The sequence below is a fragment of the Eucyclogobius newberryi genome, unplaced genomic scaffold (genome assembly GCF_026437365.1).
Source record: "Eucyclogobius newberryi isolate DKJ021-1_F unplaced genomic scaffold, fEucNew1.0.hap1 SCAF_17, whole genome shotgun sequence".
NCBI classification, from domain to species: domain Eukaryota; kingdom Metazoa; phylum Chordata; class Actinopteri; order Gobiiformes; family Gobiidae; genus Eucyclogobius; species Eucyclogobius newberryi.
The window spans coordinates 8,047,255-8,191,433 of NW_027315801.1; the positions used below are offsets into that span (position 1 = coordinate 8,047,255).

Below are 144,179 nucleotides of genomic sequence, written 5' to 3' on the forward strand. Positions count from 1 at the left end.
GACTAAACCAGGACTAAACCAGGTCTAAACCAGGTCTAAGCCAGGACTAAACCAGGTCTAAACCAGGACTAAACCAGGTCTAAACCAGGACTAAACTTGGTCTAAACCAGGTCTAAACCAGGTCTAAACCAGGTCTAAACCAGGACTAAACCAGGTCTTAAACCAGGACTAAACCAGGTCTAAACCAGGACTAAACCAGGACTATACCAGGTCTGAACCAGGACTAAACCAAGACTAAAATAATAAACTTATAAAGATTTTAATCAATATTACACTTTATTCTGAAATATTCTCTCATCTTATTTCAACCACGACGACTAAAACAATCAGCCAAGACACAGAAGATATAAAACTTTGTGCCAGTTTTTGTTTCATGGTTAAACTCGGTAATGACACCAAACATAATTCTAAACCATCGGCTCGTTTAAATGTTGTAAACTCACCGAGAGCGTCTTTTCCCTCAGTTATCCATCAAGAATCTGAAACTCACACTCCAACTGTGTCCATGATGAGAGGGGGGAGAGAGAGGGGGAGAGAGAGGGAGAGGGGAGAGAGAGGGAGAGGGGAGAGAGAGAGGGGGGAGAGAGAGAGAGAGGGAGAGAGGGAGGGAAGAATGAGAGAGGGGAGAGAGGGAGAGAGAGAGAGAGAGGGAGGGGAAAGAGAGGGAGGGAGAGAGAGAGGGAGGGGAGAGAGGGAGAGGGGGAGGGAGAGTGAGAGAGAGAGAGAGAGGGAGGAGACCAAGGTAGAGAGAGGGAGGAGAGAGAGAGGGAGAGAGGGGAGAGAGGGAGAAGGAGAGAGAGGGAGATGGAGGGAGAGAGAGGAGAGCGAGAGAGGGAGAGAGGGAGGGAGAGACAGAGAGGGAGGGAAGGAGGGAAGAGAGAGGGAGAGAGGGGGAGGGAGAGAGAGGGAAGGATGGAGGAGAGAAGGAGGGAAGGAGAGACAGAGAGGGGGGAGAGAGGGAGAGAGGGAGGGAAAGGGAGGGAGAGGGAGAAGAGAGGGAGAGGGAGGGAGGGAGAGGGAGAGAGAGGGGAGAGAGGGAGGGAGGGAAAGAGAGAGAGAGGGAGGAGAGAGGCCTCACCCTCCCCGCTGCTGAATCCCTCATCCATGCCTTCATCTCCTCCCGCCTTGACTACTGCAACTCCCTCCTCACTGGCATCTCCTCCCATTCCCTCCATAGACTCCAAATGGTCCAAAACTCCGCTGCCCGCCTCCTCACCCACACCCGGTCCCGTGATCACATCACTCCCGTTCTCCGCTCTCTCCACTGGCTCCCCATCAAGCAGCGCATAAACTTTAAAATACTCCTCCTCACCTTCAAAGCTCTTCACCACCTTGCCCCCCCCTACCTGTCTGACCTCCTCATCCCCCACCGCCCCTCCCGAGCTCTCCGATCCTCCTCCTCTCTCACCCTGACTGCACCAACATCCCGACTCAAAACTTTTGGCGACAGAGCATTCTACCGAACAGCACCCCGACTCTGGAACTCCCTCCCCCAACCTGTCCGCCACTCTCCCTCACTCACAACATTCAAATCCCGCCTAAAAACATACCTCTTCACCCAAGCCTTTGACCTCCCCTACCCCTAGCCTCCTCTACCCCATTGCCTACTCTTCTACCCCCTGTTACATCCCCATCTTTTTCTCTCTACTTCTTCTGTCTTGTTCATTTTATCTGTATATTAATGTGTATTGTACGTGTTGTCCCCCCCTGTCTGTAAATACCCCCCCCCCTTTTTTTATATATGTTAAGCGTCTTTGGGTCACTGAAAAGCGCTATATAAATAAAAGTTATTATTATTATTATTAGAGGGAGGGAGGGAGAAAGAGGGAGAGGGGGAGGAGAGAGGGAGGGAGAGAAAGAGGGGGAGGACAGAGGGAGGGAGAGAGAAAGAGGGAGAGGGAGGAGAGAGAGCGAGGGAGGAGAGAGGTAGGGAGGGAGGGAGGGAGGGAGGGAGAGGGCGAGGGGCAGGAGGAGATTTTAAAGGACAAATATTCTGCATTATTTGTACTTTTATTGACCTGCTCTTGAGTAGCTTTAGTTTGGCATCTCATGTTTTATGAATAAATAAAAACACATTTTTACAGAACACAATATTATTTTGTCTGGGACGCCAGAGTAACTGAGCTTTGGCTCCATCTACTGGCTGCAGAGGGAATTACACACAGTTGAATATAAGCTTCATCTCACTTCCTGGTCTCGGCTCACAGTTGTCCTGATCCTGATGAGAGTCTGGAGATGATTGATGGAGTTAAAAACAGCAGAAGATGTTATGAGAAAAGGTCAGTTATGGAGGAGATTCAGAACGGAGTGTTTCTGAGGCTCGGAGGGGAGAGGACTTTAGTGTGAATGAAGCTAAACGTGCTCCAGCCGAGTTTGTGACGAGCAACAGAGCAAGGACAGGGTCAGAAGAGACGTTTAGCTCGGTGCTGCCCGGCGGTCGAGTGGTTAAGGCGCAGCACATATGCCAGGCTTCATGTGCCACAGTGTCATGAGTTCGAGCCCCGAGTGCATGTCCCCCCTTCTCTCTCACTCATCTGTCTTCAGAATACATGGCATTATGGGCTGACATGTAATCAATGTCACAACAAACTAAAATCATCACAAAAACACCAAGGTCCTAAATATATACATCTAAGTATATATTTAAAGGCAGATTTTATTCATGATGTTCCTTATTCCGTCTAAATTAACCTTGATTTAGTTTAGTCTCTGTTAAGTTATTACTTTGACAGTTTGAATAATACAATGATGCATAAATGTATTTGCATCAAGAAGTATATTCAAATATCTCAATAATAGTGATATTGCAGCACTTAAAGGTTGAATGGACCATTTTTTGGCCCAAATCTGAGTCTTATTTCCTCGTGGCGTGGACTGCCGATTAGTCCTGCCACGTATCGATCATAAAACGCACCTACCGCTCACCTGCAGCTGCGTGCGGTTCATCCCCAAGTTTCCGCGTGTCTAAGTGTATTGATCTATCATAATATAGTTCCCTCAGTGTACGGGACAAAATGAAGACGGAGAAAGACTGCTCGAGCTGACGCAGAAGTAGACGGAAATCTACGGGAGACGAGAGATGTGATGTGATCCGTCGCGCTGATAAACAAACGTGTGTGTGTTGTATCAGTCCACACTGGGGAGTGCGCATGGGCACTTCCGCCTGCGTTCTCAAATCGCCGAAAAATCGTCCATTGCCCCTTTAAGCAATATATGTATATATATTTACATTTCACAATACATATACTCTCTCTCTTCCCCTCTCTCTCTCCCTCCCTCTCTCTTCCTCTCTTGCTCTCTCTCCCCCTCTCTCTCTCCCTCCCTCTCTCTCTTGCTCTCTCTCTTTCTCTCTCTCCCCCTCTCTCTCTCTCTTTGTGTAATCTCGTTGCTTCCTCTCAATTGCCTCTGGTTTAATCCTCTAATTATCGGGAGGCCCGATGTGAGCCCTCCAGGCCCCTCCACGGACTAAACACGGACAAAAGCAGGTCTAAACCAGGTCTAAACCAAGACAAACCAGGGCTAAACCAGGACTAAACCAGGTCAAAACCAGGACTAAACCAGGTCTAAACCAGGACTAAACCAGGTCTAAACCAGGACTAAAGCTGGTTATTCATCAGTGTTTCATGGACTAAATCAGAACTAGAAAAGGACTGAACCAGGTCTATCAACGAGCCCTGTTCACAATAAACTTGATCACATTTTAAATAGTGTGAGCTATTTTGTGACTCAGTTTACACGTGTTCACATTTGACCTGTCTTTTTTCCCAAACCACCGGCTGATCCTGCGGCTGTTCACCGGCTGGTCCTGCAGCTGTTCACCGGCTGGTCCTGCAGCTGTTCACCGGCTGGTCCTGCAGTAGTTCGGAGGCTGGTCCTGCAGTTGATCAGAGGCTGGTCCTGCAGTTGTTCAGAGGCTGGTCCTGCAGTTGTTCAGAGGAGACACATAAATGATGGCACAGGTGCACTGTTTATGGAAATGATACATTTTGAAAATGTCTCATGTTCTAATGTAAATGACTTGTTGAACTCTGTTACATCTAGTGCTTTGAATGTTCTGGACACCATTGCCCCTCTGAATGCTAAAATGGTTAAAAATAAGCAGAAGGCTCCATGGAGAAATTATGATTGGGTCAGGACACAGTAGTCAAAGCTCCAGGTTCAAAAAGAGATTTACAGAGAGAAGCTGAACATGTACAACCTAATTTTATGTAGAACTAGGGAAAGATATTTTTCTGAAATTATTGGAAGCTGCAGTAACAACTGGCGTGTCCTGTTTGCCACAGTAACAGATGAACAAACCCTTCAGCTCAGCCGCTCATTTCCACATCCAAGTGTAATGAGTGTAATGTGTAATGATCACTATAGCAATTTAAACTTTTTTTCACATCCAACAAATCCTTCTCTCAGATTTTGTGTCTGCTGTGTGCACCAAAGTCCATTCCATGTTCTGAAAGGTAATTTCCCTCCTGCTGCTCCTGACCCGACCCTTTACCCTGACAAAGCAAATACTTGGACTGGGTTATATATTTGATAAATCACATAAATGATCCAGAAAACCACAAAGACTGGGATTACGGGTACTGGGCAATATATTTTCCTCCCGACTCAAGTTTTAGGCAAATTCATCTGTTTACTAATGAGTACTCGGTCTGTTAGTTGTATTTTATTTTACAATTTCATAATATTAATGTCTAAAATCTTCCAAAAGTTCACAACAGTTACAACAAACATCTGAAACATTCGATAAAACCCCTGGTAGTGATTCTAATAATTAAGACAGAATGTAATTGATCTAATACTAGCCCTGATTAAGCTCAATTCTGTTCTAAAAGAAAAGGTCAAATGCAAAGTTGTGAACCGAAAAAGACACGCAAATGCAATAAAAGCAATGTTGGGCAGTAAACTTTTTTAAAACTTTTAGTGGTGTGATGGATCCATGTGGACAGTTGTTTAGACGACAGCAGCCCTGGAAAAATAACACAAAAACATATAGTTTTCTTTCATTTAGGAGCTTTTAAGAGCATAATTCTGACATTTTTTTTACAATACTTGACTGAAAAAGTACTGCTATTTCCCTCAGCGTTCACGCAAGACAGCGCCTCCCTGTGGTTTTATTGCGTCATTACCGCAGACATAAGCAACGTTAATGCTAATATTATTTTTACTTTTTGAACACTTCTTCTGGACCGGCCTTAACCCTGTGTTTACTGAAATACTGAATACGATCTCCAAAATCCTCTTTGTAGTTTATCATTATTATTATTTTGTATAAGGCCTATTATGTCAACAAAATTAAGCGGTAAATTTAAACCTGGCGCTAAAGATTTCTCAGATTTATATGCCTTAAGTTTGTGCAGTTTTGGCCTATCTTTATATAAGAACATTACATTATGAAACATTTATTTAGCCAGACTCTGCCAATTCCCCATAAGGAATGAATGGAGCAGGAAGTGGAGCTCCGCGTTTTAAGCCAACCGGAACTAGCCGCTCGGTTTCATGAAAAGAGCGACAGAACCAATGAAGTCTAATCCAAATAAATAGCGGACCAGTCAAACTAAACTAACTGTAGACACACTCTAAAACAGGAAGTCATTATATTTCGAGTCGTTTAAAAAAATATTGCAGTTTATAATGAACAAAATGTTAAATAGTGACTTAAATTTGTTGTGGTTTATGACTTTACTTTATACTTACACCTTTAACAAGTAGAAACGTTCATCTGAAGTAACGGAACTTCACGCGTTAAAACGTCGCCTCGATGCTATTGGCGGCACTTGTAGTTCTTACGCGGCTTTTCACGCACACATGTAACGTGAGGTGTGATGCCAAGTGCACTACATCTCCCAGAATGCCCCTCGCCGCCCCCGCTCCGCCCTCCCGCCCGCCTTCACTGCTCTGGGGCCGCGAGGACGTCTCAAGATGGCTGCCGTGGCTGGAAGTCTGCTCCCTTCTGCAACATGACGCCGTGAGAGCCGTGACCGCGAGGGAGGCACCATCGCGCGTTTGCTTTTATTTTATTTTAGTTACTTTTCTTTTATTTTGTCAAACCTCCATCTCATTCCGCGGCGCGAGCTCGTCTTTGGGAGTGACGCGTCAAATCACGCCGGGACCTGCCTCAGCTAAAGCGGCTAACTCACTCACACTTTAGTTTTCACGCGCCGCGACAGACCCGCGCGAGGCAACAGGCTGCTGCCGCGTGACGCGGTGAAACACCGGGAGGACGTGAAACCCACGCGGCGCGCGCGGCCGCGGCACAAAAGCCCGATTCTTGAACCGCGCCGAGCTCAACATGTCCGCGGACCGCAGCCCGTGGCTCCTCCGCTAATGCGCAGCGTCCGCCGTTTAACGAGCTTTTTACTCTTTTTCACCGTCACAAACACCGTGAACAACCGCGAGGAGCCGCCGAAGCTGTTGGATTCAGGGCGAGTTATGGCCAAACGTAAAGTGAACTTTTTCTGCTTGTAGCGACTTCGGCCTGTGTTTGGCAACTCCCCAGAAGCTCCGCCATGGACGCGACACTTGACCAGAACTGAGAGGCGTGTGTTTCCCGTGGACCGTGAGCTCGTGCTTCCCGTGGACCGTGAGCTCGTGTTTCAGGTTCCGTCACTACAGAGACCGTGTTAGCTCGCTCCGGCACAGCTAACTCACGTCTCCCCCGCACACGCACCCAAACACGGCGTACAGAACGCACTCCGAGCCCGCCGGACACACGCACCGGCTCAGCACCACCGTCATGGGCGTGCAGGGCTTTCAGGAGTATCTGGAGAAGCGCTGCCCCGGGGCCGCGGTGCCCGTGGACCTGCTGAAGCTGGCCCGGACAGCGGCCCGCCAGCCTCTTCATCATCACCACCCGCATCATCACCCGCATCACCCCGGGCCCGTGCCTCCACCGCCGCCCACCCGCATCCTCATGGACGCGGACTCGGGCCTGCAGCGGCTCTACGGCGGCTACCAGACGGACTGGGTGTGCGGCGGGGAGTGGAACGCCATGCTGGGCTACCTGGCCGCGCTGTCGCAGGCCTGTCTGTACCAGGGCGGCCTGGAGCTGGTGGTCGTGTTTAACGGGACCCTCGGGAAGGAGCGCTGGCCCGAGTGGGCGCGGCGGGTCCAGGGCCAGCGGCAGACGGCGCAGCTTATCGTGAACCACGTCGGCAGCAAGGCCACGCCGCCTCCACGCGCCTGGTTCCTGCCGCCCGCGTGCCTCAGCCACTGCGTGCGCCTCGCCATGTTCCGCTTCAGAGTGCGGGTGAGCCATGTGCACGGGGGTCTGTAGGTGCTGTTGAACCACGTTCACGGGGGTCTGTAGGTGCGGGTGAGCCACGTTCACGGGGGTCTGTAGGTGCTGGTGAGCCACGTTCACGGGGGTCTGTAGGTGCTGGTGAGCCACGTTCACGAGGGTCTGTAGGTGCTGGTGAGCCACGTTCACTGGGGTCTGTAGTTGCTGGTGAGCCACGTTCACTGGGGTCTGTAGTTGCTGGTGAGCCACATTCACTGGGGTCTGTAGGTGCTGTTGAACCACGTTCACGGGGGTCTGTAGGTGCGGGTGAGCCACGTTCACGGGGGTCTGTAGGTGCTGGTGAGCCACGTTCACGAGGGTCTGTAGGTGCTGGTGAGCCATGTTCACGGTGGTCTGTAGGTGCTGATGAGCCATGTTCACGGGGGTCTGTAAGTGCTGGTGAGCCACGTTCACGGGGGTCTGTAGGTGCTGGTGAGCCACGTTCACGAGGGTCTGTAGGTGCTGGTGAGCCATGTTCACGGTGGTCTGTAGGTGCTGGTGAGCCACGTTCACGGGGGTCTTTAGGTGCGGGTGAGCCATGTTCACGAGGGTCTTTAGGTGCGGGTGAGCCACGTTCACGGGGGTCTTTAGGTGCTGGTGAGCCACGTTCACGGGGGTCTTTAGGTGCTGGTGAGCCACGTTCACGGGGGTCTTTAGGTGCTGGTGAGCCACGTTCACGGGGGTCTGTAGGTGCGGGTGAGCCACGTTCACGGGGGTCTGTAGGTGCTGGTGAGCCACGTTCACGGGGGTCTTTAGGTGCGGGTGAGCCACGTTCACGGGGGTCTTTAGGTGCGGGTGAGCCATGTTCACGGGGGTCTTTAGGTGAGCCACGTTCACGGGGGTCTGTAGGTGCTGGTGAGCCACGTTCACGGGGGTCTGTAGGTGCTGGTGAGCCACGTTCACGGGGGTCTGTAGGTGCGGGTGAGCCACGTTCACGGGGGTCTGTAGGTGCTGGTGAGCCACGTTCACTGGGGTCTGTAGTTGCTGGTGAGCCACATTCACTGGGGTCTGTAGGTGCGGGTGAGCCACGTTCACGGGGGTCTGTAGGTGCTGGTGAGCCACGTTCACGGGGGTCTTTAGGTGCGGGTGAGCCACGTTCACGGGGGTCTGTAGGTGCGGGTGAGCCACGTTCACGGGGGTCTGTAGGTGCTGTTGAACCACGTTCACGGGGGTCTGTAGGTGCGGGTGAGCCACGTTCACGGGGGTCTTTAGGTGCGGGTGAGCCATGTTCACGGGGGTCTGTAGGTGCGGGTGAGCCACGTTCACGGGGGTCTGTAGGTGCTGGTGAGCCACGTTCACGGGGGTCTGTAGGTGCTGGTAAACGCTCCAGAAACACCTGATGACTCGTCCTTTAATCGTGACTTTTTTTTTTTTTTTAGAGCGACTTGTATTTTGGAAGACGAAGCACGTGTGTTTTTAAAATAATAATTTCAAGTTTTCACAAAAGCATCACAGGTGAAATCACAGGTGAAATCACAGGTGAAATCACAGGTGAAATCACAGGTGAAATCACGTGACTCGCAGCAGATGGAAGTGTTTACATGACAGTTCATTCATCTGACCTCTCCAGGAAGCAGAGAACGAGCAGAGGTTTGGTGTGAGGGCAGTTTAGTTCTGTTCAATGTTGTGTGTTTGTGGGGTCCGTCTGAGTGTGGGGTCCGTCTGAGTGTGGGGTCCGTCTGAGTGTGTGTGGTCCGTCTGAGTGTGTGTGGTCCGTCTGAGTGTGTGTGGTCCGTCTGAGTGTGTGTGGTCCGTCTGAGTGTGTGTGGTCCGTCTGAGTGTGTGTGGTCCGTCTGAGTGTGTGTGGTCCGTCTGAGTGTGTGGTCCGTCTGAGTGTGTGGTCCGTCTGAGTGTGTGGTCCGTCTGAGTGTGTGGTCCGTCTGAGTGTGTGGTCCGTCTGAGTGTGTGGTCCGTCTGAGTGTGTGGTCCGTCTGAGTGTGGGGTCCGTCTGAGTGTGTGTGGTCCGTCTGAGTGTGTGGTCCGTCTGAGTGTGTGGTCTGTGCGAGATTAAAAACATATATGATCCAGTGCCGCCTACACAACATGAACTCAGTGAACCTGCACATGACCCTTATGTCTGCAGCTTTTTATCATGTATTAATTAGTTTGTCATTACACGTATGTCCCGCGTGTATTAAACATGATGTAAAGATGGAGTTTGTGGCGTAAAGTGTCAGGGGAAAAACCACATCAAATCTCATCTCGTCTAAAATGGAGGACGACCCTGTGAAATGATTCTATTGTACATTTTTAGATTTTATTATACTTAATGTTAAAATAAATGTTGAAATATGGCGAAGGAAAGCTTACAGAGAGAATAATTACCAATCAAGGTGTTTTTTTTGTTTATGTTATGCAACGTTTGCGATAAACCGCCAGTGTTTTATGGTCTCAACAGTTGTGATTGTTTGAACAGTGGATTCGTCACGGTTGATATGAGTCGTTTGCGTGTCATTCCAGCCTTGTTTCTGCGTTGTTGTTTCTGCGTTGTTGTTCGTGCCGTTTCTGCGTCGCTTCCGCGTCGCTCAACGCTTCTCGTTGCCGAGATAAAGCTCAAATATGCAGACTCCACCCACGTTAAAGCGCCGGTCTGTCTTCTCGTTCTGTCACGTTCCAGCTCTGGACTCTTAATCGGTCAGATCTGGACCACGGGTGTGAATGGACGTTCAAATGAATCTCTTGAGCCAGCGATTGACCATGTTTTTTATCCCTGATTTGTTTGTGAATCCGGACAATAAACGCAGTATTTTAAGGCTGATAATTATGTATAATAACGTGTTCTCGCTGGGCTGAGAATTGCGTCGCTTGGAAAAAGTACTTAAAAATTGGGCATTTAAGAGCGGCGTATTATCCGACGCTTTTACAAAATAAAGCGGCGCTTTTAACACCGTGCACCGTAATTGAGCGTCGTAATTTACGCCATACGCCGCTCCTTAGTGGCGGAGTGTGACCATATTGGCTTTCCATATCGAGCGTCGTGGGCGGTGCAGCAAGCAAAAAGTGCTACGGCACATGGACGGTGCCGTGGTGCTGTTCCCGCGCACAGTTATCTTAATACCTGGCGGCATCTTTTCAGCATGGCAGGGGGGCTACCGCGGCATGGCGGGGGGCCGTGCCAAACCCCTCAGCGAGAACACTGAAGAATAATAATGTATAATCTAATGTCTCCGGAGCTTGTCCAGATCGTGACTCGCCGTTTCTGTTTTTAAAGCACTCTTTTGTCCCGCCCACTCCTCTGATTGGTCAGCCTCTGTTAGGCTCCGAGTGAGTGAGAGCTGGATTTAACCAATCAGTGAAGTTTGAACCTTTAAAAAATTCAAAGTGTAGACGAATTGAAAATTAAAAAAAAAAATTTCTTACTTCCTTTTATATAGACAAGTGTGAAATGGAAAAAAGTATTTGTATATTATTGATTTAAAGCCTCCACAGCAAACACAGAGCTTAAACTCAAAGATAAACTGTGCGGAGCTTTACAGAACGGGAAAATATGCTTAAAATCACGAGACGCATGAAATAATAATCATATCATTGATTTATCGTGCTCCTGATCAGAACGTCACAAAAGACTTCGACCGGCGATTTATATATAATTTTACATCGTTCAGCATAAAATCAGCATTTTTATTTTAAGGATATTAAGATGACGCTGGGGCAAACCAAAAATGTACTGTTGAAATTTGAAAAAAAAGGTGTAAAAGACAAATGAAGCAGAAAAGTGCAGAAATATCACTCAAAGTTTGTCCCATTTCAGCTCAATTTGCAGCATTTTTGAATGTTTTTTATAAAGCTGTAAAATGGACTGAACAAGTTGATTAATCACAACTGATCGATCATTGGGGTTTTGTCAACTGTATTCAATAAACAGTGATAATCTGGACTGTACAGACTCGAACATATTTTTATGACTCAAACCTAGAATAAATGAACATGAAGTCTTTGTTTTGGTCGATTTACTTACGGCCTTTTTCTAAATAAGTTAATTTAATTTAGAAAGAAATGATTGTTTCAGTTCAATATAACCAATGTTAAAATGTATTTCTAAACTCTTGTACATGTGAGACATTATTACTCACGACTATCATTTGAGGCAGTGACAGTTTTGCTCTGATGTTTGATTATTAATTGATGACTTAACACGACAGATGAAAGGACATTTATTGTCTTTAAACTTCACAAACATGTCAGTCCATGTCCTCAGACATGTAGGAAACATGTTCCAGGTGTGAAGCCCAAAAGCTCTTGACAGGATCATGTCATGTTAATAAACACGCCTGACCAGCCGCGGGCTCATTTTCACGTCCTCGCGTTCCGTAACCGCTGCGCTACCGTGTCGCCGTGGTGTCCTGTTGTGGTTCAGATGAATGTTAACGTGCTAATGTAAGAAAACATCCATACATGAGACCTCACAGCATGTGAGCGTCAATCTAAGCATGTTGTTGAGGCAGAGCAAAAATGTTTTTGCCTACCGTAACCCGACCGACCCGGTAAAAAAAATAGCCAACTGAATAAAAATATCAGCAACTTTGTCAAAATGACGCTAAATATTTTTTTTGTCTTATATCTTGCCGACTCACCGACCATTTTCCCCCAAAAGCGCTGTGTTGAATAATAAAATGGAGAACGTCTCATTGACTGTTGGAGCTCGACGCCTGGAGGTCACTGCGGGTCAAAACATGGCAACATGTGTGTTCAGTGTGGTTCAGTGTGTCGGGGAAACGAAGTGAGAATGTGTTGTGCTTGTGGACTTGGTAGGTGATGTGCTAGTGGACTTGAGGTGAAAAAGATGAGATTGATCGCTATTCTGTGACGCTGAGTGCCAACATAGCGTCCAAACATTCTAACGAAGTGGGGTTAATTATCATTAAAAATGGGTGGATTTTATGTACAAATTTTGAATTTTTTTATGCCTTCAAAGGAAAAATAATTTATCTAGCTAAAATGTTGGATTGGGTTAGGCCAGTTATTTTATCACTTGGTTTACAGATCCGCCGCACTTAGCTCATTTATTTTATTTATATTGTAGAAATCAATTTTTTTTTTTTATAAAGTACCGCCGACAACGCAAAATAGCATTAAATGAAATATAAAAAGCGGTATTAAGTCAAAAGATAAGAGCGCGTGAAGCAATTTTTCGTCAAAATCCTGCTGGAGTCTGTGACGGAGCAGCTCCGTCCCTGCGCGCGGCCCCGTTTTCCAGTCGGCTGTGTGCCTTTATATCGCAGATACACATTTCAAACCCGTTTACCACATTTTCTCCAGCGCATTTTGCCGTGACTATAAGGGTGAACACTTAGAAGCGTTAATTCTACCAATGCAAAACATGCTAAATCTACTGTTGCAAGCTCCTGCGCGCCGCGTCCCCCCTCCTCCCGTGGTGCCTTTTGGGAAAACCCGGAAGAAAAAATCTTTTGAAATTATATTTATATTTTGCCCGCCTGTTCAATATTTCATCAATATTTCATTTAAAAATCCGTAAACCAAGTAATAAATTAACTGTGGCCTTACAGCAAACATACAATTTATTTGGGGCAGCCTGATGAGGGAACGATGTTAGAACTTGGTTTAGACAGTTTTTGCATAGTTCACTCACCGTTACTCAGCACCTTGACTCTCTGTGCTCAGGTTGTGCAGACGCTGGAGGACCACCACCAGGAGGTGCTGTCTCTGTACCGTGACTTTGGCTTCGCGGGCCTCATCGCTCAGGACTCGGAGTTTGCGCTCTGTAACGTCCCGGCGTATTTCTCGTCTCACGCGCTCAAACTCAGCTGGAACGGGAAGAACCTGACCACACACCAGTATCTGCTGTCGGAGGCGGCGCGTCAACTGGGGCTCAAGACGCACCACCTGCCCTGCTTCGCCGCTCTGCTCGGTAACACACGCCTCCTGCAGGTCACACGCGCCTCCTGCAGGTCACACACACGCACCGTCACACACACGCGCCTCCTGCAGGTCACACACACGCACCGTCACACACACGCGCCTCCTGCAGGTCACACACGCACCGTCACACACACGCGCCTCCTGCAGGTCACACACGCACCGTCACACACACGCGCCTCCTGCAGGTCACACACGCACCGTCACACACACGCGCCTCCTGCAGGTCAAACACACGCGCCTCCTGCAGGTCACACACACGCACCGTCACACACACGCGCCTCCTGCAGGTCACACACACGCACCGTCACACACACGCGCCTCCTGCAGGTCACACACACGCACCGTCACACACACGCGCCTCCTGCAGGTCACACACACGCACCGTCACACACACGCGCCTCCTGCAGGTCACACACACGCACCGTCACACACACGCGCCTCCTGCAGGTCACACACACGCACCGTCACACACACGCGCCTCCTGCAGGTCACACACGCACCGTCACACACACGCGCCTCCTGCAGGTCACACACGCACCGTCACACACACGCGCCTCCTGCAGGTCACACAAGCACCGTCACACACACGCGCCTCCTGCAGGTCACACACACGCGCCTCCTGCAGGTCACACACACGCACCGTCACACACACGCGCCTCCTGCAGGTCACACACACGCACCGTCACACACACGCGCCTCCTGCAGGTCACACACACGCACCGTCACACACACGCGCCTCCTGCAGGTCACACACACGCACCGTCACACACACGCGCCTCCTGCAGGTCACACACACGCACCGTCACACACACGCGCCTCCTGCAGGTCACACACACGCGCCTCCTGCAGGTCACACACACGCACCTCCTGCAGGTCACACACACGCACCGTCACACACACGCACCTCCTGCAGGTCACACACACGCGCCTCCTGCAGGTCACACACACGCACCGTCACACACACGCACCTCGTGCAGTTCACACGCTCCTGCAGGTCACACACACGCACCTCCTGCATGTCACACACACGCACCTCCTGCAGGTCACACACACGCGCCTCCTGCAGGTCACACACACGCACCTCCTGCAGGTCACACACACGCGCCTCCTGCAGGTCACACACACGCACCTCCTGCAGGTCACACTCACGCACCGTCACACACACGCACCTCCTGCAGGTCACACACACGCGCCTCCTGCAGGTCACACACGCACCTCCTGCAGGTCACACTCAAGCACCGTCACACACACGCACCTTGTGCAGGTCACACGCGCCTCCTGCAGGTCACACACACGCACCGTCACACACACGCACCTCGTGCAGTTCACACGCTCCTGCAGGTCACACACACGCACCTCCTGCATGTCACACACACGCACCTCCTGCAGGTCACACACACGCACCTCCTGCAGGTCACACACACGCGCCTCCTGCAGGTCACACACACGCACCTCCTGCAGGTCACACTCAAGCACCGTCACACACACGCACCTTGTGCAGGTCACACGCGCCTCCTGCAGGTCACACACACGCGCCTCCTGCAGGTCACACACACGCGCCTCCTGCAGGTCACACACACACACACCTCCTGCAGGTCACACACACGCGCCTCCTGCAGGTCACACACACGCGCCTCCTGCAGGTCACACACGCGCCTCCTGCAGGTCACACACACGCACCTCCTGCAGGTCACACACACGCACCTCCTGCAGGTCACACTCACGCACCGTCACACACACGCACCTCCTGCAGGTCACACACACGCACCACCTGCAGGTCACACACACGCACAACCTGCAGGTCACACACACGCACCTCGTGCAGGTCACACGCGCCCCCTGCAGGTCACACGCGCCTCCTGCAGGTCACACGCGCCTCCTGCAGGTCACACGCGCCTCCTGCAGGTCACACACACGCACCTCCTGCAGGTCACACGCGCCCCCTGCAGGTCACACATCGCCTCCTGCAGGTCACACACGCGCCCCCTGCAGGTCACACGCGCCCCCTGCAGGTCACGCGCCCCCTGCAGGTCATACGTCACACACACGCCCCCTTCAGGTCATACAAGCGCCCCCTACAGGTCATACATGCGCCCCCTGCAGGTCACACGCGCCCCCTGCATGTCACACGTGCGCCCCCTGCATGTCACACGTGCGCCCCCTGCAGGTCACACGCGCCCCCTGCAGGTCATACACGCGCGCCCTGGTCACACGTCACACACACGCCCCCTGCAGGTCACACGTGCCCCCTGCAGGTCACACACACCCCCTGCAGGTCACACACACCCCCTGCAGGTCACACGCCCCCTGCAGGACACACGCCCCCTGCAGGACACACGCCCCCCTGCAGGTCACACACACGCCCCCTGCAGGTCACACACACACGCCCCCTGCAGGTCACACGTGCCCCCTGCAGGTCACACACACACACACACACCCCCTGCAGGCAAGCCCCCAGCAGCCAAGATGGCCGCCCATTCAAGTCAATGAGAGCTGCTCAGTGGCGCATGTTGCCAGTTAGCCTTTAGCTCTTTGGACACTGCTGCCCAGAAGTGACGTAGGTCTGCGTCCGGTTAGAGTACCATGTGACCGTACTGACCAATCAGAGAGAGTTACTAGAGCAGCGCAAAGCATAGTGTGAGATAAAGCGAAATTTTAAACAACTGGTTTAAAATTTCTAACTGAAGGATTTTGAACCGGAAAAAAGTAAATCTATTTATTGCCATGGCTCAATAGTTTAGTTATTTTTCAGTGTTTTGTGGTTCACCGCAAATAAAATATAAATAAGTAAACTTTTTCACTGTCAATGTAAATAATCCTGGTCCTTATTAAGTACATGGAATGTATTGTCTAAAGTTGATTTATTAAATTACGGATCATATCATGATCATTAATCATATCATTCTACAACATGTCAAATGTATTCAGATGACATGTTTATCTACATGCAAAACATGCTAAAGTCATGCTTAAGTCCGTATTTAGGTTTCTTGTCTGTGTAATACAGAACACACTGATGGACACGAAACGTAACATCGATTAGTTTATACCTGGCAAAACATTCCATTTCCACAGCATTTATTACGTTATTTAGTTTTTCAGGCATAACAATTTCAAGACATTGCTTCTGAGCAGTAGATCCACGACCCTCAGATCCGTGGTGGTCATTAGTTCCATGATTTGTTCAGTTATTAAACTCATGGATCATAGTTTTACGCCTGTAGCTCTGTCGTGGCATCTGGGCTCACCCACGGCATCTCGGCCCGTTCACTTCACCTACACGCGCTCTGATTGGTCTAGACAGTCACGAGCCGGGCTAGAGCGGCGCGCTAGAGCGTAGCCGAAGCTACCAGCTTAAAATGCGTTTTAAAGACAACTGAAGAATCTTAAAATTAGAAAAAGTCTATGACCCATAAATAGGTAAGAATTGCCGCTATATCAGACTTTTCTGAAGCTCTAGGTGCTCTTTCAGCCGAACACGAGCAGTTTTTCGTTACATTGCGCTCTAGGGAAAAAAGCTTTCTGGACACACGATTTCTTTGGCTGCAGTACCAATGGAGTGGCCACTGGAGGAGTCTGCGACTGCCATACCCTATCCAGATATTATAATAGATCCATGCCTGCAGGTCACACACGCGCCCCCTGCAGGTCACACACGCACCCCCTGCAGGTCACACACGCGCCCCCTGCAGGTCACACACGCGCCCCCTGCAGGTCACACACGCGCCTCCTGCAGGTCACACACGCGCCCCCTGCAGGTCGTTGTTTTTAGTTTGATCAGAATGAACCTGGCTAAAGTTTTGAGATTTACCATGTTTTATCAGAACAAAGGTACATATTTGAGGATTAATGTCATGTAGCGAGTTACACAGGATCGTTTGAGATCTTTCATGTAGCGAGTTACGCGGGATCGTTTGAGATCTTTCATGTAGCGACTTCTCCTGATCGTCTGAAACGTGCTTCATGAATCATAACTGAATTCATGGTTTGTTCTTCAGGAAATCACATTCTGCCTGATGAGGACCTGGCTGCCTTCCACTGGAGCCTCCTGGGACCAGAACACCCGCTCGCTTCTCTCAAGGTAAAGCTTTTTATATGTGTTTATTTTACCCTCAGCCTGATCAGAAAATATACTCTCAGCGGCGCCACCTGTAGAACATAGGTCAAATTTAACATTCTGTGATGACCCGGTGTCTACACTGGAGGTCGATGCTGCAAATTAACTCTCAGCTTCTTAAAGAGTCCGAACGTTGGTTTATTCTCAAAAGTTTCAGAAAAAACTTAGGTTTGAAATGAGGCTCATTTGAGTCATTTTAGCACAAACATATTTAATAATAACAATGCTAGCATTAGCTTAGTGGAGGCTAATGGCCATTTGGTCATCGCACTGACTGTGAACCAGGACAGTGGGAATAGTAGTGCTCTCTAAGGGTGTGCGGTGCTCTCAGCAGCGTGCGTGGTGCTCTCTCTAAGCGTGCGTGGTGCAATCAGCATTTGTGGTGCTCTCTCTAAGCGTGTGTCGTGCTCCAGGTCCGTGCACATCAGTTGGTGCTCCCTCCGTGTGAGGTGGTGATCAAAGCCGTGTCGGAGTACGTCTCGTCCATCAAAGACCTGGGACACCTGGACGCCATCGCCAAAGACGTCTTTAAACAGGCTCAGGTACTCTCTCAGGTACTCTGTCTGTGACCAGGTTCATGAAACATTCTGCAGGAGAAGACGACGACGACACATGTTCTTTGTGTTTAACAAGCTTTTCATTCCGTTACATGTCAATCATTTCAAAGTGTTGTATATGTGTATATATGTATATATATATATATATATATATAATATAAATAAATATAATATAAATAAATAAATGCGGTTTAGGAAAGACCGGTTGGTGAGTCGGCGAAATAATTGAAAAATAAAAGATTTTGACGTTTTTTCAACAAAAAGCTGATTTTTTTTTTCAGTCGGCTAGTTTCAAACTGGGTCGGTCGGGTTACGGCAAACAGACATATTATTTTGCTCAGCCTTATATAAATCTTATATTGCGATAGAAACCTTACATTGCTTTGATTGTCTCAGTCTGATATAAATGATCAGGTAACTCACTTAACCTTCTGAATGCTATAATTGAAATCACTTATTTGCCTTAAAAATTCACAATTATCCTTTTCACATTATCAATTGAAGGCGCAATGGATGATTTTTCGGCATGCGGAAGTGCGCATGCGCACTCCCCCGTGCGGACTGATATAACACACACGTGCGTTTGTTTATTAGCGCGACGGATTACATCTCGTCTCCCGTAGATTTCCGTCTTCTTCTGAGTCAACTCGAACTGTCTTTGTCTTCATTTTGTCCCGTACACTGAGGGAACTATATTATGATAGATCAATGCGCTTAGACACGCGGAAACTTGGGGACGAGCCGGTGCAGGTGAGCGGCAGGTGCGTTTTTGATTGATACATGACACGACTTATCGGCAGTCCACGCCACGAGGAAATGAGAGAAAATTGTCCATTCAACCTTTTAACTGATAAATATTTTTGTCCAAACATGAAGTTTTGTAAGAATTCCTAAAGGAACCCTTATGTAAAGCTGCAGTTGTTTTACCTTGAGACAGAAAAGCAAAGTCAGAACCTTCATCTGAACTTGGTCTTATCTCAGATCGAGTGAAGTGTAACTATTCAATATAAGCCGCGTTAACTCTGCACTTCATGTACATTGAGGAAAGACACCCAGTGATTTTGCACGTTCTCCCTCTTAGAGGTTATGGAGTTATGGTCATTGTAGGTGCGTTTCCACTGTGAGAGTAAAACGATCTGGAAATCTATGATTTTTAAATAATTAATTTGTTTGTTATTGCTGCAAATAAGTATCTGAACATTTGTCTCTCAGAGCTGTTAGTCTGCCTTTAGACAGTCCATCTCTGCTCCACTTAGGGATCTTCTCAAAATGGGTTGAAGCTGAAAAGACTTTATATTTTTCGTCTCTCTCTGGACCCCCTCCCCCCTCAAAAGACTTAAGACTGGCTTCACATAAAATTTTACGCGTTGTTTACGCCCCCTCCCAAGACGAAAAATTTTAAGTCTTTTCAGCTTCAACCCATTTTGAGATGATCCCTTATTAATCTAAAAGAGCAGCTCCTGTTTGAGCTCATTAGCTGCATAAAGACCCCTGTCCAGCCCACAATCAGACAGACTCCGTCCACTGCCATGGACAAGACCAAAGAGCGGTCAGAAGACCCCAGAGACTGAACTGTAGACCTCCACAAGGCTGGAAAGCGCTACAGGCGATTGAGCAGCTTGTGAAGAAAGATCAACTGTTGGAGCGATTGTTAGAACATGGAAGGGGCTAAAGATGAGGTCACTCTCACTCAGACTGGAGCTCCATGAAGACCTCACCTCAGACTTTAGCTCCATGAAGACCTCACCTCAGACTGGAGCTCCATGAAGATCTCACCTCAGACTGGAGCTCCATGAAGATCTCACCTCAAACTGGAGCTCCATGAAGATCTCACCTCAGACTGGAGCTCCATGAAGATCTCACCTCAAACTGGAGCTCCATGAAGATCTCACCTCAGGCTCCATGAAGATCTCACCTCAGACTGGAGCTCCACGGAGATCTCACCTCAGACTGGAGCTCCACGGAGATCTCACCTCAGACTGGGGCTCCACGAAGATCTCACCTCAGACTGGGGCTCCACGAAGATCTCACCTCAGACTGGAGCTCCATGAAGACCTCACCTCAGACTGGGGCTCCACGAAGATCTCACCTCAGACTGGAGCTCCATGAAGACCTCACCTCAGACTGGAGCTCCATGAAGATCTCACCTCAGACTGGAGCTCCATGAAGACCTCACCTCAGACTGGAACTCCATGAAGATCTCACCTCAGACTGGAGCTCCGTGAAGATCTCACCTCAAACTGGAGCTCCGTGAAGATCTCACCTCGGACTGGAGCTCCGTGAAGATCTCACCTCAGACTGGAGCTCCGTGAAGACCTCACCTCAGTCTCCATGAAGATCTCACCTCAGACTGGAGCTCCACGGAGATCTCACCTGAGACTGGAGCTCCACGAAGATCTCACCTCAGACTGGAGCTCCACGGAGATCTCACCTCAGACTGGAGCTTCACGGAGATCTCACCTCAGACTGGAGCTTCACGGAGATCTCACCTCAGACTGGAGCTCCACGGAGATCTCACCTCAGACTTTGACCTCTGTCACTGTAAACAAAGGCTTCTGTACCAAATATTAACGCTGATTTTCTCATATTTGCTGCAATAAAATACATATACATTATTTAAAAAGCATACAATTATATTTCCGGATTTCTTTTGGACTCAGTAGAGTTGAACCTCTGAGTATGTCCTCCATCATCTCCTGCACACGCGTGTGCTGAGGGTCATTGATCGTTTGTCTGTGTTTGTTTCTAGTCTCGAATGGAGGACAAGATCGAACGTTTCAAAAAAGCCGTTGAGTATTTCTCCGCTGCCTCCAAGCCGCGCTCTCAGAACCTGGGCCCCTCCGCCTTTGTCTGTGAGTAACCCCGCCTCTGCCACGCCCAGGGTCAAATGCACCTGTGACTGTAGTATCAGAGCTGCATGAACCCTGTGAGGAAGTGTGTCATTTCCATCATCTCTCAAATAACGCCTTTAAAACACAACACAAATATATCAGACGTTCCTCTGATGTAGGTAAAATATTGAACCCAAAATTGTGTTGTTCATCCCTAATTGAACCGTAAGTCAATATAATAATAAAGTCTTACCCTGGATAAACTGAGTGTAAGTCTTTATCTTCAGTACCAGGTTTTGGACCTCCTCCATTTGGACCACCAGGACACATGGGACCCCCGCAGCCCGGGAAGAACCAGGTATTTAGTCTGGAAAGAAACACAGCTACAGCAGCACAAATAATATAATTCATTTAAACCTTCATTTCTGACCTCACTCTTCTTCTTCCTCTCCCTCTTTCTCACCTCTTTCTCCCTCTCACCTCTTTCTCCCCCCTCACCTCTTTCTCCCCCTTTCCCCCCCTCACCTCTTTCTCACCTCTCACCTCTTTCTCCCTCTCACCTCTTTCTCCCTCTCACCTCTTTCTCACCTCTTTCTCACCTCTCACCTCTTTCTCACCCCTCACCTCTTTCTCACCCTCTCACCTCTTTCTCACCCTCTCACCTCTTTCTCACCTCTTTCTCCCCCTCTCACCTCTCTCTCCCCCCTCACCTCTCTCCCCCCTCATCTCTCCCCCCTCACCTCTTTCTCCCCCCCTCACCTCTTTCTCCCCCTCTCACCTCTTTCTCCCCCTCTCACCTGTTTCTCCTCTCCCCCTCACCTCTTTCTCCCCATCTTCCCCTCTCACCTCTTTCTCCCCCCTCACCTTTCTCACCCTCTATCCTCTTTCTCCCCCTCTCTCCTTTTTCTCCCCCTCTCACCTCTTTCTTCCCCCTCTCACCTTTTTCTCCCCCTCTCACCTCTTTCTCCCCCTCTCACCTCTTTCTCCCCCTCTCACCTATTTCTCCTCTCCCCCCTAACCTCTTTCTCCCCATCTTCCCCTCTCACCTCTTTCTCCCCCCTCACCTTTCTCACCCTCTATCCTCTTTCTCCCCCTCTCTCCTCTTTCTCCCCCTCTCACCTCTTTCTTCCCCCTCTCACCTTTTTCTCCCCCTCTCCCCCTCTCACCTCTTTCTTCCCCCTCTCACCTTTTTCTCCCCCTCTCCCCCTCTCACCTCTTTCTCCCCCTCTCACCTCTTTCTCCCCCTCCTCTTCCCCCCCTCAGTTTCCTCAGGCTCCGGGGCTGAAGCCTCCGTTTCAGAACTCTCCTTTCGGCTCCGGCGCTCCTCTGTTCCAGGCCCCGCCCCCAGACTGTAATGATTCTTTGTTAAACAAGTTGGGCTTCACCGATTGGTCGGCTCCATACGATTCCACTCAGGCCGGGAGTCGATTACCCAATCACCATGCAGGACCACAGTCTGGCCCCTCCCCTTCACCCTCGTCTTCGTCCGACGGAGACGAGCCCAACGACAACAACGCAAAGTAAGAATACAACGACAACGCAAAGTAAGAACACAACAACGTCAACGCAAAGTAAGAATACAAGACAACAACAACAATGCAAAGTAAGGACACAACAACAACAATGCAAAGTAAGGACACAACAACAACAATGCAAAGTAAGAACACAACAACAACAATGAAAAGTAAGGACACAACAACAATGCAAAGTAAGAACACAACAACAATGCAAACACAACAACGCAAAGTAAGAACACAACAACGCAAAATAAGAACACAACAATGCCAACAATGCAAAGTTAGAACACAACAACAATGTAAAGTAAAAAGAAAACAACAATGCAAAGTAAAAACACAACAACAATGCAAAGTAAAAAAAAACAACAACAACAATGCAAAGTAAGAACACAACAACAATGCAAAATAAGAACACAAACGCAGAGTTAATGGCTGTCGTAATTGCACTAGAGCCGGCATGTCCAAACTAGGGCCCGGGGGCCAAATGCGGCCCTCAGACCAATTTTTGTCGGCCCTCCAGCTTCCTGCTATGTCGGCCCAAACAACAAAACTAGTACTTTTTACTGTGAAATTGTGAAAATTCAGGCATATTGATGTTATACCAACCTGATATTAATATTCCAGGTCTAATTAAAGGTGTGGAGGCTCATCGCAATTACGCCAAATGCAAAATTCCGAATGATTCACAAATTCGACATTGTCAAGTTGTTTGTGGCCCTTTGTCCCGTTTAAGTTTCAAAATGCGACCCTTGGTGAAAAAAGTTTGGACACCCCTGCACTAGAGCAACCACAGTTACGCGCAGGTTCTGTGCACCGTATTTTCCGGACTAAATCACACCAGCCAAAAAATGCATGATAGAGAAGAAAAAAACATAAGGCGCACTGGAGTATGAAATGCGGTTGCAAGTGTGAAAATAACAATTAATATCACATATGAGGTGTGCTCACCTCACACAGACCTGACTGTGATTGGCTCGTGTTGCACACAGGGTTTGATTGTCAGATTTACTGGATTTAACTTCTTTCCAGCCATTTAACGGACAAATCTTCTCGATGGGAGGAGCCTTCTGCAAAGCTCAGCTCTGGGGACGCCTCCTCGGGGAACGGCAGCTCCAACATCCCTTCTCTGCTTTCTATGGCCACGCGCAGCCACATGGACATCACCACGCCGCCTCTGCCTCAGGTACAACCGCACAACCATACAACTATACAACCATACAGCCATACAACCGCACATCCATACAACCGCACAACCATACAGCCATACAACCGCACAGCCATACAACCGCACAGCCACACAACTGCACAGCCACACAAACACACAACCATACATCCACACGCACAACCACACGGCCGCACAACCACACAATCGCATAGCCACACTACTGTCAGTGTGGGGTTATTCAGGCAAACACAATCTAAAGGCGCTTCTGTTCCAGGTCAGTGCTGAGGTTCTCCGGGTGGCAGAGCACAGACACCGGAGAGGACTCATGTATCCACAGATCTACCACATTCTCACCAAGGTACAGTCGCCATGAAAACACTCCTATCATTTACCCTGTGCAGGCCTTCTGCACTGACGTTCTGTAAAGGCTTCAAACCTCTGCTCAGAACATGACGTCAGCCTTGTGTGTGCTCAGGGCGAGATGAAGATGCCGGTGTGCATCGAGGACGAGTGTAACGCCGAGCTGCCTCCCGCCTCGCTGCTGTTCCGCGCCGCTCGCCAGTACGCTTACGGCGTCTTGTTCAGTTTAGCCGAAACACACCGCCGCCTGGAGAGGCTCGCGCTGCGCAAGAGGGCTCCTCTAGAGGGTAAGGTCTACCGGGTTCTGCAGGACTTACTTCTCACGGTTACGTAATGACACCCATCGCCTCGCAGTTCCTCCGGTGATCGTGAAAGAGTGGAGTTGTGGCAAAGCTAAATCGGCGCTGACTCCAGAGCTGGTCCCGGCGCTGTGTTTCCGCGAGTGGACCTGTCCCAACCTGAGGCGGCTGTGGCTGGGACGAGCCTCTGAGGACCGCTCCAGGAGAACCAGGGCCTTTTTAGCCTGTCTGCGCTCCGACTGCCCCACCCTCCTCAACCCAGCACAGGTGCCACAGCATCTGCTGCTCATGTGCTGCGTGCTCAGGTACGGCAGGGGTCAAGGGTCACAGAAACACAGGCGTAAAGTGCCCCCCACACTCTGAAGATGGAGTAGACTTGGACTGTGCAGGAACCTGCTGCAGTGGAGCCTAAACACATGATGTTCTTTATCTTCACAGGTACATGATGCAGTGGCCCGGAGGAAGGATCCTTCAGAGACATGAACTCGATGCCTTTTTGGCTCAGGCCGTTTCCAGTCAGCTCTATGAGCCCGACCAGCTGCAGGAGCTCAAGGTAACCACGGAAGAAGGTTCCTCACTGTGTTTCTGCAGGTGGAGAAGGTTCATCACAGTTTGCGTTTCTGCAGGTGGAAAAGGTTCCTCACAGTTATTCTTTGTGTTTCTGCAGGAGGGGAAAGTTCCTCAGTTTGTGTTTCTGCAGGTGGAGAAGGTTCCTCACAGTTTGTGTTTCTGCAGGTGGAGAAGGTTCCTCACAGTTGTTTCTGCAGGTGGAGAAGGTTCCTCATAGTTGTTTCTGCAGGTGAAGAAGGTTCCTCACAGTTCTTTGTGTTTCTGCAGGTGAAGAAGGTTCCTCACAGTTGTTCTGTGTGTTTCTGCAGGTGGAGAAGGTTCCTCACAGTTGTTCTTTGTGTTTCTGCAGGTGGAGAAGGTTCTTCAGTTATTCTTTGTGTTTCTGCAGGTGGAGAAGGTTCCTCACAGTTGTTCTTTGTGTTTCTGCAGGTGGAGAAGGTTCTTCACAGTTCTTTGTGTTTCTGCAGGTGGAGAAGGTTCCTCACAGTTGTTCTTTGTGTTTCTGCAGGTGGAGAAGGTGGATGCGCGGGGCGTTCAGCTCGCCTCGCTCTTCATGGCGGGCGTTGACACGGCGCTTTTCATCAATGACGTGTGTGGTCAGCCGTTGCCGTGGGAACACTGCTGCCCCTGGGGCTTCTTTGATGGAAAATTGTTCCAGAGCAAACTTTCCCGAGCGTCGAGAGACCGCGCCGCCCTGCTGGACATGTGTGAAGGACAGGTGCATGTTCTCTCTCTCATCTCACACAATCTCACTAAACTACTACATACTTATTATTTATAAGAAAAATGTTTTGTAAAAATACTTAAAATGATGTTACGTTATGATGATACATATAGACATATTTGTTACTTACAATATTAAAATAAGCGCACAATGTGATTAACCATGATGAATAATTTGGAAAATCGTGATTAATCATAATTTTTAGGAGTTGATAGACAGCTCTTGTTTTCCCACCTGTAGTTGCTTTGTTACTGCGTGTATTCTTTTGCAGTAACACGCGTACTGCGTGTATTCTTTTGCAGTAACTCGTGTACTGCGTGTATTCTTTTGCAGTGACACGTGTACTGCGTGTATTCTTTTGCAATGACACGTGTACTGCGTGTATTCTTTTGCAATAACACGTGTACTGCGTGTTTTTTTTGCAGTAACGCGTGTACTGTGTGTATTCTTTTGCAGTAACGCGTGTACTGTGTGTATTCTTTTGCAGTAACGCGTGTACTGCGTGTATTCTGCAGTAACGCGTGTACTGCGTGTATTCTTCTGCAGTAACGCGTGTACTGCGTGTATTCTTCTACAGTAACTTGTTTACTGCGTGTATTCTTTTGCAGTAACTGATGTGTTTTCAGGAGGAGCTCGTGTCTAAAGTGGAGAAGATGCGTCAGGCGATCCTGGAGGGCATAAACCTGTCGCGCCCGCCTCCTCCTCCACCACCTATGCCTCCACCCGCCTTCCTGCCACCCTCCATGGTGCCGCCCTTCTACCCCCTCCCCCCCATGTACCCGCCCCGGCCCATGGGCATGCACCCGCACCACCACCCGGCCCAGCACAGACCCAGAGCCTTCCCAGGTACTCTCACTGCAGTATAAACTTGTAATTCAGCAGTCATAACTTAGCTCACTTAAGAAACATTTTTGGATGAACAGAAACGTCGATGCTCACGTGGCTCGCTCTAGTGCTCCTGTGGCTCACTCTAGTGCTCCCGTGGCTCGTTCTAGTGCTCCCGTGGCTCCTGTGGCTCGCTCTAGTGCTCCCGTGGCTCGCTCTTGTGCTCCCGTGGCTCGCTCTTGTGCTCCTGCGGCTCCTGCAGCTCGCTCTAGTGCTCCTGCGGCTCCTGCAGCTCGCTCTAGTGCTCCCGTGGCTCCTGTGGCTGGCTCTAGTGCTCCTGCGGCTCGCTCTAGTGCTCCTGCAGCTCCTGCGACTCGCTCTAGTGCTCCCGTGGCTCGCTCTAGTGCTCCCGTGGCTCGCTCTTGTGCTCCCGTGGCTCGCTCTAGTGCTCCTGCGACTCCTGCAGCTCGCTCTAGTGCTCCTGCGGCTCCTGCAGCTCACTCTAGTGCTCCCGTGGCTCGCTCTAGTGCTCCTGTGGCTCGCTCTAGTGCTCCTGTGGCTCGCTCTAGTGCTCCTGCGGCTCCTGCGACTTGCTCTAGTGCTCCCGTGGCTCGCTCTAGTGCTCCTGCGGCTCCTGTGGCTTGCTCTAGTGCTCCCGCGGTTTGCTCTAGTGCTCCCGCGGCTCGCTCTAGTGCTCCCGCGGCTCGCTCTAGTGCTCCCGTGGCTCGCTCTAGTGCTCCTGCGGCTCCTGTGGCTTGCTCTAGTGCTCCCGTGGCTTGCTCTAGTGCTTCTGTGGCTCACTCTAGTGCTGTGGCTCCAGTGGCTCACACTAGTGCTCCCGTGGCTCACTCTAGGTTTCTGTGTTTCACTCTAGGTTCCTGTGACTCACTCTAGGCTCACTCTAGGTTCCCGTGGCTCGCTCTAGTGCTCCTGTGGCTCATCTATGCCCCGTGGCTCGCTCTAGTGTTCCTGCGGCTCCTGTGGCTTGCTCTAGTGCTCCTGTGGCTTGCTCTAGTGCTCCCGTGGCTCCTGTGGCTCGCTCTAGTGCTTCTGTGGCTCACTCTAGTGCTGCGGCTCCTGTTGCTCGCTCTAGTCCTCCCGCGGCTCACTGTTGGTTTCCGTGGCTCACTCTAGGTTCCTGTGGCTCACTTTAGGTTCCTGTGTCTCACTCTAGGTTCCTGTGTCTCACTCTAGGTTCTTCATTCGCAGGTCTCCAGTCCATCCCGCCTCAGGGGGGTAAGTTGGAGATCGCTGGGATGGTGGTGGGGCAGTGGGCAGGGAACAAGCCGGTGCGTGGCCGTGGAGGCTTCAACATGCAGGTGGTGTCTGTGGGAGCCGGGAGAGGGTGAGTCACTACAAACACCTAACCAGAGCGCATCGTGCTCAGGAGACTTTATAACTGTTTAATATTGTTTATCAAGACCATAGCTGGAGTTGTTTCAAGCTTTATGCTTATTTGGTAAGTCCTCTTCCCCTTGAGCCTCAGAAAACTGTCCGTTTCAAATTTCTTTTGTCAGAGTTGGAGATCTGGAGGTTTCCTGTTTTTAATGATCACACACGTTCTGAGCATTTTTGACTTAAATCACGTCATTACAACTGTGTGTTTACATTAGAATGTGGGGTCAAGCTAGCTTTTTTAAAATTCCCTCTGCTGCCAGTAGATGGAGCACTAACACAAATCCTGAGGAAACATGCTATTCAGTACAAACATTATTTAAGTTCTTAAACCTGAGGCACCAAAGGGAAAGGGCAAGTTCAAAGGTCAATAACAATACAAAATATAGCCGCAAGCGGCAATGATCGGCTCTCGCCACGCCGCAAGAGGAGGGGGCGCCAACGCGGCCCAATTGTCCTTTTATTACATCTACTGCTGAATCTGTGATGCTGTCACATCTTCCACCCTTTGTTTTACCATTCAAAATGCAATTTTATTTTGAATTCTTGGCAAAATGTGTGGCTTCGCCGCACAGAGACCGTGACTCTTTGAATAAAAATGTGCATAACCTTTACCCCTGAAGATGAGTCTCACCAAATTTCAGGTTATTAGGGCTAACGCCCTTGGAGTTTGTGAAAGTATAAGCATGTTCTGGCAATTTCCCCATTGGAATAACATGGGAAGTTTCAGTCATTGTTGGCAAAGCCGTAACAATTATGACATGGGTCTCATTGACTTTTTTGATGGGGATGCCAAAATTGAGTTTTGAGTCAAATTTCGCAAAACCAAACATTTAACCTCCATATAAAATCTGTAGGGGCCGCTGTGGCGCCAAATTAATTTATTTAACTTCAAGTAGGTCTAGGGCAGAGAGTTTAACAACTGATTCTAATTTGACGCAATTCGGACTTTATCTGCGCAAACGGCAGCAAATTTAAAATTTGGGAGATTTCTGAAATTCTAGCTACAGTTTGCGGCTTCGCCGCTCAGAGACCGTGACAGGTATCAATGTAATTTGAATAACTTTTGATGTCCCACTCCTCAGTAGCATTTTCACCAAATTTCAGCTTTTTAGCGCCAACGCCCTGGGAGGAGTTCGTAAAAGTACGACGTTTGGAAAAACTCCAGAGTCATGCTTAGCCATTTTTGAACCAATATGGCCGACATTTGGTTGGGCGGACGGCGTTGCCGTAATAATATTTTTTCTCTTGACACCATCTACCTCTGCGCCAAATTTCCCTATTCTACGATCAGATTTTTTTTGGGTCATTTCCTATGCATTTTTGGTACATTTGAGGGCGCTGACGCGCTATTTTTTTAATTTTAGAAAAGGGAGATAGCCACAATGTAGAGAGACACAATTTTTAGAGGTGTGGAAATTTTTGTGACTTTTCGTCAATGTTCACTGGGTGAAGAATAGGGGGGTTGGTCCCGAGAAGAAGAAGAATATTCCGATGCGAAAACATTGTTTCCCATTTTTCAAATATCATAAACTATACATTTTCGGAAAGCGCTCGCACTTTCCTACCTCATGGTGTGGGTCCCTGGTCACTGAAGGGTACTTCGTTAATTTTGAGTGGGCTCCGCCCACTTTGTGTTTTTGGCCCTCTATACAGTAATAATGTTATTTTTTTTGCATTACATGTTTATATGAACGGAACATGCAAGAGATGGGGAACGTATTCGTGAGCTACTTAGCGCAAACAAGTGCTTTATATGCACTTATAAAGCACTTTCGCAGCCGTGCTTCGCACAACCTTACAGAACTAATAGGCCTCTCGCCAGCTTGTGGCGCTCGGGCCTAATAATACAGAATAATGTGTCCTTTAAATGAATGTTTACAGTTCTTGTTGTTACTTATTATTGTGATGGAAATCTGTTTCAAACAGAAGAGGCAAAGAAATTCCAGCTAAAATGAGAGGCGGAAAGAAGGCCACTGCCAACAGACCCCAGGTACAGTTCATGGGCCCCTCAGCGCTAATGTCATGTGATCATTCTTTTCTCACCTCTCTCATGCTTCTTTCTCCCCCCATCTCTCCCCCCTCCCATCCCTCTCCTTTTCTCCCCTTCTTTCCCCCCCTTCTTCCCCTCTTCCCTCCGACTCTCTCCCCCTCTATCTCCCCCTTTCCCCCTGTCTCCTCCCCCTCTCTCTTCTCCCCCCTTTCTCCCCCTCTCTCCTCCCTGTCTCCTCCCCCCTGTCTCCTCCCCGCTTCTTCCCCCCTGTCTCCTCCCAGACCTCTCCTCCCTCCAGTCCACAGGAGGAGGTGGGTTCAGTAACAGACGCCATGTCACAGCTAAACGGCAGTCCGGCCGCTGCCATTGGCCAGACCTTGGACCTGGTTCCTCTGGCCCAGCCAATCCCATGTGCCTTAGACAGCAGAGACAACCAATCAGAGGAGGCCGCGTGTTGCCTTGAAGACTGTGCGTCAGACGGAGCGCTGCAGAAGGAGGAATGAAGTCCGACGGCTCTGAGTTCGACTGCCTTCCTGTTTTAGCCCCACCCCCGCTGTTGTATCCCCGCCCTCTTTGTTTTAGCTCCACCCTCTGTGCGCTAGCAGGAAGCAGGAAGTGTCGTGCTTCCTGCTAGCGCTGACGCGAGTGGCGCCTTTGAGTTTCCATGTGACTTGAGTTGAGAACACGCCCCTTTAGTTGAAGCCCTTGTATCTCTGCACAGCAAAGACAGACGGGACGGTCACTGCTCGAGGCCTGGTCAGCCCGGGACGGTCACTGCTCGAGGCCTGGTCAGCCCGGGACGGTCACTGCTCGAGGCCTGGTCAGCCCGGGACGGTCACTGCTCGAGGCCTAGTCAGCCTTGTTACCATTGATGGAAGTTTGTGACTCGTAGCCAGAGCATTCTGAGAACTTTTGTTTTAAATCTCTTTTGAAAGTATATTCTGAAATTCTTTGAAAAGAAGTCTGATAAACTTGTGCAGTGTCCTTCCCCGTGAGCGATGCATGTTTGCATGCACAGTCCTTTGAAATTCGAGCAGCACCATCGTGGTATTCACGCGCTAATTCGCTCAGACCTATGTAGCATAGCCTAGACCTTTGCTGTGCTAAGAGACGTTTATGCACCTTAAGCCCCGTATGCAAGAGAGTGTCCCGCTCCTTAAAGTGCATTACAATCCCTCCCCCAAAGCTTTGATTGTATCATCTCGACAGAAGCACTTAATGTTGTATTTAAATGAATTAAACGCTCCTCTGCGCGAGTGAGCCCGGCCCTAAATATGACATATAGATCTACCGCTAGATTCTATGAGACGTCAGAATGTGAACAGAGTGGTTCAGAAGAAGCACTTTGTTTTAAAATCTTACCCACACTGGAGCCCTCTGCCAGTGACACTCGGAGGCACCTTCGGTTCTGGCCAAAAAGAGAAACAGACTCGAATGGAGAGATGTGGCCCTGCCAGGCAGAGCGCCGAGCCTCGCATTCACACGACTTTACAACAACGCTAAAAGACTCCCCTCCAATGGGAAATCCAACATGATTTCAGATCTCTGAAAGGTCCAAAGTATTTTATTGATTGGCTGAAAGAGCCAATAGTCTTACACAGGGGTGAGGCAGCAGCGCCCCGTGGCCCAGCTCAGGCTGAAGGAGCAGCACACGCTCATTGGACAGAAGCACTTCCCCTGAGCACCCCCCACAGGCACAGACAGGGACAAACTACAATCTGAGACCTAACACACGTTAGTTTATAGCACTTATGTTTGTAGACAATGAGAGACGCCCCAAAATCTATATCTGACATATAAGAGTATTATGTAACCATGAACGGTTTCACCGCTGTAGACTGACCACAGGAGGCGCTGTCCTCTGCATTACACTGTTAATCTCAGGACGGCTTGAGCTCATGTTAAAGGTCGACAGAAGCACCTTATTCTCCAACAGGTCGGCCTGTGTTCGTCTCCATGACGACAAAGCGCTCAAACGCTACAGGTGAAGTGTAGACGTGGCTCAGACTGAACGCTCGCGGTGCCGGGCCCAGACTCAAACGCCAAAACCACTTTAGGTTTGTTTGCCCTCGCGGCACTTCACACATGTTTTTGGTGCTGTTGGTTGGACGGCACCGGGCTTAATGCGACCGTAACGCAACCGTCACGCGACCGTAACACTGACAATAGGCTAGAGAACAGAACTCACTGACTGAAAACACGTGTAGGAGTCATACTCGACTTTACACTCGTGACACTTTAGTGCAAACGTGTCTCAGCAGAACACGGCTCTTCTCAGCGGCAAGTCTGAGCGAGATCCACGACGATGACGCCCACTCGCCATCCACTTGCCACACAACACGCCACACATGCCCATGTCACACAAAACACGCCACACACAAAACACGTCACAAACGCCCATGTCACACACAAAGCACGTCACACACAAAACACGCCACACACAACACGCCACACACAAAACACGTCACACACGCCCATGTCACACACAAAACACGTCACACACAAAACACGCCACACACAACACGCCACACACAAAACACGTCACACACGCCCATGTTACACACAAAACACGTCACACACAAAACACGTCACACACAAAACACGCCACACACAACACGCCACACAACACGTCACACGCCCATGTCACACACAAAACACGTCACACACGCCCATGTCACACACAAAACACGTCACACACAAAACACGTCACACACGCCCATGTCACACAAAACATGTCACACACGCCCATGTCACACACAAAACACGTCACACACAAAACACGTCACACACGCCCATGTCACACAAAACACGCCACACACAAAACATGTCACACACGCCCACGTCACGCCCACGTCACACACACAGGTACATCTTTATGTTACCACTGCTTTCGTGCTGAAGTTCTGGTGGTTGTCGGTCGTTGGCGGATCATTTGGTAACACATTTTGCCGACGTAAACAGGATCCCACAAACCCTTTGCATGGACATTTGAAAACTCTCACACACACACACACACACACACACCGGCCCGACACACCCACACACCGGCCCCACACGCCACATCGATGTATTAACCCTTGATTTAACGCCGTAGCTAGAAATGGAAAAAGTCAAAAACGATCCAAGATGTAGTGTCCCGCTTTTCGTCCTCGTCTGATTTAGTTGGATAGTTTTTATTATTATTGGTGATTTTTATGCTTCGTATCCCGCACCCGCCCTGCTACTCCGACACTTTCTATCACCCTCCTCGTCTGTCCCATCGTCGTGTTGTTTTCCTCACATTTTATAAACCGCACGCATCCAATCACACGCAATACTAAAGGTCCTATATTATGCTAAACACACTTAAAGGCTTCCCCCCCTCATTAAAAACATGCAGAATTGAATTATGTTTAATTTGTGTTTTCGAATTATCTTTAGTGAGTCGGTCTGTGGGATTTCAAAATGCTCTGATCCACGTTGCGACTTCATAGTGGTAATTTAGAATATTAATTTTATTTACTTTACTATTTGTCCCTTTTAATATTGATCTTAAGCGTCTCGTAGTCTAATTTTACCGTAACGAGCAATTCAGATTCCATGTTAAGAGGCTGGAGATGTTTCAAAAAGGAAAAAAACGATTGCAACTTTTAGCACAAATTAAAATTGCAAACTACTAAACGCGGGCTGCAGCGATTAATATGAATAACCGTGAATTTTCTAGCGTAAAACATCAGTTCTCTCGATTAAACGGACTCTTAAAACACACAAAAAGACCATTTTATTACAAAGACGGCAGCATTAGTGAATTAGAATGCCAAAAAAACTAACTATTTAAGATTTTCATGAATAATTCACTTTATTTGTAAATATTCTCCATCTAAAAGCATTCGGTTTCCATATTACGCCTTTTATTTGGTCAATAATGTATTTAAAATGTCTTGATGTTGAATAGAAATGTCCGCCTATTGAGATCCCACAAACCGACTCACTGAAGATCATTCGAAATGTCCATTTGACTCATCGACCTCTAAAACACAAATTAAAATGCATAATATTGGACCTTTCATCCACGGCAAGCACACAAAACGCATTCACTGGATTGGCGTAAGCGTTCTGTCCACCTCTGTAAGCTTTAAACACACACACACACACACACACACACACAAGCTCCTCCCCCTTTCCGGTACAGCATCCTCTCCTTTTAGCTCTAAAACCATTTTCTATTGGCCGCCTTTTTCTCTTTCTCTGGGCTGCCCCGCCCCTTACCCAATTAACAGTAAACTTATATTAACGTGGATAATCCGTTACTGTATGTATCTAGCCAGTCTCAAAAGAAAAAGTTGAAAAAAAAATATCAAAACTGTTTTATTCAATTGTGCAAATGTGTTTTTTCTTACTATTTTAATGTTATTACATCTAATCTAATCCTACCATTGCTTCAGTTAACCTAGTACTGAAACGCGCTTAGCCAACCTAGAGATTTCAACTGTTATGATTGCAATTTTCCTTACCTGTATTTTATATGGCATCCTTAGACCACTTCACCACTTGTAATGTAGTTAAGTATAAGTAAATATTGCCCGTTCGTTTAAATTTAGAGGCGTATGGCGACTTTTCCGGTGCTAGATCGGCCGCTTTGCCGGAATGATCAGCAGGGTGGCTTCAATGTGCATCCGACTCGCGTTGATTCGGAAAAAATCTATTAAAAACCCAACGTTTCCGGCAACGAGATGATGACGCCTCGTGTTGCGTTGCGGTCGCTCTCGGAGGTCGGAACGCCCGCTTCGTGTTGTGGCGTTTTTGTCAAGCCTGGAAAACACTCGGCAGTTTATGACAGTAACGATTCAAAACATGGGGAAAAACATGGGTAAGTGCTCAAATCGGTTAAAATGCGGATTCAATTTAGCTATTTTATCAACACGGACTTTATTACATTTGTAGGTAAAAAAAGATCAACGTTTGAAAGTACGTTTGTTGGCATTCGCTCATTAGCATTAGCAACATTAGCATATTAACGTACAATTCGGAACTGTTCGGAATCGTCCGGTTTGCTAACTATGTTCTGAACGTTTAAAAAATAGGAATTCCGATTTGACAGATTAATTTTCGAAACCACAGCTTGACCGATGAGACACGCCCCCTCTGTCCTGAAGAGTTCAACTAATGGCCAAACGGAGTAACTGCAGCCGCGGAGCCCAGAAATAGGCATTTACCGTATTTTAATCTATATTTTTATTATTTAAACGTCCAGCGACAGTTAAAATGTTCTGTCAGTTGCAACTTTAGTTCAACAATCATTTAATGGAGTTCGCAAAGAAAGTTTTATGACCTTCAATTTTAGATAAATAACTTAAATACGACACTAAAAACCTGATGCAGTTCGTTCCAGATCGTTTATCGCACTTTTTATGATCGAATGGAACGCGGCGCCGGCCTGAGCGGGAATCGAACCGCCGACCTTCGAGTTTGAGCGCACTAGCTGCCATCATCGGGCGGATCCTCCACCGGAAAAGTCCCACGGTGCACCTTTAAATTGGTTGTCTGCACTAAATAACCCTAAAAATAAAAGTTATTGATCTGAGCTGATGTCTGCACCTTGCACAAAGCGAAAGAAAAATACAAAACATTCTTGAACGTTACGAACCAAAGTATCCTTAGAATCCAATTTAAACCCTTGAAAAGATATATATCCCCCGCATATTGACCGTTTGCCCCTAAATAAGTTGTTTTGAGATGTGATTTAAAAGTGTAAAAGACAGCACAAGTTTAGAAGAGTAGAAGTTTATTGTGGTCATGGAAGAGGCTCAGACAGGAAGAGGAAAACACATCGTCAAAACCAAGACGGCGAGCGGACGGATTCTACGCTTTTCAAATGCAGATGTTTTGTCACGGTTTATGTTTAAAAACTCTAGAAACAACAAGCAACACAAACTCTCATGAAGTTCAGTGTTTTGTCCTTCAACACAAATTGACAAAAAGCTGAAACTTATTTAAAGTTGATTTAACTTTGTGAAACTAAATCGGAACAAAAAAAATTCCGTTTGCCCTTTTTGTTTCGTCATCCGCTGCTCTCCGTCTGGAATTTTGTAACGTGAACACAATTTCTGTTTTTTGTTTGTGCTTTTGACTGAAAATTGATTGTAATTGTTTTGTCGTGAACTGAATTTTCCTCCCAAAAAAACAACGTGAAAATTGCAATTTCGTTGATGGAGCTTGGAGGCTGTAAAGTTTGTTCATTTTCATCACCCAAGTTTTGCACCGTGGCAAATATTTACCCGAAAATAAATGTATTTAAAAAAAAAAGACCCCCAAACCGCATCGAGAAGTACGAAACGGGGAAAATTCAGTTCAGATTTGTGCTAATATTCTGTTGTAAGATGATTCTGTTCTGTTTTTTCTGTCACATTTCAGTTGTAGCGCTAAAAATAACGGCTAAAAGTTACATTTCTAATCCAAATATAATATCACTCGTTTAAATACATTCAAGCTACGCTTAATTTATCAACTTTTTAAAAAAAATTACGTCTACAGCCGTTATAAAAGCATCAGAATTGCGCTCTTTGTTCTCCTTTTCCTGTCTGAAGCTCCGCCCTGCCACGCCCCTCCCCCAACAAACAAAAAAAAAACGCCCCATTTTTCGACGCGAATGATGCCGTTTTTACTGATCACTGTTGGTCAAAAACACTCTAAACTCGTCCGTGCAGCATAAAGACTTAAGATGTCCTAATTATATTGTACTAGAATAATGATTATCTTCATCGTTGCTGTTTAATTCCAGTTGGTATAATTTGTCATCATCGTTAGCATTATGGAAGCACCAGACTGTTGTGGAAAGACAAAGGAAGATGTTTTTGTTTTCGTTTGGTCTGGTGGTCTCGCAGAGGGAGGGGTCCAGACGGCCGTCGAGTTTGTACTGGTGGGAAATGACTTACAGTGCTGAAATAAAATTTATTCTTTTAGTAAAACGTGAGCGTCTGGTGTGATTTTTCAGGTTTTGTGTCGGAGGCTCTCCCTCCGCAGAGCTGACCTGTAATCCGTTTTGGCGGTCGGAGCTTTGTTTCTGGTGTTGGGTTTTAGGTTTAATCTCAAAAAACACTTGAGATTAATCGAGCTCGGTTTGTGCTCGAAAACGACCAAAAATTGCCTTGAATTCTAAATCTGGATTCCACGTTTACTTTGATACTTCATTACAAGTCGTAGAAAAAGATTCAGTTGTTACATCTTCAACTCTCATCCAAGAGTCATTCTCAATCTGAGGATCAAGACCAGAAACTCAGATATTTACCCTGCTCTGGATAGGTCCTGCTCACCGGGACCTCCTTATGAAAAGGTGTTATTGGTTTCACCAGAAACTGCGCCCGGTGGGCGGGGCCTACCCAGAGTCGGATATATATGAGTTTCCGTTCTTTTCTCAGATTGAGAATGACTCTTGGATGAGTCAAAAAACAGTCCAGATGAAACGACTGAATCTTTGTCTAACATGGCCCCCTCCTGGACGAATGAGGCATTACACCCACGTGTCAGTACAAGTCCCAAAAACTCACTTTTAGTCAAAATAGCTTCAGTTTTGAAAGAGGATTTGTCAAAAGCCCAATGTTGTGTCTTCAGCACGAGCTTCACTCAAACTCAGATGTTCAGGCTTGTGTCCAAAGGTCCAAGAACAACTTAATTTGGAAAGAAGGTTCATTTTAGTCCTGCATGATGAGAGCTGGGAAAAATATCATAAAAAATACAAGATTTTCTCATAAAAACAGAACTTAAAAAAACATGTTTTTATACATCTATATTTTTGAAAGTTTTCCTGCTCATGTAAATCTGATGTTTTGTCATCTATCGCTTCCAAACACAGAAGCCTCTCGTTGGGGGGCGTGTGAGCTCCAGCTCGGTTACGCACAGATTACGACCGCGGTGAAGTAAGTTTCACGTTGGACGTTGGACATTCGCCTCCGCAACTAGAGCAGGAGGTTCCTCTGAGTGTGCCCCGCCTGCAGTAGCTCGGCGCGGGAGGTGCCGCTGAAGAGCCGCTTGGTGCGCCAGTTAGGGACCGTCTCTAAAGGACCGTTTGTTAAAAAATATCAAACATATTTATATATTAAATTTAAAAAAGGCAACATTGAGCATGAATGCAAGTTGCTAATCCTAGATAACACAGTCCTTTTGGTAAAAAAAAAATAACCCTTTGTTGATTTTTAAGGAATATTTTGCATAGTTATTATAGTACTTTGAGTCTCCAGGTATCACGCACACCTTTTACTTTTTTAATTTAACCCTTTGTAGATTTTTAAGGAATATTTTTCATCAAAAAACAAGGATTCTTTTCAATAGCTGTGTGTATAAGGTATGCGTGATACCCAGGGCCGGCCCAGCCTATAAGCGAACTAAGCAGCCGCGTAGGGCCCCGAGGCGTTAATAGGGCCCCCAATCTGGCAACCCGTCTTATGCGAAGTGCAAGCGCAGCGTGCGCCACTAGTGTAGTAGCGCTGCTGGCACGGCAGCGCACACACAATGGTAACATAACACACAAACCGCATTTATTTGTAATGACAATCTGGCAACCAAGGCACCAGACCTGCGCTGATTGGGCAACTTCATTGTGCGCGAGGAGAACAAGAGCAAACCATAAACACAACAGAACCTGGTCCCTGCGTGGTCCTCATGTCCAGAGGAATATATCTCCTGGTGCCGAAAAACGAAAGAAGAAACTTCTTGACGATGTAAAGAAACTGCAAACTCAACAACACTCTCCAGGTATTGAACTTCTCTCACAAAGAGACGGTTAATGCTGCTGTTTGAAACAACACGATTCTGTCACGTTAGTTCAGGCTGGAGGAGACGAGAGCTCTGCCCCGCGCACAATATGTGTCTGAATGAAAGATAATGAGCTTAACATTTACACCAGCCCCGTAGTGTTAGCTGCAGGTGAGGCCGGTGAGGGGCGTCTGTGCCCCGGTCACTAAGAGGCGGAGATCCGGTCCAGACTAGTGCCGTCTCGTCCAGAACCTCTGACGTGAGACTTTGGAGTGAACAGTGTGCGGCCCCTGTCCTGGGCCCCTGTCCCGGGCCCCTGTGCAGCCTCAGTTAGAGATGAGCGGGTTTGAGTTTGGTCCCCTCTCTCTCACATCACCATGTGTGAGATCAATCGTGACTCGTGATGTCTGTTTTACTTTGACTTCTAAAAGTGGAATAAGAGGAACGTAAAGGTTTATGCGTGTAAGGTCCATCAGCCAATCACATCGCAGCATTGTTTCATGCAGGAGTCCAGTGTGTGATGTTCAGATCAGAACCAACATGTATAGTGTAATTCACTTTTAATAGATTTAAATTAAACATTTACATTTATTTAAAAAGCATCATTAGACTATTTGTTATAAATTATAATAAATTGATAGTGAAAAATAACCAGACATTATGATTACGTCTGTCATAGAATAATACTATATATTTTTATAAAAAAGTGGCAAAGTTGCAGAAACGCAGTCTCTTCACTATAGCGAGGTTTAGACCTTCACTTCTAGTTCTGGTCATTCTCTGGGAATAACATGTTTGCACTGTGCAGCTTTATGAGTGTTATCAAGCAATGCTTATGCCATTTGTTTAATTTAACATAACTTGTTTTGTCATTTGGCAAGAAGGAACAGTTGGGAGCTGTAAAAGATAAATTAGTAAGGATAACTATTACTTTTACATTTTCAGTTAAAATGAATAGATTTGACCATAATTATTTTTCATAGCCACTATTGTATTGAGTAATTAAGTACACTAATGTATTAATAACTGGCTTTAGTCATTTTCTCCTGGCACAGTTTCATCACATCATCATTTTATAACATTACAACCTCAACATTTTACTCTTACTTTAGCCGGCTGGACCACATTAAAATGCACCAGAAGACCCAAAAAAGGTCTGAAAATTTCAGGGGGAGGGCCCCCAGGCCCCCCCTGTTCATTAATTTAAACTAATGTGCTAATGTGGCTGTAGACCCTTAACGCCCCCAAATACGCCCAAAAACATATCTGGGACGTGATGTCAGCGGAATACCAAGTTGCATTGTGGGATTTAAGTTATCAATATTTGAGCTTGTGAGGTGTTGAGAATAAACTAACTGGCAAACGGATGCCCTGGAGTTTTGGTGCGCTTTGTTTGCGTTGAAGAAAGTTCCCAAATGTGAATTGTTTACTGACAATGGCAATAAAACTGATTCTGATGACGTGGTGAGGGGCCCCCAAAAATGTTTTCGCTTAGGGCCCCCTGAAGGCTTGGGCCGGCCCTGGTGATACCTGGAGACTCAAACTACTATAATAACTTGGGTTTGACTTTCTAGGTTAGCTGACTTAGTAGCTATTGAAAAGAATCCTTGATTTTTGATGCAAAATATTCCTTAAAATCAACAAAGTATTAAACTGAAAAAGTGAGACTACCTGGAGACTCAAAGTACTATTGAAGTGTATTAAAACAAGGTCCATGCAAAGTTAGGCCTCATTCTGAGACTGGCTTTTAGGAATATGTGTGTTTCTACCAAAATGTCTATTTGATATTCTGATTAACTACCGATTAACTGCCGAATGGGAGATGTCTCCATTGGCTGTGAGGCCTTGAGATGCCTCGTATACATCTGTGTTTTCTCATGATCTCATTTCTGTAAGTTCTCCAGTTTAGAGAGGAGGGCTTTTCGGTCCTCATCCTACCCAAATATGGATATTCTTTACATCTGATCTCTTATTGGCTAATCCGTTGGTACATGGATAGGGTCATACCTGTCAGATATTGTTTATCGGTCTTTGTGCGTTTTCAGTATATAAGGCGAGGTACGCCCAGAGACGGGGTTCGTCTTCCTGATCACCAGCGGACCCAGGGCGCTGTTTTCTGCTGTCCTGTATTTTGACACTGCTTTCTCTGTAAATAAACTACCTTGAAAGTTGCAGAGCTTTGTCAGCGTGAATCCTTTGTCTACACCCTACGCCCCAAACGAGCATTGATCCAGCCACCACACTATAACTTGAGTTTGACTTTCTATGTTAGCTGATTTAGGAGCTACTGAAAGAATCCTTGATTTTTGACGAAAAATATTCTTTTAGGGTTAATTTTTCAGCCCAAAAGGACCATGTTATCCAGGATTAGCAACTTGGATTCATGCTCAATATTGCGGTTTTAAAAAATATATGTAAATATGTTGGATAGTTTTTAAGATCCCTAAGGTCCCTAACTGGCGCACCAAGCGGCTCTTCAGCGCGCAGCTCCCCGCCCCGAGCTACTGCAGGCGGGGCACACTCAGAGGAACCGCCGCGGTGTGTGCGGCCCTTAACTTCACCGGGGTACGTAATGTTACATTATGGCAGTAGATGTCAGTGACGGTACAGTAATTAGAGACTGACTGTTCTGTTTGAGAGAGAAGAAGAGCGAAGGAGCAGAGCTGGTCACGACAGCAGCGGGAGGACGCAATGGATTTTTACCTAATTGATTATATTTTAAATGTTACAAATTAATATAGTCAATTGGGTTTAATTAAAAAAAAAAATTTGTGCATTTGATGTGATTTTAAAACCTGATAAAACGCCAATGAATAAAGACATTTGCAGAATAAGTCAATTATTAAAATGTAACAAATAATAACACAAATCAGTTTAAAATATAACTAATAAATGGAAACTCATTGTTGGAGTGTGTCATTTTTATTTTACAAATTAAAAGAAAATGAGCACAGAAAGCAACATCTTACTGCAACAAAGTCATGATTTTTTTAATTTTTGCACAATTTTGGAGCAAAGTCGGAGATCTCCAAAATGATTAGGCCAGTCATTCTGACAATAACTATCTGCTGAGATGTACAGGCCTCACAGACACTGCATCCCACAGCCACTGAAGCAGCACATGAGGTCATTGGGACAGTGCTCGTCTGTGGCGCACTCATTTGGACATGGAATTGGTTGAATCGTCGGAGGAGGGCAGGTTCTTGGTTGAGAGGCTGTGAATATAAACAGCAGAAAAAACAGTCTGTTCAGTGTTTGTAGATGTAGAAAATGTATTATAAATTAATCTGATTTTCTCAGTGGTTATCAAAAAGAATATGTAAAAACCACCACAAAAAATACATAATTACATAAATGAATAAACTTTTTTTATAAATAAATTTTTGCTCTGGCTTTTAACACAAATGAAACAGTATTTTGATCAATCGGGTTTATGTTTGTACTTATCTTAATGTATGCTTTTACACTGGTTTTGTATTGTTTGAGCTGCTGATGTTGTAAATGTGCTAACAAAATAAAATGATTGACATTGATGACATTGATTGAACATTCAAATCATCCTGAGTCACCTCCCTTAAATACAGATGAATGAAACAATAAGTGAAGTGTGTATTACCTGCTGGCATCACGCAGGTTCTCCTTCCCTCACAGTGGTTGTAGCAGCATTTGAGGGGCTTCTCACAATCACAGTCATCGGAGCACTCATCCTTACACTCCAGGAAATGTAGCCGAGGGCAGAATCCTGGTTTGGTTTTTAAAAAAGAACTATTTTAAATGATATGTACTTTATAAATGTTTTTAAAATGCTTTCAATTATTGGGTTTTCATGTTTTTATTCTATTTTGCTAATCTAGCTGTCACACAAATCATGATATAATAATAAACAAACAGATACAAATTATATTTAGCACTGCTACGGAAATGACAAAACATCTTTAGGTGCAGATTGGACAATGTTGTTTTCAGGTGAAAGCTTTTATGTTGAGAAAACAAACTGACCATGAATTACATGTGTAGTGTTTCGCCTTAAAAGAAGTTACATCTCTAAACCTTTAACTCCATACAAGCCCCCCCGCAGTCTTAGATCCTCAGGCAGGTCCTTTTTAGCTGCTCCAAAGTGGAGGCTCCAGACTCAGACTGCTTATACGGCTCAGATCATGGAACTGTCAGTCAAAACCCTCCATTACAGATTAATTAAACTAAATGTATTTGTGTCTTACCAAAGTGGCACTCCATACAGGTTTTTATGTTACACTTGTTGGGGCAGCATCTGAAGTGCCTCCCCTGACAGTCACTGTCATGGACGCATGTGTCACATTTCTCCTGAGGGCCTGGGCAGCATCCTGGATTAGATGCTGTGAAGATAAAAAGCATTTAAGTCTTCTCAATTGTTTGTTGAGCTAATTTTAAACGAGATGTAGTTTAAAATTATATTTCTCATTATTTATACAATGTAAATGTTTCTGAGTCAAATGTGTCAATGGTTATTGTCAAAAAGAAAATTGAATAACTAGCACAAAATAAATAAATAAACTGGTCCAATGAACCTTTGTACTGTAAAATACATTCCATATCTCATCTTTATTCTGGGACCGCCCCCATCGTTATTCAGTTAAAAATATTATTTCACTTGAAATCAGATACTTTGACCAGGTATTAGAGTTGCCTCTCTTAGTTTACAGATTAATTCAACAATAACAACAGAGTTTATTACTTTTGATTGGCTCTGTGCAGGTTTTTCTTCCGTCACATTTGTTGTAGCAGCATTTCAGTTTGTTGGGACATTCATGGTCGTTCTTGCACTCATTGTCATGCTTCATGAAATGAGGGAAGTGAGGGCAGCATCCTAGATTTAAAAAAACAATATTAGAAACAGTTTTTGGCAATAATATGTACATTACATTTCATATTCTTTTGGAATCCATCTTATTATAATGGTTTAATCAAAACATGTGTTTATAATGCAAATTTATGGCGATATGTGGTGTTTTTGTACATAAATACTCTCCCATTTAAAACAATAATGTAACAAAAGTCTTTGCTTGAATTATTCACATATACTAGGGTATAATAAATTTAAACATTTAAATTGTATTTTTTTAATAGTTTACTCAGGGTGTACTAGTAAGGCAAAATGGCCTTAGTAAAAATAATATGAATAATTTATACAAAGTTTATACATGAAGAGATCTGAGTTTTGAAAAACAAAATATTACTCTATGTGGATTTTATAGCCATTTCAAATTGGGGACCCTAAGGTGATAAGTGTGACTTTTAAAGTGACCAGAGGGTTTAAAAAGTATACAAATAATCTATGTTCGATGAGAAGGGAAAGAGTAATTTATCCCAGTGTACGTTCAGGCAAAGGAAAGGATATGTTTTTTGTTGAGTGTAACTGATTGGACTTCAGCCTGTGTTTAATGTGCTCAAATGACTTATAAATGTGAGTTAGGGCTGGATAAACTTATGCTTCTACTAATCTTTGCACATGTGGCACTTTTGATTATATTATTATTACATTGTGACATAAATACTTCCCTCCTAGACAATAACTAAAGTGTGTATTACCTCCGACTGGCTCTGTACAGATGCTTTTAAAGCCCTTCAAGCAGCACTTCATGTTCTTGGGACATTCATTGTCACTCTTGCAGTAATGACAATGATGCGAATGAGGGCACGATCCACATTTGGGTTTAGTCACTGTGGAGATTTAAGAAGTTAGTACAAATACAATACAGTACATTTTATGCTCAGCTGTCCTGTCTAATAAAGCCTATGGGCCAAAAAATTCTTGAAACAAATTTAAATGAGAAGTAACCGATGGCCTCGATACTGTAGGAAAACAAAATACTTAATTTAATTACACTTAATACAAATATGATGAAACAGTAGTACAGGCTCAGAATAATCCTTTAATTTTCAGATTTTCTGATTTAGGGATGATTTTGCTGAAGATTATTATTGTTATTATTTTTTTTATTAAACTGTTGTGCACTTTGGACAACGACCAATTATGCATTGGCTTGGCACATATTTTACTACATTTGTAATTTAAATATTCATTCACCTGCAAATCCTAATAAATGATATGTTCTAATGCTTAAGTAGACATACATATATATATATATATATATATATATAGTAAGAGACCTTCACATCATTCTCAGCCATATCCTGAAGGCCCAAGTCATATTTCTGAGATAAGAAAAAAACGTTCAGTGTTTGAGATAGTAACAATTTCCGTTTATTTGTTTTATTATTTATACAGCATACATTTTGTAATGGTTGCAAAGGTTATCCTCAAAACTAAAATTAAATAATGATCAGCACAAAATACATAAATATTTTTTTTTTCTTTTAAAATTTATAAATATGCTACCACCCTTGTATGACCGCCATTATCATCATCATTATTTCCAATATATTATTGCAATTACAATTATTTGAGCAAACACTATGATTGTATGGTCTTACTTACAAATGACCTAAACAATAATAATAAGTGTGTATTACCTCCAAATGGCTTCATACAGGTTTTCCCACATCTGCCCAAGCAGCATTTCAGGTCCTCATCGCAGTCTTGGTCAGAAACACAGGGAGGACCACATGGCCCAAAAGGGAATGGAGGAGGGCAAAATCCTGGTTTGGGTATGGGCTCAACTGTGGAGATTTAAAGTTAGTACAATCAAAAGCAATGTAAAAGTCCTTGTGAATGTTGAGTCTTCTCCTACAGACTGACATGGACCAACGAGAGAGGGAACAGATTGCCTGATATTTTGAAAACATCAATACGAAAGCACGGGTCTGCTATAAAAATAAAGTGAAACTGTAGCCTGTGTGTTTTGATCATTTGCATCTTGACACATTGTATAAATTGGTTTGCATTGGTATGAAGTAAGTAACCATAGGGTGGGATATTTAATTTACTATTGTCTATAGTTCAGAGTGCAACCTTGAGGCTCAGGGTCCACACAGCAGCGATGAAAGCCGATGTTGCAGCACTTTTGCGCCCCGGGACACTGCCAGTCCGTGGTGCACATCATCGGAGGCTTCCCCCAAGGCCCAAATGGCATCATGCCGTTGGGGCAGACTCCAGGTTTCTCCATAGGCACTAGAAACAGACATTTAAATGAGTTAATAAAACCGCAGCTTGAGAAGATATGCAAGCTCATGAAACTAGCTCCATACTACAACAACAACAAAAAAATGTTCTCCAAATTTGCTAATTCTATTGTCAAAGTCACTCACTGCTTATCTTAGGGAGTTGAGGCACATGTGCGAGGGCCACGGTCACGAGGCACAGGAGGGAGAGGACAGACAGCTCCATGTTGTTCCCTTCTGCAGACACACATATTACACTCATGTGTGCACCTCTATTTATTCACCTGAAGTGGAGCCTCAGTGGACAGAGCTGATGCTGGGTCCTAGTGCCTGCCCAGAATTTAATAAGAGCACAATGAGAGTATAATCTATGCAAAAACCTAAATAAACACCAGTTACACAAAAAGTGCTGTATTGAAGATACTTGATTCAATTGATGATTGATTTCACTGCAGGTGAATTGGAAATAACAAAACAAAATATACTAATTTACACTTTTTCTGTAGATTTTTGACGTTTTTTTAATTATTTATTTACGTAAAATATGTTTTGTTTTTTCATTAAAGAACTGGACAAATCCCAGAATTAAATAATTGGTTTATTTTTTCAACATCTTCCAGCAGTCTCCCATCCAAGTCCAAACCAGGCCCTGACCTGCTTAATTTCTGAGATCTAATGGGATCAGGCATGAAAAAGCAGGTATGGCCAAATATCACCGAATACCAAATATCACCAAATGCATTCATTTTGCGTCTGAATACTGCCAGGTTGTTAAAAGTTATGGAAGCAAAACTGATTATTTACAAAACAGTTACTTCAGAAATATCTGCTTCTATTTGAGTAAGCTATTTAAAAAAAAGTCAATTAATTCCTCTATAAAAACTTTAAAATATTGTTATGAACGGACAACATTGTGTATTGGAATTGCGAATGTTCAGACATGTGGCAAACAACTAAAGCATATTATTTCTCATACAAATTTAAGGAGTAATTTAACATATTTTTTTCTGTGTTTATTTTCATTTTTGTGTAAAAAAAAATAACATTCATTTTTCAATTGGACAATTAATGAAGTTCCAAGTGAAAGCTGATGAGTTTTGCATGTGGTGTCTAGAAACATCCCCTCTGAACTGCATAGAATTTAATGCTGATTATTCATATACTGAACATTGTTGTTTTAGTGTGCTGTGGAGCAACAGATAAATGTATCAAACTAAGAATGGTAACTAGACTAATTTAAAAAGATATGTTATTTGTATTTTTCTGTTCTTTAGTCTTTATCTGTTAATGAAATTAGTCTACATGTCACTGTGTCCTAAAAAAGAAAACAGTGTCACAAAAAAAGCACAAGAATTCAACAGTCATGGTTATGAAACTTTATCTTTATTATCGTAATAAAGGCCGAAAGCGTCTGGTATCAGCCACTTTTATGCCAATTTTGATTATGGCAATGCTTGAATAAGTGCATCTACAAAATGTCTGAAATCACTGAAAACTGTACATCACCGTGCATTGAGAGGCACAACAAGTTGTGGAACGCTCACCCTGTGAACTTTATGCCAAAGCTGGATGGCCTACTTTGAGTGCAGCAGGCTCAGACATTGGATATTTTTAGTGTACAAAAAAATATATGGATGTGCACCTATCTACTTCTGTGGCCTTGTGCAGAGAGCAGAGGAGTCACTATGCCCTGCACATGATAATTAAATAATCTCAGCTTTTTCCCTAAAGCCAACTCACCACACAATCCAGTGAATAAGCCCCTCTTCCAATAAAAATGGCACTTTCAAATATTGCAGAATGTGGCCACAACTGCTTGCCAATGCCCTTTCTCATTAGCTCTCTGAAGCTAAGCAGGACAGGGCTTGGTTAGGACTTGGATGGGAGACTGCTGGATCACCAGGTGCCACAGTGGGGTGGCTGCAGTTGTGTGCTTTAGCTTGACACTTCACCCACTTTGCCTAGTAAACCGCTTTGAGTGCCCTCAAGGTGGATAAGCACATTATAAATTCACTGTTATAATTACAAAATGAAAAAATAATAAAAACTTTCATTGTCCATGACCTCACTTTAGACCATCATTTGACTGTGTGTTTTAACTGTAGCATGGCTGGCTGCAGATGCACCAGTTGTTCTCACTTGAATGGAAAAGGGGAGGTGGGACTGCTTGGTGTGGAATACCACCTTAGTTTATGGCAACCACCAAATGCTATGTGCCACAGTCGACAGTATAGACAACCAAAGATATTTTCTACTGAGAATGTTTATTTTATTTTATATTTTCAGTTTTTATGAATTTTACACAATTCTTTTAACCCGGCACGGTCTAACCCGACGCAGTCAAATAGCCCAGCAGTTTCAGGAGCCGCGGCACGAAATGGCCCAGCAGTTTCGGCCGCGCGCCGCGGCTCTGTAGACACTCCCTTATTTATATAGGAGGATCCCGTGAGAGCAAGCTCTCATTTACAAGAGCGCCCTGTTTGCACATAAAAACGTATACAATTACAATTACACATTAAGCTAACACAGGAAATACAGATAAAATGCCAATAAAACATTAAACATAATAACCAAGGTAAGGCAAGTTTATTTGTAGAGCACTGTTCATACACAAGGCAATTCAAAGTGCTTCACACAACAGGAATGAATTAAAATCACGAAGACATGACAGAAATCACAAAACAGTTGAAGACATAAAAGAGAAGAGTGCAAATAGAATCCTTTCAGTCATATGCACAGCTAAATAAAACTATTTTTAGCTTAGATTTGATCATTGCCAGAGTAGAAGCCTGTCTCACATCTTCAGGAAGACCGGCCCTTTTCTATGCCCTGACCAAATCCTCATTTCTCCACGGCGCCTTCAGCTTATGCTTATTTTTAACGATTTTAGCCTTCATAGGGGCAATGATGTCCAGAATATTCAAAACACTAGATGTATCAGAGTACAACAAATCATTTACAATAGGACACGAGATATCCAGAAATAAAAAGAAAATATATATATAAACACACAATATGGAATACAATAGTCTTTCAAAAGTGCTTTGAATTACCAGTAATTAAAACCTTTTTGAGTTTAAATAAGCCAGGAGCCAAGTTCCTAAGAGCCTTTTCCCCTAACTCTCTGTTGATTCGGTGAGACTCTAAAAGGAACATGTCATGGGATCTTCGGCAAATACCTGATCTGATGTTCAGCATGTTAAACAATCAGCTGAGTCTAATGAGAGCTTTACAAACAAAAGGCAGTGCTGTTCTCTTCTCACATCCAATGGTTGCTACTTCAGAGTATAAACCACAGTGATGAGTTCTGTGTCCTTCTCCTGTAATGAACCTTAGAGCTGAGGGATAAACTGAGTTCAGAAGTTTTAACACTGTTGCTGTAGAATGCATATACGGTTTATAATATCACCATAATCTAGAACAGAGAGAACTGTAGCCTTGATGAACTGTTTTCTACAATTAAGAGGAATACAATTTTCATTTCTTCTGTCACTTCTTCTGTCACCACTAAGTGGCAGTATAATGACCTCAAATGTGGACACCAGAACTTTGTAGAGAAAAAAAAAATGTTCTGAGGTCTAGACAACACAAAATGTGATGTCTACGATTATTTGTCAGCTCTTGTGCATGTTTGTTGAAGGAGAGTTTATCATCGATCCAGATGTCAAATTATTTGTAATCGGGTACTTGTTCAATCACATTACCAAGTGTAAGAATAGTTACATTTGAGTCACTGAGTCACTTTACTTGAATTCACTAGCAAGGACCACAAGCCCAGATACGATGCAAAGTGTTTATTGGCAGGCAAGAAACATGAACAACACAATGTACAGAAGTTTTGGATCTTCTTACGATGAGGGGCCTCGATACCCCCTTCTAGGAGATGAATTAGAATGATTAGAACAATTTAGAAGAGGGTGGGACGGAGGGGCACAACAATCATGAACACAGGTGTATGTGATCTGGATGATTGAATAGTGTAGCCGCAGGAAGGGGCGTGGTCCTGCTCCCGAACTTAAGATAACAAACTTATCTTAATTTCGATGACAGTTTTAAATTAACACTATTTTGTTGGATTGTGAAAATCCACTTGGCAATCACTTGCACAGCAGAAGGTGTCCTAGCATTATAGACTCACATCATCTGCATACAAGTGGATGCAACTAAGGATGGACCCTTGAGGAACATCTTTGTTAAGATAAGAAATTCAGACTACAGGCCATCAGTTGAAGCAACTTGAACTCTATTAATGAGGTCATCTGCAAACCAATTGAATTTGTGTTGAACCCAATAACATCCAGACAATCCAAGAGAATACAATGATCTACAAAATCAAAGGCCTTTGACAAATAAACAAAAACAGCAGCACATTATTCATGATTGTCCAATGCAATAGCAATATTATCTATACTGTAGCTTTGGCAGCAGCTGTGTACTATGGTACTGTGCCCTGGCCTAAAGCCAGACTGCTAATGATTTAAAAATGAATGTTTGGTTAAGAAACCATATGCCTGGTTACTTATTAGCTTATTAGTTTTGCAAGGCAGGATAGTTTTCAGATTGGACTCTACAAAAAATCCACAAAGAATCTGACTCAAAAAAGTTTTGTGAGTGGAAAATGTCACTGTATAGTAACACTCCTGCCACCAAGGGTCAGCTCAAAACCTTTTTATTCAGTCAGGCCTTTTCATTACAGTCGCTTTAGGGACTGATTTGACTGTACATTGTTGTATGTGTATTGCTCACTGTAAGTTTTTGTGTTTTTATTTGTTTATTCTGTTTTTGTGAAGCACTTGTGACTTCTGTCTGTGAAAGGTACTATACAAATAACGTTTACTTACTTACTTACTTATTTACCAAACCTCTGAGTGTCCGAGTATATGTTGACGGTTAATGTGGGGATGGTAAAAATAGGGTGGTTTGGTGGTTTCTGGTGATTTTATTTAATATGTAGCTTGTAAAGCAACTTGTTTTCAAAAAAACACGTTATAAATACATTTTGATTTTATTTGATATGAATATAGTATGTGTTGCATTTAAAACGATGTGTGCTTATATGTGATTTTAAAACCTGAAACCCATCAGCAAATAATAAAGACATTAACAGTGTGCGTAAATGATTAAAATATGTCAACACAAATGTCAGTTTAAAAATCTCTCTTTATTTAACAAAGTAACAGAAAAGGAGCACGGAACATATTCATTTTTGCACAATTTTGGAGCAAAGTCAGAGAGAAGCCAGAGTGTAGTCTTTGACAAGCAGGGATTAAACAATTAAAGTAAAATATTTACCAATAATGGATACAGGTAAATCTCCAAAATGATTAGACCAGCAATAACTATCTGCTAAAATGTACAGGCCTCACAGACACTGCATCCCACAGCGTCGTGGTCTCTGGAGCACTCATTTTCCAACACTATATGATTCTTCAGAGGAGGACATGTTAGAGTCTGTGAAGAGAAACAGCAGGAAATGTATTTAAAAATGATTTGGTTTACTTATATTGTTATTTTATACAATATCAATATTCTCAGTGATTATCTAACACAAAAATGCATAAATGATTACATAAATGAATGCACTGGTTCCATCTATTTCATGAGCATCCACATCAATATTATTACTGATTTTAAGATTCTGATTCTGTTTTTAAATACACGGCTGGATCAGTGAGGTCAGAAAAACAGTTAAAATGTGTCCAGCTCTCGATTAAAAACATATATAGAAGAATAAAGGGCCTTTTAACACAAATTAAACAGTATTTTGATCAATCGGGTTTATGTTTGTATTTAATGTATGCTTTTACACTGGTTTTGTATTGTTTGAGCTGCTGATGTTGTAAATGTGCTAACAAAATAAAATGATTGACATTGATGACATTGATTGAACATTCAAATCATCCTGAGTCACCTCCCTTAAATACAGATGAATGAAACAATAAGTGAAGTGTGTATTACCTGCTGGCATCACGCAGGTTCTCCTTCCCTCACAGTGGTTGTAGCAGCATTTGAGGGGCTTCTCACAATCACAGTCATCGGAGCACTCATCCTTACACTCCATTATTTTTATCAGAGGGCAGGATCCTGGTTTAAAAACAATGTAAGAACAAATATTTACAATGAGATTGTGTTTTTAATTGGCTCTCACAAATATCGTAATATATTAAATAAACAAACAAACAGATTCAAATAACATTTTGCACTGTACAATTTATTTTCTTCAGACATAAGGATTCCTTCTTGATTTGAAGGTTTTGGCATGACACTTTGTCAAATCATTTGCACAATTCAAATCAAAATATTAGATATTTTGAATGTGGAAAGGTCCTCTCAAAATCACTCAGACTGCTTATACGGCTCAGATCACCGAACTGTCAGTCAAAACCCTCCATTAGATATGAATTTAACTAAACGTATGAGTGTCTTACCTTTGATTGACGCTGTACAGGTGTTGACGTTGCACTTGTTGGGGCAGCACTTGAGGTTCCCATGACAGTCACTGTCGTGGACGCATGTGTTACATTTGTGAAAGCCTGGGCAGCATCCTGGATTAGATGCTGTGAAGTAAAAAGCATTTAAGTCTTTTCAATTGTTCATTGATCCAATTTTATATACGGAAGTTTAACTATGTTTACCATTGTTTATACAATTTAAATGGTGGGTGGGAAATGTCAAAAATAAAATTGAATAACTAGCACAAAATAAATAAATAAACTGGTCAAATATTTCCCTCATTGTTATTCATTTAAAAATATGTATTCACTTGAAATCAGATACTTTGACCAGGTATTAGGTTGAACATGTGACATTCCCTCACTGAACAGTCCTTAAACCCGAGTCGGCCCTTTTAATTACAGATTCATTCAATAACAACTGAAGAGTGTATTACTTTTGGTTGGCTCCGTGCAGGTTTTTCTTCTGTTACATTTGTTGTAGCAACATTTGAGTTTCTTGGGACATTCATGGTCGTGCTGGCACTCATCTTCATGCTTCAGAACATTAAAGGGAGGGCAGCATCCTACATAAAAAAAAACAAAAAACATATAAGAAAAACTTCTCAACATTTCTCAACCCACTTTTGAACATCAAGCAATCAATATCAACATTCAGCATATTAAAAAAGCTTACAAAAAACCTAGGTTCAATGTCTGTAAGACAAAGAGTAATTTGTCCCACTGTGTGTTCAAACAAAGACTTTTAGTTATGTTTTTTGTTGAGTGTAACTGTTTGGACTGTAGGGATCAGCTGTGTTCAAGATGCTCATATGACTTATAAATGTGGGTTAGGGCTGGATAAACTTATGCTTCTACTCATTTTTGAACATGTGGCACTTTTGGTTAATATTTGACACATGTTGTTGTGAACTATTCTTCCTGATGAATTTTACAGTGTCAGTGGTTATTGTGAATAATAATCTCATTAATATACATTTTAAAATATTGAAATAAGATGATGATATTGTTATTACAGTGTAGCATAAATAGCTCCCTCCTTGACAATAACTAAAGTGTGTATTACCTCCGACTGGCTTTGTACAGATGGCTTTACGGCCGTTGAAGCAGCATTTCAGGCTCTTGGGACAGTCATTGTCATTCTTGCAGTAACGACAATGATGAGGACGAGGGCACGATCCACATTTGGGTTCAGGCACTGTGGAGATTTAAGAAGTACAATAAAAAACAATGTGAAAATCCTTGCGAATGTTACAGCAAATGAAAATGAACTGACGGCCTGAAAACTGGTCAATAGGAAAATGAAATGTAACTGAGACTGGATTTAATTACACTTAATACAAACGTTATCTTCCACAAGGAAAATGATTCAGGCAAAATCAGCTCAAAGATACATTCAAGACCAAAAGATTGAGGTTTTTCTATGATAGATGCTTAGTTTCCCTACAGTTTCAATTCAGAATAATCTTTTCATGATCTGTTTTCAGGATGAAGAAGGAGAGTAGTGTTTCATCGTCTGGCAATAGATGATGTTTGTTTCTGTTTTATTATTCTAGTTTTGTTCCACTATGACCTCTTTGAAAAACATTTTGTCTTATTTTTAAAAGAGTCAACATCTCAGCTGTGACTATAAAGGAATTATTATTATTATATTTATTTATTTATTAAAATATAGTGCTCTTTCGACGATGGCCAGTTAATCATAGGATTGACACTTATTTTACGGCAATTGAAATTCAAACGTTCCTTCCCTTGTGAGTCTTGATGAATAATATGTTCCAATGCTTAAATGGACCTTTTTATACGGGACCTTTACATTCTCAGCCAAATCCAGAAAGCCAAAGTCATATTTCAGCCTACTTTAAATCTACATCTGAGTGACAGATTACCTATGTCAGGCTCAGGGTCCACACAGCAGCGCTGCAGGCCGATGTTGCAGCACTTCTGTTTCCTGGGACACTGCCAGTCGGTGGTGCACTTCTCCTTATGCTGCCCCCAATCATACCCGGCAAATGGCATGATGACTTTGGGGCAGACTCCAGGTTTCTCCGCAGGAAATTTGTCCACAGGAAATTTGTCCACAGGAAATTTGTCCACAGGAAATTTGTCCACAGGAAATTTGTCCACAGGAAATTTAGGCACTAGAAACAGACATTTAAATTAGTCCATAAAACTTTGGCTCGAGACAATATGCAAGTTAAAGTCACTCACCGTCTGGATCTTTATCTGGATGTTGGTGTTGGGGATCTGGGTGTTGGTGTTGGGGATCTGGATGTTGGTGTTGGGGATCTGGATGTTGGTGTTGGTGTTGGTGTTTGGGATGTTGGTGTTGGTGTTGGTGTTTGGGATGTTGGTGATGATGATGCTGCTGTTGCTGCTTTTGCTGAAAAGTTGCGAGGGCCACGGTCACGAGGCACAGGAGGGAGAGGATAGAGAGCTGCATGTTGTTCACGTCTGCAAACTCACACATTAAACTCATGTGTGCACCTCTATTTATTCACCTGAAGTGGAGCCTCAGTGGACAGAGCTGATGCTGGGTCCTAGTGCCTGCCCACTATTTAATATGAGCATAGTGAGAGTGTAATCTATAGAAAAACCTAAATAAGCTCCAGTTACACAAAAGATGAAGTATTGATATTTATAAAATACTTCATCCAACTGATGAGTGATTTGACACTGTGGGTGAATAAAGTACAAAATAACAAATAAAACAAATAAAATTTACCAATTTAAACTTTTTCTGTACATTCTTGACCTTAGTGAAAAACAATATTTTGCTCATTTATGTTATTATATGAAGATATGGTTTTGTTTTGTCTTTTGTGTAAAACAAATAGAAGAATTTAATCTATTCCCATGGGACAAAAACGTGTATAATCTAGAGGCAGGGGTATATTTGTTACTTAAGCTATAAATAAATGATAATCAATTCTCCTGTGAAAAACTTTAAAATATTTTTATACATGAGTAGAAAAACAATTATACGGGATGCAACTAATTATGAATGTTTGGGTCTGTGTGTGAGGAACAAGAAACAGAATAGTATTTTATTGTCGAAGGAGTAATTTAACATATTTATTTTTTCAATAAATGGCAATTTATGACGTTCCAAGTGAAAGTTGTTGAGTTTTTCAGGTATTGTCAATAGTGTTTTTTCAGACTCAAGATCAGACTCATATTCATTGTATCTACAAAGAATTTAAACTACACACTCAAATGTGCTGGTCATTTATATGCTGTTGTTTCAGTTACTTTTATCTCTGAAACAACAGATAAAAGTATGAAACAAAGAATGGTGACGAATGATTTAGATAGACGTTATTTTTTATTTTTCAATTCTTAAGGCCTGTCACACATAATCTGTATGTCACTGTGTCCTAACAAACGGAAGAGTGTCACAAAAATAGCCCTTGACTCTAACACTGATGGTTATGATACAACAGAATTGTTTTACCCATATATGGATCTGGTCTTATTTCATTCAACATTGACCTCACTCTTGCATCTGCGGTCGTCAATGTGTACAATCAAATATGGTGACTTCAAATGTTCATGGCCTTTTTAAGATACCAGTCAGGATCACTAGGAGATTAACATAGTCAGGGCCTCAACCTGTCCAACACTCTTTTGCACCTATTCAAATGGGAAAGGAATCAGTTGATGAGAACAAGCCTCTCAAATGTGTAGTGAATAGTAAATGGCATAGAATAAAAGCAGATAATAACAAATATTAACCATAAAAACCAACCATATTTTGTCAACATCAAACCTACAATATCAAATACTCAATTAGCTATTATCAATATCAACATTTAAATCAAGAAAAGGTCTTTAACTTATTCACATAAATATTATATTTCATATGAATGTGCAAAGTATTCAGTCAAAATGTGATTTTATTAGAGTGTGGGTAAAACAAGCAAATCCGGGTATATTTGTTTCCTCTTAAACATGGCTAACCTTCAAAATCTCAGATGCTGACATTTATTTGGATTTATTATAATATATTTCATGTCCATACAACACATATACTACGTACACTTTTCAATAAAACAAAGGGAATATGATTATGGTACAAGATTTTTTACCAAAAATGTTTCCTGTTTTTCTTCAATTTAACCATTTTGGTGACATTTATAATGTTACTCCCTGGCTGGGCATGGTTAGCAAATATGACACAGGTAGAGATAATTTCTCACCTGTTACTTAGCAACCAGTTTGTAAACAAGGGCCAAAATCCATTTCAATCATACAATAGTTATCATTTGACAAATAATCACACTTAACAACATGTTTATTTTGCGAAATTACTATTTAAACTGCAAATTGTCTCGGTGGAAGTGGAGGTTTTAGAACTCAGCACTATTTCCTGTCATTTCAAACTTTTTACAGGACCTGTACGTCTCCAGGGCTCTGGGACGTGCAAACACTGCTGACCCTTCTCCCCCTGAACGCGGACTATTTGAGCCACTCCCCTCAGGCAGGAGGCCACTCCCCTCAGGCAGGAGGCCACTCCCCTCAGGCAGGAGGCCACTCCCCTCAGGCAGGAGGCCACTCCCCTCAGGCAGGAGGCTACGGTCCATCCGGACAAGAACCTCAGAGTGGCTTTAAAAGACACACTTGCTCCTTGTTTTTGTCAACTTTTAACTGGGTCATTAAAAAAGCTCAGATCGTGCCGATTTGGAAGAAATCCTTAGGTTAGGTTAATACCTAGAGAAGAGAAGGATCGACTTGACTTTGCCTCATACAGACCGATTTCAATTCTGAAAGTGGGCTAACGTATATACACCTCACACTAGTTCAGCTAAATCAACGTCAGAATCAGCTGCAGCAGTACACGTACATCCCCCAGCATCCTCATTTTTGTTTTGATGGCTTCACACCCATCTTTCTGTCATCATTACAAACAACTCTCCTCAACTCACCCTGCCGCCATGTGATTGGCCCGTTGCAAGCATATCAGCGGGAGCCTAGCAAGATGGATTCTCAAGAGTTTGAACTAACAAAAAGGTTATGTGTATGCGGCTTTCCGGTTGAAGGTAGTTGTTTTTAGGGAGCAGCAGTAGCTTAATAGGCCTTGATGCCCATCTGGTCTCAGTTGCCGTAAAAGATCTAAACTTCTCGTTCCATTCATTCTCTATGGGAACTAGCGAGTCTTTCCCAAATAAATCAAAATTAAAAAGATCTCACAACAGAGAGCGAGTTACAGATGGATAATCACTTGTAGCAAATATATCAGAAAACAAACGTTTATACGCTAAATTAGATATAAAATGTCAATTTATGGTGTCATTTTAAGATTATTGATTATTAGCATTAGCTTAGAGACAAAGCCACTTTTATAAACATATAGATGTCCCCAGGTGAAGAATTTAGATGGTACGTAAAGGTCTTAACATGCTGCCCGTGATTATCCATCTGTAATTCGCTCTTTGCTTTGTGTTCATTATTGAATGATTTATTTTAAGACTCTTCTAATTTATTAAAAGGACTGAATGGAGCAGGAAGTGGAGAATGCAATTTTTTAAGGCAACTGGAACTAGCCAATCAGGTTTAGCGCTCGTCCTCTGATCTGAAGGGCGGCGTTTCTGCTCTCGACATAAAAACATCATTGGTAGTGTGGTCTGATCCAGTGAAACACAGTTTGGTGATTTGCAAATCACATGCCTTGAAGGTAGAAACGTTTTACATAAGCACTTACTGATTTGCTTTCCAGGGTCAGCATTTTTTCCTTATTTTCAATTTTCTTAGTGACCAACAAAATGCTTTTAGCCCGTCCCTAAGAGTAAATAACCTGTAAAATCCATGTAATTAAGAATGTTTTTTGCAAGTAATTTGCAAGTGGGTCTCAAATATTGTATATGCGCAGCTTATTATTTAATAATATTTATTTTATTAAAATACAGTGTTAATTAGGCAGGCCTTTTCAGTCACAACTTTATGGACAAAATGTGACTGAAGTAAACTGAACCAAATAAAACCACTGAACTATGCCACTGAACTAAAATAAATGTAAGAATTGTGTAAAATGAACAAAAAGTCAGAAACGTGTTAATAACTTTACCTCTTTTGACATTAAATTTGGGGTTTGCTAAACACTATTGAGCTGTACCCATTAAATTCAGGCGGGAAGACTTCAGTGATCAGAAAATGAGGTCATGGACAATAAAAGATTTGTTCAGCAACATTTGAAAGTGCCATGTTTATTGCAAGAGGGGCTTGTTAACTGGATTGTGTGGGGAGTTGCTTTAGGGAAAAATCCAAGATGACTGTTTTTTAACTGTTCTCTGCTGTTGTTTAACAGAATGTGGACCCCGCACTCTCTGTTGTTAAGATAATATTTCTGCCAATCTGTGCCATGGGCCCCTCTGTCTACCACCAATAACTCACTTACAACTTTCATACTAGGCAATATGGGTGAAGTGTCTTGTCTAAGGACACAAATCTTATCTTTATCTTATCTTTACAAATTAACTGTTTTAAGGAATTTAAGGAATGATCCGAGGTCATCATACTAGGCCCTAAACGTCTGTGAGACTCTTTATCTGAGCAGATAATCACACTGCACAATGTCAGTGTAGCCTCCAATTCAACTGTAAAAACCTTGGAGTCTTATTTGACCAAGACCTCTCACATACACACATGCACATATACTGTAAATCAAGCCGGTAAAACAGCTTACTTTCATCTGCATGTATAGCTAAAAGCACTCTATTGTTACTTTCAACAATATTGACTATTTTAGTTCACCTGTATCTGTTCAATGCCGTTCACATGTTTTTTTCATTCTTCCACTCTTTTCCAGGAGGATTGTTTCAGACACTGCTGACAATTGCACCTTAGATTTCCCATCTCACAACCCTGAAGATCCGGATGCTCCTCAACTGCCTGGAGGAATGACAGGAGGAACTCTCTTATCTACAAATGAACATCTACAACCTGTCCGTCTGCGGGAGCACTGTTTCTACTTTTTCTCACATGGCTTTTTTGTAGTTATTCCGTGCCGAGAAGGAAGGTCTAAGGACAAGAGATGCCTGGACAATTATCCATTTACTAAATCCCTGTGAAAATGTTTGAAAACTGAAAAAGCTGGTTGGGTCCATAGATGCCCTCGAAGATGTTCATGATTTTCCCCATTATCAAAACTTTTGCTCACCATTTTATTTATTTATTACCTTTATTTAACCATCGGGATTGAGACCTCTTTTTAAAGGGTGAACTGGGGCAAAGTAAATGCATAACAGCACAAATACATATCATATTTAAGAGACTTCAAGAAAATGAAACAAAAACTATATTTAAAGTCACTGACATTTTTTGAAGGATTCCCTCTCTTTGTTTTTTTTAATCGAACAAAAACGTCTAAGTGAGACTGGTTCACGCAACCTCAAATCCGACTGAAGGGAGTTCCAAGCTGCGGGAACAGCATAGGAACGAGCCCACTTCTCCCAGATGGTCCTTACAAGAGGGACAGTCAGGCCAATCATATCATGCAGTTCATGATGGCCCTTCGCTCTCTGCACAAGTGCACAAAAGTAGAAAGGTGAACATCCACATATTACTTTGTACACTAAAACATCCAATGTGAGAGCCTCCTGCACCCAAAGTACTCCATCCATCCATGGTATAAAGTTCACAGGGAGAGCCAGTCACAACCTTTGAATTTTAAAGTATTTCAGACGGATTGCAGATGGATTTATATTTTTAAGTATTGCCATAATCCAAAAGAGGCCGATACTAGACGTTTTCAGGCTTGGAAGCTTGGAATTACGATAATACAAAATGTTTTTTCATTAGTGTTAGAGTCAAGGGCTATTTTTATGACACTGTTTTGTTTGTTAGGACACAGTGACCTGCAGATTATCTCATTAAAGTGAGATAGGCCTAAAGGATAAAGACAAGAGAACAGAAAAATACAATATAACATTCTTTGTTTGATACTTTTATCTGTTGTTTCACAGCACACTAAAACAACAGCACATGAATGATCTGCACATTTGAGAGTGTACTTTTAATTCTGTGTAATTAAAAATGAAAATGATTCTGAATGCAAATCCAAAACAGTCACTACACCACTATTGACACATACATGAAAAAACTTTCACTAGGAATGTCATAAATTGTCGAATTGAAAAAATGTATCTGTTAAAATACTCCTTCGAGTTGTATAAAATAGTATTTTGTTTCTTATTCCTCACACTCAGACCTTAAACATACATAATTAGTTGCATCCAGTGTAAATGTTTTTTGAGTCATGTATAACAATGTTTTGAAATAGTTCTACATTAGGATTTATTGACATTTATTTATTGCTTACTCAAATATCAGAAGATATCAAGAACCCCCTTTGTATTATGTTTAATTTGCAAATACACTAATGACTTTACCCCTGCCTCTGCATCATTCAGATATCTGTCCCATGGGAATAGAAACATAAAGATTGCAATATATGTTTTCACAATGGTCAAGAATCTACAAAAAGCTTAAATTAGTATAATTTGTATTTATGTTGTACTTTATTCACCCACAGTGTCAAATCAATCATCAGTTGGATGAAGTATTTTATAAATATCAATACTTCATCTTTTGTGTAACTGGAGCTTATTTAGGTTTTTCTATAGATTACACTCTCACTATGCTCATATTAAATAGTGGGCAGGCACTAGGACCCAGCATCAGCTCTGTCCACTGAGGCTCCACTTCAGGTGAATAAATAGAGGTGCACACATGAGTTTAATGTGTGAGTTTGCAGACGTGAACAACATGCAGCTCTCTATCCTCTCCCTCCTGTGCCTCGTGACCGTGGCCCTCGCAACTTTTCAGCAAAAGCAGCAACAGCAGCATCATCATCACCAACATCCCAAACACCAACACCAACACCAACATCCCAAACACCAACACCAACACCAACATCCAGATCCCCAACACCAACATCCAGATCCCCAACACCAACACCCAGATCCCCAACACCAACATCCAGATAAAGATCCAGACGGTGAGTGACTTTAACTTGCATATTGTCTCGAGCCAAAGTTTTATGGACTAATTTAAATGTCTGTTTCTAGTGCCTAAATTTCCTGTGGACAAATTTCCTGTGGACAAATTTCCTGTGGACAAATTTCCTGTGGACAAATTTCCTGTGGACAAATTTCCTGCGGAGAAACCTGGAGTCTGCCCCAAAGTCATCATGCCATTTGCCGGGTATGATTGGGGGCAGCATAAGGAGAAGTGCACCACCGACTGGCAGTGTCCCAGGAAACAGAAGTGCTGCAACATCGGCCTGCAGCGCTGCTGTGTGGACCCTGAGCCTGACATAGGTAATCTGTCACTCAGATGTAGATTTAAAGTAGGCTGAAATATGACTTTGGCTTTCTGGATTTGGCTGAGAATGTAAAGGTCCCGTATAAAAAGGTCCATTTAAGCATTGGAACATATTATTCATCAAGACTCACAAGGGAAGGAACGTTTGAATTTCAATTGCCGTAAAATAAGTGTCAATCCTATGATTAACTGGCCATCGTCGAAAGAGCACTATATTTTAATAAATAAATAAATATAATAATAATAATTCCTTTATAGTCACAGCTGAGATGTTGACTCTTTTAAAAATAAGACAAAATGTTTTTCAAAGAGGTCATAGTGGAACAAAACTAGAATAATAAAACAGAAACAAACATCATCTATTGCCAGACGATGAAACACTACTCTCCTTCTTCATCCTGAAAACAGATCATGAAAAGATTATTCTGAATTGAAACTGTAGGGAAACTAAGCATCTATCATAGAAAAACCTCAATCTTTTGGTCTTGAATGTATCTTTGAGCTGATTTTGCCTGAATCATTTTCCTTGTGGAAGATAACGTTTGTATTAAGTGTAATTAAATCCAGTCTCAGTTACATTTCATTTTCCTATTGACCAGTTTTCAGGCCGTCAGTTCATTTTCATTTGCTGTAACATTCACAAGGATTTTCACATTGTTTTTTATTGTACTTCTTAAATCTCCACAGTGCCTGAACCCAAATGTGGATCGTGCCCTCGTCCTCATCATTGTCGTTACTGCAAGAATGACAATGACTGTCCCAAGAGCCTGAAATGCTGCTTCAACGGCCGTAAAGCCATCTGTACAAAGCCAGTCGGAGGTAATACACACTTTAGTTATTGTCAAGGAGGGAGCTATTTATGCTACACTGTAATAACAATATCATCATCTTATTTCAATATTTTAAAATGTATATTAATGAGATTATTATTCACAATAACCACTGACACTGTAAAATTCATCAGGAAGAATAGTTCACAACAACATGTGTCAAATATTAACCAAAAGTGCCACATGTTCAAAAATGAGTAGAAGCATAAGTTTATCCAGCCCTAACCCACATTTATAAGTCATATGAGCATCTTGAACACAGCTGATCCCTACAGTCCAAACAGTTACACTCAACAAAAACCATAACTAAAAGTCTTTGTTTGAACACACAGTGGGACAAATTACTCTTTGTCTTACAGACATTGAACCTAGGTTTTTTGTAAGCTTTTTTAATATGCTGAATGTTGATATTGATTGCTTGATGTTCAAAAGTGGGTTGAGAAATGTTGAGAAGTTTTTCTTATATGTTTTTTGTTTTTTTTTATGTAGGATGCTGCCCTCCCTTTAATGTTCTGAAGCATGAAGATGAGTGCCAGCACGACCATGAATGTCCCAAGAAACTCAAATGTTGCTACAACAAATGTAACAGAAGAAAAACCTGCACGGAGCCAACCAAAAGTAATACACTCTTCAGTTGTTATTGAATGAATCTGTAATTAAAAGGGCCGACTCGGGTTTAAGGACTGTTCAGTGAGGGAATGTCACATGTTCAACCTAATACCTGGTCAAAGTATCTGATTTCAAGTGAATACATATTTTTAAATGAATAACAATGAGGGAAATATTTGACCAGTTTATTTATTTATTTTGTGCTAGTTATTCAATTTTATTTTTGACATTTCCCACCCACCATTTAAATTGTATAAACAATGTTAAACATAGTTAAACTTCCGTATATAAAATTGGATCAATGAACAATTGAAAAGACTTAAATGCTTTTTACTTCACAGCATCTAATCCAGGATGCTGCCCAGGCTTTCACAAATGTAACACATGCGTCCACGACAGTGACTGTCATGGGAACCTCAAGTGCTGCCCCAACAAGTGCAACGTCAACACCTGTACAGCGTCAATCAAAGGTAAGACACTCATACGTTTAGTTAAATTCATATCTAATGGAGGGTTTTGACTGACAGTTCGGTGATCTGAGCCGTATAAGCAGTCTGAGTGATTTTGAGAGGACCTTTCCACATTCAAAATATCTAATATTTTGATTTGAATTGTGCAAATGATTTGACAAAGTGTCATGCCAAAACCTTCAAATCAAGAAGGAATCCTTATGTCTGAAGAAAATAAATTGTACAGTGCAAAATATTATTTGAATCTGTTTGTTTGTTTATTTAATATATTACGATATTTGTGAGAGCCAATTAAAAACACAATCTCATTGTAAATATTTGTTCTTACATTGTTTTTAAACCAGGATCCTGCCCTCTGATAAAAATAATGGAGTGTAAGGATGAGTGCTCCGATGACTGTGATTGTGAGAAGCCCCTCAAATGCTGCTACAACCACTGTGAGGGAAGGAGAACCTGCGTGATGCCAGCAGGTAATACACACTTCACTTATTGTTTCATTCATCTGTATTTAAGGGAGGTGACTCAGGATGATTTGAATGTTCAATCAATGTCATCAATGTCAATCATTTTATTTTGTTAGCACATTTACAACATCAGCAGCTCAAACAATACAAAACCAGTGTAAAAGCATACATTAAATACAAACATAAACCCGATTGATCAAAATACTGTTTAATTTGTGTTAAAAGGCCCTTTATTCTTCTATATATGTTTTTAATCGAGAGCTGGACACATTTTAACTGTTTTTCTGACCTCACTGATCCAGCCGTGTATTTAAAAACAGAATCAGAATCTTAAAATCAGTAATAATATTGATGTGGATGCTCATGAAATAGATGGAACCAGTGCATTCATTTATGTAATCATTTATGCATTTTTGTGTTAGATAATCACTGAGAATATTGATATTGTATAAAATAACAATATAAGTAAACCAAATCATTTTTAAATACATTTCCTGCTGTTTCTCTTCACAGACTCTAACATGTCCTCCTCTGAAGAATCATATAGTGTTGGAAAATGAGTGCTCCAGAGACCACGACGCTGTGGGATGCAGTGTCTGTGAGGCCTGTACATTTTAGCAGATAGTTATTGTCAAAATGACTGGCCAAATCATTTTTGGAGATTTACCTGTATCAAGTATTGGTAAATCTGTTTTTGTTGCACTAACATGTTGCTGATGCAGGTTCTGTGCTCATTTTCTGTTAATTTGTTGAATAAAGATGACTAACTATAACAATGAGTTTTCTTGTATTAGTTCAATTTAAAATGATATTGTTAGTTGTGTTATTATTTGCTGTTGGGTATATATCATAGTTTTTACATCAGTCAAGTGAAAGTTTAACATGAAATTGAAAAACACAGGAAGTAGAGCTGAGTTCTAAAAACACTAATCCAAAGGTGTCAAGTTTTTTTAGTTATTAAATCATAACCATGTGTAAATTAGTCAAGCTTTGGCCCTTGTTTACATGATGGTCGCTGTTATGGAATTACAGTGGCTATATGTATAAAAGTATGTGTACCTCTGGAACTTTTCCACATTTTGTCAAAATGCTTTATTGTCATTTTTTTGTGAATGAGCAACACAAATCAGTACACAGCTGTGAAGTGGAAGGAAATGTATACATGAGTTTAATATTCTGAAAAAAATACAAAACTGAAAGTGTGCCACCAGTTTGTCAGAAGTTGCCTGATGATTGATGAAATATTGATTGAGTCCTCTTGTGTGTGATCTAATCTCAGTATAAAAGCAGCTGTTTGTTAAGGGAAGGTTGAGGAGAAAACAGCATCATGAAGTCCAAGGACGATGTGTCCAAGGAACACACCAGACAGGTCAGGGAAAAAGTAAGCAGGGTTAGTTTATAAAAGGATTTTCTATGCTTTGAACATCTGACAGAGCACTGTTCAGTCCAGAAACCGGAGATGGAAAGAGTATGGCACAACTACAATCCTACCAAAACTTACAGGCCGAACAAGAAGAGCCCTGATTAGAGATACAGCCTAGAGGCCCATGGTAACTCTGGAGGAGCTGCAGAGATTCACAGCTCAGGTGCAGAGGGAATTTGTCCACAGGACAACTATTAGTCTTGCTCTACAAAAATCTGGCCTTAAAAAATGACAAACCAACAGTGCACATGACTCTGAAAACAGAGTGTCAAACATGGTAGCGCAGCCTCATACTGTGGAGCTACTTTTCTTCAGCAGGGACATGGGAGCTGCTCAGAGTTGATGGGAAGATGGATGGAGCCAAATACAAGGCAATCTGAGAAGAAAACCTGCTGCAGAAGACTTTAGACTGGGGAAGAGGTTCAGCTTCAGCAGGACAATAGCCTCAAAGATAAAGCCAGAGCTACATTGGAATGGTTTCAAACAAAACAACATGTCTATTCGTGTTATAGCAAAATAGTAAATACTGTGCGCCTTGAGACATTTCTCTTATTTTTTGAAAATGTTTTTCCTCCATAAAACAAAGCAGGTTCACTTTGCTTCTCTTAGAAATTGAAAACCAGTTATAAAAGCTCAGGAAGTCATCATCTTGAGTTTAAGTCATCATTTTGAGTTTAAAGTCATAATTGTGAGTTTAAACGTCAAAATTTCAAATATGGAAGATATGTTCAGGAGGGAAACAATGCTTTCCTGTAAGGTGCTGTTGTCTGTGACAGTTGCATTATTAATTTCCTGACAGTATGAAGTTTGATAACATAAATAAACATGTGTTTGGAGTGTTCATTCTGGTCCTTTATTTTTAATCTTTGCTATTCAAAAATTGCACTTATTTGCTATATAGTGTTCATATAGTCATTTTTTATGAACTGACTTTGTTTTTTTTTTATCATACATGGACAGTTTTGACTGGAGATGATAAAAACAGATAAAAGATATGATAGAAACCATTTCATTAGCCTTTATTTAACCAGGAATGTTCCGTTGTGATTACCAATCTTATCAGGGAGTCTTGGCTAAGACCAACAGATGTATAACTGCTGTTATAACTCATGATTGATGAGACCTCTCAAATTAATATAAAGGTCAATTGTTTGATACACATCATTTGAAAAATACAAACTACGCTCAGACATCCAGTCCACAAGGATTTTGGACACAGCCAGATCTCTCAAGCTGTTTCTCAATAACTGCTGCAACTTTAGCCATATTTTTACACCGCCGGAGAACCTTCCTGCTTAAAATCTGTTCAAGGGTGTGTAAATGCAGTATTTACTCTATCTCTAAAGTACTTCTCTGCCAACTCACATGCCAATGTGTAAATAGCCTATCAATGCAATTTGCTACTTATACCCTAAAACTCGAAATCTTGACTTTCAGACTTGAATTTTGACTTTTAAACTCAAAATTCTGACTTTTTAAACTCAAAATTTTGACTTCCTGTGGAGCTTTTATTTTTAGTCACTGGCGGAAATAGGCTTCCATAGTAGTCGCTCGTTGGTGGATCGTCACATTACGCGGAAGTGATTTCACAAAAATCCAAGATGGCTGCTCGAAGGCACAGTTCCGAGTCTCTGATAGTCATTCTATTTAGTTTATCATTGTTTATTGTTATAAATGCACAAGAAACAACACAGACTCTTGGTAACCCTGATATTTTGGTGGACGCGAAGGCAGAAGTTCCGGAAACGCCTCCGGAGCAGGAGAAACAATGGGAACCGACCGAGGTGACGGAAACCACCCGTGTAGAAGATGCTCCCGTGGCCGCAGAAAGTGCACCTCCGGCCGGGACGACAGACAGCACTGCCGGGGCTCAGAGGACTCACGGGAAAGAGGATTTTCAGGAGGAGCTGGTGATCAGACCTCTTCACTCTGGAGATATTTACGCCAGCTTCCAGTTCCGTACACTCTGGGAAACTGACTTCATGAAAGGAAACAAAGGTGAGGGGTTCAAAACGGGAAGCAGCGAGGGACGCAGCGCCACTCCTTTTAAAGGTGCACTGTGTAACTTTTCTTTTCTGTTTCCATGGAGGACTTTCTTTGTATCTTTGTATGGCATTAAACATATCTACCCTTGATGTAATTTGGAATGTGTTTATGGCTCGAAAATCAATTGAAAAACATGTACTCTTACTGTGGCTGGCTTTGCCTTTCCACAGATCTGACTTGTAACTCGTCGTTGTAGATAGATATCATATTTAATGCCATACTGTGGAACAAAGTTAAACAATAACGGCTCCATATTATTTGTTGACTGATTAGCGATAAGTAGGTGACACGTTTTTTTTTATTGCAGTATTGATACATCGTTTACAATTAAAATATATGACACACGTTAATAGTCACACATTTTTCAACAAGATGTATTTTTTTTTATTTCAATACAGGACAAGTAATAGGAAACTTTTGAAAAAATAAATAAAACTACATGAATCTACTTATCTACACAAAACCATGTTTTGTTTAGTCCCTAAACTGGAACACCACTGCCATGCTTTTTACGATTACAGTAATTAGCAGGCAAAGTGTGCAACAGCTTTTCTGGTACGGGCCACATTACCATCGCCTCCTATAAGGTGGACCGCTCCACCGCGGCGGTTCGATTGGTGTTAATAATCTTTATTGTTAATTATATTGTAGATTTGTTTTGTGAGTGGACATTTATGTGCTGTTAAAATTTTATGTAAATTACTAGGTATTTGGCTACTGAAGTGAACATAGAAAAAAGACAAGCCTGCACACTTACTCCATTAAGTAAATGTTGAAAGCGATCTTTTAAAATAAAGGATTCAGTTAAACTGGTTCAGATATGTCAGGGTTTTCAGTTGGGGCAGGTTTAGTATTCCAGATCTAAGATAAGATAAGCCTTTATTTGTCCCCGCCATGGGGAAATGCCAGTGTTGCAACAGTAGGTAAAGAAGTAAATAATAAAAATCAGATAACTTATAAAAAGCTTTAAAAATATACACTTACTTATACTCTTAATAAAAAAAGTTATTTTTATTTACAGCTGTTATATGTACAGAGAATATTGCACCAAACAGTATTGCACATGAATATGACAGTATTGCACATGATTATGAAGATGAATGACACATGATCAGGGCTAACAGTGTTTGTTGTAGAGTCTGACAGCGGCAGGAAGGAAAGGCCTGCGAAACCGCTGCTTTATTTAAAAGGGAGTAATACCAGTCTATGGGCCTTTTAAAGCTGGCGCGCTCTGTCCAAAAGTGGTCTTTCATTTAGTTGGTCTACGGTCACAGTTTGCAGCGCCCCTCCTGGTGACACCTCAGGGATTTTATTTTAAGAATGAGAACTTGATAACATTGTCAAGACTTAATAAATCATGCTTTTCTATATTTGTACAATAGTGGCATCTCATCTGCTTCTTTACCATAACAAAACTAACAAAAACTGTTAGTACTGAACACTCGCAATACTGACCTAACCATGTGCAATTCTGTCATATGTGCAATTGCTGTTGGAATTCATGTGCAATTCATGTGCAATTACTATGAAATTCATGTGCAATCTATGTGCTGTCGTGACACATATTCATGTGCAATTACTGTCGTGATCACATGCAATGGTATTTATTTATTTATTTGTCTATGGGAGTTTTTATTTATTTATAGGAGATCTTCTACTGAAAGTGTTTTTCAGACTTCCTATAAGTGATCTGTTCTGTTCTTCTGTATCTACCTCTGTATCTACCTGCGTTGCACCAATGAAATTTCCCCATCTGGGACAATAAAGGAATATCTTATCTTATAACTTTTAAGGCCGTGGCTGCAGAGCCGCGGTGCGGTCAAATAACCCAGCAGTTTCAGGAGCCGCAGCACGGCCATATAGCCTCATGGCTAACCCTAACCCTGCGCGGTCAAATAGCCGAGCAGTTTCAGGAGCCGCGGCACTAAAAACCCATGCAGTTTTGGCCGCGCACCGCGGCTCTGTAGACACTCCCTACTTTTAAAGCCTGTTAGTACAGAGAGCACATGGCCGACTGCCACAGTGATACAGCACAAGTAGTGGGAGAGGATCATTGTATGGAAGTACAATTTGGCAGTGTGAATGGACAGACAAGGTCATATCAGCTGGAAGCCGTTCAAATTAGACCTAATAATCTTAGATTTGTTTGTTTTTGAAAGGTTTTAGTGATTTTTGGCATAATTCTGCACCATCAGTGCTACTAGTCAATGTTGGTGTAGTGCCAACGGCAGAACTTGGTCCAAGCGGGAATCTAATCTACCTATGATCATCTTAAGTTACGACTGCCGTTTCAAGAGGCACACGTTCTTGTCATTTCAGTTAAATTATTTCTGTTTTTCATGTAATTACTTCTGTATTTTCCAGTGTCCCACTACCGTCTGTTTCCCAAGTCATTGGGTCAGGTCATCTCTAAGTTCTCTGTGCGTGAGCTGCACATCTCCTTCACTCAGGGGTACTGGAGGACCATGCAGTGGGGACAACCCTTTCTACCCGCTCCTCCTGGAGCTGAGCTCTGGGTTTGGTTTCAGGACACTGTCACAGAGTAAGTGCCGCCCTCTGCTGGCCATGGCACACTGTTTATCTGAGGTTAAAAGTTATACAAGAATATAACGAGAATAAATTGTAAAACCAAATTGAGTCATGATATAAAATTATATCACTATTTTAACTGTTTGTACTGCTATTTATTATAAGTTTCTACTTAATACTATGTTGTTGCAAATACAGAATATTATTAGTGTGCATTACATTCGATTTTACGGTATTGTCAGAAAAAATTTCAAAATGTTTTGGAAATTAAGATGTTTCAACGCATCACTCAGAAGCCATTGTCCAGAACACTACCTTCTGATAAATTTTCTACCCTGCACCACTCATAAACAAATAAGGGACTATGTCAACAAATGTTACAGTATACAATGTACAATGGATTGTTAGCTGCACTTTAACCTCACCAAAGTGTCACCTAGACTCAAATCAACAGCAAAACCTAAAAACCTTTTAACAAGTTACATTTAGTTAGTATGACATGACACCGCACCCTGATTCCGACACATTTAGCCAACATAACATAGAATGTAACATAGAAATGTAGAAATGGGTAACAAGCATGTAGCTGTAAGTTTGCTGCTCCAAATGGTAACTTTTGAAGTATTTAATTTCAATTATTTTTTCTTTTTTTTTTTTCTTCAGTGTGGACGGCACTTGGAAAGAGCTGACTAATGTTTTATCCGGGATCTTCTGTGCATCTCTGAACTTCATCGACTCCACAAACACTGTCCAGCCCAGTGCCTCATTCAAACCTCTGGGCATAGGCAATGGTAGGGCCAAGGATTATGTCTTTCTGCACAATGTTACGTTGGTATTCTGGAAATGTGATTTTTACAGCATTGTTCTAATCTGACAGTGACAGACCACCGTTTCCTTCGCTATGCCACCCTCCCACGAGAAATAGTTTGCACTGAAAATCTCACACCCTGGAAGAAGCTGCTGCCATGTGGCTCCAAGGTACGTCTGTGAATGATATGTTGTACTTGGAAACATGATCAGATGTTGTACTTGGAAACATGATCAGATTAAAATCAGGTTTGATCATTTTGGTGAGCTATCGTTCCTTGGTTTAGTGGATTGCACAACATTTTGTGAAATGTCCCAACATTTTGATGACAAAACGGCAGAGCCTGTCAAAATATGCACGGGGCGGATCTAGTGGGACTGTATAGCTCACAAACGGTGAGGAATGAATGCGATCTGTTTAAGGAGTTCTTTTGGGTTCATTCGCGTTTGTAAATCTGACTCTGAAATAGTCGGTGCCTCACTAGCCCTGAACCTCACCGCACGTCACTGGATAAGGCCTAATTCAATTACTTACCATAAAATTATCTCAAATGTAACATCACTACTTCTACAGCTGCTTCCACTAAAATAACAACTACAGATCCAGTGAAGCTTTATTGCCATCGTTAGTGAACAAAACTGGTATGCGCACATTTAACAAGAAGTACAAATAGAATACCGGTAATATAAAATTACATCACAAATAGAAAAAGATACGGAGCGCTGCATGGGTACATGAGTGTCCAAATTAAATCAAAACCGGTGCTCATTTGAAAATGTTAAAATGACACCACTATGCCCATTACTATAGTGCTACAAATGATTCTGTATTACTCACAAACGCTGGATTATGAGCTATTTAATTTCAATTATTTTCATTCTGGTGGTATGTGGACATTCTTTTCTTTTCCTGCTTTAAGATTTTTTTTTTCTTGGTTAGGACTATTGTAGAAATGATGTAGTCCCATTATATACTGCGTTTAGGCCTAATTAGACCTACCGGTAAATCTTTTAACAATTTTACCTGGTTAAAATCTGGTAGTACTCAAAAAGCTCAGATCTGTTCTTCGGTAGAACTTGGAGTAGAACTTGAAATAAAGAACCATTGCATTAGAACATAGGCTGTGTTTCATGCTCGCAATAAAACAATAGTGAAAGCACAATCTGCACAATATAAAAGAAAGAAGGTGAGCCATGGAACAAATGGTAATGGCATATGTTCACTCTTGTTCATAAGCGGTGTTTTTTTCCTCCAGGCTGGTCTGGCGGTCCTGATGAAGTCGGAGAAGCTTTTCCACAGCAGTTTCCACTCGGAGGCGGTTCACATTCGGCCGGTGTGTGGAGACCCGCAGTGTAAGAGCACGTCCTGGGAACTCAGACAGACGCTCGATGTGGTGTTCGACCTGCACACGTCTGGACAGGGAAAAAGAGGTCAGTGTGGAGGGAGGTTCGATCCCCACTTCTGATGATGCGTGGCTGAAGTCATGTCCTCTGGTAAAACACTCTACCCTCCTTGCTTCCAGTGCTTGTATAGTTTATGGGCATGTATTTATTTAGCAATCTCTAGTGCCAGGAAAAGGATTGCGTTAAAATGAACTTATCAATTTAATTTGAACACTGGCGGTTTGTTTTTGCCCTGAGCGAGCTCCCGTTCTTATTAAACAAATTGTTCTGTGAGTCAGTCAAATGGAACGAGCCGAGCCGCTGTTGCCACCTACTAAATAGTCTAAACAGTGATTATTATTTAGATTAACCAACTAGTTGTTTAGTACGCGAAAGTCACATAATGAATACATTTGAACTAAAGTTGACCCAGATGAAGCTGAATTGAAGCCTTTTGAGGATCCTGGTGGAGCACATTTATGATAAGATGGCCTTTATTTGTCCACACAATGGGGAAATTTTGGTGTTGCACGCAAGTAGATACAGAAGTAAAAGAACGGATAACTTATAGGAAGCTTTAAAAAAAACAAAAAAAAACACTCATATTCTTAATAAGCAATAGAAATAAAAAATAAAATCACATAAGAAAAAAATAATAATAGTAATAGTGGCAAAAGTAAACATACTGCTTTGACACGCTGACACGCAAATCCGCCTGATCCTGCAGCATTTGACCCGTGGGATATCCAGTCCGCCACAGGTCTCTAGTCAGGGCTGACACAGCTAAGGCAGGGCCCATGGGGCTCGGCGGCACTGCTCACCTTCTCTACTGCTCGGCCCTCAACGACCCATTTACCCATCAACCCACCGGGGCTCCCTATGCCAGCCCAGTCATTGTATACATTTGTATGTGTTGAGTTTATTTTCAATTCAGGATGGATTTTTATTTTGTGCGCAGTGCAGATTGAGCAGTGCATAATTGCACGTGCGCAGTTTAGAGGGAACAGTGCTCTCAAGCTAAACTATTATTCAAGCTGCATTATATGCAAATCTATCTAATCCATCGGCACATCCGGAATATTCACAGGCATTAATGTTTTAGGCACGCACAGCTTTTTCCTCTAGACTGTACAGCTAATCTGTTCTCAGCATTTAACATTTCTTCCTGGTTTGCAATTTATAAAGTACTTCAAAGCAGACAGTGCACTGCTACAGTATGTGGGGAGGAACTGTTTTACAAGAATTACCTTTAATTTTAAATTTCATTTGTGATCATTTGGATTCAAAATAGTCACTGCTCAAATCAACGTGTTCTTGCAGAGTGGTCTTTGTTCAAGATGTTTTCCCGAACTCTGACGGACGCCTGCCCTCTGGCCTCCTCCAGCAAAATCTACATCGATGTCACTGACAATCCTGAGGTTTGCCAGCTTTTCCATTAAGTAGAATCAAAATAACACACTTTTTTCTATTCCTACTAACATATGAATATATTTTTCTTTTAACAAGGGGGAGCATTTTGATTTGACGCCGGCCACTCCGCTCCTGAGCCAGGCCACGGTGCTGGGAGACAGACGGACTTTCTCTGTCTATGACCTGACTCAAGCGTCCACGTTTGGCACCATGAGAACCTTTAACCTGCAGATCAAGTGGAAAAGCACAAAGGGTAAATATCATACAAGCTTTAAGCTTACAGTGATAATCATAGTATATTTAAAGTTTGAATTGAGATTGAGTCTCGGTCTGTACACAGATATTTACACAAAAAATAAAAAAATTACAGATGATCGGAAATAGTGCAGAAAGTGAATAGTATTGGTTGAGGGAAAGAAGAAGCTTGGCTTTCCTAAGCTGCCACAGCAAGTACATCCTCTGCTGGGCCTTCTTGATGAGGGAGCTGATGGTGGGCTCCCACTTGAGGTCCTGAGTGATGGTGGTGCCGAGGAAGCAGAAGGATTCCATGGTGGTGATGTGGGAGTCTGTGATAGCGAGGTGGGGCTGGGGTGCTGTGACTTTCCTGAAGTCCACGATCATCTCCACTGTTTTCTGGGCATTGAACTCCAGGTTGTCACCGCTGCACTAGGACACCAGCCGGTCCACCTCCCTCCTGTAGACAGACTAATCCCCGTCTGAGATGAGCCTGATGAGGGTGGTTCGTCTGCAAACTTCAGTTTTACGGAGTCCTGCCTGAAGGTGCAGCAGTTTGTGTACAGGGAGAAGATCAGAGGAAAAAGTACACAGCCCTGTGGAGCTCATGTGCTGATAGTCCCAGTATCTGCCTCCGATCCGTCAGGAATCCACCTCAGCGCTCCACCTGCAGGTGAAGTCAGGCACGTTGAACTCTCCTGTCCTGGAGCAGAGCGGGGAGGATGGTGTTGAATGCAGAGCTGAAGTCCACAAACAGGATCCTGGCGTAGGTTCCCAGGGGGTCCTGATGTTGCATATACAATAGTTTGCTGTTGTGAGAATGAATGCAGGACATGCCTGCAATCCGGCGTGTTTACAGCATGTATTTCATGCATCTTCATAAACATAAAGTAAGTAAATAATAGTCAGTGATATACTTGAATGATTTTTAATTGTCCATATAAATATATGGTTTGGAGTAGGGTTATGATTTTGGAGGAAAAAGACATTTGGGTATTTTAATAGCAGTGATTAGAAGTCTATATTGTTTGTGTTTAATATTGGAAGGATTTTCTGACAAAATAAAATAAAAAGTCGCTATGAGGAAAGGATTCTTTGTTTCCCAGTTTTACACTAGGCAAGGCAAGGCAAGTTTATTTGTAGAGCACTTTTCATACACAAGGCAATTCAAAGTGCTTCACAGCAGGAAAAATGCATTCAAATCACAAAGAAATTACAGAAATACAATAAAATTAACTAAATTAAAAATTATCAATCCAACTGATTTTCTAAACTAATAAAATCACAAACAAAAGAGAAGAGTGCAAAGAAAAAATCCTTTCAGTCATATGCGCAGCTAAACAAAACTGTTTTTAGCTTAGATTTGAACATTGTCAGAGTAGAAGCCTGTCTCACATCTTCAGGAAGACTGTTCCAGGTTTTAGCTGCATAAAACTGAAACGCAGATTCCCCATGTTTTGTCCTGACTCTGGGCACCAGCAGGAGGCCGGTCCCTGAGGTCCTCAGAGTCCGAGATGGTTCATATGGCACTAACATATCCAAGATGTACTTTGGTGCTAGGCCATGGAGAGACTTGTACACAAGCAGAGCTGCTTTAAAGTCTATTCTCTGAGCCACAGGGAGCCAGTGCAGAGACCTGAGAACAGGACTAATGTGATCATACTTCCTGGTTCTAGTCAGGACCCGAGCAGCAGCGTTCTGGATGAACTGCAGCTGTTTTACAGCTCGTTTGGAGAGGCCAGTGAGCAGGCCGTTACAGTAGTCTAATCTACTGGAGACAAACGCGTGGATAAGTCTCTCTAAATCTGGTTTTGACAGTATATTTTTGATTTTGGCAATGTTTTTTAGATGGTAAAAAGCTGCTGATGTTATTGATTTGACGTGGCTATTAAAGTTCAAGTCTGAGTCCATTATTACCCCCAGATTTCTAACTTGATTTGTAGGTTTTAGAGACTCTGGAGGTGACCGCTAACACTTTCTCTTTGTTTCTGTGGGCCAAAAACGATTATTTCAGTCTTGTCTGAGTTCAGCTGGAGAAAGTTGTTTTGCATCCACACACTGATCTGACACACTGATGCAGTGACAGAGTGAATCTACTGGTCCATAGTCACCTGCCGATAATGAAACATAGATCTGAGTGTCGTCTGCATAATTGTGATAGGACACATTTTCACTGCGTATCAACTGACCCAACGGCAGCATGTAGAGGTTGAACAGAAGGGGACCCAGGACTGACCCTTGGGGCACTCCACAGGTCAGGGTCATGTGGTCTGAGACACAGCTACCAATTTCAACAAAGTACTTCCTGTCTTCCAGATAGGACCTTAACCAGTTTAGGGCAGTGCCAGTGATGCCCACCCAGTCCTCTAGTCTCTGTAAGAGGATCCCATGATCGACAGTGTCAAAAGCAGCACTCAGATCTAACAGAATTAAGACTGAGGCTTTGCCCGTGTCAGTGTTCAGGCGGATGTCATTTGTCACCTTGACAAGAGCAGTCTCAGTGCTGTGACTGAAAAACATCAAATGAGTTGTTTATTAAGAGGAAATCTGTGAGCTGTTGGTAAACAACCTTTTCAAGGACTCTGCCCCAAAATGGTAGATTAGAGATGGGCCGGTAATGACTCAGTACTGCGGCATCAACACTGCTCTTCTTTAGGAGAGGCTTTATGACCGCAGTTTTCAAAGACATTGGGAATGTTCCAGATTGAAGCGACATGTTAACTATGTGAGTGAATGGTGCTAACAAACTGTTCAGCACAGACTTTAGAAATCTGGTGGGTAACACATCAAGGCAGCATGTAGATGAACTCAGACTGGTGATGATCTCATGGACAGTTTTGTCAGTTACTGGTGCAAAGTGAGTTAGCTCTAAGTGTCTTGGTGGTTTTAGGGTAATTTTTTGCATTGCGGGATTTATAGCATTTTTAATGCCCTGAAGTTTGTCATTAAAGAATAAGATAAGATAAGATAATCCTTTATTGTCCCACATGGGGAAATTCCATTGATGCAACGCAGGTAGATACAGAGATAGATACAGAAGAAAAGAACAAATAACTTATAGGAAGTTTGAAAAACACTCTCAGTAGAATAATGCAAACTCATTACACTTGGATGTGGAAATGAGTTCTAACGGCAGCTGAGCTGGAGGGTTTGTTAATCTGTTTACTGTGGCAAACAGGACACGCGAGTTGTTACTGCAGCTTCCAATTATTTCAGAAAAATATCTTTCCCTAGTTCTACATAAGATTAGGTTTTACATGTTCAGCTTTTCTTTGTAAATCTCTTTTTGAACCTGGAGCTTTGACTTGCGCCATTTCCGTTCGGCCCTGCAGCACTCCCTTTTCTGTGCCCTGACCGAATCATCATTTCTCCACGGCGCCATCTGCTTATTTTTAACCATTTTAGCCTTTATAGGGGCGATGGTGTCCAGAACATTCAAAACACTAGATGTAACGGAGTTCAACAAATCATTTACATTAGAACATGAGACATTTTCAAAGTTTATCATTTCCATAAACAGTGCACCTGTGCCATCACTTATGTGTCTCCTCTGAACAACTGCAGGACCAACCGGAGGTTTGGGAGAAACAGACAGGTCAAAGAAGACACAGAAATGATCAGACAGAGCAACATCACATTAACATTTGAAATATTTACCCCCTTTGTAATTATGAGATCTAGAGTGTGTCCTTTGCTGTGGGTGGGGCCTCTCACATGCTGAGTAAGACTGAAGGTTTCAAGGACAGCATCAAGCTCTTTAGCGTTTCTGTCACAAATATTATCAACATGCACATTGAAATCACCTGTAATGACCAAATCATCAAAGTCTGTGCATATGACTGAAAGCATCTCAGTAAAATCATCAATAAAACTTTGGCAGTGCTGGGGAGGCTTGTATAAAACAATGAAGAGAATGGATGGAGACCGTTTTAGCTCCATTTTAAAGGATACATACTCAAATGATGAAAACACCCCAAAAGACAACCTGCGGGTAATTATTTCATCTCTAAAGACAGCACAGACTCCACCCCCTTTTTTGTTTTCTCGTGTTTCAGATTCAAACTTAAAGTTGGGTGGAGCAGATTCTATCAGAACTACATTTCCTGTGTTTTTGTCAAGCCATGTTTCAGTTAAAAACATAAAATCAAGATTATAAGAAGAAATAAAATTATTAATTAAGAGAGATTTGTTACATAAGGATCTGACCATTTAGCACAGCAAGTTTCAGACTAGTTTCAGTGAGACTGGGCTTTATCTTTTCACAGGGAATATGAATCACATTTCTCAGATTGGGCCTGACTCGCATTTTGTTTTTCCATCTGTGTGATGATGTGACTACAGAAATAGCACTAGGGGGGGCTCTTTTCACTAATGGCTGTTTTCTATAAATATATCTGTGCTAATTCATCAAATGTTTTATTGATATATTTTCGGTTAGTCTTTTAGATGTTATTGTTGATCAGAGGATGATTTACCACATTTTTGGTATGTACAATAAGTAATTTTCTTGCTTTACAACCTAAACTATATTAGTCTTTTTTTATTTTACAGTGACTTTTCCCAGTCTTTACAAAGTCTTGGCAGATTGGAGTGAAATGATATGAACATCCAACAGAATCTTCAAACCAATCATACTTCTGTGACTGCTGCATAAACGTATGCTTATGTACAGTAGTTCCTGAAGTTTCTAGTGTTCTCTTTAGGGGACATGCTGCGCCCTCTGCTCCACGCCGAGCGCTACGTGGCGGGTTATGGACTGCAGACCGGAGAGATCCACACGCTCATGTATAACCAGCACCCGTACCGCTCCTTCCCTGTGCTGCTGCTGGACTCTGTGCCCTGGTACCTGCGTCTGTACGTCCACACGCTCACCGTCACCAGCAAGGGCAAGGACAACAAGCCCAGTGAGTCAAAGCACACAACCAACACCGAGAGATTACACAAAGGCAGTTCATCACTTCATCTCATTTCTTGTACAGAGTCATTCCAGGTTTGAGATAAGTGTTTCTGCTGCTGCTAGGTTACATCCACTACCAGCCGTCTAAAGACCGTGTCCGGCCTCACCTCCTGGAGATGTTGGTGCAGCTTCCTCCAAACTCTGTCACTGAGGTCACGGTGCAGTTTGAGAGGGCTCTGCTCAAATGGACCGAGTACACTCCAGACCCAAACCACGGATTCTACGTCGGGTATGAAATATAGACTCCTAATATCCAGAAATACCAACACGCTTCATGTATAAACGGTTGTTATGTAGACTGAATGTTTTGGACTGTAGATGGCGCTGTGAAATTTAGAAAAAAAAGGAGCACTGGAGCTGACACATGGGCACATGCAGACTGGGACACCTAAATAATATTGGCTGCAGATACTGATACCGAATCCCAAATCTAGTTGATAGTTTGTGATGTGGACAGAACAGAATAATTGTATTTTTATGTTTAGAGCTGTGGGTGAATTTTGCCTTGGGACGGTTTCACCTGTTTTTGAGGACTTTTGACCTATTAAATAAATGAAATGTGTCTCTGGCCTATTCTTCTTCTTCACTTAACGGTTAAGGGAATAAGAAGAATAGGCCATAACCCATACATCTACAAACTGCTGCCATCTGGTGGTCTTTAAACAAATAGTCAGTATATAGACCTATTGGTATTATTTATTATTGTTAAACACATTTGTATTTATTCCCAGGTCTTCCGTTGTCAGCTCTCTTGTGCCAAGTATTGTTGCCATGGACACCAACAACACTCGGGACCAGCCTCTTTTCAGCAGCTTGTGAGCGTCATATATTCCTCTTTCATTGTTTCGAATCTGATTTACTCTTTAGCCAACACTATTGTTCTCTATTCTAGTTTCCCCACCAAAGAGGAGTCCAGTTACTTCATCCGTGTTTACACTGAGCCCTTATTGGTGAACCTGCCCACTCCAGACTTTAGCATGCCCTACAACGTCATCTGCCTGACCTGCACAGTCGTGGCTGTGGGCTACGGCTCGCTTTACAACCTCCTCACGCGCAACTTTCAGATCGAAGAGCCGAGCCCAGGATTGGCCAAGAGGATAGCCAATGTCATCAGAAAAATGAGGGGCGTACCTCCGCTATGAGACTGAATTGCTAAATGGTATTGTTTAAAATGATAACTCTCAGTCCAACACTGGGGAAATGGTTCAATGATGGACTAAACTCATGTGAATGTTTTAAATGATTTGAACTTGGTAAAAGATGGATGCATTGTTTGTCTGCCTAGATAATCAAGGCACCTGTTTTCTTGGAGAACAAAAGATTTTTTTAAATAGAATTGCCCAATCAAAAGTGACCTGTTGCTCTGGTTCATTTTGAGACCGTTGCTTCGAATGTGTTGAATATTGTCCGATTGTTTGGCTATTCTGTTATTTGTCTTGAGGAAACATAAAAAAAGAAAAGAGAAACAAGTTGCTGTAGCTCGATGGTCAGAGCACACCACCAACCAGAAGGTCAGAGATTTGATTCTCTCAAATCTTTTGGGTGTGCTCCAAACACAGCTCTGTTGTGTCCTTGTGTGGAGGAGACGCCTCACCCACATTGCCTAGTATGAAAGTAGTGTGTGAGTGTGAGTGATGGTGGTGGTTGATTGGCAGCCTTGCTCGTGCCAGGCTGCCTCAGGGCATTCTAGCTACTGTACCAAGTATAGAGTGAATGAATAATGACGCGCGATGAGAGGTTTTTGTCAACCTATTATTATATTTTGGGGGCTGTAAAAAGTAGATCTCTTGGATTTTCTGGTGAACTTCATTGCCTCTGAAGAATGAGTGAGTGAAAGTTTGCCAAGGTGACTCTGTACCTTCTTTCTTTTGTCCATGGTGGGAGGGGGGGTATTTTGCCCTCAAGCCTTGTTTGACTTCATTGTTTTAAATAGGTCAGAATAGGCTCAGAAAAGAGATGCTCTAGATTTCTGTAAACTCAAATTACATGAGTCGGCAATTTATACTTATAATTTTCATTGAGTCAAGAAAGAACTAAAGGAGACTATTTCTTGTAAACACCTTTTGATAGTTATAAGTTGTGAAACTAAATTTGATGCTTTGAGTTTCTGACATCTAAAAAATATAAAAGCCAACCTATTTATTATTTATTTTTAATGAATGTTTATTGTACCAGTTGAATCTAACTTTTATGAAAACTGCTGATCTGGCCTTTTTACCAAATGTTTTTGCACTAATTTTGGATTTGCGCTTGAATCTAAAACATTCTTTAGATAGTTTAAATAGTCAAAAATGGCCTATAAATTATGATGTCAATATTCTTATTTGTTATTATGGAAAATGTGTTCCACTGTGAATGTTGTAAAGTGTTCATTAATACTTAATAAATGATAATGAATGATAAGAAATGTTCAATCATGTAACCACTCTCCTGACTCAGCAGTGCAAAGTGGGGCTCTTGTTAGTTCTAAATGAGCGCTCACATTTGAGAGTAAACACACCAGGCTTTGGAAGGGACACTGATCTCTGTTTGGGTTCAGTGAGGAATGGAAACATTCCTCATTGAAATGCCCTGGTCAACAACAAAAACATGGAGATTAAATCTACAAAAAGAAAGTATTCTTCTTTGTGGGCATCACACTGTAAGTGACATTATTTGGTTATTGTCGATCCAAAACCTAATTTTAAGTGATTTTGAGGGATTTGTTCAGTCAAATTCAGCAAGGGCAAGAAAAACAAGTTCTGAATCATCACCTTTCACTTTATTGTGAATATAAACTAATCTATTTCTAGATTAAATATAAACACAATTACTGGAAAAGTAACATATTGTTATATACAGGAGTCATGGCCACATATAAAATACAAATACTGACTATACATGACTATCTTAAAAAAAATCTATTGCATACTTGCAAGAGGCACACGACTATTTAGTGGAAAATATCATCTTTACAATTTGTTTTTCTTGCACGGCTGCAACAGTTTACCTTTTGTGTGCCACAAAGAAAATACACTGGTTGAAATACGGTGAAATACTGTGAATAAATCAATAGCAATAGAGCACCCTCTAAAATGCCTGGATACACTATGGAGATCACACTGGGGCGCAGAGTGTTTGGGTCATGTGTTGCTCAGGTCTGTGATGCCGTGTTTAGCAGGGCTGGACTTCGGTGCAGGCGTGGCCACAGGACGTCCTACAGCACTTCTGCTCCCAGGGACACTGGCCATCATGTTGACAGTACTCGGCACACATCTGAGTGGGCTGAGGCAGGGGGCATCGACCGCGCTTCACTGGCAACAAAACATGGTATAATGCTCACAACAATACAGGGAATCATTGGACATTAAGTATTCTGCAATGATTCTTACTTTCTAACGTATTTGACCTTTGACAAACTCATATTTGGGAAATTGTCATATTGTGATTCATTGCTTTTCTGTTTAATGCATGCTCAAAAACACTTTATCCCTCACTCCTCCTATTGGTCAGCCTCCCTCAGGCTCTGAGTGAGTGACTGCAGTTTTAACCAGTCATAGTAAAGTGTGAACTCTCAGAACTCTTCATTTATCGACCTCTTAATTTCTAAGTGTACAATTATGAATGAATTATGACCTGGCACCAAGTTATTGGTGCTAACACCCACTACTCTTGTTATTACGTATTTGAGCAAGCTTTAATACTTTTGGATGATATTACTTTTTATATTTATATAATTTTCTTTTTGTGTCATCGTCATGTAAGTTTGATAAATGTCGACTGAAATATCTATGCCTCCCTGCAAAACTACTTATAGTATTAGCAGATGATGTTCTTGAGCCTGAAACCAATACAAAACATTGATGAATTCATGTGTTTGGTATTAATTTGATCCATACAGCACATAAGAAGCAACGGTGATTATATATACTATAAATACATGAGGATCTATTCCTCACCCTTGTAGGGCTCCATGCACTCGTGTCCACAGCCGTTAGAGCAGCACTTCATGTTCCCTTCACAGTCACTGTCCGAAGAGCAGTACTCTGCACACATCCCCATGCCCCAGGTCCTCCTGGGACACGCTCCGGGCTTCACTGCAGAGACAGACCCCTGAGTTCTAAGTCACAAATGCTGTTTTGTAGAACATTTTGTAAAACTGTGAAGAAGGGAAGGTCAAATTACAATTCCTAATAATCTGGATAATAGACCTCGACTTTAATGTAAATAAAGATAAAGTCTCCAGCACTTTTGTATTTACCGTTCATTGTGCTGTCTCTATAATCTTTGTTACATTTCATGCTCCCACATTTGACCTAACTATATGAAAGCAAACAAAAGGGACAGTCTAGAGGCACACAAATGAATCAATATATCTACTAAAAGCAAAGGAAACTTCATGTTTTCACTTACCTAACCATTTGTCCTTGGGTTTTTCAGCTTGTCCTGAGTGAAGATTCACAAATATGCAAAGTGATAGCGTCAGGGCACAGATAACAGACCAGTGCTTGTCCATGTTGACTGCAGCAGACTGGAATGTACCAAGACCCCTGTAAACACTTCTTTATGTACAAAAACTGGAGCCGCAGGACCCTGGGTCCTACTGCCCACCACTGCACTTTGTATTCACCATCAGCAAAGCACAGCACTCAGAACAAAGACAAACTATTACTAAACATGGTCAACATGGACAACAAAAAATCTAGGATTTGTGCTTTCAAAGATTGGTTGGTTCATTATACATTATTTTTTATTTCTATTCCTTAATTCTTTCAACTAAAAAAATATTACACTCATAGTTATCCTTACAAAAACATAAGTGAGCCTGTGCAATAGGAGCCGATCAATTAACAAACCTCCTACTTGTAGCAAATATATTGTGTTTTTAGATTTGCCCATGAGGAGGTTTTAAAGGACTGAAGCAAAATGATAAATCTTTAAGAAGCTGGGAGATTATTCCAGTCCTCTGGAGCACTATAACAAAAGGCCTTTCTCCCAATCCAATCCTTGGAGTAGTGAGGAAAAGACATGTGCATGTGACCTTAAGGCATAAGAGCAGGTCATTCTGACCACATATCCTTGCAGAGAGAGGACACTGTTCAACATTAGAAACCATACCAGTCTTCTTTCTTTACCTTGCAAGCAATCAAGTTTTGTAAAGAAACATCTACATATTGCATTAAAAAGCAAATACAGAGGTTTTTGTGTATATTAAAAACTGAAAAACAATGCCAGCATTGTCAATTATTGGTAAAAATTGTTGCTGAGCAATACGTTCAATAGAGTGAAATAATGGGCTTATCTGGAGCTATAATTTTGGGCCTATTTGGAGCATTTTGACACATATTGACTTTATAAAAAATGAAACAATGCCATGGTCAAAATACTTAAATGCTTTGAAATGAGAGAGAAATCTCCCATTAAGCAAAGTGAACATTTGAATTGATTGGATTAACCATAAAATGTCTCTTTTCAACAACATTGTGCATGATTGTAACACATTTTGTAAGTTCATAGCATTGTCATGTGATAATGAGATGCATATTACATTTAAATTGTCCTTTGAGGGCTTGTGCATTACTAGAGATAATAAACACTGATCGCCAACTCCAATACAGTAAATAGAGACACTGACATATCAAAATATATCAACACAACTATCTGTTTAAAATAGTTAGAATTAACACAAGACAAAAACTTAATGTTGTGAGTATGTCATTTTTATTTGACAAATGAACAGAAAATAGTAAAGAAAAGGAGAACAGAAGATGCAGTTTCAGTTTTAACTGGTAAAAGTAATGATTTTGTCCATCTTGATCAAACTTAATTTACTCTATCTGCACAATGTTGTCGCAGAGTCAGAGAGGAGTCAGAGTAGATTCTTTTGACAAGCAGGACTATAATTCAACATTGAAGCAACAGATGTACCAATCCTTGAGTCACGATTCAGGTCAGGTCCGGTCAAATGATTAAGTTGGTTATTCTGATAATAATTACCCTCTCCAAATTAAAGGTCTCATACACTTGTTCCCACAGCCACTGTAGCAGCATTTGAGGTTAATGGGACATTGGTGGTCATCGGAACAGTCATTGTCACAAGGCTTTATGTGAGGAATGGGGCGAGGGCAAGTTCCTGGTTTGGGTTCTGTGAAGGGAAACAGCAGAAGAACAGTCTTTTTAATGTTTGTGTGGATGGATTTTTAAATAACTTTGATATTTTATACAATGTGAATTGTGCTATGTCAAATTTCTCAGTGATTATCCATAAGAAAATGTAAAAAACAGCACACAAATAAATACTTAAATGAATTACTATACTACTATAATAAATTACATTTCACATCTATTTCACGAATGCCCACTCCAATATTAATATTCTTATTTAAATGTTTTTAATAGTAATTCAATTGGAATTCAATCATATGATCAGGTATTACGATTGTGTGGTGACCTAGTATATAATCATTGTTTATACCATTTATATCTTCCTTTTTAGACTATTATAACGGGCTGTGTTTGACCAAAATGCCTCTGCTGAGAGCATATTACCTCTGTGTACCTCTTGACAATTTAATTGTAGGTTAAAAATCTTGAGACAATGTATGACCTTTTCTATCAAAGCATAAGGGTTAATGAAAGCGTGTAATATTTATCAAAATAAAAGTTTGTATTACCTGCTGGCTTCATGCAGGTTCTCCTTCTCTCACATTGGTTGTAGCAGCATTTGAGGGGCTTCTCACATTGGCTGTCTTCGGAGCACTCATCCTTACACTGCTTAAAATGTAACCGAGGGCACAATCCTGGTTTGGTAAAAAAAAATTAAGACATTTAAAAAAAAATGTAATTACAGTTATTTAAAATATAACTATATTGTGAATTGTTCATTTTGTATAATCTTACTGTGTTTGTCTTTGCAGTATCAAAGTATACATTTATTAAAAACAAATATTTAAACAAGTATTTATTTATTAATTTGTATCGTTCTTTAACAGGGGCAATGTACATTCATAAACATTTCTGTAAATGTACCAGAATTAGCCTTCACAGCTATTTTTCATCCGCTGTCCCTGCACAGATGTTAAACAATCAGCCTAAAAAAGCATCAATGTTAAAAACCTACTAATATAAAACTGTACAGTTTATATAAAATAAAGGACAAAAATCAGAGTTAAAACAGTATATCAATAGGTATTTTCATGTTGGCATTTAGGTTTGATTAAAAAGCCACAGGTGTATTTTAAACATGTTGTGTGGCTATTTCCCTGATGACCACTGTTCCCTCTAAGCTGCGCCTGCGCAATTGCGCACTGGTCGCACTTAGTGCGCGCACAAGAAAATCTATGGCGCGCAGAAAATAAAATTCACCACAAACTGCCATCGGGGGCAATCAAGCAGGAAGCGCAAGCGTTTTACACACTGAAGAAGACTCTTGTGGACAGTAGAAGCACGTCATGTTCTCTACATTTTTAGTTTCAAAACGCTGTGTGTTTTATTACAATCAGACTCATATTCACGGAGAAATTAGTCTTATTAGTCAAGCAGCGCAGCGCAGATTTGTTCTAAAGCGGGCCTTAAAGACGTATCACTACTGCGTTTATTTCTGTGTAAATATGTCATGTTACAACGTGGGCACCTGTGGTTTATGACAGGTGCGACCCTGTTAGTTTAATCAATCATATCATCCAGAAATGGTCTTGAAGTGGCACATTTTGGAGCAGCTGATGAGCATAAAGTCAAAGCAAGAAGCAAACGCAGAATCAACCTGGACAAAGTGTCCAACCACTGGAGAAGTGAGAAGGACAGACGTGCAAAAATATAAAATTAAAGTCAAAATTTGTGCATATTCTAGTGATATTTATTAATATTGTTTGTTTATGGATATCAATAATTACATGCTGTTACTACTAGATAATTTATGGGTAGAAGAAATGCGAATAAAAAATCTGTAATTAGATATTTTACAGACAGAGTTACAGGAATGTACACTGTATCACAAGCTACTGCACATGAATGTTTTAATGTGAACAAAATGTTTGAAAGGTGTATATGTCTCATTTGTTCTACAACTCAACAATAGCCAGGCCAAAGCAGGACTCTGTATATAATGTACTATACAGCTCATGAACAACATGAGTTTTGTATTTTAAGTGGGCCAAATTGCTTGTAATAAAAGTAAACTAATGAAAATTGCTGCTGTAATTTGAGTCTTTTAATGTAACTTGCTATGATGATGGTTTTGAACAGGCGTACTGCGTGATACTGGTGTGTGGCCACAGGGGGCACATCTGATGTTGCTCACAGTGGTCCTCAGTGTGCTCAGAGAACTTGTGTGTTTGCCCAGATACGAGAATAAATAGAGGGAACATTGCTGATGACTACAGGTCTTTGTTCCATTCCTGTGAAAGTTTCCTGTCAGTACAACCTTTTTCTCAGTGGGACAGCAGCAGATCATCAATAACCTTTTTATATTGTGAACAAAACATCGCAACAGTCAGATATGTTCAGCTTAGGCATGAAAATGTTCACAGTTTAATGGGCCTCACAAAATATTATTACGCATTTTTGGATTGAAGTTACTTTTAGCAGTGTAAAGTAGATTCTATACCACTCTGTTATGCTCCGCAATCTATCACCCATTTTCCTCAGCGCCCTCTCCTCAAACTTCACCCTCATAACACGAAACCTCAGTCTTTCATTCTAATTTCCATTTTAGTCCCGATGTGAGCTCTGTTTGGTCCTGTTCAGGTCATTGTTTAGTCCAGATCGAATTCAGGTATAGTGTCAGGTTTTGTCCTCATTTAGTCCCAATTTGGATGTGGTACATGTGAACACACCCCAAATGAAGACTTGGTTTGGTCTTGTTTTAGTCCCAATGTAATACTAGTATAGACCAGTTTAGTCTCAGTTTTGACAATGTAATAGAAATCCCACATCAAAAGTTTCCACACCCACTTTTGCTGTCATCATAAATCAATTCACTAAATTCTAAATTTGGAACTAATCCTGAACTACCAGGACTAAACAAAGTCTACATCTGGACAACAAGGACAAGCCTCTCATGTAATAACTAACATACAGTAATACCCCTGTTTTACCTTCTGTCTGGCTCCTTCAGTGTTTTTAGACTTGATTTCAAGATTTTAGTGATCACTTTTTAGGTCTTTCCCCAAGTTAAATCTCTGAACGTTTAACTCCTTATTAGCCAACTCTGCATAGCTGTTCTAAAGTCACTGAATGCTTGTATTAGTCCTTCCCTCCCTTAATTATAGATGAATTAAACAATAACGTATGTGTGTCTTACCTGCGACTGGCTCCATACACATTCTTCTCCCACATTGGTTATGGCAGCATCTGAGGTTGTTGTCACATTGGCTGTCGACGGTGCACTTCCGGTCACAATTCCCAAGCTGAGGGCAGGATCCTGGATACGTTTCTGGTGAGATTAAAATCATTATTATTTTTTATGTACTTTACTGACTGTATTTCAGCAATTTTTTCACAAATCTCTCAGTGGTCAAAAGAAAATATAATGTTCAACAAGAAATAAATACTTTAACTGTTCCGTTTAACATTTAGTATTGTAATTTGAATTCAACACCACATTCTGTGAGAGCCCTCATCAGTATTCATTTCAAAATATGAATTCAATTAAAATCAGATTATATGATCAGGCTGTAGGATAGTAATGCCGTAATTCTTTAATTGTTTGGTGGCGAAGGGTATGGTGCAGGGCTCCTTAAAAGCTTATGCCGGGTGTGGCTGCTTGCTGCACTATCCCTTTGTTTCCTTTCCTTTAGTTGTCAACTATACATGGCCTAATCATGCATTTACACAAACGTCCTGCCTTTGCTGGACATTCCCGGTCCATTCCAACGTCTACTGAACTGGTTAGTTTGTGTTTCTTGAGTTTGGTTATTTGGTTATTGTCGCGGCCTCAGACCCGGTCCGTGACAATAGTAATTTAATGATTTGATGAATACAAGTCAATAAGTATCTTTGAGTAATGCATAAAATTCAACATGTTACCTCTCTCAGGCTCCTCACACGTGCGTCCACAGCCGCTGGAGCAGCACTTCAGGATCCCTTTACAGTCACTGTCTGAGGTGCACTGCATCGGACACAGACTCCGATCGGAAAGCCATATTATGCGTATGGGACAGACTCCAGGTTTCTCCACAGGCACTAGAAACAGACAATAAAACTGCAGCCTCAAAAAGCCAACCTGGAAATTGTTTTGAGAAGAATGACAAGGAACAGAATGCCTACAATACTGGTCCATACAGCAAGGATTTGTGATAAAATGTAAATATATGATTATATTTCTGTGATGTATTTTGTCTGCATAATAGTGATATATTATCTGCATCATTAGTCTAAGAGAAAAACGACATGTGTGACAAACTGCATTTGTGAAGATATCGTAAAGATGGAGCAAAGAATGTTTATTCAGGGAGGGGGGTAACACCCCAGGGGAGTTTGGGTAAATATTACCCATGCTTTATCTCTAACAAAGAAAGACAGTTGTAAAAAAGACAAGTGCCTTGATGTGAAGCTGACCAATGAGAAATGTGACCCGCCTATTCCATAATATATAATAAAACCAACCTGCATGGGAAAAACGTCGTGAGACCAGGAGGGTCGCCAGGCTGCTTACAACAGCCTGGGTGACCCGGCCCGGTGGTTTCTCCCATGCATGCTACACAAAAGTCTTGACGTTTCTGTGTCGTTTCATATTCTAAGTTGAAATGTGTTCTCTGTGTAATTAAAGGCGCAATGGACGATTTTTTGGCGATTTGAGAACGCAGGCGGAAGTGCTCATGCGCACTCTCCCGTGTGGACCAATACAACACACACGTGCGTTTGTTTATCAGCGCAACGGATCACATTGCATCTCTCGTCTCCCGTAGATTTCAGTCCACTTCTGCGTCAGCTCGAACTGTCTTTCTCCGTCTTCATTTTGCCCCGTACACTGAGGGAACTATATTATGATAGATCCATGCGCTTAGGCACGCGGAAACGTGGGGACGAACCGCACGCGGCTGCAGGTGAGCGGTAGGTGCGTTTTATGATTGATACGTGGCAGGACAAATGATTTATCCACGCCACGAGGAAATATGATAAAAAAGTCCATTCCACCTTTAAGGAATAGCATTGGTGTATGTCTAATTTCTTGACATTTTCAGATGATGGTTTTTAGATTCAAAATAAAGTCATGTTTTGAATACCTGTTTTCTGATGCAGATTAATACACAGAGAGGAGTATTAAATTATTAGATTAACACTATAATGTATGTCAGAAATGAGAAAAAACAGTTTGATTGAGATGTAATGAATAATTTAAGTAACTGTAATGGTTCATTTATTATTTATACTAAACAATAACTGAAGTGTGCATTACCTCTGACAGGCTTCATGCAGGTTCTCCCACAGCCACCGAAGCAGCACTTCAGGTCCTTCTCACAGTCACTGTCTGAGGTGCACTGCATCGGACACACACTCAGATCCTCAAACTCTAGTATGAGTCCGGGACAGACTCCAGGTTTCTCCACAGGCTCTAGAAACAGACATTTAAAATGAGTCAATAAATAATCAGCCTCAAAAAGCCCACCTGGCAGTTGTCTTCTTTATCTATGTTTCATTGGAGGCCGAACGAGAGGCTGCCTGAATACTGGTCAATAAGAAAACACAAAATCTACTTAAAAGTGACCGTATTTATAAATTGTTTGGTCAAATCCACACTGAAAGTACTTTCTACTTTTCTGTCCACTGCTGTCAGATGTAGAAAAGTAAAACATCAAATAAAAACATAAAATGTATTTAAGTAATGTACAGATAGCAAAACACTTTATCTAAATACAGTACTTTTATGTTTGTACTTGTGCTGATTATAGTTAATTATTTAAAGTTTGTTCAACTAAAACCCCTTTATGGTTTGATCACAACTGCGACCGTCAAGGAATTATTACTGTTTATGCTTTGCAGATGGATTTGACTGGATTGACACATCTATTCACTGCAGTTGCAATGTAATCTTTCCTTCACTTCATTGTTTTATTTCTTTTTTTGAGACCTTCACATTCTCAACAAACCCTTAGGCCCAAGTCACATGTCATTGTTTGCGATGTAATGAAGGCCATATTTTAAGAAACTGTAAAGGTTAATTTATTATTCATACAAAACAATAACTAAACAATAACTGAAGTGTGCATTACCTCTGACTGGCTTCATGCAGACTCTCCCGCAGCCGTTGGAGCAGCATTTCAGGTCCTTCTCACAGTCACTGTCTGAGCTGCAGCTATTAACACACGTCCCAAAATGGTTTGGACGAGGGCACGATCCCGGTTTGGGTTCAGGTACAACTGTGAAAATGTACATTTGTACAATCAAACATTATGTAAAATATGTGTGAATTTTGAGTCAACCCCTACAGACTGAGGAATGGAACAGATATACCAGCCCTCTGCTGATTTAAATCCTATTTATTAGAATATGTAAACCAGAGCTCCTCATCTTGTTCTAAAGTAACCTACAGTGTGTCGCAGGGTTCAGTACTCTGTCGTCCACTTCAGTTTACTCTTAAATGTTGCAGTTAGGTAACATTATCAGAAAGCATGGCATAAACTTCCACTGCTGTGCAGATGACACACAACTGTATTTATCAATGAAACACGATCAAACAGATCAAGTAGATGGATTTAATGCCTTCATGAAGGATATGAAAACTAAGATGACGCTTAATTACCTGCATTTTAACCCTGAAAAAAGGTCATTGTACAAGGTCATTGTACAAGGTCCTAAATGTCTACGAGACGCTTTACTTGAGCAGATAGTTACACTGGACTATGTCAGTGTAGCCAGTGGTGGACCAGCAAGGCATAAACACAATCAGAATATAATTTAAAAAAATATATATTTTCCCACAAATATTTATTAGATTATTCCCCAGAGTAAGAGTTATACTCTTCATTTCATGGCTTTCCTCTTGGTTGCACTGCTTCCAGCCCCAGGTTGAGATTTGGAGGGCTGGTCTTTATGTTAGATCTTTTATCCAATCATATTCAGCCATCATTTGTTGCCAGGGGGCTAAAATCTGCCCTCAGGCCTTCAGACTCAACAGTCAGAATCAGAATCAGAATCAGAATCAGAATCAGAATCAGAATCAGAATCAGAATCAGAATCAGAATAGGGGTTTATTGCCCTTTGTCGATAAACAAAATTTACAGACATAGGAACTTGTCCTGGTGATTCGGTGCAACACAAGCAACAAAACATTGAACACTGAATACTAAGTGTGCATTACCTCTGACAGGCTTCATGCAGGTTCTCCCACAGCCACCGAAGCAGCACTTCAGGTCCTTCTCACAGTCACTGTCTGAGGTGCACTGCATCGGACACACACTCAGATCCTCAAACTCTAGTATGAGTCCGGGACAGACTCCAGGTTTCTCCACAGGCTCTAGAAACAGACATTTAAAATGAGTCAATAAAAAATCAGCCTCAAAAAGCCCACCTGGCAGTTGTCTTCTTTATCTATGTTTCATTGGAGGGCGAACGAGAGGCTGCTTGAATACTGGTCAATAAGAAAACACAAAATCTACTTAAAAGTGACCGTTCTAACAGACAATAGCCACTGTAACTGCACAGCAAGGATTAAATGAGGATGCAGTTTTTAGATTCAAAATAATGATATCATTTTTTTTTCCTTTTTGGCCTTTAAGCTTTATTGGACAGGACATAGCAGCATCAAAAGGGGGATTAGACTGGGGAAGGACATGCAGTAATTATTGAGAGCCGGATTCAAACTCACAACACTGCAGCCTGCTCCAAATGGCAGGAATAGTGCTATTCACTCGACAACGAGCAGCATGCAACATTCATCTTTTCAAAGTTTTTTTGGATGTTATTTATAGCTGCAGATCACGATGGAGGGATCAGCATGCAGTGACTTTTGTTGGATGGGCAAGCAGACTTGTGTGTTCATCAATATTACATTTTAACATTTGCACGCAAAAGAGTCTTGATCCCAGCTCTCCCGTGTGGAAGGCAAACTAACTGAGCTCAACTATACCTGAGTATCATGTTAAATGGACTCAAGAGTGTCACTCAACTAAATAAAGGAGTAATAGAGGATTTTTGGCAAGCAATCTGAGTCTTATTTCCTCGTGGCGTTGACAGCCGAGTAGTTCTCCCACCTGTCAATCATTCCCTGCGTCTTACTGCACACCTGCAGGCTCGTTCCCAGCATGGCATCACGTTTCCCAGGCTGTGCATGCGTGGTTCATATGCTGGTGTGTGTTTAGCGAGTTCCTTCAGTGTACAGTAGAAACATTACGACAGAGAAAGACTGTGTTCGAGCTCAGAAGAGACGGAAATCTGCGGAGACGAGAGATGCAATGCGATCTGTCGTGCTAATAAACAAACGCACATGTAGTAGCGAGGCTTATTTATTTATTTATAAATTGTTTGGTCAAATCCACACTGAAAGTACTTTCTACTTTTCTGTCCACTGCTGTCAGATGTAGAAAAGTAAAACATCAAATAAAAACATAAAATGTATTTAAGTAATGTACAGATAGCAAAACACTTTATCTAAATACAGTACTTTTATGTTTGTACTTGTGCTGATTATAGTTAATTATTTAAAGTTTGTTCAACTAAAACCCCTTTATGGTTTGATCACAGCTGCGACCGTCAAGGAATTATTACTGTTTATGCTTTGCAGATGGATTTGACTGGATTGACACATCTATTCACTGCAGTTGAAATGTAATCTTTCCTTCACTTCATTGTTTTATTTCTTTTTTTGAGACCTTCACATTCTCAACAAACCCTTAGGCCCAAGTCACATGTCATTGTTTGCGATGTAAAGAAGGCCATATTTTAAGAAACTGTAAAGGTTCATTTATTATTCATACAAAACAATAACTAAACAATAACTGAAGTGTGCATTACCTCTGACTGGCTTCATGCAGACTCTCCCGCAGCCGTTGGAGCAGCATTTCAGGTCCTTCTCACAGTCACTGTCTGAGCTGCAGCTATTAACACACGTCCCAAAACGGTTTGGACGAGGGCACGATCCCGGTTTGGGTTCAGGTACAACTGTGGAGATTTAAAGTAAACAGGACCAAAAACAATGTAAAACCTTTGAGTCAATGTTGAGTCAACTGAGACTGAGAAAGAGAACAGATATATATTAGCCCTCATCTGGTATATCTGTGATTGGCCAAAAAAAATCTAAAACTACCTTGAGTCACAACTATATTTAAATTGTTCCGAAATATATCCAAATAAGCCCGCTTTCCCCACACTTCTTCTGCTGAAACAGAAGTTCTTCATCACCCACCCACATCACTCAAACCACGCTGAATAAACCTGTGTAAGAATCTCAGGTTCTGCACTAACTGGGCATGTGCAGGAGAAGTGAAGCAACAGCAGGACCAAGTTTCAACAAACAGACTTAAAAACTTTCTTTGAGCGACAAGTCTTTGTAGCAAAGGCTCTGCTCACGTTTCTAATTATTAGATATTAGGTAGAAATACAGGCAGTTATTTAACAACATAGGGCGCTAAACTGTGTGATGAATTGGTTGGTAAAGTGAGAGTATGCAATCCATCCAGCAGTGTTTACAGGCATTCACATTTGTTTTTCTCTTTCACTTTTATGTTATCCTCTAAATATAACACCTCAAGTCTGCTTGCCCATTCATAAAGTCACAGCATGTTACTGTTTTTTAGACTGAAATGTCAATAAACCAGGATCAGAATCAACAATTCCTTTGGTAAGTTCTGACAAAAACATGTTTAGAAAGTTTGGGGTGTGTAGTTACTTTATGGGTGATTTTAAGTTCTTTTTTGAAAACTGCATTTGATTTGTTATAATGTCCAATGTTTGGATATGACTGGATTCAATGAAATCATTTAAAAATGTTGGGGAAGATTGGACCATTTTGTTGTTTCCACATGAAAGCCTTTATGTCTAGAGAGCAAACTCAGAACATAAAAAAGGTTTGCCTGTAGTGTATTGCCTTCTGTCACTGTAATGGTTCATTTATTATTTATACTAAACAATAACTGAAGTGTGCATTACCTCTGACTGGCTTCATGCAGACTCTCCCGCAGCCGTTGGAGCAGCATTTCAGGTCCTTCTCACAGTCACTGTCTGAGCTGCAGCTATTAACACACGTCCCAAAACGGTTTGGACGAGGGCACGATCCCGGTTTGGGTTCAGGCACAACTGTGGAGATTTAAAGTAAATATGACCAAAAACAATGTAAAACCTTTGAGTCAACTGAGACTGAGAAAGGGAACAAACATGCCTCATATTTTAAATCATTGTCAACACAAAAGCACTGATCTAAATCAAAATAATTTACATATTTACAGATATATAAAGATATAAAAGGTTTGCATGTAATACTGTATCATTCAAACTAAGAGATTAGATCATTGATTTGATGACTACAAGTCAGTGAGTATCTTTGAGTTCTTTGAGTGACATGTTACCTCTCTCAGGCTTCAGACACACGCGTCCACAGGCGCTGAAGCAGCACTTCAGGATCCCGGGACAATCACTGTCTGAGGTGCACGGCCTCTGACACAGCCTCCGATCGGTAAATGGTAATATGAGTCTGGGACAGACTCCAGGTTTCTCCGAGGGCACTAGAAAAACATATTTTTAACGAGTCAATAAAACCTCAGCCGTAGAATATATTCAAACTCATAGAATTAAGTCCATATTACAACATTTAGTTTTTTTTCCCAAGTTTGTAAACAGGTATTCTGTAGTGAAAGTTCCTCACCTCCATGAGCAGAGTGTAGAGGCCCAAAGGCGAGGGCCACAGTGAGGAGGCAGAGGACAGACAGCTCCATGCTGTTCACTGCTGCAGACACATTAAACCCATGTGAGCGCTTCTATTTATTCTCCATTCATTTAGATAGATATCTGTTCTTTTGTCTTTTTATCACACTGCACTGAGCTAATCTACATGTCACTGTGTCCTAACTAACAGAACAGTGCTGGATTAGTAAAAGTTTACACACTTCTGTACTGATAGTGAGAAAAAAAGTGTTGATGATGGTGTGAAAATCATGACAGCCTCAGTGGCGCGGGTGACTGGAGCCTATCCCAGTGACTTCGGGCCTTAGGCGAGGTACACCCTGGACATTACAGACAATTGTTCACTAGGGCCAATTTAGAGTCACCAATTTGACCTAACACATGCATGTAACACGGGGAGGACCTGCAGACTCCACCCAGAGAGATCATGTGATGTTGGTCTGGTCCAGGAATTGAACCCATGATCTCCTTCTTGGGAGGCAAGAGCACTAACCGCCTTTGCCACCGTGCACCTAGAACAGTTTCAAATAAATAAAATTGGTTTGAGTGCTCATCTCTTGAAGTTTGCAGGATCAATTCCAGTTCAGACTGAATTTTGTCAGATTTTTGTCAGATTTTGTGACATTGCCTAATATGAAAGTTATGTGTGCCTGTGTTGGTGATTGGTGGTTGAGGGGCAGATTGGACCTTGCTGGTTGTTTCCAGATTATAAAATGTGATGATTTCATATACTCCAAAATAGAGATCCAAAATTCCCCAAAACAACAACAGAGGTAGAAGAGGTTATCAGTTATCAGATCAGTTATCTTTGAAACTATAATGGACATGTGATAATACTAAATCTAGAGAAATATGTCAGCTCAAAGTCAATCTTATAGACATTTACAGTAGGAAATCAGTGTATACCAGACTAGAGAAAAAACAGGAAGGTATAGCCAGACAATTTAAATAAACGGATAATCAGAATTTTATTACAGCAATTGAAAAGAAGGATGAAAAAATCATGAATTTTAATTAAAACTTCCCCTGTACTTTTTCATCACGCCATGTGTTAATACAAAAATAAGGCCTGTTATATTTTAAAACACATGCATATATTTAGAAACAGAAATTAACAGAGCCAGGTTTACATTTCTTGCTTGATTTTGTTTTGAATATCTTATTCAGTTTTTTGAGTAACTAATCTGACTTAAAATTGGCCAAAATTCTTATTGATCATTTTTTAGACTTAAAACTTTGATAAATTAGGCTCGGAATCAGATGTACAGGCACTTTAAGGAGTGATCTTTATCTCGTTATGGGATGTAAATAAATTTTAAGAAAACAACCTTGTTGCAATGTCCCATTGAAATCTATGGATGTAGTCTAAATTTATGGATTTAAAGACACAAGCAGCATTGAGCAGCCCTTGTGGGCCGTGCTTCGTACTCAACTCTTGCAATTATCTAGGGATGGCACTGACATGCCCTCATTCTGTTTATTATTGAGGCTTTTGGGTGTGATTGAGATCTGTCACAAAAAACAGAAGACAACCCATTGGAAATGGGTGCAGCTCATCCTCACGGCAAAGTAACAATTCTCAGTGGAACTAGTGGCTCCGCTGCACAAAGACTGTAAAAATAAAGTATTATTTCCCCCAAATGTAAGCTTGGTCGGGCTAACACAGAAGGAGGAGTTTGTGAAAATATGAAATGTAAACATGTGATTGGGAAGGCAAATTAGAATTTTGGAAAAAGGCCAAATTTGTCCAAATCTGGGTAAGTTTGCGGCTCTGCCAAACAGAGATTATAAATCTGAGAAATAATTAAATTGATAACTTTTGATGTCATAATGCTGCAAATGATTTTCACCAAATTAGAGGTTGGTCAGGCAAACACCCAAGGAGTTTGCATTCCATAAGAGAGTGAAGTGTAAACATGGAATTTCTTCAATTTTTTCTTCAGTTTCACATTTTAAAATGATAACTTAAAATCTACATCAATGACGGTGCGCTCGGCTCCTGGACGGTAGTCGGGCGGGGTAAAAGGCGTGTTGGGCAATCGGCTTTTGATTGAGGAGGCGCTGGAAGGTGCTTGTGGTTTTAATTTGATTTTTTCTTCTTCTTGCATCCGCGTTAAGCATTCGCCTGGATCATCTGCTATTCAGTCTGTCTGGGTCATGATCGTCTATGATCTGGTCGCCAAAGTCATTTTAATTTCTTTATTTATTTTTAATTATCATGAAATAATGTGCTATTATCATGTTAAAGGAACAATAGAGCAATCTGAGTCTCATTTCCTCATGGCATGGACAGCCGAGTAGTTCTCCCACATGTCAATCATTCCCTGCGTCCTACTGCACACCTGCAACCTCGTTCTGGCTCGTTCCCAGGATAGCAGCAGGTTTGATGGTAGGTGGCCTCTTGGAGACAACAGGAGGGTGGGGTGGGGGGGGGGGACTAACAATTGCTTGAGTTCTCAAATTGGCAAAAAAATCCTCTATTATTCCTTTAAAATGTGAAACTGAAGGAAAAATGTATATAATACAATAAAAACATGTAAAAAAAATTCATATTGCCCGTTTTTAAGCACCATTGGCAGCTATTCTTCCGTACAAATGTGCTTCAACTAAGTGTTGAGCAAAGGCTGCGAATACTTATGTACAGAAGCTTTTTTATAATATATTAAGCTGATTAATTTGTGTAAAAATATCCAGTCCTCATGTGCACTAACTTTAATTCAACAATGCACTGATTGCCTTGGCGGCCTGAAAACTGCTTTTTTGTCTGTAGAACTTATTTTCTCTCGAGGTCAGCACTGCTCCGTACTACTCCTGCCATTGCTACTGCTGCTACCACCACCATTTTGTTTATACTTGCCTTTTTGACCACCCTTTTTTACAAGTATTTGCCAGCTGGCTGTGTCAAAGCATTGACCTGTTATTATCGTCTTTGACTGTACCACAAAGAGTACAGTTTTCTATCTTTTCCGGTAATATTATGGCTCTTGAAATGTGCTTTACACTTACTGCTCCTTTGTGCTCCTTTACAGAGAGCCAAAGGTGCTACTTGCACTTGCAGTATGATTGTCACTGATGTATATTCAGGTCTGCATGCTGGCTGAGATAGACCAGGGTCTATTTGGTTTGCTTGTGTCAAGTTTTGACAGCATGTTATACCTATTCAGCGCATGTATTACAAGCTCATTTTGTCCCCATCCAGTCTCCCTCACAAACATCTTGAAGTGTGATCTGTACCTGAAACTGAGGTAGCACAGGAGTTGACAAACCAAATCCAAAACGTTACTGACTGGCTGTTTCAAAATTGCCTAATATTAAATACAGATAAAATGTATATTGCCAATATAATTAAAGGCCTGAATTGTGCGACAATCTGCATTTGTGGGAAAAAATAAAATGTTGATAAATTAACTTCTTTAATAGGTGTCCATAGACTCAATTAAAAAAACATCCATCCATCTTCTTCCACTTATCTGGGGCCAGGTCATGGATGCAGCAGTCTAAGCAGGGACTCCTAGACTTCTTTCACCCCAGACACCCAAGGCGTTTCCAGGCCAGCTGAGCATGATTAGCAGCATGATAAAATAACGTTTAGATCGTATAAGTTAGCCAGTTTTAGATATATATGAGGATCCCTAATCTCTGACGCATGTATCTCTACCACGTTTTATGTACTGTATATATTGAGCTGGTTGTAGTTCTGAGACCTCTCAAATCAATCTATAAATGTGCCCCCACACTTAAAAAAACACCACTGTGCCATTTTAACCAAATATACATTTCTGAATATTGAAAATAAAATATATTCTAGTAATATATGTTAAGCTTTTAAAATTGTTCATCCCCTGCACTTCGAAAATGTGTTAAGCCACTCGATCTACCTCATGACGAGAGTGCAGCGTCCCAAAATGTAGAACATCCTTTGCTAGATTAGCTTTTTCTTCTATTGCAGCGAGTCAGTGGGACGCATAACCAACAGAGATTACTACAGGCACGACGTCTCACTTGTATCCAGGGGGTTCTCCAAGGCACAGGGTAAAGGAGAGAGAGAGTTTCAAAGCAGCACATTGTGAAGAGACCACCTGAGAAAAAGTCATGGAGGTGTGGCTTATGCAGAGGGAATTACTTTTACAGGGTAGTCTCACTTCTGTTAAAACTCGGTTTATACTTGTTGAATTCTCTAATCTAACTATTAACTAGCATGAGACAAAATGTGCCAACATGGTATCAAATGATGCACATTGTTAGCAGGTAATATTATTAGCACATATTTCCAAAAACACAATTCAAAAAGGTAATATGATTTGTTATCCAGTTTCAAATTACAGGATGATACATCAAATCAGTTTTAAATGTGAAAATTGTACCGTAGTACGATTTTCTTCTGTTGAGAAAGGGTGAAAAGTTGACAGGCCTTGGTTCCTGCTCTGAAGGTTGGCATAAATAACCATTTGCCTTCTGCCTTGAGGTAAAGAACACAACGTGTGTTCCTTTCCTTCTATATATCTTGGTGATGCTGGGTGTTTGTTTATCCCAGCAGGGCAGAAGGGTCTTTTTCTCTTTGAACAGAAATGGTGAATGAAAGTATTATTTGACAGCTGTTTACAGGAGTATCCTCTGATCTTTGTCAAAGGAGAGAGCAAACCAACTAAAGGCTAATCAGGTACTTAACAATAGGCTATGAGTATCAGGCAGATCTCAATAGGGTTGAAATATCCCAAAACGAGTCTAGCAAGTAAAAAAAGCAGATCAATAATATGTTATACCTCCTCTGAGAGCAGGGCCAGTCCAGCTCAGATTGAAAAAGACTTATTCTAAAAACATTGTCCAGATGGCCTTTGAAGCCGTTCTACTATAGGTAAACTATAAAAAATATATTTCAACACAAATATCTGTTAGAAAGGGTTGGAACTAACACAAGAAGAGAACTGAGTCTTGGTGTGTGTCATCTTTATTCAAATTAAACAAAAACAGGAAAGAAGGAACACACAAGCTTCAACTAGTTCAAGTAAAGATTTTAAGATCTTGATAAAACAGGTTTATTTACTTTATCTGCAGGATTTTCATGCAAAATCAGCGAGGAGCCAAAGTTTAGCCTTTGGACAAGCAGGCCAATAATTAAACAATTAAAGTAACATAACAACTGTACCAATCATTGATTCATGATTCAGACAATCCTCTAAAGGATTGAGCTTTTCTTGATAGCTACGGCTGTGGCCCTGTAACTATTTCTCTCCCAATCCCGGATCCCCATACATGTGTACACTGTTTCCCACAGCCGGAGTAACAGCATTTGAGTCTCCAGGGACAGTCGCTGTCATCGGAGCACTGATCTTCACACGGCACTAAATGAGGGATCGGACGAGGGCAACTTCCTGGTTTGGATTCTGTGAAGATAAACAACAAAAACAGACATCTCACTGTTTGTTGATAAAGTTTTAAATGAGTTGTAGTACAAAATGTCTACAAATGTACAAAAAAGTATTTCATGGTTTATTTATTTCATTATTAATACAGATTGAATTATGCATTGTGAAATTTCTCAGTGATTATTGTCAAAAGAAAATGTAATGACCAGTAAATAAATAGATAAAAGACTGTGTGTATTACTTTTGATTGGCTCCATGCAGGTTTTCCTTCTCTCACATTTGTTGTAGCAGCATTTCAGTTTCCCGCCACAGTCGCTGTCGTCGTGGCATTCATTTTTACACATCATAAAAAGATCGCGAGGGCAGTGTCCTGGTGTGGTTTGTGAGAAGATAAAAACAATATAATCTGAATGTTTCCCAACACAATTTTTTTATTTAGTGTATTTAATACTTACTACTATATACTAATACTATTTATTATTTTATTTTTCAGTGTCTAATTTCTAAGTGGTTTTAATGTGTATTATGACATATAATAATCCATGAAGAGTGAAGTAAACTCAAATTACCTCCTTTAATTACAGATAAACTAAACAATAAAAGTGTTTCTTACGTCCGACTGGCTCCATACAGGTTTTTCCACAGCCAATGGGGCAGCATTTGAAGTTTGGTTCACAGTCTCTGTCGTATCTGCATTCAACACAGAGATCGAAATCGTGTGGGCACATGCCCGGTTTTGGTCTAGGCACTATGGGCACAGAAAAATGTTAAAACAATGTCAAAATGTGGACCAAGCAGAGATGGAACAGATATATCATGAAAACTGCATTTCTTTTGATAATTTACACTTATTTACACATACATCGTATTCATTCACAAGAAATTATACTTGGTAAGTATACAAGGATATAAAATGTTGCATAGGTTAGGTACAAGAAAAAAAGTTCTATATATTTTAAACAACAGGGTGGTGTTTGGATAATTATGTTTAATTATGTTTCTGGACGTTACCTTTCTTAGGCTCCACACACGTGCGTCCACAGCGGGTGGGGCAGCACTTCAGGTTCCTGGGACAGTCAAAGTCTGAGGTGCACGGCCTCTGACACGGCATCCGATCGGAAAATGGTGTCAAGAGTTCTGGACATTCTCCAGGTTTCTCATAAGGCCCTAGAAGCAGACATTTCAAGAGTCAATAAAATCCAACAAGAAAAAATACACTTGATTATTGTCTTCTTAATGCATTTTTGAATATTAACCTTGGTACACAATGTAACTTTCTGGAGGAAGTTTTGCCACTTGTTTGTCTCTTTACCTAGAACGTTTCACAGTATGACATCAAACTTACCTCCAGGGAAACACCACCAGGCCAACTTACAGGTCAAATTTGTGGAGAAAGACCCCGCTCAAGAAAGCATGTCTTTTTTGTAATTAAAAAAACTGAAATTGAATAAATGCAAGATACATACATTTAATGCCACCCTGTGGAAAATTACAAGCAAAGCAATAACATGAATAATCTCCATGGAACAAACAAAAAGTTGAATTCTCAACCAGAAAACAGTGCACCTTTAAGTTCATTGTCTTGGTGTTAATCCATTCCATATCTTCCCCAAATATCACCAATAGTGAATGTTAATGTGAGACAACTTGTCAACAATATTGGAAAATGACAACTGAGAAGCAAAGTTGTAAACATGTATTCTGTAGTCAAAGTCTCACCTTCTAGAATAGCGTGTGCAGGCACAAAGGCGAGTGCCACAGTCAGGAGGCAGAGGACAGACAGCTGCATGTTGTTCACCTCTCCAGACCCACACATTAAACTCATGTGTGCACTTCTATTTATTCACCTGAAGTGGAGCCTCATTGGACAGAGCTGATTCTGGGTCCTAGTGCCCGCCCCACGCCCCACTAAACATCAGCATAATGGGACTTTGTGCTTGGAAGCAATTAACATTGCAGGTGAATAGGAACATGTTTAAATGTTTCTACATGAGGCTGAGCAAAATAATATGTCTGTTTGCCGTAACCCGACCGACCCAGTGTGGAAAAAACATTGAATTCTTTTATTTTTCAATTATTTCGCCGACTCACCGACCCGACTTCCCTGAACTACCGTGTTGAATATTTTTTATCACGCTTGTTATCCTATCTTTAATCCTCATAGCAAAGATAACCCCCACATACGTCTATAACGAAACAGACCGCGAATTAATGACGATAAATTGCCTTAAACAAGTTGTGGTTGTTGTGGTTGTTGTTGTTGTTTGGCAGATGGCATCCAAATGTTGCATCAGTGCCAGAATTCATTCATTAGGTTTGCCTCTGTCGGTGCCGCTCTAGGACATGCCAGGCTCTGTCAGGGTGTTTTACGCAATGCATTCTGGGATTGACACACGTCAAGTAGCGTCATCACAACAAACATGGCGGCGCCTGTGTCCCCTGCATGTTCCCCTCGTGTCCCCTGCATGTTCCCCCGCTCGCCTTCGCTACCAAAATAAAGCGGCGTACAAAAGGTCGATTGAAATGTCTTAAAATCGTGAGATTTAGTCTCCTGATCGGGTTGAGAGAGACGTTTTTCGTCATTGGCTGTTGAAGCCTGACCCCTGGTGGTCACTCCGACTTAAAAAATGGCAAAATTTGGATCTTTTTTTGCCTTCAAAGTAAAAAAAATAAGAATTTGCCTACCGACCAAGCCACTTGAAAAATGTTGACTCGGGTTACAGCAAAAAGACAATTTATTTGGGGTAGCTTGAAAATAAGGCATTTTGTGTGTAAAAAAAAAAAAATCCCAAAATGTCATCTAGTCTCCAGGACAAATATCTGAATAAATAGATCCAGGGGTGAAATCCTTGCTTTATTTTATTTGCATACATCACACACACAAATAAATGTGTAAAACATTTTTTTAAAAGGGGGTTCTCAATATATTGTAATTACTTGTATTTAAGAAACAGTAAATCTAAATTAATTTTTCTGTAGAAACATTCATTAATTTTCCCAGTTAAGGCCCACCTAATTCCACCCATCTTCACCAAGTGTCTTTTAATTGTAATTTTCCTAATTAAAACGATATTTAAAAGAGTATTGCACTATATTGTCCAAAATGAAATGTAAGAAATTCTAGTTTCTGGGGATGCATGGAAGCAATGTAAGTGGTGCACAGTTAATGCTACTGCACTAGTACTTCTATAAATATTGATTTATTTGATATCATAAATAATGTTTATTTCAAATGACTCTAGCAAAGACATACACCACCTGTCAAAAAAAAAGCATGCCACAGAAAAATAAGCCTTATTTCAATAAGCTTCTGCAATGTCTAATAATTCATTTCTTTAGCTTCTCCGTTGTGCACAGCATCCCCCTGCGCCCCCTGGAGGGTTAGGGTTTACAATATGGTGTTATTCAGCCAAAAAAAATGCCAAAATGGGCTAAAGCCAATCAGTTTGCTTCAGAGTTAGCTTATTGGGCCATAGTTACAATACAAGGTCAGAAATGGATGAGCATTTTGAAGAGGAAAATAATGTGAACCAAGCATTCCAGTCTGCTTTTTTGTGTTCATTTTTGTATTGTGATGTATTACCCTGTATTTCTCTTCTGGGTTTCACTTTGGCATGAAATGAATACAATATACGCTTTGTGGGGGAAAAATATATATAAAACCTTCCAACATGTCTTTGTAACAAAAAAAAATGCCTTTAGATTGAATGGGAACAAAACCTCAAGACTGTGGGCCTAAACAGGTTTAAACACATGAGTGGTAATTTGATATTTGATGCACCTTTAATGTGGGATGTATGGGTCTGATTCATATCATTTTTACAGGTCCACAGAATGAGAAGCAACAAATCTTTAGCAAACAAAGATTGGTGAATAAGGATTTAGATAGATATGTTGTTGCATTGTTTTTACTTTTTGTTCTTCAGTATTTATCTGGAAGGCCAATCCCTCTTTCATGAGATAATCTAAATGTCACTGTGTCCAAACAAACAGAACAGTGTGTCTCAAAAAGTACTATGGCTTCTACACTGTTGTTTTGCCTTATTGGAAAACCTAAAAATTAAGTATAATTGAAACCAAAAGAAAAATAATTCATCAAAACATCTTTCCTACATTTGCTATGAAATAATGAATTCATGTTTTTAGGGCCGAATCGATTGATCAACTTCAAAAGAACTATGCGATAGTGTTGATGCAGGTGCTGTACCACCTCGAACTTAGCTTAGGATTTGTGCGCACCGTGCACTAAGAAGTCCTCATTTTGGTCCCAGACCATATGTGAAATTTTTTTAATTTTCACATTTATATAGCGCTTTTCTACCGTCAAGGCACTCAAAGCACTTTACATCAAGGAACCAGTCACCCATTCACGCACACAATCACACACCAGCTGTTCGCAGACACTGTCTAGGTGCTTAGGTCTTTAGCTGTACAAGCAATACATTTGTTTTTTTCTGTAGTATTTTTCAGATTCATGTTGACTTTAACAACACACTGACAAACATATTTATCAGACAAAGATTGGTGACTGCTGATTTAATAGATATATTGTTGCGTTGTTTGTACTTTATGTTCTTCAATCTTTATCTCGTGGGCCTATCACACTTTAATGAGATAATCTCAATGTCACAGTGTCCGCACAAACAAAACAGTGAGTAACAAATTAAAATATTAAATTGGTGTTCTTAATCTGACAGTTTTTATTTGTATCCGATGAAGTGCCTTATGCACCTTTTAGGCTGTTGGAAGGCACTCAATAAATAAACTTTGATTGATTGATTGATCGATTGATTGATAAAGTTTATATTGCGGCTATTTAATTCTCTTAGTAATGTCTGTTTATTAGTGTTTGTTATTATTATCATTATTAGTCACTAGCGCCACAAGCTGGCGAGAGGCCCATTAGTTCCGTAAGGCCGCAAAAGTGAAATCGAGCCTGAAGCGCTCGCCCGCTTCCAAACACTCACTAACGCACTCCTCCACTCATGCACGCCCCGTGTATACTAATTAGTAGTAGGAAAATTTAACATTACAGCTGTAAACCGGCAAAGCCCCATTATAAGCATGTAATGCAAAAATTTAACATTATTATTGTATAGAGGGCTAATAACTTAACAAAAGTACCTGTCAGTGACCAGGGACCCACACCATGACGTTGGAAAGCGCGAGCCTATTGGTCCTGTTGTTGAGAAACAGCAGCATGAAGTCCACATGTGCTTTATGGATCTCGACCGTGTCCCTTGTAAGCCAAAACAACAGTGAGAGACTTGTCCCCACCCAGGCGCGACCCTCTCAGTCACTAGGCTGAACTCTAACACCAGCCCGCCACCTCTCCCCACAACACCAGAAAAGTGGAGCGTCCAGCCCCTCTCGAGGGGATGGGCTCCAGAACCCAAACTGTGCTCGGAGGTGAGGCCGACAATATCAAGTTGGTTCCGCTCAACCTCCCGCACAAGCTTAGGTTCTTTCCCCCCCAGCGAGGTGACGTCCATGTCCCCAGAGTTAGTTTCTGTGTCCGGAGATCTGATCGTCAGGGACCCTGTCGTCGACTGCCACCCGCCCGGAGAACCGTCCTGTGCCCGGGCGGGCCCCGAGGGGAAAGGCCTGGCCCCCAGACGCTCGCCATCGAGCCCACTCCAGGTCTGGCTCCGACGCCAATCCGGGCGACGTAACTGGCCTTGATTTTGATCTGTTTCCCTTGAGACCCTCCCAGGGGCTTAAAGCCCCTGACAACACAGCACAGGTTCATTCGAGAGCTCAAACCCCTCCACCACGTTAAGGTGTTGGTTCAAGGAGGAGCTCAACTAACTACTGATTTTCAAATGAATGGTGCAGCTTTGGATAGATGTAATGAGTCAAGGGAATGGGACAAAAACATTCTCCAGATTGTTTTGTTTTTTAATGAATTTATAAGATAAGATAAGATATTCCTTTATTGTCCCACATGGGGAAATTTCATTGATGCTTTTACCACGCATTCCATGATAAACGGGTACAGATAAAATCACGAAAAGGTTTGATCCAAACAAATGGATTTTCCTTGTCAATCTCAGGTGATCGATTGTCAAGATTTGACAATGGAAGTGACTGCATCAATTGGGTTGACGTTGCTGGCGACACTTGACCAGTGGATTGGCCCCTTCCTTGTAGATGAAATTGCGGGATGTCTACTCACTGAGTGGCAGATTGCTGATTCCTCTTTTCAAACGTACTCCTTTGAGAATTTTTCCACTTCTCTTCTCTACTTGGTGTTTTTAGGTGGGAAAAATACAGTGATTTTTCCTCTTCATTATGGGTTAAGTTGATCAGACTGTATCTGTGTAGTGGAGCTCCACAGACAGTTGTCAATTGATTGGAAAACTACTATTGCGTAACCAGGTAAATTGCAGATCAGGATAACTCACCTTCTGATTTTATCTCTGTCCACTGAATGAATTTTCACAGGTTGGAAAAAGACTGTGCTTTCTGTTCCTGAGTCATCCACTTCAGATTTGGAGCACATTTTTTATCTCAGAGCTCTCAAGAGCCCTCATTTTTTATTTTTGGTTAAGTTTGCTGGACTCCTTCTCTGTAGTGGAGCTCCAGAGTCAAAAAGCTTGAAACATATTGATAGAGGATAGATAGATCTTTAGATCTCTCACCCTCTTTAGATTGCAAGTCTTGACCTGACCCGTCATCTGCACTTCCATACATGTCGCCATACTGGGAAAATATTGACCTTTTTGTGCCAGAGTTGTCCTCTTTAGATTTAGTGTCACTTTTTGATCTTTCCCTGCCCTCGTCTCTACAAACATTTTCTTCACCAAATCTACAAAAGCTCTCCAGTCCTCCATTGTAAATCCAAATGTTTTGGATAATAATTTAGGATACCAGCTTCTAGAACTAGAACTAGAACTATTGATTGAAACAGTTTATATTTGCATTCGTCACACAAGTTAATTCACCCTTGTGAAAGCACACTTTGTGGCCAAAGCTACAATACTTTTAGACATGAACAGACATTGTCGGTCTGAGAGCAAGGCATAATATCTTGCAAATATGACACAATCATTTTGATAATAAATCATATATGTATATGTTTATAAAGGCCGTGTCTGACTTGGAGATAGATCCATGAGCTTATAAAGTGTCGGGATAAAGAAAAAGATAGAGAAAGATAGAGTTGTGGTGAATTTGAAACTTCTTTGTTAAAGTAAAAAAGAAAACTACAATATGTCAAGTAAAGGTCTGTAATTTAAAACAAACAAGAATGTGATTCATATCCTCAGAAGGAGGCAAGAGCCTCTTTTCCCTGTTGATCACAATGAACTTTGAAATATCTAAAAGGATATTTAAAAAAAAAGAAGAAAAAAACAACAAGTATCTAAAAGGAAAATTCACAAATGTTGAACTTGATTATTTCTCTTAGCGACTAGACCTATGAACTAATTAACAATATTAATTTTAACTGTCCACCCTCTGTTTTAAATATTATTTTCTTATGGGATGTTGTGACTTTATGTGAAAAAAAAAAACTATTAGAAGTGTGTCACAGAAAAGGAAAAAGGAGCACAGAACACACATAGAAAATGTTTCAGAGTTTCTATTAAACAAAGTCATGACTTTTTTACATCTTGATAACATTTTATTTACTGTATCTGCATGTTTTTCTCACTAACTCAGAGACAAACAGGTCAACACACAGTCAAGTAGCAGGAGTCTCAAAGTTTATTGTCAGAATTAAAATGTGCTACTGTTGATATATTTTATATTAATCAAACATTTCAAATCACACAAAGTCTTGATTAATCCACTTTATGAAAGCCAGAGCCAGTAGCGACGTCTAAAACAAGGGGCCAATCACAAGCGGTGCTGGATCCATGATAGAAGACAGTAAATAACTCACATAGCAATAACTGCGATGACAATTGGAGTCATGATAACTAAACCTACACAAGGTAAGTGTTGGTTATACTGTGTTGGTTCTGTGGGGGCCCTTCTGACTTGGGGCTCCAAGCAGTTGCCTGCCTTGCTTGTCGTGTAGCTATGGCTCTGATTATACAATTCCAATTAAACATATTACAGATTTCTGGTAATCTAAAAATATTGGGTTATTGTTCTATTCATTTACTAAATATCTCAGTATTCAGGGCACAGACATTTGTTCCCACAGCCGTTGTAGCAACATTTGAGGTTCATTTCACATTCACTGTCTGTAAAGCACACGTTGTCACACTCGGCAAAAAAGGAAAGCGGAGGAGGGCAGGATCCTGGTTTAGTTTCTGTGAAGATAAGAACAATATAAGAATGTCTTCTCAATGTTTGTTGACCCTGTCTTAAATTATAACTATTTTTCAAAAATATGAAATCAATTGAACTCATATAATATGATAAGGTGACGTGGTATACAGTCATTTATTTCTCAATTAACTCTGAGTCCCCTCCCATAATTACAGATGAATGAAATAATGTCTTAATGGTACATTACCTCTGACTGGCTCCATACAGGTTAGCCCACAGCCGCTGTAGCAGCATTTGTGGTTCTTTTTACAGTCGCCATCTTCAGAACATGTATCATTACATGTTGTAAAATGAGGAATCGGATGAGGGCAGATTCCTGGTTTTGATCCTGTGAAGACAAAAATAATATAAGAAAAAAAATAGGTATATAATACATACAATGTTTTTTTTTGTCAAAAAGACATTTGACCAGCACCAAAAAACTAAATGCATACATACATTTACAAGTAAGTTCTGTAAAACAGACATACAACACACCTACACCATTATTATTTCAGATTGTATGGTTAGGTATAGGATTGTACTCTGTATGGTAAAAGTATAGTATAAGTATAAAATATTTGAACGGTCAATGACCCTGAGTAGCTTCTGTTAATTACAGATGAGCTAAACAATAACTGAAGTGTGTTTTACCTCTATCTGGCTTCATACAGATTCGACCACAGCCAATGAAACAGCAGATTTGGTCCATTTTGCAGTTACGGTCAATGGAGCAGGTACTACGACACGTCCCAAAAGTGTTTGGACGAGGGCACGATCCCGGTTTGGGTTTGCACACACCTGTGGAGGTTTAGCGTATTACAATAAAAAACAAGTATGAAAAGAAAAGTCAAGAGGAGGGGGCACTAACGCCAATTTTCCTCCTTTTATCACACCTACTCCTGAATCAGTGGCGCAATCACTTCTTCTCCCATTTGTTTTACAAATAGGGGCATTATTGTGCACTTAAAATGTCGATATTTTGGGAAGAGACCGCAATTTTTAAAAGAAAAAATTGTATTCATTTTGATGCTCCACTCCTGAAAATGAGTCTCACCAAATTTTAGGTTAATTGTGCTAACATTGTAGGAGGAGTTTGTAAAAGTAAGTGCAAGCATGTTCAATTTTCAGATGTTCTAATTGGAATAACCCGGGAGGTTTCTGTCATTGCTACGGCTATGCCATAACAAACATGACATAGGTCTCATTGACTTTTTTGATTGGGATGCCAAAATTTAATTTTTTGCCAAATTAGTAGAGTAAGTAGATTTAGGACAAAGAGTTTGACAACTGATTCCAATTTGACATGATCCGGACTTTGTATGTGCAAAGGGCAGCAAATTTAAAATTTCTGAAATTCTAGCAACAGTTTGTGGCTTAGCTTCACAGAGACTGTGAAAGATATAAAAATAATTTGCATAACTGTTGATTTCCCACTCTTCAACACTGTTTTCACTAAATTTCAGCATTTCCGGCCCTTGGAGGAGTTCGTAAAAGTAATGTAATGATTAGCAAATTTTGATCCAATATGGCGGACATTTGGTTGAGTGGACACTGTTGCCATAATTTTTTACTTCACTTGTCACTATGTACCTCTGCACCAAATTTCATGATTCTACGATCAGATTTTTTTGGGGTCATTTCCTGTCTGTCAATGCATTTTTTGTACATTCTGGGGTGCTGACGCACCAAACACTAGTGGGCCTCTGACCAGCTTGTGGACTAAACAATAACTGAAGTGAAGTGTGTACCTTTGGCTGGCTTCATACAGGTCATTCCACAGCCGTTGGAGCAGCATTTCAGCTTCTTCTTACAGTCTCGGTCAGTGGAGCAGGTATTGACACACGTCCCAAAACCCTCTGGACGAGGGCACGATCCCGGCTTGGGTTTAGGTACTGTGGAGATTTAAGAAGTTGTTACAATCAAAAACTAAAACTGACCTTTGATCATTTACACTTGGACAATCCACTAAGAAAAAAAAATAATAGGGCAAAGTATCTAAAACATAATACCCTTTATTATTTAATAATTTATTAGTTCACGTATGTAAAGGCGTATCCAATTTTTTTTGTTCCCCCCCAAATCAACACCTTTAATGTTGTCAAAACTGTAAGGTTGTTGGGGGAAAGGACAACCAGTGAAGCGCTGCAATTAAGCCCTTTCTCACAATATTAAACTGTAATTTTGTTGCCCTGGTTTGTGGTTCATACGTCATTAATTACTGGGCCCATCTACTATAAACTAAAACTGTCACAAAGTCTAAGACCTTCTCTGTTAGCATAAATAATAATGATAATATTCTTTTTTTTTTTACAATGAATCCAGAAGGCGGTGCACTGAAACGCAGTCAATCTCCCTCAGAGGTACATACGAGGCTCTTGCCACATCTATATTCTAGGATTTGAATGCAAATTATTGGGTCCTAAATTTAGATTTTTTCAAATTTGTACACAGGTATTTTACAGTCAAAGTCACTCACCGTCGTGAGAAGAGTGGACAGGCACAAAGGCGAGGGCCACAGTCAGGAGGCAGAGGACAGACAGCTGCATGTTGTTCACCTCTCCAGACTCACACATTAAACTCATGTGTGCACTTCTATTTATTCACCTGAAGTGGAGCCTCATTGGACAGAGCTGATGCTGGGTCCTAGTGCCCGCCCATCAAAATGAGCATAATAGGTTCATCATCATTGGACCTGAACAAAGCAACATTTAAAAAAGATACAGCTGCAGAAAGAGCAGAAGATAGATTTGACACTGCCGGTGACCAGAAAAAATCAAGAAAAAAATAATATACAATTAGGGATATAATATGTTAACTTTTTCTGTAGCTATCTGATTAATGGAAATTCTCCATTTAATGTTTGTATATAAAAAATAATACCGTATTTTCCGGACTATAAGTTGCACCGGAGTATAACTCGCATAAACACAAACACATAAACACAATCGGGACAAATTAAACATGGCGGCGACAACAAGGCGACCAGACTGATCCCGCTGTTACAGCTAAGGCAAAATCATTTTCTCTCTTGGGTTAACCCTAACCCCAAACCCCTAACCCTAACCCCTAACCCAGGCATGTCCAAACTAGGGCCCGGGGGCCAAATGCGGTCCTCAAACCAATTTTTGTGGGCCCTCCAGCTTCCTGCTATGTCGGCCCAAACAACAAAAAGTAGTACTTTTTACTGTGAAATTGGGGACATTCAGGCATATTGATGTTATACCAACTTAATATTAATATTCTAGGTCTAATTAAAGGTGTGGAGGCTCATCTGAATGATTCAATTCAATTCAATGATTCACTTTGTCATTCAACAAATTTGACATTGTCAAGTTGTTTGTGGTCTTCTGCCCCATTTAAGTTTCAAAATGCAGCCCTTGGTGAAAAAAGTTTGGACAGCCCTGGTCTAACCCCTAACCCCTAACCCTAAGTTTTTGTAGTAGTTAGGAGAAAAAAAAATTAATGTTTGCTCACCTGTGAGGCTGTGCAATCTATAAGTTTTAAAAGTTTAATCTCAAAATAAAATTTGCTCCATAAGGGTTTCGGACCCATGATATCCTACACCACAAGCCGTATCCTTAACCGCCAGGCCAACACATCTGGGGATTTCCTGCTGCGAGACGGAAAATGTACCTCCCTCACCTACCAGGTGTCGCAAAATGGTGGAGACGCCTTGTCTCTAACCGCAAGTGATTTGGGCTGCCACGAGGGCCGCCATATTGGACTTTGTAACTTCCGGACCGATAACTTCCGTCCAGATGGTGTTTATGCTAGTGCTGACCATAATATGACCATCATCAGTGGATCTGAACGATGCAACATTTAAAAAAAAGCTACAGCGCTGAATATACTCTTAATGTTAGTGGCTGATGATAGATTTAACACTGCAGGTGAGTAGGAAAAATAAATAAATAAAATTAGGTGCCGGTATATTTCCATTTATTAGATATCTACAGAAAAAGTTACAATTTAATTGTAACTTTTTCTGTTGATATCTAATAAATGGAAATTCTCCCTTCAGTGTTTTTATATAAAAATAAGGTAATTAATGTCTAAAAAATCACCAAATTTAATCTTGTCCCTGGATAAAAAATACCTGAATGATGGTTACAACTTTTATTGCTGTACGTATATTTTACTATTGTTTAGGGGGGGAAAATCTATGTAAAAAACATTCTCAAGGAGAAAAAACTTTTTTTTCTTATCATTCAAAAACAATTACAACTTTCTTTATAATCTTAGACTGAAACTATTCTTAGTACACCCTGGTTTGCAAACACTGACCTGGATATTGCTGATAGAAAGCTGATATATTAAAAGAGAAATTTGTCCCAAAACTGAATGAAAATGACTTTGGCTTGTTTGTCTGTAGATTCATATTCACTTTCACAGCGCCATAGTATGCACATAGGTCATTAAAAAAACACACACTCAAAAGTGCTGATCATTCGTTTACTGAAAACCGTTTTTTAGCGTGCTGAGAAGAAACAGTTCTTTATCAAACAAAGAACCGTGACTAATGATTTGGATAGGTACAGTGTGTACAGTACAGTTTTATCCTTTAACTGCTCTTATCCTGGCCAATATGTACAAATCCTCCAACATCAAAGCAATCCAACTGTCACCCTGCATCTCATCCTGCTGGAACACAAAATCCAAACAAGCCCAGGCCAATGAACCGCACAACCAAGACAAGAGGTCTGAATTCAACCTCTGTTAAGGCAAAAAAAAAAAAAACATGTATATTTAATGTGAAAGAGCTGTTATATTTTATTGAGAATTCTTCCACTTCTTTTCTCTACTTAGTGTTGTTAGGTGTGAAAATTGTTTTGCTCGAAAGCCCACCCTCTTCAGTATGAAAGAAATAAATAGCTATATATAGCCTATGCCGTTTTGAAGCAATTACTGGATCGATTAAAAAAAAATTACAAAACTTTTGTTCTCATAAACTGAAAAGTATTTAGTAAATGTACAAACTAACATTTCCACGTCTGTGTAGTTATCTGTACACCTGAACTGACACACCACTAAACTTCTGCTAAAAAGTGCTTAAAGTGCACTTCTCCCTCGGCAGATCTCACAGCAGTGCAGCTGAGCCCCGTGGGGGAGGGGCGGCCACCGCCGGCATTGTGGAACGCGTGGTTTTAGCGATAAAAACGGTTACGGATGTAACTACGGTTCTATGAATCGATTAAAAAAAAAAAAAAAAAAAGAAGTTTTTAAACATAAATTTGAAATGTTCGGCGGGCCGGATTAAAACATCTGGCGGCCGGATTTGGCCCGCGGGCCTTGTGTTTGACACATGTGCCATAAACTGTCTCAGCCATCTAAAGACCGTGCCCGGCCTCACCATCTGGAGATGTTGGTGCAGCTTCTTCCAAACTCTGTCACGGTGAGATCACGGTGAGATCACGGTGCAGTTGGCTCTGCTCAAATGGACTAAATACACATAAAAGACAGAGCTCATCACCAAATATCTTGGAATGTCTATTGCATAGACCGGTACATATGTTTTCATTCACTTTGTCACATTTCTTTATGATTTTAAAGTGCTCAAACTTCAAATCCTTTTAGTAATTGCAAAAGGCCTACTTCTGCAAATCAAATGTAACTGACTTGTGTTGAACATTAGATGACACACACTAAAATGCTGACCTTTCTGTAATTTAGATGGATATCTAATGTACTAGGTGGATAGATATTGTGTATTGATGGCATTAAAAAGTGATTCCTTGGAAGTCAGCGCCATTTCTTGTAATTTTCAACTTTTTGTTAAACTTTTCTTCATAAACTGCCCCCTTGACTGATGTAAAAGTATGATCAACATTTACCACATGTATTACCAATCAAAGTACTGATTAAAAAAAACGAGATAACCTGTCATAGGCACTTTAATCTATAAAGATTCATTCGGTCCTCTTAAACTCTACTACTTATACCATGTTTGAAGTCATCTTCAGAAGAATTGTCCTTCCTCCACGTTGTAAACCAGCCGCAAAGACACGTCATAACATCATGTGACTCTTCTGAAGCTCGCCTCCGACGGTCCCTCATCTGCCTGAAGAGTGGGTCCAGCTCGCCTCCGACGGTCCCTCATCTGCCTGAAGAGTGGGTCCAGCTCGCCTCCGACGGTCCCTCATCTGCCTGAAGAGTGGGTCCAGTTCGTCTCAGTCGGTCCCTCATCTGCCTGAAGAGTGGGTCCAGCTCGCCTCCGACGGTCCCTCATCTGCCTGAAGAGTGGGTCCAGCTCGACTCCGACGGTCCCTCATTCGCCTGAAGAGTGGGTCCAGCTCGCCTCCGACGGTCCCTCATCTGCCTGAAGAGTGGGTCCAGCTCGACTCCGACGGTCCCTCATCTGCCTGAAGAGTGGGTCCAGTTCGCCTCAGTCGGTCCCTCATCTGCCTGAAGAGTGGGTCCAGCTCGACTCAGACGGTCCCTCATCTGCCTGAAGAGTGAGTCCAGTTCGCCTCAGTCGGTCCCTCATCTGCCTGAAGAGTGGGTCCAGCTCCAGTCTCTCTCGTGTCCGTATGTGAGAGTCGGATCTCTCCTTCACTGGAACTCCTCCAGGTTTCTACGCTTTTTTCCCAAAGAGGTTTTTTTTGTAGTTTTTCCTGGCCGAGAAGGAGAGTCTAAGGACAGAGGACCCTGGGACATCGTCCCTCGCCACCACAGACATTGTCTGACTCCCTCGCCACCACAGACATTGTCTGACTTCATCGCCACCACAGACATTGTTGATTCATTTCTCCCTGTGGCCCTCAGAGGAAAATGTTGTTGTGATTTGGGCCTTACAAAAATGAATTGATTTGATTTGATTTGATTTGAAGATGAATGCAGACAAGCAGTCGAGACCGGTCAACAGAAAAAACCAACAAGCACTTTTCTGTCAGAGGTAATAAATGTATGTTCACTTAAAGGGATTAAACAAACACACAAAAGAGCCGTCGCTAGAAAAACCCAATAAGTTGTCGGATCACAACTGGTAAATACCTCTCTATTGAGACAGAATTCTTTGGATATTTTAATGAATACTAACTTTAGAATTTAAAAATCTCCCACATTCCTGAGTTTCTGACAACAACAATTTTTGTAGCTCACTGATTTTGAAGTTATGTATACCACAGCTTTGTACCAGGCCAAATAAAAATCCTAATTTACTGTTAGCTTCCCAAGTGGTTTAAATAATCAGAAATAGCCTGCAAACGTTTTAGGTAAATTTTCTCCTAATTTTTTATGAAGGGAGTGTCAACAGAGCTGACTGAAAACTGCTGCGCTATTTGACCGCGTCGTTTTAGACCGCGCCGGGTTAAGGTTAGGATTAGGGTTAAGGTTAGGGTTAGGGTTAGGGTTAGGGTTAAGGTTAAGGTTAAGGTTAAGGTTAAGGTTAGGGTTAAGGTTAAGGTTAGGGTTAAGGTCAAGGTTAAGGTTAAGGTTAAGGTTAAGGTTAAGGTTAGGGTTAGGGTTAAGGTTAGGGTTAGGGTTAAGGTTAGGGTTAGGGTTAGGGTTAAGGTTAAGGTTAGGGTTAAGGTTAAGGTTAGGGTTAGGGTTAAGGTTAAGGTTAAGGTTAAGGTCAAGGTCAAGGTCAAGGTCAGGGTCAGGGTCAGGGTTAAGGTTAGGGTTAAGGTTAAGGTTAGGGTTAGGGTTAAGGTTAAGGTTAAGGTTAGGGTTAGGGTTAGGGTTAGGGTTAGGGTTAAGGTTAAGGTTAGGGTTAGGGTTAAGGTTAGGGTTAGGGTTAGGGTTAGGGTTAAGGTTAAGGTTAAGGTTAGGGTTAGGGTTAGCCATGAGGCTATATGGCAGTGCCGCGGTTCCTGAAACTGCTGGGCCATTTGACAGCGCCGCAGCTTTGCAGCCACGGCCTTTTATGAAAGCATATTTGAAACTTGACTTTGAAGGATAAGTTTGTTTGTATGTGCAGTCGCTATTCTTTTGGGGTCCTATTTAAATTCATTTAATTATTGATATTATTAATTGACACCAGATACATACATTTTAGTTAATCAAATCTCTAGACTGAAACATGTTTGCATTCATCCCACAAGTTAATTCACCCTTGTGAAAGCACACTTTGTTTCCAAAGCTACAATACTTGTAGACATGAGCATGAGGGAGTAGGAGAGACAAGACCAGTATTCAACTGTTTTTGTTGGTTTGAGAGCAAGGTATAATATGTTCAAAATATGACATAAAAAATGTGATAACAAAACATATACTGATATGTATATGTTGATGTAGTATAATATTATCATGGATCTACTATATTATCAGGATAGAGTATGGCTAGCCTCAACATGTCGCAAACGGCCCCAGTGGGCAATCCATTGGTACTGCAGCCAAAAAAATTCTGTGACCCAGAAAGCTTTTTTCCATAGAGCGCAACGTAAAGAGAATTTGCTCATGTTCGGCTGACAGGGACCTACAGCTTAACTTTTTTTTAACATTACCTTTTTTCGGGTCATTGTCTTTTTCACAGTAAAAATCTTCAATTGTATTTAAAACACATTTTAAGCCGTTAGCTTTGGCTACGCTCCAGCGCGCCGCTCTAACCCAGCGCTGATTGGTCAGAACAGTAACCGTCCAGATCAATCAGCGCGTGTAGGTGATGTGAATGAGCTAAAGTACCATGAACGAGCTGCAGGTGTAAAACTATGGATCCATGGGTTTAATCATAGAACAGATCATCAAACTAATGACCACTGTGCATCTGAGGGCCGTGGATCTACTACTCAAAAGTATTGTCTTGAAATGTTTATGCCTGAAAACCTAAATAACGTAATAAATGCTATGGAAGGAAAGCAAGGAAATGGAATGTATTGCCAGGTAGAAAATAATCAATGTTTACGTTTAGTATCTTCAGTGTTGTTACCTGTATAACTCATTCAAGTAGCCTAAATACTTTAGATGACTTTAAGCATGTTTTGCAGGTGGATGGATAACCATAACATCGGAATACATTTGACATGTTGCAGAATGATAGGCATTTGGCAGATAAAAATCTGTAATTTAAAAAAACAATTCAAGATGATACATTCCATGTATTTAATAAAGTATATTATTTCCATTGTGATTAAAAACGTTTGCAAACAAGACATTGTTTATGGTTTTATATTTTATGTGCAATAAACCACAAAACACTGAATAATAACAGTAAAATATCGACTGATAGAGCCATGACAACAAATTTTGGTAAATACATAATGTACAGTTTAGCACTTTGTATACAATATATTAATCAAATTGACATATGAAAACAAAACTGCATTGATAAGCAAATGTTCTGATGTATTGTAAATGTTGTAAAAGTTAAAAAGCACCACAATAGCATTAGGCCATGAGCTGGACTTTAAGGTGAACCTCATATTTTAATAGATCCATGTTGAACCAGCTCGATTTGATGATGACGCAGCGACAGCTGGCTCACTCCTCGCCTCGTGCGCACCATGGAGCTACCAAAGTAACACCTTTTATCAGGTCATTCACTTTTTTTCTGGTTCAAATCCTTCAGTTTTCTTAAAACCAGTTGTTATATATATTGCTGTATCTCACACTGGGTTCTCCGCTGCGCTAGTAACTCTCGATCTGATTGGTCAGCACGATCACATGGTACGTGAGCCTTCGTAACTTCCGGGCCGCAGTCCTCATTGGCCCTGGGGGGCTTGAATATAATGCGGAAGTCCGCAGGGTTCAGGTTGACAGGCCGAAATATGGAGAGGACGAAGGTAACAGGGAGAGTGTGTGAATTTTTGACAGTTATGGCGAGAAATATGGTTTAGCAGCAATCAAATGTGCACCTGTGACTGCTACGATGGCTTCGGATGGAACAAGGAAGGGCTATTGGGCAGGTAAGAGAAACGCCGGTACAGATGTGTGTGTGTGTGTGTGTTTTTTGGCGCCATGTCGCCCTGGTTTCCCCACGCGGGCTGATGAAGCTACTTTGTCAGAGTTGAAATAGAAATAGTTTGTAAAGTTTCAGGATCAAGAATCTGGTTCAGAATGTTCAACTCCGATGTTGTTACATATTCTACAGCTGGCTATAAATTATTTTCCTGTTTTGATTATTTTATTTAGTTGAGTCCCTTTTGTCTGTGGTCTATTGACTTTGAGTGTGTTGTTTATTGCCCGAAAATGCAGTGCTACATTTGCAATATGAGTTTAAATAGTAGATAATTGTGTTCAAGACACTGAAAAAAGTGTGATGTAGTTTGGATGTGAGAGTTAAGACTAGAGTTGTGGTGAATTTGAAACTTCTGTGTTAAAGCGAGAAAGAAAATTGTACAATATGTCAACACAAGACTGTAATTTAAAAAAAAAACAAGAATGTGATTCATATCCTCAGAAGAGGCAAGAGCCTCTTTTCCCTGTTGATCACAATGAACTTTGAAATATCTAAAAGGATATCTAAAAAAGAAAAAGAAAAATAACAAATGCTGAACTTTGTGACTTAGAACTTATTCTACTGCATTTGAACAATATTAATTTTAACTGTCCCCCCTCTGTTTTAAATATTATTTGCTGATGGAATGTTGTGACTTTACATGTGCACAACCTATTAGAAGTGTGATAATACAGGTTTATATACTGTCGCCAGGTTCCAGCATTTTATCCTCGGGCACCGCGTTGGCAGGTCCCACTCACCCCCTCCTCCTCCATTAAATCTCCTCAAGCACCAGTCTGCTAGATCTTTTATCCTCTGGCATTGTGTTGCCAGGTCCCAGTCCCTCCCCCCTTTCTCTTCTATCTCCACTCCTCTCTCTCACTCATTTCACTCCCTCTCCTTGATCACCAGTTTGCTAGATATTTTATCCTCGGGCTCCGAGTTGCCAGGTTCCAGTTGCTTCTGCTTGAGCTCTGCGTCGCCAGGTCCCAGCATTTTATCCTTGGGTACCGCGTTGCCAGCTTCCAGTAGTTTCTCCTTGGGCACCATGTTGCCAGCTTCCACTTCAGGTTCCACTTCCCTTCAAGCCCCGGGCTTCCAGGTCTGCCCATCACCAAGCACCACTTTTCCAGGTTCCACTCCAGTCTCCTCAAGCACCATATTGGCCCTCTTGCTCCTATCTCGAAGGGCTGCCTTCATCCACCAGTATCCGCGCTAGAATACTTTTACCCTCACGTTTTAATGTCCCAATGGACCAATTAAATCCCAGGTCAGCTTCCAGCTGGCCACACTCTCCACCACATCCCAACTCCTTTCTGTCCCAGATATCCATTCAACTCCAGCTGAAATGTTCTTAATCTGTCATGAAGCACTGGGTCTACCCCTGAGTGGTTTCAACTCTAAATTGCAGTCTAGCTGCAATTTAAGCATGTCCATCCGAGAAAGTCAGATCTTACCTTAAGGTTTGGTAGATTTTTCTTGCCGAGAAGGAGTGTCTAAGGATAGGAGACCTGATACATGATAGCTTTGTTGCGCAGACTCATGCCGCTTAAGCTGCTTCCATCATACCTATTTATTCATCCACTTGTTTTGTTTAGTCGTGGACGCTCATTACAGATTGGCTAATATCGGTCTTGTCGGCGAATTGACTGTTATCTCCTAAAACCATTAATAACCCTGATGCCGCCTCCGGGCACCAGAATGACGCCTTCAGAGTCACTGCCATGCACCCTTCAGAGTCGCCGCCAGGCACTGGTATGACCCCTTCAGAGCCGCAGGTCCTTCCACGTTCTGGGAGTTCCCAAGCGCCAACCTGAAGCTAAATTGGAGCTCTCTTCTCAGGAACTAGCTCTTGTCCCTCGTTGGTCATCTCAACTTCGCCATGCAGATCATCCTCCAGGGGCAAGCCCTTAATCTCCCACCTCCCGACCAGAGCGTCTTCTGTTCATCACTCCACAGCGTTGGGATTTTCATCCAGTCCATCAAGTCGCTGCTCCACCTTGACATGGAGACTTTGGAGGTTACATTAAAGAAAATAGTTCTCCCTGGCTTGACGAGTTCCTCCACTTCATCTGCAAGTTTGCAAGTCTTCATCTGCCTTGTTTTAGATCAATCCCCTGGAGATCACCGCCCTCTTGTTGGGCCATCCATGTTCGTAGCTATCCAGTTTGATGACCCTGCTGTCATTGACACAGTCTCCGACCCCACCTAACCTCCTCTCCCTACTAGACCTCATGGTACAGCTTCCGCTCCTTCCATAATGGTTTCAATCTGCCTTTCCCCCCGTTCAACCTACTCTCCCTAACCTATTACGTCCCAGACAAGGAGTCATTGACCGCCTCATTAAATCATGGAACACAGTCCTCCATGGCCCACCATAACCTCCGCGACCTCCAGTTCGCCAATTGGCACTGCCTCAGCTAAGCTCTTTTGGGCGTATCGAGGTCCGGGAGCTTACAGCCCTCATCGCCAAAAGACCCAAAACTGCATCCATTTCTGCACATTTGTGTTGTTCATGTTTCTCGTTTGCCAATAAAGTAAACACTTTGCATCGCAACTGGGGTTGTGGTCCTTGCTAGTGACATTAAGATAAGTTTGTTATCTTAAATTTGGGAGCAGGACCACACCCTTCTTACGCCCCTTCCTGCGGCTACACTATTTAAGCATTCAGGTCACGCAGATTGAGTGTTGTGACTTTTTTCCCCTCCCACCCTCTTTTAATCATTCTAATTCTTCTAATTTATCTCCTAGATGGAGTTATCGAGGCCCGGGTGCCAACAGCCCTCATTGCAAGAAGCCCAAAAACGGCATCCATTTCTGTGCATTTGTGTTCATGTTTCTCGTTTTCCAATAAACACTTCGTCGTAGCATCGAAGCATTGTAGCTGGTGTTGTGGTCCTTGCCAATGAACAGACGAAGTAAACCCTCTTGGTGTTTCTGGACCGGGATAGCAACGCAGAGGGGACCAATGCACTGTTCCCTCTAAGCTGTGCGCCTGCTGTGAGCACTGCTCATATATATTATATATATGTATATTAAACAGTATAAAGTCATACATCTCACATCACTCAAAGTAAAATGTTTCAAATGGGCTTCACCAACACCTATATTTGTTCACAATGCACTTTAGGTAGCAAAGACGATTATCTGCACGCCATGTGGCTCTGTCAACCAGTCTACTCTTTCTGGATCACATTCACTGAGGTACTCTCTACCACCCTGATCTCAAGAATCCCTTTATCTCCAACACTCTGTCTCCTTAATGACATCTCTAGAATCCACATTACGCAACACTTAAAAAAAAAACCTTGCTCATCTCTCTAACTGTCGCTAAGAAAACAATCCTCCAAAACTGGAAGTCCAAGAAATCATGCCATATCAACCACTATAGAAAAACATCTTCTGTCGCCCCCAGAGACAACCGCTGTTGTGATTTTGGGCATTACAAAAATAAATTGAATTGAAATATATAAATTATAAATTTGCCAATTCAGTCAATTTAAAGTTTATTCCTAGGTCATTTCTGTCACCACTGAGTCGTTTAAGGTGCTATTGGTTAGGCTTAAAGGGAGAATATAAAGAGTGAAATTTAGGACCCAAATAGTAAGTATTTGATTTTCAATACTTTTAGAATCAGAAGCACTCAGGGGCCCTTATCTCATTACACTGGGTTAAGGTGGGCTACATAAATGGAGGCTCCGCTCGGCCACAGCTCTGGGCGTGGTCATTCTCTGTTTGTCATTCTATGTAGTTTACCGCTGTTAATTGTGTTTGAAATGTTTTAAATGTACAATAAACAATGCAGACTCCAAATGACCCTGATCTCTCAGTGGACAAGGAAGCTGGAGTCCTTGGGAGGGGTACTGGACAGTGCACGATCGGGGAATCCGTTGTTCTGCTGGGGGACTTCAACGCCCACGTGGGCAATGACAGTGACACCTGGAGAGGGGTGATCGTTCAGAACGGCTTCCCCGATTTGAACCCGAGCAGTTAATGGACTTCTGTGCTAGCCACGGATTGTCCATAATGAACACCATGTTCAAGCACAAGGGTGTCCATCAGTGCACGTGGCACCAGGACACCCTAGGCCGGAGGTCAATGATCGACTTTGTTGTCGTGTCATCTGACCTCCGGCCGCGTGTCTTGGACACTCGGGTGAAGAGAGGGGCAGAGCTGTTAACCGATCACCACCTGGTGGTGAGTTGGATCCGCTGGCGGAGGAGGAAGCCGGACAGACTTGGCAGGCCAAAGCGCATTGTGAGGCTCTGTTGGGAACGTCTTGAGGAACCCTCTGTCTGAGGGTTCCTCAAGATGTCTGTCCTCTGTCTCAACTCGCACCTCCGGGAGAGCTTCTCCCATATCCCGGGGGAGGCTGGAGACATTAAGGCCGAGTGGACCATGTTCTCGGCCTCCATTGTTGATGCGGCTGCTCAGAGCTGTGGTCGCAAGGTCTCTGGTGCCTGTCGTGACGGCAACCCCTGAACCCGGTGATGGACACCGGAAGAAAGGGATGTCGTCAGACTGAAGAAGGAGGCCTATCAGGCCACTCTGGCTTGTAGGTCTCCTGAGGTCATCGACTGGTATCGGCAGGCCAAGCGGGCCGCAGATTCTGCTGTTGCAGAGGCAAAAACCCGGGCCTGGGAGGCCATGGAGGAGGGCTATCGGTCGGCCCCAAAGAAATTCTGGCAAACCGTCCGGCGCCTCAGGAGGGTGAAGCAATGCTTCACCAACACCGTTTACGGTGCGGGTGGAGATCTGCTGACCTCGACTGGGGATGTCGTCGGACGGTGGAAGGAATACTTTGAGGATCTCCTTGATCCCACCGTCACGTCTTCCAAAGACGAAGGAGAGACCGGGGACTCCGAGGCTGGCTCATCCATCACCCAAGCTGAAGTCACTGAGGTTGTTCGCAAACTCCTCAGTGGCAGGGTGGAGGGGGTGGAGGGGATCCGCCCTGAGTACCTATAGTCCCTGGATGTTGTAGGACTTTCTTGGCTGACACGTCCCTGTAACATTGAGTGGCGGTCGGGGACAGTGCCTCTGGACTGGCAGACTGGAGTGGTGGTCCCTCTGTTTGAGAAGGGGGACCAAAGGGTGTGTTCCAGCTACAGAGGGATCACACTTCTCAGCCTCCCCGGTAAGGTCTATTCCAGGGTACTGGAGAGGAGAATCCGACAGATAGGAGGAGCAAAGTGGTTTTCGTCCTGGTCGTGGAACATTGGACCAGCTCTATACTCTTCATCGGGTGCTCGAGGGTTCATGGGAGTTTGCCCAACCAGTCCACATGTGCTTTGTGGATCTGGAGAAGGCTTTCGACGGTGTCCCTCAGGGTGTCCTTTGGGGGGTGCTCCGGGAGTACAGGGTCCAGGGCCCTTTGCTCAGGGCTGTCTGGTCCCTGTATGACCAGAGCAGGAGCTGTGTTCACATTGCAAGCAGTAAGTCAGACCTGTTCCCTGTGCATGTTGTACTCCGCCAGGGCTGCCTTTTGTCACCGGTTCTGTTCATAGTTTTTATGGCCAGAATTTCTAGGCGCAGTCAGGGGTCGGAGGGTCTGGTCAGGGGTCGGAGGGTGTGGTCAGGGGTCGGAGGGTGTCCGGTTTGGGGACCACAGGATCTCATCTCTGCTGTTTGCAGACAATGTTGTCTTGATGGCTCCATCAAATCGGGACCCGCAACATGCACTGGGACGGTTTGCAGCCGAGTGTGAAGCGGCTGGGATGAGAATCAGCACCTCCAAATCCGAAGCCATGGTTCTCGACCGGAAAAAGGTGGCTTGCCCTCTCTAGGTGGGTGGGGAGTCCTTGCCCCAAGTGGAGGAGTTCAAGTATCTCAGGGTCTTGTTCACGAGTGAGGGAAGGGTGGAGCGTGAGATTGACAGTTGGATCGGTGCAGCGGCTGCAGTGATGCAGTCGCTGCATCGGACTGTTGTGGTAAAGAAGGAGCTGAGTCGAAAGGCAACGCTCACGATTTACCGATCAATCTACGTTCCTGCCCTCACCTATGGTCATGAGCTTTGGGTAATGACCGAAAGGACAAGATTGCGGATACAAGCGGTCAAAATGAGTTTCCTCCGCCGGGTGGCTGGGCGCTCCCTTAGAGATAGGGTGAGGAGCTCGGACACACGGGGGGAGCTCGGAGTAGAGCCGCTGCTCCTCGATGTCGAGAGGAGCCAGCTGAGGTGGCTCGGGCATCTGTTCCGGATGCCTCCTGGGCGCCTCCCTGGGTAGGTGTTTCGGGCATGTCCCACCAGGAAGAGGCCCCGGTTAAGACCCAAGACACGCTGGAGGGATGTCTCTCGACTAGCCTGGGAACGCCTCGGATCCCCCCGGAGGAGTTGGAGGAAGTGTCTGGGGAGAAGGAAGTCTGGGAGTCACTGCTTAGACTGCTGCCCCCACGAGCCGGCCCCGGATAAAGTGGTAGAAGATAGATGGATGGACAGCTGATTAAATAGATACATATGGACCGAAGCGCTGGTTTCAGGACACTGTCACAGAGTAAGTACTGCCCTCTGCTGGCCCTGGCACACTTCTCATCTGAGGGTAAAACAGACAACAAACATTTATACAAGTGATGAAAACAAAATAATCATATTAAATTATATCACCATTCCTACTGCTATTTATTCATAATTTCTACATAATATTACTGCTTGCTGCAAATACAAACTGTGCATTACAACATATTACATTATATTACATTACAAAGATTTTCATACTCAAACTTACAAATAACTGGACTATCTTTTGACCTACTGCCTTTTGTTTTGGTTGTGTGTTTTTTTTTTGTTGCTCTGTCCTGTCCCAAGCTGTTGTCGGTCTGCCAGATAACGGTTCTCAAATAAACGTGTGTACTTCTACTGATTTTTTGAAGAATAGTATTGAACTGCTGTCCTCTTTGACCAATCATACAACTGAAACAATACACAATGTGGTATCAGCTACTGTGTAATACACATCTGCTAATGACATGCTAATGTTAGGCTAACACATCAATTAGACTCTTAGTTAGTTCAATCTCCCAAACATAATACAGATGTTACCCCAAGTTAAAGAAGTAATTATATTTTCACAGCATAATGCTTGAGAAATATCGTCCAAGACAACAGCGTTGGTGAAGCCCGACACTCGAACAACTTGGCATTGCATTCGGCCATCTTGGATTTACATGTGGTTTACCAAAACTAAAGCAATAGCACTGCGCAAACACGAGTGGGCGGTGTAGGCTAATGTACAAACCCTGTATTACAGGGGTGTCCAAACTTTTTTCACGGAGGGCTGCATTTTGAAACGTATGTGGTGAAGAGGGCCACAGACAACAGACAATGTGGAATTTGTAGAATGACGAACAGAACATCTGTCCTGAACTATGAAGCATCCATTCGTCACAAAAAGCACTATATATAAGTTATTGGCTCGAGCCATTCCATGGAATGGAATGCGACAAGTCTTTCTTATTGCCTGGTTTCTTCTTCTTCTACTTATTACCTTATGTGGTCATTTTGCCACAACTCGGGCATTTTTGACCCCCTGAACATTGATGAATGTCACAAATGGGGACATAGACGCGATCGGCTCGGCCCGAACTCGAATAAAATGGAGCTTACGAGAACGCCCGTCAAAACAGGGCCAACTAGTTCAAAAAAGAAAAACATGAAACGCTTAATCTTTGGCCTAGGCACATGAGACGTGGAACATTGATTGAGCTACCTTTGACGAGTAAAACACACCTGGCAGCATCGCTTTATGATAAACAGGAAGTCGGCCATGTCGAACCAAAGTGGCACCACCACGTTTGACTTTTTTTTTAAAAATCGTACTTGTCCTAGGTTTTTTGGTCCAATCGAGCTCAAAACAACACTTTATGCATCCAAAGACATTGAAATTTAATAAATATTTGAAAAAAAAATGATATTCCTTACGGTCTTAGTGTAACACGCCCTCCAAAAGGCTTGATTTCCTGTTTTTTGAAAGGACAAGTTACGCCTAATGGAATTGATCTACAGAGCTCATATTTCACTCACTAATGCATTTTTATGGTCTGATTGGAAATAATTAATACCCATGTAACAAATTTACTCTATAGCGCCCCCTACCCATTGTGTTAAAAACTCAACATTTTCTGATTTGATTGAAACTCATGGGTTATATTTCACCTCGAGACGCCATGAAAAAAAGTGCATGCAAGTGTATTTTCACAATTGGCCAGAAGGGGCGCCATTAATGCCTTCACTTCCTCTTCCTCTTTTATTTTGATGGAACATTTCCTCTCGTCCCGTGGTCTTAGCATTAGCTTTAGCATCAGCATTAGCGGTGGGTCTCTGTTGCTAGGTGACGGGGGTACAGGGTCTAAAGAATAAAGTCTAAAGAATAAAATCTAAAGAATAAAATCTAAAGAATAAAGTCTAAGAGAATGCAGTCTCGGGGCAATCGCGATCAAAACACAGTCGCGTGGGTGGCGAGAGCCATCATTGCCGCTGACGCGGCTTTAATTTATGATTATGATTATTAGGCCCGAGCGCCACAAGCTGGCAAAAGGCCTATTAGTTCCGTAAGGCCGTGCAAAGCACGCCTGCAAAAATGCGCACAGAGTGCACATGAAATCGAACGCAAAGCACTCGCCCTCTTCCAAGCAGTCACTAACGCACTCCTCCACTCATGCACGCCCCGTGCATACTAATTAGTAGTAGGAAAATGGAACATTACCGTTGTAAATGAGCGAAGCACACGGAGTGGGCACTAAACGAGCACTTTACATGGGTGCTCGTTTGCGCTAAGTAGCTCAAGAATACGTTCCCCATCTCTTGCATGTCCCGTGTAATACAAACATTTTACATTATTACAGTATAGAGGGTCAATAACACAAAGTGGGCGGAGCCCACTCAAAATTAACAAAAGTACCCGTCAGTGGCCAGGGACCCACACCATGATGTTGGAAAGCGCTTGCTGATATTTGAAAAATGGGAAACATTATTTTCGCATCGGAATATTATTCTTTCTTTCTTTCTTTCTTCTTCTCGGGATCCCCCCATTTTTCAAAACAAAAAATTGCACACCTCTAAAAATCATACCTCTCTACATTCTTGCTATCTCTTTTTTCAATTTTTTTTTTTAATTGGGGCGTCAGCGCCCCCAAATGTACAAAAAATGCATTGAGAGATAGGAAATGGCCAAAATAAAATCTGATCATAGAATCATGACATCTGGCGCAGAGGTAGATGGTGACAAGAGAAGTAAAAAATATTATCACGGCAATGCCGTCCGTCCTACTAAATGTCGACCATATTGGATAAAAATTTGCTAAGCATGACTAGGGAGTTTTTATTTTTTTTGACAAACTCCTCCCAGGACGTTGGCCAAAAAAAGCTGAAATGTGGTGAAAATGGTGTTGAGGAATGGGACATCAAAAGTTATTCAAATTACTTTGATACCTGTCACGGTCTCTGTGCGGCAAAGCCGCAAACTGTAGCTAGAATTTCAGAAATTTCCCAAATGTTAAATTTTCTGCCGTTTGCATAGATTAAGTCCGAATTGCGTCAAATTTGAATTAGTTGTTAAACCCTGTGCCCAAAACCTTCTTGAAGTGAAGCAAATTATTTTGGCGCAATAGGGCCCCCTATAGAGTGAAATAAACTTTTACACGGAGGGTAAAATATTTACTTTTTTGGAAATGTTACAAAATTTTGCAGAATTTTGGCATCCCGCTCAAAAAAGTCAATGAGACCTATGTCATATTTGTTACGCCGTAGCCATAGCGATGACAGGAACCTCCCATGTCATTCCAATGGGGAAATCGCCAAATCTCTGAAATTTGAACTTACTTGCACTTTATACTTTTACGAGCTGGTTTTGAGACTCATCTTCAGGAGTGGGCCAAATCCAAATTTTTATTCTAAGAGCCACGGACTCCATTTATATGTAAAGCAGAAGAAGGCGCGACAGCGTCACAGATTCAGCAGTAGGTGCAATAAAAGGAACATTGGGGCGTGTTAAAGGCGGCGGTGGCGTCTAAAACTTTTCTAGAGCTTTCAAAAGACCCAGTTTGTCTTTTGCCTCAGAATGAAGACTGAGTTTACAGTCTGATCTGAATATAGAAGCAGAAAGACTCGAGCTGTGGTTATGGGTTATCTCGTTCATTACCAAGGCGTAACATCGCGGAATCAAGTCAATGCTTTTTGGCTGATACCAATATTACTCAATGGCGTGAATATCCATACGATACTGGGCCGATATATCAACGCACCCGTGGCCCCTGCGCTCATCCGACAGCCGGCTCCTAGTAATTCCCAACTCACAATCAGGCGTTCCAGTTCTACGGCCCTCATCCATGGAACAGTGTGGTGGAGGAACGTAGAAACGCAGAGAATGTAAACTTTTGATTAATATTTATTTTTGTTTGCATTTTATGTACTTATTCTTTTTTAATTTTACCTAATTGATTATATTTTTAAATGTTATAAATGAATATAGTCAATTGGGTTTCATTTTAAAAATATTTGTGCATTTAATATGATTTTAAAACCTGAAACCAACTTCCAATTAATAAAGACATTAGCAGAATAAGTAAATTATTAAAATGTATCAACACAAATCAATTTAAAATATAACTAATACATGAAAACCCATTGTTGGAGTGTGTCATTTATATTTCACAAATTAAAAGAAAATAAGCACAGAAATCAGCAACATGTTACTGCAACAAAGTCATGATTTTATTAATTTTTGCAAAATTTTGGATTAAACAATTAAAGTAACATATTCACCAATACTGATACAGTTAAATCACCAACATGATTAGCCTAATCATTCTGACAATAACTATCTGCTGAGATGTACAGGCCTCACAGACACTGCATCCCACAGCCACTGAAGCAGCACATGAGGTCATTGGGACAGTGCTCGTCTGTGGCGCACTCATTTGGACATGGAATTGGTTGTAAAGTCCAAGGAGGGCAGGTTCTTGGTTGAGGGTCTGTGAATACAAACAGCAGAAATAACAGTGTCCGTTCAGTGTTTGTAGATGTAAAAATGTATTGTACTTTTTAAAAATAATATTATTTCATATGACGTCAATTCTCTCAGTGGTTATCGAAAAGAAAATGTAAAAAAACAACCACAAAAAGTGCATAATTACATAAAGTAATAATAAACCCTCCCTTAAATACAGATGAATTAAACAATACGTTATATCACCTTTAATTTCGCCAAAACTGTAAGGTTTCTGGGGAAAAGGACAAACTGTGAAGCTCGGCAATTAAGCTCTTAGAACAGGTTGTGTTCATGTGATGTCACAATATTGAAAAATCCCTTTAGTTTAAATAATTAATTACTGGGCCCATCTGCATGAAACTAAAACTGGCACAAAGTCTAAGGCCTTCTCAGTCAGCATGAATAAACAAAAGTATTATATGTATTCTTTTTTTTACAATGAATCCAGAAGGCGGTGCACTGAAACACAGTCAATCTCCCTCAGAGGTACATACGAGGCTCTTGCCCACCGTCTGAGATTATGACACATCTATATTCTGTGACCGCCATCATCATTATTATGTTCAAAAAAATAAATGAAACTGAAAAAAAAAAAAAAAAAAAAAAAAATATATATATATATATATATATATATATATATATATATATATGCTCAGGCATTTTGATTAGTCACCTCCCTTTATTACAGATGAACTAAACAATAACTGAAGTGAAGTGTGTACCTTCCACTGGCTCCAAACAGGTCATTCCACAGTCAACGTTGTGGCAGCATTTCTGCATCTGCTCACAGTCTTGGTCAGTGGAACAGGAGTTACCACAGTCCTCATTACCATCTGGACGAGGGCACAATCCTGGTTTGGGTTCAGGTACAACTGTGGAGATTTAAAAAGTTGTTACAATAAAAACTGAAACTGACATTGATTTGATCATTTACACTTGGACAGTCCACAAAGAAAACAATACTGGGGCAATGTTCACGAATTATTTGACATTGGAGTAAATATGTATCAGTTTTTTTTTGTTTCCAAAATGTCAGCTTTAATGTCGTCAAAACTGTAAGGTTTCTGGGGAAAAGGACAAACTGTGAAGCTCGGCAATTAAGCTCTTAGAACAGGTTGTGTTCATGTGATGTCACAATATTAAAGAATCTCTTTAGTTTAAATAATGAATTACTGGGCCCATCTGCATGAAACTAAAATTGTCACAAAGTCTAAGGCCTTCTCTGTCAGCATGAATAAACAAAAGTGAAATGTATTAATTTATTTTTTTACAATGAATCCAGAAGGCGGTGCACTGAAACACAGTCAATCTCCCTCAGAGGTACATACGAGGCTCTTGCCCACCGTCTGAGATTATGACACATCTATATTCTGTGACCGCCATCATCATTATTATGTTCAAAAAAATAAATGAAACTGAAAAAAAAAAAATATATATATATATATATATGCTCAGGCATTTTGATTAGTCACCTCACTTTATTACAGATGAACTAAACAATAACTGAAGTGAAGTGTGTACCTTCCACTGGCTCCAAACAGGTCATTCCAGAGCCGTTGGGGCAACATTTCAGCTTCTTCTTACAGTCTCGGTCAGTGGAGCAGGTTTTACCGCAAATCTCATTACCATCTGGACGAGGGCACAATCCTGGTTTGGGTTCAGGTACAACTGTGGAGATTTAAAAAGTTGTTACAATCAAAACCTATAAAATCAACATCGCACCCTTTGTTATTTGATAATTTGTTAGATCACGTATGATTTGACATTGAAGTACGAAGTTATAATTTTTTTGTCTCCCCCTTGTGTCCATGTGATGTCACAATATTAAAGAATCTCTTTAGTTTAAAGGTCAGGCCAGAATTCTCAGGAAGAATTTCCTTTTTAATCTGTCAATTTGTTGCCCTGGTTTGTGGTTTACACATCATTATTTACTGGGCCCATCTACATGAAACAAAAACTGAAACAAAGTCTAACGCCTGCGCTGTCATCATTAACAAACAAAAGTGAAATGTATTCATTTTTTTGGAATACAAGTGGCATACCCACCATCTGAGATAATGGCACACCTATATATGTGACCGCCTCATCATTATTATGTTCAAAATATGAATGAAATTGAAACAAAAAATCTGGTCAGGTATTTTGATTAGTCACCTCCCTTTATTACAGAAGAACTAAACAATAACTGAAGTGAAGTGTGTACCTTTGGCTGGCTTCATACAGGTCATTCCACAGCCGTTGGAGCAGCATTTCAGCTTCTTCTTACAGTCTCGGTCAGTGGAGCAGGTATTGACACACCTCCCAAAACGGGATTGTCCCCATAAAATAAGAGGGCATGATCCCGGTTTGGGTTCAGGTACAACTGTGGAGATTTAAAAAGTATGTAAGTACAATCAAAAACTATAACTGACATTTATTTGATCATTCACACTTAGACAGTCCACAAAGAAAATAACACAAAAAGGAAATTTGATAAAAGTTAGGGAAGAATTTGCATTTCTACAAGGGAAAATAGAGTAAAAATGTAGAGGTAATTGTTGTTAATGATTTCATGACTACAGTGTGCCAGGGTCCATATACAGCCAACACTAAACAAAAACTGGCAAAAAGTCTAACGTTTTCTTTTGTCAGCATTAATAAACAAAAGTATTTTATTTTAAGGGCCCCAGAAAGTGGTGCACTGAAACACAGTCAATCTCCCTCAGAGGTACATACGAGGCTCTTGCCCACCATTTGAGATTATGACATCATCTAATTCTAGGAAGTGAGCGCAAATGATTGGGTCCAACATTTACAGTCAAAGTCACTCACCGTCGTGAGAAGAGTGGACAGGCACAAAGGCGAGGGCCACAGTCAGGAGGCAGAGGACAGACAGCTGCATGTTGTTCACCTCTCCAGACTCACACATTAAACTCATGTGTGCACTTCTATTTATTCACCTGAAGTGGAGCCTCATTGGACAGAGCTGATGCTGGGTCCCAATGCCCGCCCATCAAAAATGAGCATAATAGGTTCGTCATCATTGGACCTGAACAAAGCAACATTTAAAAAAAGATACAGCTGCAGAAAGAGCTGAAGATAGATTTGACACTGCCGGTGACCAGAAAAAATTAAGAAAAAATAATATACAATTAGGGATATAATATGTTAACTTTTTTTCTGTAGCTATCTGATTAATGGAAATTCTCCATTTAATGTTTGTATATAAAAAAATAATACAGTATTTTCCGGACTATAAGTTGCACCGGAGTATAAGTCGCACCAGCCAAAAAATGCATAATAGAGAAGAAAAAAACATGCACATAAGTTGCACTAGAGTATGAAATAAGGTTGCAAGTGTGAAAATAACAAATATATCACATCACAAGTCGCTCCGGAGTATAAGTATAAGTATATATGTATAAATATAAGTATAAGACACGTATAAGACTGAGTATACCCTGGTTTTCAAACACTGACCTGGATATTGCCAATAGAAATAATAATGTTAAAAAAGAAATCTGTCTCAAAACTGAATGAAAATGACTTTGGCTTGTTTGTCTGTAGATTCATATTCCTTTCACAGCGCCATAGTATGCACAAAGGTCATTTTAAACAACACACTCAAAAGTGCTGATCATTCATTTACTGAAAACTTTGTTTTTTAGTGAACTGAGAAGTAACAACTCTTCTTCAAACAAAGAAAAGTGACTGATTTTGATAGGTACAGAGTGTACTGTTTTATTCTTTCATCCTTTATCTGCCCTCTTACGCACCAATCCACCACGACCAAAGTGACTCCACTGTAACCCTTCATCTCGTCCTGCTGGAACTAAAATCCAAACAAGCCCAGGCCAAGACAAGAGGTCTAGATTCAACCTCTGTTCTATTCTCCACTGTTCAACTATTAAAAGTCAGTTATATCGACTTCCGGTATGACATCACAGCAAGATGCACCTTTGCTCCTCCGCTGTCAAAGATTTTCTTAAAAGTACTGTTTTATCCACAAAATCCCAAGAAACAAGGAGCAAGAGATGAGCAAACATGGAGAACACAAGCCTGATGGCGCTAAGGGAACTAAACAAACAAAACTGATGGCTCCGGTGAAAAACAGCCCTCCTCACAAGCTAACGAGGCTAAAATGGCTAACAGGCCAGACTCGCCAGTTAACAGTCCGCTCTTGGCCGGTAAACAAAGCTCCCTCCCCGAGCTCACACTTGTCCGAAGGTGGAGGGGAGATCACCTTACACCAACTGGCCATTATGATGCATGAAATTAAAAGTTGAAATCCAGTGTGATATGGCGGCGCTAAGAGCAGAAATGAGAACAGCGCTTTGTGCAACTGGATTTGACCAAATATCTGATATAAAGGAGGTAAAAGAGGCAGGAGGGGATGGAACATGCATGGATGTAGCTGAACAACGTATTTCAGACAATATCGACAAGCCACAGACTATGAGGGCCAAGATGGAAGCGCTGCAAGCTCAGGTGATGACTCCTGGATTTGGAGTCCTGATCACATAGACTCAACCTCAGACTTCTAGGAGTCTCGGAAGGAGAGGAGAGAGAGAAGAAGCTGAACGTTTTTTGGAGAAGATCATCCCTGATCTCCTTGAACGCTCTGGAGTTGAAGTCCCCCCCCATGTCAATCGAAAGAGAACATCACCTGGGCAAACCAAGGCCAGCAGCTGATAAACCACGAGGTCTGATTGTGAGGTTTCTTGAAGATCAGGTGAAGGAACATGTCATGAAGGCTGCAAAAGTTAAAGGAGACCTCAATACAAAGGCAAGCGCGTCTTTGCCCCAGATTATGTTTTTTCAACAGCAAGGAAAGTTCCACCACATCCGTGAGGAGCTCAGGAGGAGAAAACTGAGACATGGGTTCCCTTTCCTGGCGACTCTTCTGGTGACATACGATGGTAAAAAGTTTGTGCTCAGAACACTAGGAGAAGCAGAGGTGCTCCTCAGGAAGATGCAAAACACAGTGAACTGAACAGCATTATAGTCACATGGTGATATAGTACTATTGATTTGATCATGGTGGTGTGATATATTTGTTTTTGACATCAGACTTCATCAGACCTATAACATAAACTCTGTGCCAAATTTGGAAGATTGGATTTGTGGGGAAAAAGGAAAAAACATGAAGTGGGCAGTGGTGGTGTATCCAGTTCTAAGTGAGGATTGGAGCCGGGAGCGGCCGGGGAGCTTTTGGAGGCCCTTCATTAGGAATGGACTTTGCTCCACTATTTGATCATTTACATGATCAGGTTTTGGCTTCGGTGTATGTTGCATGAACCCTTTTGTTTTCTATTATTTTTTCGTCTGTCTCCTGTTTCTGAGGTTCAAATGTTTATTTGTTGTGTTAGACCAGAGAGTCCAAAAGCAGAAAAGATCAATTGTAAAATCGATACAATCAATCCAATTGCATTGGATTTTTTACCAGTAGCATCCTTTACAGCATATTGAACCTAATCAAATGATCACAAATGGAATAAAAAAATTGAAAATAAAGACATAATATTTTTACAAGAGACCCATTTGAACAACATTGAACATCAAAAACTAACCACGTTTCTTATCGTACTGTTCATCATAAGAAGGCAAACATAAAAGGGGAGTTGCAGTGCTGATTTCAAACCGAATTGCTTTTGAACAGAGATTTGAACGTAACGACAAAGAGGGCAGATATTTACTGGTTAAATTAACTATTAATAGATAGGTTTTTACTCTGCTGAATGTGCATGCTCCACCAGGGAGTGATATCACCTTCTGTACAGATATTGTGGGCCTGATTTTAAACTACTCTGAGGGAACTCTAATTGTGGCGGCGTTTTTAATTTTCACATCCAACCTACATCAGATGTGTCAAACTCAAGAGGAACTGGAGGAACAATGAATTCCGTAAATGAATGAAGAATATAGGACCGATTGACATCTAGAGGGAGATGAACCCTAATGCATGCAATATACAAATTTTGTATGAAGATGAAAAAACACACAGTGGAGGTTCAATGTCAGCCTGCTTAATGACCCTTTACTCAAAGAAAAAATGTCAAACGACATTAAGACATAAGGGAAATTATGCTGGGGAAACTTCCCCGCCCATCCTCTAGGATGCTTCTAAAGCAGTTCTGAGAGGAAAAATTATAGCCATAAGTTATAACCTTGGCAAAAAAGAAACAAAGGGGAAAAATGCTAAACGATCTGCAAGCAAAACTAAAATTGCTGAAGGTGGATCAATCCAAGGAGGGGAATCCTCATGAAATGCCACAGGAAATTAAAAAGATAAGAGGAGAAATTAACGATCTAACCCCACACGAAATAGTCAAGAAAATGCTCTTAACCAAACAATCTTTTTGTGAGAGTGGATCTACATTTTCTACATTATTAGCCTAGAAACTCAGAAAACAATAAGCTGAAAAAACCAAGCAAGACCTAATCAATTAGCATGTATTTGATTCCTTCTATGTTTATTTAAGGTGCTGAACACATTTCAAATTAATGACTTAATTGTAAAAAATCTTGGGGCTGTTTCAACATCAAGAATTACAATCAATAATGGATCTGCTGACCCTGGAGAGAGGGGTGAGACAGGGCTGTGCCTGCCCCCCCCCTCCTGTTTGCATTGTATTTGGAACTATTGGCCAAATACACAATCAAAACCAATTCATGGTGTTACAATCAATGGGATGGGACATAAAATGTCATGCAATGCAATAATGTTCTATTATATTTGACCAAACCAGAAATTTGGGTCAGGTGTCTGGATGCAAACTATATGGAAAGGGTGTGTCAGCCAGGAGGCAAACCACTATCGTGTGTTCTGAGACTGTCCTATCGTTCGGGGATATTGGACTGGAAACACTGGCCCAATATATTACACAATCCAAAACAATTCATCGTGTTACAATTGATGGCATGGAACATAAAATTGCCTGCTATGCAGACGATTTTCTTTTATATTTGACCAAACAAGAAATTTGGGTCAGATGTCTGGATACATCTGAATCTAAATATACAAAAACCTGAAATTGTATATTTTTAGGAACCCCCCTTTGCCCTTGTGTGGCAAACGGATTCACTGAGATATTTGGATGTGGTCCTACATAAAGATCTATCAACAATTTTGGAAAAAAAATATACCCCTTTTTTTACTTCTATAAAAAAAATCTTGAAAAATGTCATCTTATTCCACACTTGAGTCTGAGGGGTTGAAACCCTTAAAATTAATTTTCTGCTTGGATTTCATTACCTGTTCCAGACTCTTCCAGTCTCCATCCCCAACCAGCTTTTTGATGAATGGAATAAAACAATCTCAAGATTTATATGGCAAGGCAAAAATCCATGTATCCGGTTAAAAACTCTACAACTATCAAAGGGAAAAGGAGGTTGGGGTTGGCATAGTCTGAAAAAATACTTCATTGTGACCCAGAATATGAAGCTCAATGTAAAAACATTGAGAGGGGTGTTGTGCCGGGGGTTCCTTACTGGCAGATGACAGACGGTTGAGCCATAAGAAGGAGGTTAAGAATCCCAGGGTAAACCCTGTGCTTTTAACATGGAAAGATCTAATCAAAACGTAAAACCTAAACAAAGATGTGAAAAATCTTAAACTGGATGGCTTGTGACCAAGGTTTCGCACCTAATAGCACAGATTTGAGATATAAATCTGGATAACAAAAGGCATAAAAGTCCATCAATAGATTGTAAAAGATATTCACATTCAACATTTAATCAAAATGATTGATGTGTTGAAAGAATCCTTTGGCTTGGAGAAACAGGACTTTAATAAATATTTACAAAAAAGGAATTATTATAACCAAGAAATTAAGCAAAGCAATGATCACCATAACCTTCTGATTGACTTATTTGTTAAAGCTTATAAATCGGAACTCTCTATGGGAATAATATTGAAATTGTATAAACCTATTGCTGATTCAAATACATGGGAAAGAGAGGGTCACTTTAATTGACTGACATTGAATGGTAAAGTATATTTATTTCTCAGTGGAGAACATAAAAAATCACATTTAGAGGGAAATTTTGTTTGAAAAATGTGTCACGTTACTTTTTAACACCATGTCAAAGTGCACGTCGTTTGGGGATATTGGACTGTTTTTGACACTGCCATCCCTCTCAACTTTAGAACAATGTATCTGGGCCTCAAAACTCCTGCTATGGACAGACTCAACAGATACCTTTGGAGAGTGAAAAATGGACATAACAAGGAAATTCTTATGACACAAATTGCCAACGATCAAGGACGGATATCAGACAAATGGAAAACAAATTACATTCAGACTTAACTTGGATATTTAATTAAACATTTGTTATTACTGTAACCCACAAGTTTCAATTTTTTTATTTTATTATTTTTCTTGAGCTAAAAGTCAAGCGTCCTACAAAAATAAAGCTGCTCTGCTTTTGTGTTTAAAAAAAAAAAAATATTCATACGTTTCAAATGATTATAGTTTCAATACTAGTTTTAGAATAAAACTGTATCTGATTTTCAATACTTTTAGTCTATTAGTATCAGTTTGTTATCCTGGAAGGCTTTTGTTCAAAGGAAGTGGAGCTGAGCCTCAGCAACAAAAAGACTTTCCTATCAAAGTGAAACAGTGACTTTAATGATTTGGATTTGTTGTTTCCACTTATTATTGTACTTTTCTGTTTCCTTATCAGAATATCATCGCACAATGTGATACACTATTTGAATTTACTCAGTAACACAGGAATGGATTAAAATAGAAGTATCAATATAACCTCAGTAGCCTAACGTCCTGATAAAGCCTAAATGGCACCAGATTTGACTCAAGCTTCGGACTTTGTTTTATTTTGGTTGTTCTCTTTTCTATAGGGCTGCTAATTCAAAAAAAAAAAAAAAAGTTACATAAGTTAGTTACACAGACAACAAAACCGTTTCAAAGCCACCTTAATGCATTGATGACAAATAAAACTACAGTACTTTTCTCTAGTCCTCTGTAGAAATGAATAGGATTACAGCTTAACTGGAAATGTCTACAACAGAAGTGTAGTTCAGTCCTATGTGTAATATACTTGTATTGTATGTTATGTATGACTTGTTTTATTGACCATGTGCGGGAACTCCGGAAGTACATCCGTGTAACATTTTACATAGGACATTGAAATAAACTTTTCTTTCAATATATACATATAAACAATAAATCGTTTTTTCTTTCTTCAATATGCACATATATTTCAAATTGTTCTTTTTTTCAATATGCACATATATAAACAGCAAAATATGGGCATTTTACAAATTTCCTTTTTTTTTTTTTAAACATCAATACTAACAATAATAACAATAATACAAACTAACTAAGGAAGGAGAGCTTGACAGCACGTCACTTCCGCTTTGGCGTTTGTGTACGCCCTGACTATAAGTTCAGTTTATCCGGCAGTTTCACCACTCTGCCCCGTCTGGTTTGATATTGTCCACCTGTTTCAGTTTGTGAGCGCTGGGGGCTACACACGGAGGGTGTGGACGGCAGTTCTGGAAGGGAAGCACGCTACTGCTCCTTCGCTGCTGGTGTTCTCTCCGGTGGTTCACACCAGGGCTCTTCATCAGGTGTGACGTGACCGGTTCGCAGTTGCGGTGCTGGTACGGAGATGTTGGCTGGTACGACGAAACAACTTGCCTCCACGGTCTACGATGTAGGAGCGTGTAGCACTGTGTGGCTGAACGACGACTGCCGGGGACCATTTCTGGCTGCCAGGATGTGGAGCCATCTTGACCTCATCTCCTGGTTGTAGATCTGGACGGGGACGTGCTGCTCTCCTGTCGTGGTAGAGTTTCTGGGTGCACTTTGTCTTGTCCAGTAGATGTTTTGTTTTGCAGGAATCATAGTTCATGGATTTGAGTAGTGCACGCATGGTTGGTAATTTGTTGCGAGGTCTCCTGCCCATGAGCAGCTGAGCAGGTGACAGTCCAACTGATTCGAGCGGAGTTGTTCTGTAGTCTAACAGAGCAAGAAGTTTATCTGGCGCTTTGCTCCACAGCCTCTTTACTGTTTGAACTGCTCGCTCTGCCTCACCATTGGAGTGCGGTGTGTATGGTGAAGATGTCTTGTGCTGAAGACCATAACTTTCACAGAACTCCTTGAACTCCTCTGATGCGTACTGTGGGCCATTGTCCTCAAAATGGTAGGAATGCCATGCCTGCTGAACTGAGCTTTCAGTGCTTCGATGGTAGTGCGGCTGCGCTGATCTTTCAGCTGGTCAGCTTCAATGTATTTTGAATAATAGTCCACTAGTACCACGTACTGCTTTTCCTCAAACTCAAACAAATCCGAAGCTACAACTTCAAATGGTAACTCGGGCGTTTCAGTTGGCATTAGCGGTTGCTTTGGGAGTTTGTTTTGAACTTCAGCACATTTGGAGCAGTTTCTGATCATGCTCTCAATCTCTGCACTCATTCCTGGCCAATATAACACTTCACGTGCGCGCTGTTTGCATTTCACCATCCCCAAATGGGACTGATGTATCAGGCCTAACATGTGTTTCTGCATGGTGGGGGGGACAACAATACGCATACCTTTGTACACGATGCTATCTGTAACAGCCAGTTGACTTCTTGAGTCCCAGTAGGGCTGCACAGGGATGGGCACATCTCTTCTGTTGTCCGGCCAGCCTTGTTGAATGATCTGTTGGAGAAGACTCAATTCATTTTTAGTAAGTGTTTGCAGCTCGGCATATTTCTCATCGCTCACAGACAGAAAGCTGATCATGGAGACACACTCTAAGGAGCCTGCCTCTGGCGTTTTGTCGGACAGTTGTGCTCGTGACAGCGTGTCTGGTAGCTCCATGTCTTTGCCTCTCCTGTATCTAACTGTGATGTCATACCACTGGAGCCGCAAGCTCATTCTTTGTAGACGCATTGGGGTCGACAGCAGCGTTTTTTTTATAAATGTCCTCAAGTGGTTTGTGGTCGTTGAATACTGTAACATGTTTCCCAAATATGTAGTGGTGGAACTTAGTGCAGGCATGAACGATGGAGAGCATTTCCTTCTCAATCTGCGCGTAGCGCGTCTCTGCATCAGTCATTGATCTTGATGAGAAGGCCACCGGCTGGTCGTCCTGAACCAGCACAGCTCCCAGTCCAGTGCTGCTTGTGTCACAGTAAATCTCCACAGGTTTTGACACATCATAGAACTTAAGTACAGGGTGATGTGTACAAACATCCTTGAGCTTATCAAACGCTTGCTGTTGCGCTGGCTGCCATGCAAACTCCACATCACTCTTGGTGAGTTGCCTCAGCGGGGCGTCGATTTCGCTGAGGTTTGGAATAAACTTTGACAGATATGTCACAAATCCCAGGAAATGTCGGACACCTTCCTTGTCTGTAGGTGGCGGCATGCACCTAACAGCCTTAGTTTTAGCTGGGTCAGGTTTCAGTCCATCAGCTTTTATCAAATGTCCCACATAAGGCACAGCTGACTTTCGAATGTGGCACTTATTAAAGTTCAGTCTCAAATTGTAGCTTGTGGCTCTCTCCACAAACTTCTTCAGTATACTGTCATGTTCTTTCAGTGTTGATGCTGCGACAAGGATATCATCCATTATGCCAGTAGCTCCATCAATTCCCTCCAGCATCTGGCAAGGATATCATCCATTATGCCAGTAGCTCCATCAATTCCCTCCAGCATCTGGTCCATGATGCGTTGGAACATCTTGGGCGCACATTTGATGCAGGAGCCTCAGCCATCTGTATCTTCCTATTGGAGTGTTGAACGTTGTCAGGAACGATGACGCCTCGTCCAACTCAATCTGCACGAAGCCTGACTTTGCATCGAGAACAGAAAACACTTTTGCATTGGGCATTGTGGACACAACTTCTTCTATTGTGCGCATTGGGTAGTGCTCTCGTTTCATTGCTTTATTCAAGTCATTAGGATCTATACAGATTCTGAGTTTGTCTTTGTTTGTGACTACAACCATGGAACTAACCCATTCTGTTGGTTGGTCAACTTTTGCAATGTGGCCGTCTTGCACCATCTCATTTAGTTTTTCGACTATTTTTGGTTTGAGTGCTACTGGTTGTCTACGCACAGGATGTTCAACAGGTTTTGCATCTGGGTCAATTTTGATTGGGTATTTACCTGGAAGTGTTCCTGTAGTGCGAGTCAGCTCTGGAAAGTTCTCAAGACCAGCAGGTGTGCTTGAAGTTGAGACAGTGTTATTAACTGAGACCACTTTGTTCACCACACTACTGTCTTTTTGAGAGCCAATTCTCAAAATAAGGTCTAGTGCCTCAGCTGTTGTGCCACTTAGCACATTCTCTTGTGCAATGTCCACTATTTCAAACTCTGCTTTTGTCTTGGGGTCTTTGTATTTTAATGGGAGGTCCACTGCTGCAACAGGCTTTATTTTGTGGTTTGAGCACTCTTTTGGAAGGTTTCAGCTCACCTTTGTGCTCCAGGAATTGGTAACAGTTCAGAGTCAGCGTGTTACATTTTGCACCTGTGTCTATTCTAAACTGCACTTCCTGAGCCAAAATGTCAATGTACACAAACCACTTGTCATTTGCCAATGTTGCTACTGGAACTAAATCTGTTGTCAAGTTAATGTCCAGCATTTCTTCTTCAACATTTACTGCACTCACTGAGCGACTGCGACAGACTGAAGCCCAGTGGTTTAGTTTGTGACAGCATGAGCACGTGGAGCCTTTTGCTGGGCATTTACCTTGGTTCCATTTGTGTGTAGGATCTGTTCCACATTTCGGACAATTCTTTGTTTTGCTTTGCACATTTTGTCTTGATTGCGTGTGTTTTTTCTGAACGTGACTATATGCTTTCCTGTTCTGTGCATTAAACTTTGGTTTGCTTGACACTGCAGAGACGTGTGTATCCTCCTCTCTCACAATTCTCATTTGCGTTTGTGACATCGAACTGTTGGGGGATTTCTATGGCTTTAGCAAGTGTCAGCTCCTCACCTTTGTCAAGCAGCCTCTCTTGGACACGTTTTTCTTTCACGCCAGCGATAATAGTGTCAATTAACAGGTTGTCTGAGTCAGCATATTCACAGTCCAATAATAACAGTCTTAAATCTTTCACAAAATGGTCAAATGTTTCAGTTGCACCTTGTTAACTCTGTTTGAAACGATGCCTGGCGATCCGCTTATTTTTTCGAGGTCTGATATATCCGGAAAACTTGTCGAGGACTTTGATGGGGTCATCTTTTTCGCCGTCAGCCCACTCAAGCGTTTTGTAGACTTCTCTCCCTTGTTCGCCAATCCACGTACCGATCCAGCCTGCCTTCTGCTTGATATAATATAATAATAATCATAATCATAATCATAATCATAATAATAACAATATAAATCCGCTGCGTCCCAGTCAATTTTCGGATGGTCAAACTTCATCATCATGGGTAGGTACTTTCTGTACTTGACAGTTTTCTGACACCATGTAATATACTTGTATTGTATGTTTAAGATTAGCCGAGCCAGATACGAGGCGAGAGTGTCTTCAGACTTGTTTTATTGACCATGTGCGGGAACTCCGGAAGTACCGGTACGGATTGAAGTAGGGACATAATACGCGGTTGCGCAATACGTTACACTATGTAAAAGTGTACGGGGCAGAATAAAGTTAAAAAGATCAGTACATTTTTTACGCATCTAAGAGAAAGTGGCACGGATAAAATTAAGAAAAGGCTCAATCAGACCGAATGGATTTTCCTGGTCGATCTCAACATGGGCCAAAAATAAAACTGCATCATCAGAAACGGATGAAACAAGATGAGATTATTGAATCATTATTTTTTAAGATCTAAATAAATTACAACATTTTCTTACACCGCTAATATTCTCTGTGAAAAAGTGTGCAAGTTGAATTGCTGACCATTCTGTAATTTAGATGAATATCTAATGTGGATAGATATTCTGTATTAATGGCATTAAAAGTGATTTTTTATTTGTTAAACTTTTCTTCATAAATTGCCCCTTTGACTAGTGTAAAAGTATGATCAATATTTACCACAGATATCCGCACACCAATCAAAGTACTAATTAAAAAACAAGATAACCTGTCATAAGCACTTTAATCCATTAAGATTACAGTCGAGACCGGTCAACAGAAAAAAAACAACAAGCACTTTTCTGACAGAGGTAATAAAAGTATGTTCACTTTAAGGGATTAAACAAACACACAAAAGAGCCGTGGCTGGTAAATACCACTGATACCACTGACAGAATACTTTAGAATTTTAAAATCTCCCACATGAGCTCTCTGCCTTACTGACGTTCTGACAACAACATTTTTTGTAGCTCACTGATTTTGGAGTGACGTATACCACAGCTTTGTACCCAGCCAAATAAAAATCCTAATTTAGTGGTTTAAGTAATCAGAAATAGCCTGCAAATATTTTACGTTGATTTTCTCCTCATTTTTAAAGAAAGCACATTTGAAACTTGACTTTGAAGGACAAGTTTGTTTGTATGTGCAGTCGCTATTCTTTTGGGGTCCTATTTAGATTCATTTAATTATTGATATTATTGATTGACACAAGATACATACATTTTAGTGAATCATCTTTAGAACACTATCAATTGAAACATGTTTGCATTCATCACACAAGTTAATTCACCCTTGTGAAAGCACAC

At 41.7% G+C, this 144,179-nt stretch overlaps 8 protein-coding genes across 8 annotated transcripts; 3 read left to right on the forward strand and 5 right to left on the reverse strand.

The window, feature by feature from the left end:
• The first annotated feature begins 5,884 nt into the window (after window positions 1–5,884).
• On the forward strand, window positions 5,885–36,456 carry fam120c (family with sequence similarity 120 member C). The gene is made up of 17 exons (XM_072448902.1): window positions 5,885–7,246; window positions 12,899–13,145; window positions 17,155–17,237; window positions 17,687–17,815; window positions 20,580–20,682; window positions 20,949–21,019; window positions 21,925–22,181; window positions 23,208–23,361; window positions 23,618–23,701; window positions 23,819–23,990; window positions 24,058–24,307; window positions 24,441–24,555; window positions 25,081–25,290; window positions 25,923–26,142; window positions 27,331–27,466; window positions 29,446–29,509; window positions 29,791–36,456. Exons 1-17 carry the CDS (start codon window positions 6,734–6,736, stop codon window positions 30,010–30,012), a joined length of 3,030 nt encoding a protein of 1,009 aa, XP_072305003.1. The 5' UTR covers window positions 5,885–6,733; the 3' UTR covers window positions 30,013–36,456.
• Window positions 36,457–41,323: 4,867 nt separating this feature from the next.
• On the reverse strand, window positions 41,324–45,377 carry LOC140362566 (uncharacterized). The gene is made up of 6 exons (XM_072448648.1): window positions 45,192–45,377; window positions 44,753–44,899; window positions 43,808–43,939; window positions 42,954–43,085; window positions 42,460–42,594; window positions 41,324–41,454 (listed from the first exon to the last, which is right to left on the reverse strand). The coding sequence occupies exons 1-6, from the start codon at window positions 45,343–45,345 to the stop codon at window positions 41,324–41,326; spliced, it is 831 nt and encodes a 276-aa protein (XP_072304749.1). The 5' UTR covers window positions 45,346–45,377.
• A 5,345-nt stretch (window positions 45,378–50,722) lies between these two features.
• LOC140362567 (uncharacterized) lies at window positions 50,723–95,125 on the reverse strand. Its single transcript, XM_072448649.1, has 12 exons — window positions 95,053–95,125; window positions 94,757–94,912; window positions 93,207–93,353; window positions 91,555–91,710; window positions 90,467–90,613; window positions 88,422–88,436; window positions 53,682–53,834; window positions 52,859–52,990; window positions 52,230–52,358; window positions 51,769–51,897; window positions 51,299–51,424; window positions 50,723–50,791 (listed from the first exon to the last, which is right to left on the reverse strand). The coding sequence occupies exons 1-12, from the start codon at window positions 95,120–95,122 to the stop codon at window positions 50,745–50,747; spliced, it is 1,407 nt and encodes a 468-aa protein (XP_072304750.1). The 5' UTR covers window positions 95,123–95,125; the 3' UTR covers window positions 50,723–50,744.
• Window positions 53,983–64,068, forward strand: LOC140362523 (uncharacterized). Its single transcript, XM_072448610.1, has 8 exons — window positions 53,983–54,087; window positions 60,710–60,791; window positions 60,858–61,109; window positions 61,801–61,932; window positions 62,433–62,561; window positions 62,894–63,022; window positions 63,367–63,492; window positions 64,000–64,068. The coding sequence occupies exons 1-8, from the start codon at window positions 53,983–53,985 to the stop codon at window positions 64,044–64,046; spliced, it is 1,002 nt and encodes a 333-aa protein (XP_072304711.1). The 3' UTR covers window positions 64,047–64,068.
• pigt (phosphatidylinositol glycan anchor biosynthesis, class T) lies at window positions 66,505–79,580 on the forward strand. Its single transcript, XM_072448904.1, has 11 exons — window positions 66,505–66,907; window positions 69,320–69,497; window positions 70,148–70,275; window positions 70,362–70,462; window positions 71,548–71,722; window positions 72,995–73,092; window positions 73,181–73,337; window positions 78,022–78,222; window positions 78,339–78,504; window positions 79,007–79,090; window positions 79,168–79,580. Exons 1-11 carry the CDS (start codon window positions 66,511–66,513, stop codon window positions 79,415–79,417), a joined length of 1,935 nt encoding a protein of 644 aa, XP_072305005.1. The 5' UTR covers window positions 66,505–66,510; the 3' UTR covers window positions 79,418–79,580.
• On the reverse strand, window positions 81,015–82,825 carry LOC140362742 (waprin-Phi3-like). Its single transcript, XM_072448905.1, has 3 exons — window positions 82,668–82,825; window positions 82,214–82,351; window positions 81,015–81,568 (listed from the first exon to the last, which is right to left on the reverse strand). Exons 1-3 carry the CDS (start codon window positions 82,768–82,770, stop codon window positions 81,429–81,431), a joined length of 381 nt encoding a protein of 126 aa, XP_072305006.1. The 5' UTR covers window positions 82,771–82,825; the 3' UTR covers window positions 81,015–81,428.
• Window positions 95,126–108,534: 13,409 nt separating the features above from the next.
• LOC140362568 (uncharacterized) lies at window positions 108,535–111,264 on the reverse strand. The gene is made up of 5 exons (XM_072448651.1): window positions 111,195–111,264; window positions 110,467–110,610; window positions 109,370–109,516; window positions 108,924–109,064; window positions 108,535–108,717 (listed from the first exon to the last, which is right to left on the reverse strand). The coding sequence occupies exons 1-5, from the start codon at window positions 111,262–111,264 to the stop codon at window positions 108,575–108,577; spliced, it is 645 nt and encodes a 214-aa protein (XP_072304752.1). The 3' UTR covers window positions 108,535–108,574.
• Window positions 111,265–131,662: 20,398 nt separating this feature from the next.
• LOC140362569 (waprin-Lio1-like) lies at window positions 131,663–132,472 on the reverse strand. Its single transcript, XM_072448652.1, has 2 exons — window positions 132,386–132,472; window positions 131,663–131,936 (listed from the first exon to the last, which is right to left on the reverse strand). The coding sequence occupies exons 1-2, from the start codon at window positions 132,453–132,455 to the stop codon at window positions 131,749–131,751; spliced, it is 258 nt and encodes an 85-aa protein (XP_072304753.1). The 5' UTR covers window positions 132,456–132,472; the 3' UTR covers window positions 131,663–131,748.
• Window positions 132,473–144,179: the final 11,707 nt, after the last annotated feature.

Bases quoted from the DNA above. Each gene is read 5' to 3' on its own strand.
- LOC140362567 (XM_072448649.1), bottom strand. From the start codon at position 95,122: ATGGAGCTGTCTGTCCTCTGCCTCCTCACTGTGGCCCTCGCCTTTGGG. The intron at 52,991-53,681 runs GTAATCTGTCAC...AAATCTCCACAG, and splicing joins GGACCCTGAGCCTGACATAG to TGCCTGAACCCAAATGTGGA. The intron at 51,898-52,229 runs GTAATACACTCT...TTTACTTCACAG, and splicing joins CTGCACGGAGCCAACCAAAA to CATCTAATCCAGGATGCTGC.
- LOC140362569 (XM_072448652.1), bottom strand. From the start codon at position 132,455: ATGCAGCTGTCTGTCCTCTGCCTCCTGACTGTGGCCCTCGCCTTTGTG. The intron at 131,937-132,385 runs GTGAGTGACTTT...AAATCTCCACAG, and splicing joins TGTCCACTCTTCTCACGACG to TTGTACCTGAACCCAAACCG.
- LOC140362566 (XM_072448648.1), bottom strand. From the start codon at position 45,345: ATGGAGAAACCTGGAGTCTGCCCCAACGGCATGATGCCATTTGGGCCT. The intron at 44,900-45,191 runs GTTGCACTCTGA...AAATCTCCACAG, and splicing joins TGTGGACCCTGAGCCTCAAG to TTGAGCCCATACCCAAACCA. The intron at 41,455-42,459 runs GTAAGACACAAA...TTATATTCACAG, and splicing joins CTGTATGGAGTGCCACTTTG to CCTCTCAACCAAGAACCTGC.
- LOC140362742 (XM_072448905.1), bottom strand. From the start codon at position 82,770: ATGGACAAGCACTGGTCTGTTATCTGTGCCCTGACGCTATCACTTTGC. The intron at 82,352-82,667 runs GTAAGTGAAAAC...CTGTCTCTGCAG, and splicing joins ACCCAAGGACAAATGGTTAG to TGAAGCCCGGAGCGTGTCCC. The intron at 81,569-82,213 runs GTGAGGAATAGA...TTTTGTTGCCAG, and splicing joins GTGCATGGAGCCCTACAAGG to TGAAGCGCGGTCGATGCCCC.
- LOC140362568 (XM_072448651.1), bottom strand. From the start codon at position 111,264: ATGCAGCTGTCTGTCCTCTGCCTCCTGACTGTGGCCCTCGCCTTTGTG. The intron at 110,611-111,194 runs GTGAGTGACTTT...AAATCTCCACAG, and splicing joins TGTCCACTCTTCTCACGACG to TACCTAAACCCAAGCCGGGA. The intron at 109,065-109,369 runs GTAAAACACACT...TTGTCTTCACAG, and splicing joins CTGTATGAAGCCAGATAGAG to GATCAAAACCAGGAATCTGC.
- pigt (XM_072448904.1), top strand. From the start codon at position 66,511: ATGGCTGCTCGAAGGCACAGTTCCGAGTCTCTGATAGTCATTCTATTT. The intron at 70,463-71,547 runs GTACGTCTGTGA...TTTTTCCTCCAG, and splicing joins TGCTGCCATGTGGCTCCAAG to GCTGGTCTGGCGGTCCTGAT. The intron at 79,091-79,167 runs GTGAGCGTCATA...TCTCTATTCTAG, and splicing joins CAGCCTCTTTTCAGCAGCTT to TTTCCCCACCAAAGAGGAGT.
- LOC140362523 (XM_072448610.1), top strand. From the start codon at position 53,983: ATGCAAGTTAAAGTCACTCACCGTCTGGATCTTTATCTGGATGTTGGT. The intron at 62,562-62,893 runs GTAATACACTCT...TTTACTTCACAG, and splicing joins CTGCACGGAGCCAACCAAAA to CATCTAATCCAGGATGCTGC. The intron at 63,023-63,366 runs GTAAGACACTCA...TTTTTAAACCAG, and splicing joins CTGTACAGCGTCAATCAAAG to GATCCTGCCCTCTGATAAAA.
- fam120c (XM_072448902.1), top strand. From the start codon at position 6,734: ATGGGCGTGCAGGGCTTTCAGGAGTATCTGGAGAAGCGCTGCCCCGGG. The intron at 23,702-23,818 runs GTACAGTCGCCA...GTGTGTGCTCAG, and splicing joins TCTACCACATTCTCACCAAG to GGCGAGATGAAGATGCCGGT. The intron at 27,467-29,445 runs GTGAGTCACTAC...TGTTTCAAACAG, and splicing joins TCTGTGGGAGCCGGGAGAGG to AAGAGGCAAAGAAATTCCAG.